This window comes from Ornithorhynchus anatinus, chromosome X1, assembly GCF_004115215.2.
Source record: "Ornithorhynchus anatinus isolate Pmale09 chromosome X1, mOrnAna1.pri.v4, whole genome shotgun sequence".
NCBI lineage: Eukaryota > Metazoa > Chordata > Mammalia > Monotremata > Ornithorhynchidae > Ornithorhynchus > Ornithorhynchus anatinus.
In genome coordinates, this window is record NC_041749.1 from 50,091,808 (window position 1) to 50,213,703 (window position 121,896).

Consider the following 121,896-nt stretch of genomic DNA (forward strand, 5'->3'; position numbering starts at 1 on the left):
CTCACTCTCCCAGGTATCTCATCTAATCCCCTGGCTTCATTTACCACCTCTATGAGGTTGACTACCATATCTACTTAGGCCTAACTCTGACATATTTCCTTCCCTGAAATCTCACATTTCCTCCGGCCTTCTCAGCATCTCTACCAGAATGTCCCACTGCTAACCTCCAGTTCAACATATACAAATCTGAACTCAACTTCCCTCCCAAATCTCTTCTTCCACCTAGCTTTCCATTGCAGTTGACGACAACACCATCCTCCCCTTCTCTCAAACCTAAAACATTAACATCCTTGACTCCTCTGGAGATTAGACTGTAAGCCCGTCAAACGGCAGGGACTGTCTCTATCTGTTGCCGACTTGTTCATCCCAAGCGCTTAGTACAGTGCTCTGCACATAGTAAGCGCTCAATAAATACTATTGAATGAATCCTCTCTCTCTTTTAATTCCCATATTTAGTTTGTCAGCAACTCCTGTCAGTTATTTCTCCCCAACATTTCCAGAGCCCACCTCTTCCTCTGCATCTAAGCAGCCACAAAGTAGATACAGGTACTTGTCATACCCCAGCTTGACTACTTCATTAGCTTTCCTGCTAACTTCCAGACTCTCCCTCTCTCTGGTCCATACTTCATTCTGTTGCCCGAGATGATTTTTCTAAAATGTTTTGCACATGTCTGTCTCCTCACTTCTCAAAAACCTCCTATGGTTGCCCATTTCCCTCTGCATCAAACAGAAACTCCTGACCAATGGCTTTAAGACACATGATTAGCTCCCTCCCTCCTACTTATCCACTCACTTATCCCACTACATGCCAGCTTCATTCCTTTCATGCTGACCTACTCACTTAGATCCATTTTCATCTCTCCTGCCACCGATCTCTTGCCACACTCTCCCCACTGCCTAGAACTCTCTCCCGCTTCATGCCTTGCAGAACGCTGCTCTCCTCAAGTTTCAAGTCTTCTGAAATTCCACCTCCTTGAGGAGGACTCCCTGATTGACTTCTGATCTCCCCATTTTTTATCCCGAATTGCCATTTCCACACTTCTGTGCCACCTCAGCACCTAAGTACTCATCACCTTCTGTAGCACGTATGTCTGTATCTTCCCTCCTATCTGTAATTTATTTTAGTGTTGGTCTCCCCTTCTAGATTGTAAGCAGGGATCACATCTTCTAGCTCCATTGTATTTTCCCTAGGGTACTACAGTGCTCTGCACACAGAGGATGTTCAATAAATACGAATGGTTGATTGAGTGACCCAGTGATTCTACACTTAGCTGAGACAGCTAAGTCTAAAAAAAGGCCTCTACTTTTTCCACTTGCCTTTCAGGATGAGTTTGTCATTTTCTTCCAATGCAGCCACATACATTTTTTTTCTAATATTTTACTTATTGCTTGAAAATAAACCAAAATATGTGTTTTGCTTACTCTCTCTTCTCCGAGAATGGGCCAGGAGCAGCCTAACTAGAGAGATTCTTGCATCTGAAATGAAAATCCCTCTAGGGAAACCTCACCAGGCTTCACTTTATCAAAACAACAGTGCCCCTGTGCTGCAGTCTGGATCACTGCCTTTCTAATTCTCTTCTCTGGCACCCACTAAAAATTGAATGGGAGGGAACCTGGCTGCCGTTCTCTTCTGGGACTTTTTCTAAATCTCAGTGACACCTGGTTCAGGCTCCTGGGAAAGTAAACATTCTACCAAATGTAGTCAGGGGGTAACTCCAAGGGGTGAGCTGAAGCTTCCAAGGAGATGATGAACTCCTTGCTCTCTTGTTCTCTTTCTAGGGTGTGGCGATTGTCTCCTGGGTTAAGGAAGTCAAGTTACTTTTATTTTTTTAGAGTAACTAGAGTAATCTACAACCTCAGCCGCAAAAGATCTAGAAACCAACCTGAACTGGGTCCAGAAGAGCATTCTAGAAGTGACACATGAGATGAGAAGCAGCGTGGCTCAGTGGAAAGAGCATGGGCTTGGGAGTCAGAGGTCATGGGTTCCAAATCGGCTCTGCCACTTGTCAGCTGTGTGACTTTGGGCAAGTCACTTCACTTCTCTGTGCCTCAGTTACCTCATCTGTAAAATGGGGATTAAGACTGTGAGCCCCACGTGAGACAACCTGATCACCTTGCATGCCCCCAGTGCTTAGAACACTGCTTTGCACATTGTAAGAGCTTAACAAATGCCATCATTATTGTTATTATTATTATGAGCTCGTGGCCTGGGTGATTTTAATAGGCCAGACCCACATAAGGCAGTCAGAACCGATTTTCAGGCCCAACCTCCTCCCTTTTATCTGATAAAATGTTACTTCCAGCTCCTAGAGATGCACCTAAATAGTAACTTCCACTTCCCTGATATTTGCCACATTCCTCCAGTTTCAACCACTGATTATCTGTGGCTCCATCCTTTTCCATGTTCCTATGCCTTCTTACAGATATTGTCTCTCCAATTATTTCCTGCCACTCTTCTCCCCCATCATCAAATGCCTCAGACCCTGGTCTTTTCCTCAACCTCAGTACAACCTCACACCTGAACTCTCAGTGAAATGAAGACATCTGATGAATTTATGACACTGCCTGGGAACTAGAAGAGAAAGGAGCTGAAACATTAACTACAGGGCTGGGAAGTTGGCTGCAACTGAGCTGAAGGAGGCACCTTAACTTACTTGTTAAAGAATCAGAGAAGCAGCGTGGCTTAGCAGAAAGAAATATTTTGGGTTTTCAATGATGGCATTTGAAGCCATCAGTATTTCTCCTTCTTCCACTCTCCTTCTCTTTCCTATCACAAGGAGAATCCACTTCATTGCATCTAGCCTGCTGAACACACATCACAGCAGCAAATAGAGCTCTGTTTCTTTTGACACATTGCTCCTTCAGGCTCACAAAGTGTTGTCATTTTCTAGATTTCACTGAATGACCTGACAGTTCAGTGACAGGTCCAGGAAGAAACAGGGAATTTGCAGGAAAACATCAAAGTAGGGTCTGTGTCCATGGCCCTCTAATGGGGACCCCCTTCACCCAGCAATGCGAGGATTTTGTAGGACCACCATTCAGTCAGAATCCCAGAAGCCATAAAAAAAATCATGGCAGGCATAGAGCCATGTATGTACATTCAGGGTTTTTTTTTGTTTCTTTTTCTTTTCTTCTGCAGATATAGAATTTCATGCACTCAAACCTTGGCAAAATAACTATTGGGTGTGCTGCTGAAATGCCAGAAAATGATGCAAGATAACCATCGTCACCCTAACTAATAATGATAATAATAATTGTGGTGTTTAAGTGCTTACTTTGTGTAAAACACTGTGCTAAGCACTGGAGTAAAGACAATGCAATCAGATCTGACATGATCCCTGTCCCACATGGGGCTCATAGCCTCAAGGAGATGGAGACCAGGTATTTAATACCCTATTTTCCCAATAAGGAAACTGAGGCACTGAGAAGTTATGTGATTTGCCTAAGGTCTAATCAGAGACTAATTTCAGAGCCAGGACTAGAACCCAAGTCTCCTAAGTCCCAGGTTTATACTCTATTAGACCACAATGCTTCTTAACTCAAACATATGTCATGCTGACAGTCAATCCATAGAACAATCAATGGTATTTATTGAGCACTTACTGTGGTCAGAGCACTGTACTAAGTCCTTGGGAGAGTACGTATAACAGGGTTGGTAGACATGTTCCTTGCTCACAAGAAGCTTACAGTCTATGGGGGAGATAGTCATTAATATAAATAAATATATTACAGATAGGTACATAAGTGCTGTGGGGCTGAGGGTGGGGTGAATAAAGGGTACAAATCCAAGTTCAAGGGCTACACAGCAGGGAGTGGGAGAAAAGGAAACGAGGTCTTAGTTGGGGGAGGCCTTTTGGAGGAGATGTGCTTTAAATAAGGCTTTGAAGTTGGGGAGAATGATCGTCTGCTGGACATCAAGAGGGAGGGAGTTCCAGGCCAGAGGCAGGATGTAGGTGGGGGGTCGGCGGCGAAATAGACAAGATAGAGGTACAGTGAGTAGGTTGGCATTAGAGGAGCAAAGTGTGTGGGCTGGGTTATAGTAGGAAATCAGAGAGGTAAGGTAGGAGGGGGCAAATTGATCGAGTGCTTTAAAGTCAATGGAAAGGAGTTTCGGTTTGATCCAACAGTGGATGAGCAACCACTGGAGTTTCTTGAGGAGTAGGGAGACTTGGACTGAATGTTTTTGTAGAGAAATGATCTAGGCAGAAGAGTGAAGTATGGACTGGAGTGGGGAGAACCAGGAGGCAGGGTAGTCAACAAGGAAGTAGCATGGCAAGCAGCATGGTGTAGTGGATAGAGCATGGGCCTGGAAGTCACAAGGTTATGGGTTCTAATCCTGGCTCTGCCGCTTATCTACTGTGTGACTTTGGGGAAGTCACTTCATTTCTCATGGGGCCCTGAGTCCAACCTGATTTACTTGTATTGCCCCCAGTGCTTAGTACAGTGCCTGGCACATAGTAAATGCTTAACGAGTTGGGGTGGCTCAGTGGAAAGAGCAAGGGCTTGGGAGTCAGAGGTCATGGTTTCGAATCCCGGCTCTGCCACTTGTCAGCTGTGTGACCGTGGGCAAGTCACTTAACTTCTCTGTGCCTCAGTTATCTCATCTGTAAAATGGGGATTAAGACTGTGAGCCTCACGTGGGACAACCTGGGACAACCCCAGACTGAGCTCCTCTTCCCCCTCTACTCCCTCTGCCATCCCCCCTTTACCTCTCCGCAGCTAAAGCCTCATTTTCCCCTTTTCCCTCTGCTCCTCCACCTCTCCCTTCCCATCCCCACAGCACTGTACTTGTCCGCTCAACTGTATATATTTTCGTTACCCTATTTATTTTGTTAATGAATTGTACATCGCCTTGATTCTATTTAGTTGCCATTGTTTTTACGAGATGTTCTTCCCCTTGACGCTGTTTAGTGCCATTGTTCTTGTCTGTCCGTCTCCCCCGATTAGACTGTAAGCCCGTCAAACGGCAGGGACTGTCTCTATCTGTTGCCGACTTGTTCATCCCAAGCGCTTAGTACAGTGCTCTGCACATAGTAAGTGCTCAATAAATACTATTGAATGAACAACCTGATTACCCTGTATCTCCCCCAGCGCTTAGAACAGTGCTCTGCACATAGTAAGCGCTTAACAAATACCAACATTATTATTATTATTATCATTATTATTATTACTACAGTGATGGAAAAATCGAGGGGAGGATAGGGTTTGGGTGGGAATGTGAGGAGTTCTATTTTGGACATGTTAGGTGTGAGTTGTCAGCGGGAAATCCAAGTAGAACTGTCCTGAAGGCAGGAGGAAATGCCAGGTTGTAGAGAAGGAGAGTGATCAGGGCTGGTGATATAGATTTGGGAATCATCTGCATAGAGATAGTAGTTGTCACAGGAACAAATGAGTTTTTTAAGGGATTGGGTGAAGATTGAGAATAGAAGGGGACCAAGAACTGAGCCTTGAGTGACTCCTATAGTTAGGGTGTAGGTTTCAGGGGAGGAGTCCATTAAAGCAACAGAGAATGAATAGCCAGAGAGATAGAAGTGAACAGTATGATGTTGGCATCCTGGCTCCCAGTTCAATGTCCTTATCTCTGATCACTTCACCTCTTCCAAACCTAGAGTTGGCCTTTGAGCTCAGAGGCAACAGCTATTTTATTCCTTTTGGTCCCTGACAATACTGCCTCACTGACCCTTTTCCCTATTTGCAAATCCAAGATGTACAATTTTCATGTTTTTCTACCAGCACTCTCAGGCTTCTTCCCTTTTTGAAAGTTAACCAACAGAATGGCCTTTGAATAAAAAGCCAACTGATTCAGACAGTGCAATTTATAAAGATCTGTCTTTCAATTTGGTGAAAGAAGCAATAGGTTATCAGATGGACTAAAGAAGTGCTTAATAAAGTGCTTTGCACTCAGTAAGCACCCAATAAATGCAAGTGATTAATTGAATTGATGTTTCAAGGTCATTTTAGATTCACACATGATTCCTTTGATTCTCTGTATGTCCAAGAAGGAGACTGTGCCCTGGTGATCCTGACTGTGAGGAGCAATGTGGTCTAGTGGAAAGAGCCTGGGTCTGGGAATCAGGGGACCTGGGTTCTAATTCTGATTCTACCACCTGCCTGCTGTGTGTCCTTGGGCAAGTCCCTTAACTTCCCTGTGTTTCAGTTTCCTCAACTGAAAAATGGGGATTCCCTTCAATACTTATCTTCCCCCTACTTAGACTGTGATCCCTAATGTGGGACAGGGATTCTGCCCAAGTTGATTAACTTGTATTTGACCCAGTGCTTAGACCAGTGTTTGACATGTAGTAAACACTTGACAAATGCCATTAAAAAAATAAAAACTGTGACTTTGGCCAAAGCCAAATGAGAAGCAGCATGGCCTAGTGGATAGAGCACGAGCCTGGGAGTCAGAAAGACCTTCGTTCTAATTCCGGCTCTGCCACTGGTTTGCTGTGTGACCTTGGGCAAGTCATTTAACTTCTCAGTTCCCTCATCCGTAAAAGGGGGATTAAGACTGTGAGCCCCATGTGGGACATAGTGTTTAATCTTAGCTTGTATCTAGTCCAGTGCTTAATACAGTGTCTGGCACAAAGTAAAGGCATAACAAATACCATAAAAAAGACAAAAGCCCATCCAGCAGTATGAATGTGCTAAACTGAAATGACTGCCAGAAAGGAATAAATTCTCAGGGTGAACTTTCCCCTGACAAGTAGTCACCTAAAGCATAGCCACTGGATGGAAGAATCACCAAAGCAGCTCTGGGGCAGTTCCTCCCCAGTCCTTGAAGACTGCCTTGCCTGGGTACACTCTTAGTGTAGCCCTGCTGAATATCGATGATCCTCTTGCCTGCACCCCCAGGACACAGTGGGACCATAAAAATGCCATTGTGTCCATGTGCTCTCCCACAGTGACCTAGTCTTTCCAGATGGGGGGGACAAAAGGGATTTTTTTTTAATGGTGTTTGTTAAGCACTTACCATGTGCCAAACACTGTTCTAAGCACTGTCGTAGATACATGTTAATCAGGTTGGACACAGTCCCTGTGCCGCTTGGGACTTGCAGTCTAAGTAGGAAGAAGAACAGATATTCAATCCCATTCATTCATTCAATCATATTTATTGAGCGCTTACTCTGTGCAGAGCCCTGTTCTAAGCACTTGGGAGAGGACAGTATAATGATAAACAGGCACATTCCCTGCCCACAACCAGCTTACAGTCTAGAGGGGGAGACAGACATGAATATAAATAAATAAATTTCAGATATGTACATAAGTGCTGTCAGGCTTGTAGGGGGGATGAACAAAGGGAGCAAGTCAGGGTGATGCAGAAGGGAGTGGGAGAAGAGGAAAGGAGGGTTTAGTCAGGGAAGGACTCTTGTATGAAATGTGCCTTCAATAAGACTTTGAAGCAGGGGAGAGTAATTGGCTGTTGGATTTGAGGCGGTAGAGCATTCCAGGCCAGAGGGAGGACATGGACCAGGGGTTGGCCATGAGATAGATGAGATCGAGGCACAGCGAGAAGGTTAGCATTAGAGGAGCATTGAGGAAACTGAGGCACAGTGAAGTCAAGTGACTTGCCCAAGGTCACACAGCAAACAATTGGATTAGAACACAGGTCTTCTGACTCCCAGGCTCGTGCTCTTTCCACTAGGCCATGCTGCTTCTCATACTGATTATGTTTATGCTAGTGAACCTATCTACTGCTGATGAACTTCTTTTGCTAGTCAATTAAGAACAGTTCTTTAAATTTCAGGCTCAAATGAAAAGTTATCTCATGGTTTGGTAGCTACATCTGAGAAAGAAGAACACTTCATTAAACAGAACACACTCAATTATCTGCACTAATGGAAACAAGAAGCTTTGGTAGTGAGCAGGGAGAGGAGTGGACCAACCCTGGAATTAGTTGTCAATTATCCTCTCCCTTGAGTCTTTTAAAAGAGGATAATCTGAAAACAAGAATTCTTGACATAAGGCGGGGGTAAAAGTTCGTGGCTCTTATTAGGAGGTAATCATTTCCTGGGTCTCTCTTTCTTTAATTTGCTAACAGCTGTTAAATTGTTCCCTGCCCTCAGTGTGAAGCAGCTTGGCCTAGTGGAAAGAGCGTGGGCCTGGGAGTCAGACGACCTGGGTTTTAATTTCAGTTATGCCCTTTGACTACTGTGTGACCTTGGGCAAATCACTTAACTTGTTTCGGATTCAATTTCTTCATTTGTAAAATAGGGATTCAATAGCTGTTAGCCCCAAGTGACTTGGTAACAGTAGGTTTCTTGGGCAGGCTCAGAGTCAGGATTACTAGTGCACTCCTCCCAAGTAGGTAGATGCATCAACACCAAGAGCAGGTGTTAATCCTTGGACTTCAGTCAGCCCTTAAATGGGATTTTGGAAAAATAGGACCATTTTATCAAACAGTGCAGTTTGAAATAATACCAGGCTTTCATGGAAATGAAACCAAAGTGAAGTGGAGAGTTGCCTGTTAAGGTGGTTAGAAAACCAATTGGAATCACTCAAAACAGAACAACAGAAAACCACTTTTGGTCCTAAATTACCTAGATTCGTTTTCTAAACCTGACTGCAACACCTTTTTACTCACAACTTTCCTTAGCATGCAGGTAAGTACCCATCTGTAATTCATTTTAATGCCTCTTGCCCTTCTAGTCTGAAATTACGCATGGGCGGGAATCTTGTCTACCTACTCTTTTGTTAAGGGCTCTGCACCCAGTAAACTCTCAGTAAATACCATTGTTTGATTGATTGATTGATTGATTGATTGATTAGCATGAAACCTCCTGAAGAGCTGGCAGTGAACCTTCTGTAAACTGGGTAAGGGCCTTTGGGCATTATCAGTGCTTTATAAATCTTAATTCCTTAGGAGGTTAAGGAAAGCAACAGTAGAAGGAAAATAGAAGGAAAGGAGAGAAGCAGCGTGGCTCAGTGGAAAGAGCACGGGCTTTGGATTCAGAGGTCATGGGTTCGAATCCTGGCTCTGCCACTTGTCAGCTGTGTGACTTTGGGCAAGTCACTTAACTTCTCGGTGCCTCAGTTCCCTCATCTGTAAAATGGGGATTAAGACTGTGAGCACCACGTGGGACAACCTGATTCCCCTGTGTCTACCCCAGAGCTTAGAACAGTGCTCGGCACATAGTAAGCACTTAACAAATACCAACATTATTATTATTATTAATATATTTGAGTTCAAGACAAAAGTGAGGCTCAGAGAGATTAAGAAATTTGTCTGGTGTCACCTAGAAAATTAATCACAGGTATTTAGTGAGCACTTACTGTGTGCATAGTGATGATTAAGTGCTTGGGAGAGTAATCAATCAATCAATGGTTTTTACTGAGAGCTTACTGTGTGCAGAGCACTGTACTAAACACTTGGGAGAGTATAATACAACAGAGTTGGTAGACATAATCCCTGCCCACCAGGAAGTTACAGTCTAGAGAGGGAGAGAGACAATAAAATGCATTACAGGTGGATATGTACATAAGTGCTGTTGAGGTTGGGTGAAACTCAAAGGGCTTAAGCCCTTTGAGGGTTGATCAGTAACCCTTTAAGGGTTACTGATCCAAGTTCATAGGTGATACAGAAGGAAGGGCAAGCAGGGGAAATGATAGTTTAGCCAGGGAAGGCTTCTTGGAAAAGATGTTATTTTTAGGATGGTTTTGAAGGTGGGGAAAGAGGTGGTCTGTCAGATACAAAAGGGGAGGGAGTTCCAGACCAGACTCAGGATGTGGGCAAGGGATCAGTGGTGAGATATATGAGATAGTCTCCCAAATGCTTAGTACAGGGCTGTGCAGACAGTAAGTGCTCAATAAATATGATTGGTTGATTGATGAAAGAACAATGAGAAGGGTGGTGTTAGAGGAGCAAAGGGAACGTGCAGGGTTGTAGTAGGAAATCAGCAAGATCTGAGAGGAGGAAGAGACTGAGTGCCTTAAAGCCAGTGGCAAAGAGTTTCTGTTTGAGGTGGAAATAGATAGGAAACACTGGAGGTTCTTGAGGAATGGATAGAAAAATGGATAGAAAAATGATCAGGGCAACAGAGTGAAGTGGAAAGGGCTTCAGTTTTCTCCTCCATAAAATGGGGAGAAGATCCCTGCTTGTCGCTATCTCCAGAGTTGTAGTAAGGACGGACCTAGTCGAGTGTTGGAGAAGTGCTCAGAGGTGATGAAAGCACTCTGAATTCAATCAATCAATCAATCAATGGTATTTAATTGAATACTTACTCTGTGAAGAGCACTGAACTAAGCAGCGTGACCTAGTGGGAAAAGTAGGGCATTGGGAGTCAGAGGACCTGGGTTCTAATTCCGGCTCTGCCAATTGCTTACTGTGTGACTTTGGACAAGTCATTTAATGTCTCTGTGCCTGATCTCCCTTCCTACTTAAGACTGTGAGACCCTTTACAGGACAGAAACTGTGCCCAACCTAATTAACTTGTACCTACCCCAGTACTTAGAATAGTGCATGCCCACGTCTCCCCCATCCTAAAAAAACCCGCTCTTGACCCCACTTCCCCCTCCAGTTATCGCCCTATCTCCCTAGTACCCTTCCTTTCCAAAATCCTAGAACGAGTCGTCTACAATCGATGCCTAGAATTCCTTAACTCCCATTCTCTCCTAGACCCCCTCCAATCTGGCTTCCGTCCCCTCCACTCTACCGAGACTGCTCTCTCTAAGGTCACCCATGACCTCCTTCTTGCCAAATCCAATGGCTCCTACTCCATTCTGATCCTCCTTGACCTCTCTGCTGCCTTTGACACTGTCGACCATCACCTTCTCCTCCATACCTTATCTCACCTTGGCTTCACGGACTCCGTCCTCTCCTGGTTCTCCTCTTACCTCTCTGGCCGGTCATTCTCGGTCTCCTTCGCTGGCACCTCCTCCCCCTCCCATCCTTTAACTGTTGGAGTTCCTCAAGGGTCAGTTTTTGGCCCTCTTCTGTTCTCCATTTACACTCCCTCCCTCGGTGAACTCATTCTCTCTCACGGCTTTGACTACCATCTCTACGCAGATGACACGCAGATCTACATCTCCGCCCCTGTCCTCTCCCCCTCCCTTCAGGCTCGCATCTCCTCCTGCCTCCAGGATGTCTCCACCTGGATGTCGGCCCGCCAGCTAAAACTCAACATGAGCAAGACTGAGCGCCTCATCTTCCCTCCCAAGCCCGGTCCTCTCCCAGACTTCCCTATTGCCGTGGATGGCACGTCCGTCTCCCCCGATTAGACTGTAAGCCCATCAAACAGCAGGGACTGTCTCTATCTGTTGCCGACTTGTTCATTCCAAGCGCTTAGTACAATGCTCTGCACATAGTAAGCGCTCAATAAATACTATTGAATGAATGTTTGATACATAGCAAGGGTTTAACGAGTACCATAAAACAAACAAGCTCTTGGGAGAGTACAAAAACAGAGTTGGTAGACACATTCCCAGCCCACTAGGAGCTTACAGTCTAGAGCGGGAGACAGGCATTAAAATCTCAGTTTTGGACATCTTTAGTTTGAGGTATCAGTGTGGGACACCCAAGTAGAGATATCCTGAAGCAGTAGGACCTATAGTCGATCTCATCATCTCTAGTCACTGTACAATCTCTACCATCACCAATTCTGAAATCCCTCTATCTGACCACAACATCCTCACCTGCCTTCTCTCCCACCCACCTCATCCCTGCCAATCTATGCCATCCCCCCACAGAGTCCTCAAATCTTTTGACCCCCTCTGCCAAGGTAGACCTAGGCACCGGCTACCCCAAGGTCAAAATGCCATCGGTGACGTAACCTCTCTAGCCAAAGGGGGCAGGGTGGGAAGATAGGTGCCCCTCACCTCCGTGCCCACCCAATAAGGTATGGAAGGGGAGGGAGCGGAAGGGGCGGAGATTGAACAGGAAGGAAGTTGGGACAACCCAAACCACAGGTACCTGTCACCTCTGGTGCTCTGGTCTCTCTTGGAAGATCACAGTGGTAGCAACAGCCACCCACGTGTCTTTCCCTGCCCAGAGCGTCAGATGCCCATTCTGCCACCAGGACCAAGGCACAGAGACAGGGGTCGCGGGACGGGTGAGTGTAATGCATAACTGGGTTTAATGTATAAGTGGGTAACGTATAAGTAAGTGTAACGCATATGTGAGTTTAGTGCATAAGTGGGTAATGTATAAGTGAGTAGATTGAACGTTTAAGTGGACTCCTCCCAAGTGGGTGTGCACATGGTGAGAGCTAGCCACCTCACCACGTGCAAGTAGCACATACGTGAACTTAACGCATAAGTGGGTTTTAACGTACAAGTGGGTTTAACGCCTAAGTGGGTTCCTCCTGAGTGGGTGTGCACATGGTGGGAACTGGCCACCTCACCAGGTTGTGAGTAAACCATAAGCGAGCTCTGCCTGGGCGGGCCCTGGTGTCCGCCCACATTCGAGTAACATACCAGTGTATTCCTCCCAAAGGGGAAGCTTTAACACCATATTTCCCCCAAAAGGGAAGGCCGATTGTCATCTCTAAATAATTAATTAATTCAATCTGCCCCTTGGAATAAATTCTATACAAAACTCAGGTTTTCCATCCCCAGCCTCTCTCTCTCTCGCTGCGCCAGTTCTGAAAGAACCTGTCCCCGGTGACGGATGGCACCCCCATCTAATTATCTCAAGTCATTTAGACTTGATAGGCCCTATTTAGCCTCCATATCCAAATTTACCTTCCCTTGATGATCAAATTGACATCCTCAATAGCACCCTTTATACTGAACTCAACTCACTCACTCCTCTATGCCTTCATCTATCTCATACCACTAACCACAGCCCAGGATCACCTACACATTCTGCTTCCTTTGCTCCTGTGCAAGAGCTGCAGAGCACTACTGGTGGAAATCTACGTAACAGGCCTACCTTGTCCATTTCAAGTTTATCCTTGCTTGCTTTAACTCTGCCCTGTCCTCTGCCCGGCAAAATCATTTCTCCATCATTATTGGAGAAATAAATGTTAAATGTTCCAGACATTTAACTCCCTCTTCAAACGCCTTGTCCCCCCACCTCCCCCATCCCTTGACTTACTATATTGAGAAAATTGAAACTATCAGGTGTGATCTCCCTAAAATATCCCCTACTCCTACTGTGGTGGATACAAGCAAAAAGGGTTGGACACAATCCCTGTCCCAAAGGGGCTCACAGCCTCAATCTGCTCAGCCTCATCGATACGGATAAGGTAACTGAGGCCCAGAGAAGCCTCAGGTCACACAGCAGACAAGTAGAGGAGCCGGAATGAGAACCCATGACTTCTGACTCCCTAGCCTGTTCTCTAGCCACTAGCTAGTCTGCTGTACAACAAAAACAGACTGACCCTTTGTCTCAATGAGCCCAGGAATGTCCTAAAGTTTCGTAGGCTATTCCAGGCCATTTTAGAAAAATTATACTTGTCCAGATATTGGGACTTTCTCAGCTAAATTTGTCAAGCTATTTGGCAATGACCTCCCAGTTGCTTTGTTTTTACTTCAGTGCTTGGACTTTCTCATCCAAGCTGAAACATGCTGAATACTTGCTCAATTTAGGATCCATGACAGTTTTGGACATGTAGAACTGATACCCCAGAATTCTGGGTGATTCTAAGACCATACTTATCTCCCTTATCCTATTTTAAAATGGAGAAGCAGCGTGGCTCAGTGGAAAGAGCATGGGGTTTGGAGTCAGGGCTCATGAGTTCGAATCCCAGCTCTGCCACTTGTCGGCTGTGTGACTGTGGGCAAGTCACTTAACTTCTCTGTGCCTCCGTTCCCTCATCTGTAAAATGGGGATTAAGACTGTGAGCCCCATGTGGGACAACCTGATTCCCCTATGTCTACCCCAGCGCTTAGAACAGTGCTCGGCACATAGTAAGCGCTTAACAAATACCAACATTATTATTTAAAGGTTGCTGATTAGGAATGGGCAGGTACAAAAGCTTAGAATGAGGTCCTGATTTTCAACAAACCTAAATCGCCAGTGTAAGCAAAGAGGTCTTTCTGTTTTGAGACATATGGTACAATTCTAGTGTGGTGACGAGCTTTGGGAGGGTGTCAATTCTTGTCAAATCTTCCTATGACACTTTTGTAATTTTTTTTACTTATTGTTTCACGTGCTGGTAGCTCCGGGTTGTTTCTATGGTTGCACTTCTGTGCCAGAAGAATTCCTCTATTTTGTTGTATGTAGATCAATTCACATGCGTCACAGCTATTTCAAGCTGAATCCTTCAGGCCACACAATATGCCACACAATAACAAAGTAAAACATTGCATTACTATGTCATTTGGCAAGAGACTCCACCTCTTATGTCATGGGGAGGAAACATCTGTTCATGATGATGGTATTTATTCGTTGCTTACTATGTGCCAAGCACTGTTATGAATGCTGGGGTAGATGGAGATCACCAGATTGGAAACAGTCCCTGTCCCACAACAAGGCTGACAATCTACAAGGGAGGAAGAGCAGGGATCTTACTGCCATTGTACACTGAGGAAACCGAGGCCCAGAGCATTTAAGTGGTTTGCTCAAGGTTCCACAGAAGTACAGTGGCAGGGCTGGATCTCAAACTGGGTCTCTCAATTCTCAGCACTCTTTCCATTTCATGAAAGTAGTGTTATCAGACTAGAAGACAAGAACCTCTCTAAATTGTTATTTTAAGTCCTCCTCCCTTCTTCAACTTAGTGACTGATCAGTTTGGGCTTTGTCAAAATGAGCTTCAACCATATTCTTCTTTAGAGAGGAGGAAAGATTGACATAAGTGTGGGAAAGGTTTGGAAGATTTGATTGTTTTTATTGTTGAAAGGTTGCTTTATTGTTCTTATTCTACTACAAGAAATCACTCTAAGATCTAAATGACACTTCTTTAGTTGCATTGATTTCTTTGGCTGATTTTTGTTGAGTGCCTTATTGCTGAGGAAATATCTATTTTGTTTTTCACATAAAAAGGGTTTGTAAGAATTGATTTGGAGGTCATACTAATCTGAGCAACCCAACAGGGAAGAAATGAATAAGACCATAAACTGATATTGCTCCCATGTAAGATTTCCTCAACTCCTGACTGTCCCCTTCAGCGTATTTATCTATCCAGGATAAAACTGAAATAAATTATAATCTTTTCCTCAAGGGTAACCTGTCCTGGTACTTACCAGTTTTTAATAGCAATATTTCATTGCCGTGTTGGTTTGGTGCTTTGTTTAGGAGCTTTACAACTCAGTGCAGCCTAGAGAAGCTGGTGGTGGCCTTTTATTGATTTTTCTGTGTAAAACCTTCCCCTCTTGACTGGGATATTTCATCTCTCTCACTGTTGACCCCTGCTCACATCTTCCCTCCTGCCTGGAACTCCCTCCTCCTTCATACCCAACAGACCACTACTCTCCCCATCTTCAAAGCCTCCAGGCTTCATATCTTCTTCATATCTTCTCCAGGAAGCATTCATCTCATCTCCCCACCCTAGCCTCCCTGTCTACTGCATCACCTATGCACTCGAGTCTGTACCCGCTATCATTTAGGTAACCCACCCCTATGGCACACATATCTTTAAACTCAGCTGCTTCCCCTACCTGTAATTCATTTTAATATCTCTCTCCCCAAGGGTATGGATTATGACTCCATCTGCTATTTTCTCTCCCAAGCATTTAGTTCAGTGGTTTGCACAAACTAAATACCACTCATCTATTGATTGGTAAGTACTGATGTGGGAAGGAGGGTATCTTGGAAAAAAAGTCCTATATCTATTGAAAAATACCTGAAAAATTTGGCTAATGAACTTTTTCCCTGACTACCATTTCTAAATGATTGATTGGCAAGTATTGAAGTGGGAAGGAGTATATGAAACATATCTGAAACATATCTGAAAAATTTGGCTAATGAACTTTTTCCCAGACAGCAAGTATTGAAGTGAGAAGGAGCGTATCTTGGAAAGAAAGCCCTATGGCTAATGAAAAATATCTGACAAATTTGGCTAATGAACTTTTCCCCAGACTACTGTTTCTAAATGTGCCTTATATCGATTTAGAGCAGGAGTGGGCCATTTTTAGGAATTGTGGAAAGCCACATACAAAATCCTCCTGGCTGTCAGGGTGAGGAAGGGGTGGTTCAAACTGCAGAAGAGTAGCCACATGGAGCCATAGCAGCTCCTCCCTCGCTAGAGGGGCAGTTATAATAATGATTATAATAATTTTGGTATTTGGTAAATGCTTACTATGTGCCGGCACTGTAGCCACCCATGCATACCATGAGCCTGAGAGCAGCAGTCTAAGGTTTACCTCTGCCACATGAAATGCCCCTTGGCCTGTTATAACTCAGTCCTCTTCAGCTCAGCATCATCTCATATTGACTCCCACACCTGAAGCCACCACAGACCACTCTGTCCTGTTAACCCCCTCCTGAAGCCTCCATATTATTCATAATAATCATTATCATTATATTTCATATTAATTTTTTTATCATTATTATGGTATTTATTAAGCACTCGCTATATGCTAAGCACTGTGCACTGGTCACAGTGCAAGCATCCAATGACCCCACCTTCTCCCTCCTTAACCACTGAAGAGCTCACCAACTACTCTCTTGGCAAAACACAGATAATAATAATTATTATTATGATAATAATAATAATAATGGTCTTTGTTAAGTGCTTACTGTGTTTCAAGCACTGCCAAGATCTTCAGGTTCCACATGGAGCTCACAATCTAAGTATGAGGAGAACAGGTATTGAATTCCCTTGAGGGGACTGAGGCATAAAGGAGTTAAGTGGCTTGCCCAAGGTCAAATAGGCAAGTGGCAGAGCTGGAATTAGAACCCAGGTCTAATGGAAATCACTATAATAATAAAATAAAATAGAAATCACTGGAGGTGAACTTCCCCATGTGTAACACTTACCTCCTCAACATTTTTCTGTCCTCAAATCAACATTGGAAGGAGTATGACATAATGGATAGAGCATAGGCCCGGAAGTCAGAAGGTCTTGGGTTCTAATCCCGGTTCTGCCACTAGTCTGCTGTGTGTCCTTGGGAAAGTCACTTCACTTCTCTATGCCTCAGTTACCTCATCTGTAAAATGGGGACTAAGACTGTGAATCCTATGCGGGTCAGGGACCGAGTCCAACACTATTGTTTGTATCTATCCCTACGCTTAGTACAGTGCTTGACACATAGTAAGTGCTTAACAAATACCACAATTATTCTTATTGTTAACATTATCCTACTGTCTTTCAAGAGGAAGTACCCCACCTGTTCTGAAAGCCTACCCTCTACTTGTACCCAAGACTCCATCCCTTCTCACATCTCAATAGGCCCTTGCTCCCACCTTCCTTTCATCACCATCTTCAACCTTTCACTCACCCTTAACTCCTTCCCTTTTGCTGTCAAACAGATTGTTCAAGGCTTTCCTACTCTGAATCACACTTTGCCCTCCAACTATCTCCTCATCTCCCTGCTCCCATTCCTTTTCAACCTTCTTGAACAGGTTATATGCACCTGTTCCTTTCACTTTTCTCTACCAATTTTCTTCTTGACAAACTACAATCTGATTTTCAGCTCCTTCAGCTCTGATGAGATCGTGGGCACCAAGATTTCAGTTGACTTACTCTTGGCTAAGTCCAATTTGTACTACTCTCTTTTTATCCTCTTGGGCATCTCAGATGTCTTTCACATGGTAGATCACTCCCTTCTTCTAGAATGCCACTTGTCTTTGGCATCGCTGATACAGTACTTACCTGATTCTCCTTCTTTTCTGGCTGTTCCTTCTCAGTCTCATTCAGTGACTCTTCTGCTTTTCATCTCTTGATGGTGGGTGACCCATAAGGCTCTGTTTTGGGTTCCCTTCTCTTCTCGCTACATATGCTCTCTATTGAGCTGCTTATCACGATCTCCAGTATTACATGCTGCTCACCTAATCATTTTTCTAAAATTTTGTTGGTCACACAGTATCTCCACTCCTCTAAAACCTTTAATGGCTACCCATTTATCTCCACATCACAAGCTCCAGATCATTGGCTTTAGTCTCTTCACTGGCTCTCTCCCTTTGCACATATATGCTTTCTTTTCTTGCTACTTCTCAGCTTCTCTCCTCCAGAGCTAGTCTTCTTACTGTACCTCACTCTTGACTCTTCTCCTTCTTACTTACTCATGTCCTCTCATCTGCCTGGAACTCTTTCCCTCTTTAAATCTGCCAAACTACACAACTCCCCACCTCTGTCAATCAATCATATTTATTGAGTACTTACAGTGTATGGTGCACTGTACTAAGCATTTGGGAAAGAAAAATGTAACAGAATTGGTAGATACCTCTAAAGTCTTCTTCAAATTCCACATTCCCTAATTAATTTCAAGCATCCCAGGTAGCAACTCTTAGCACTTATGTATCTATCAGTGTAAATACTCTGCTTGTCAATCCATTTATTCATTTATTCATCCTTATTTATACATTTTTTTCAATTCTCTTGCTGTGTTTTTCCTCCTACTCCCGCTCTCAAAATAATTTGCACCCCATCTCCCCCATTAGATTGTGAGATACTTGAAAGCAGGCATTGTGCCTTTTATTTCTTTTGAACAAAGTGCTTAATTCAGTGCTTTGCCCACAGTAAATGCTCAATAAATACCATTGGTTGAAAATGCACTTGACTCCCATTTGGGGAGAAGAGACTTCACATTCAGCAGCACTCACCAATGAAATAAATGGAATGTCCTCACCCTGTTTTTCTGCCTTTTCTTTGCAGGCTTTCACTACTGCCAGCTCTGGGTTTAGTAGCAGATAGGGATTGTGGTTGGTCCCCACTGAGAATGGGAAAAAGATGCTCCCTGGCTCTTAAGAAGGAGCTTCTACACATGCCAGCCCTTTTCACTCCATTGTTCACATCCCTAGAGTCCAGGCTGATTCCAGTGACCCTCATTATCTCCCCAGGTTGCAGTTTGAAGCCTTCCTGGAATGTCCTGCCTACTTCTGAGCTGGACTTAATCCGGAAAGGCCCCTGGGAGATTGGGATAGTTTTTCGTCCCCTCTCTTGCCTCCAGGATTCCACTCCAGTGCTTAATTTGTACTGGGATTGCTTACCTAAACTCTTAAGAGAAAAAGGACAGTGTGGCCTAGGACACATAAGACTGAGAATCAGGAGATCAGGGTTTGAGTCCCCGCTCTGCCATTTACTTCCTGAGTGATCTTGGGCAAGTCACTTACCTTCTCTGGGCCTCAGTTTCCTCAACTGTAAAATAGGTATAAGATGGAACATAAGCCCTGGATGGGACAGAGACTGTGTCTGATCTTAAAACCTGTATCTACCTCCTAGTGCTTAGTGCATAGTGACCACTTTAGTGCATAGTGACCACTTAATAAATGTTATTATTATTATTGTTATTATTATTATTGTCATTATTATTATTGAAAGGTGAGTAAAGCTATCTAAATCTACCCTGTCTGATGTTCCTTTACACTACTTAGTTTCACTCGAGATGAAAGGAAGAAATTTCAGGTCTAGGGATAGATCAGAATCAATCAATAGTATTTATTGAGCACTTACTGAGTGCAGAGAACTGTAGTGAGCACTTGGGCAAGTACAATGGAGTTAGTAGACATTGTCCCTGCCCTTAAAGAGTTTACTTTCCAGCATGGGTGACAGACACTGATAGAAAGAAGTAAAAGGAGAATATGTGCATGAGAAAATGTTTAGGAAATGGAATATGCAAGGTGTATTCATAAGTGTAATAAATGCAATAAATTAAGAGTACTCAAGCATTAAATTGGTTCATATGTACTTAAATAGTAGTTGGGGGGATATAACCTGGAGAGAGCAGGAATTAATATTGGCAGTCCTTATGTAAAGAGATGTGATTTCAGGAGGGCTTTGAAGACAGGGAGAGGAGGGGTCTGCTGGATTCGAAGTTGGAGGGAGCTCCAGGCAGAAGGGAGCGCTTGAGCAAGTGGTCAGTGGTGGAGAGACAAGAACAAGGCACAGGGGTGAGTAGGTTAGCTTTATTGAAATGAAGACTGTAAATTAGAATGTAATGGGAGAAAAAAGTAGAGGAAGGGGAGATGCTGATTTTGTGCCTTAAAACAAATGATTAGTAATTTCCGTTTGATATGGAGATGGATGAATAGTTACTGGAGGTTTTTTTTTAAGAATGGAAGATGTGCAGAATGATGTTTAAGAAAAATAATAATGTTGGTATTTGTTAAGCGCTTACTATGTGCAGAGCACTGTTCTAAGCGCTTGGGTAGATACAGGGTCATCAGGTTGTCCCACACAAGGCTCACAGTCTTCATCCCCATTTTACAGATGAGGTCACTGAGGCACAGAGAAGTGAAGTGACTTACCCACAGTCATACAGCTGACAAGTGGCAGAGCCGGGATTCAAACCCATGACCTCTGACTCCCAAGCCTGTGCTCTTTCCACTGAGCCATGCTGCTTCCCTCCAAAATGACTATGGGCAGCAGAGTGAAGCATGAATCAGAGAGAGGAGAGACTGGAGGCAGGGAGGTCCATGAGGAGGCTTGATGCAGTAGTCACCAGGGATATGACAAGTGCCTGGGCCAATGTGATGGCTGTTTGTATGGTGAGGCAGATCCCGGACATGCTGTGAAGGAAAAACCAACGGTATTTGGTGACAGACTATAGACAGTCTCTAGATGTCTCTGACTGTCTCTGTCTCTAGAGTGACGGACTCTAAACTATAAGCTTGTTGTGGGCAGGGAACATGCCTACCAACTCTGTTATTTTGTACTCTCCCAAGTGCTTAGTACTGTGTGCTCTGCACATAATAAGAACTCAATAAATACAATTGATTGATTGACAGGTTGAAAAATATCCTGGGAGGTACAGGCTAAGGTTAGGCTTGGCATGGGCCTAGGTGAATCTACAGCAGTTTGGGTTTAGAAATTCCCAAGATGGTCCTGTTTGGTGTGCGTATTTGTGTGTGTGTACACATTCATGCAACATGGGGGTCTATGAATGCATGAGAACAGGAATAATTCTAAAGTGCTTAAGGAGTTTAGATGTCAATTCCTTGAAGGCAGGTAATGTGTGTTTTGTTTCTGCTGTGGCTCATATATAATGCTCTTGACTCAGAGAGTGCCCATTGATTGAAGGATAATAATAACTATGGTACTTGTTAAGCACTCACTATGTGCCAATCACTGTACCCCGGGGTAGATACAAGATCATCATATTGGACAGTCCTGTCCCACATGGGGCTTACAGTTTAAGTAGGATTTAATCCCCATTTTACAGGTGAGGTAACTGAAGCACAGAGAAGTTCAGTGACTTGCCCAAGGTCACAAAGCTGCAAGGACTGACTCCCGGGCCCGTGCTCTTTCCACCAGGCCATGCTGCTTCCCTTAGGAGAAGGTTGTGGAAAGTCCGATATATTAAAGACGGGGTAGGGGAAGAATTCCAGGAGCCAGTGGGAATGGTGATGATGTGAAAGTCATTAATCCCTTCTCTTTCCCTTTGCTCAATCCCCAACACACCTTCTTTCCTCAGTTCCATCTTCCTCTCCCAAGTCTTTCCTAAACTCCCATTCTCACTCTCATTCTCACTCTCATTCTCATTCTCACCCAGGAGTCCATTTATAGGGATTGGAAGTCTATTCATTCATCTTACTTTGTGTTTCCAGAGTCATATGAAGCACTCATTTTTCTCCACAGGGTTCCTTATAGAAGACTGTGCTCACCACTTCCAGGACCTAGGCAAGAGCAAACAAGTGCACAGAGAAGGGAGGTAATCTGCCTGAGATCACACAGCAAATCATGGGCAAGTCAAGCTTTGAGTGACAGGATTCTGCCTCCCATCTACCCTGTTTGATCTAATGGCCTTTCTGGACCTCCTCTTCAGAGGAGGACACCCAAATTTACTATGGAAAGATGGCCTGCCTGAACTCACATATTAGGTCAAGAGAGGGCTTGGGAAGAGATCATCTACTGCTCTCAGTTGCCCTTTTTGTGCCTCAGTGCCCCCTTGCAGCTCTGACCACTCATATATAAAATAGGGCCAACAATTCTCTCCTCTCGCCCTAGAGAGGTGTTGAAGAATTTCTGATTTTGAACTTCCTTATAATTCTACTCTCTGTATATTTGTTTATAGAAAATGCTTAAAGCTAGAAGCTGATAACCAAAAAAAAAAGTCATTTTAGAAGCAACCACTGGAGACCTGACACAAAACAGTAATGATCACTGTTCCTGAATTAATGAAAGAAGACCCTGGTACCTTTTTTCCATGGCACTGAGCGTGGCATGGAAAGTATTGTTCTAATTCATGGAGGGCTTGGAGATGGAAAGAAACATTCTGGTTGGCAGTCACCCAAATCTGGGGGATGTTATTTTATGAGCTAATGGGAGATTAGCAGCACTTGGCTACACCTTGTGCATTCCCAACCCCAGGGATATAATTATCTCCCATCTCCCCCTAACCCATCTCTAACATCCTTACTGCAAAAATATCTCAGGCAAAGAGCAGGCATATATGCATGAGAATGAATAAATATTCATTTGATGTGGCCTATATAGCTTAGACTGTCATCTCTCTATTAAATAAGTGAGGCCTGTTGGACCACCCAGTTGTCATGGAGACATTTAAGCCAATGAGTAAAGGAGTCAGAACTGAAGAAAAAATACAGACTTTTCCTGGAGCAAGCATAACTTAAAGGCAATAGCAATGATAATTTAGCTCATCGTCACAGAACGCTAGGACAAGGAAGAGCCTCCAGTGGTCACCTAGATCATCCTCCTCTGTCCAAGCAGAACTGAACCTAATCTAGTTCTGGCAGATGGATATCTATCCATTTCTGAAACACCTTCAAGGAAGGACTTTCTGGTTTCTCATTATAATCCATTTTAGTGTCACAACTCTCACAGTCAAGACATTTTTCATGGTGTCTGGCATAGAGTAAGGGTTTAATGAATACCATTACTCACTACCTAGATCAATAATTAAATGTGAAATTTGTCCTTGATTTTGCTGCGATGTTTGTTTATTTAGAATTGTGCCGCCCATAGGCACATCTGGTTGACAGAACATACAGAAGTCATAATCCAGCCTTGCGATCGTCAAGGCTTTTAAATCCAGGGTGTGATTGGTTTGGTCTGAAGAGAACCTGAATCTGAGTAGAAAAGGAAAAAAAAATGATCCTCAGTGATAGTCTTGTGGCAACCTGTCCTCAGAAGCATCATTCCTCTGATTTGGGGAAAGCTGGGGAAGGCTTGTGAATGCCACAGGTCAATATGACTCCAGCCCTACAAAGGTGAATATTCTGATAGTGAAATCTTTCCTTCAAGAAGCCCAAATCACTCTGTACTCATCACATTAGGAAGATGGTCTTGCCTTGCATGGCGTGTGAATGCTTGCAATGTGTTGTCCAGGGAAGCTGTCAGATTTGTAGGGAAAGTGTGGGCAGCTATCTGTCTGTGATGATTTAAAACATGGAGCTGCCTAGAGACAAGGGGATTGCCTGGATTGTCAAGATTCCTTGTAATCCTTTAAATCTGTTGTCTCATCAATCCTTTAAGCCGGACATGGAAAACAGGCACGAAATGTCATGCTCCCTTTACAGAGGAGTGAAGAGAGTGAAAAGTAGGAAGACAAGTTGTCAGTGACTTAGTGGAAAGAGCATGGGCCTGGGAATCAGAGGACCTGGGTTCTAATCCTGGCTCTGCATTTATCTGTTGTATGACCTTGGGCAAGTCACTTAACTTCCCTGTGCCTCAGTTCCCTCATCTAGATTCCTGTTCGTCCTCTTCCTATGAGCCCCATGTAGGACCTGATTAACTTGTTAACTTGTTAACTTGTTAACTTGATTAACTCCAGGGCTTAGTACAGTGATTGACACATAGGTAAGCACTTAGCAAAGACCACTTATCAGCATCATTATTATTATTATCATTATTAGTCACTCAAATGGAGAATGATACAGATGAGATGAGTGCATAGGTGGATTCTGTCCCCGTGTCACTCAGAGAGACCTTGTGCACCTAACAGTTACAGACTGTGCAGTTCGTGCTTTGAGGGAGTCATCGGAAAGGCCCACATTCTGTAAATACTCTATTATGTCACTGTTATCACATTCAGTTCATGGTGCCTCAGTCACAGGTCAGACTAGCGTGCAAACGTTTGGAGCATAAGGGTCGTTGTGATTCAACATATTCTCACAGGTGACATCGCTTGGTTAAATAAGAGTAGCACCAGGTTAAGGGAGTGACTGGTTATCTTAGGATACAACACTAGGAGGTAGTGTTTGCTTCGCTTGGAAGCGCTGAGCCAACAGAGTTCTGGGGCATCAGGTTCAGCAATGCCCCAAGTGAGGGACACTGAGGTAGCAACTAACCAGGGTCTCAGCAAGATTAAAGGGCCCAGGTGACTGCAGGCAAACGGAATGACTAGCTGTGGAGTGCCAAGACAGACAACCTGGCTGTTCTTCACCTCCCCTCAGCTAAGGCCCTTTCCCTCCCTTTCCCGCTGGTCCTCCCCCTCTCCCTTCCCCTCCCCTCAGCACTGTGCTCGTCTGCTCATATGTATATATTTTTATTACCCTATTTATTTTGTTAATGAGATGTACATCCCCTTGATTCTATTTATTGCTATTGTTTTTGTCTGTCTGTCTCCCCTGATTAGACTGTAAGTCCGTCAATGGGCAGGGATTGTCTCTATCTGTTGCCGAATTGTACATTCCAAGTGCTTAGTACAGTGCTCTGCACATAGTAAGCGCTCAATAAATACTATGAATGAATGAATGAATGTTTCTCTTTCCTCTCTGGCTACCCTACCTTGCCTCTGTCCTGCCCTTGAAGGTCATCAAATTCAGCAGAGATGTTTGTGCCATTTTGGGAACCAGGATTAGGTCTCTAAGCTTTCAAATGAGTACACTATGAGGATCTGAGAAGAAACTAAAAGCCTGAATGAGAAACATCAGTTAGGGATCCCATGACAGAAGATCAATCAATGGTATTTATTGAGCACTTACTATGTGCAGGGCACTGTGCTAAGCACTTGGAAGAGTACAATTCAACAGAGTTGACAGACAAGTTCCCTGCCTACAGTGGGTTTACAAGCTGGAGGAGGAGATAGTAGTGAAGTTTAAAGTGACTTTATCTGATTGGACACCTAGGGTATTGTTTCTCTGAAGGCAAAGTATCCTCATTTTGGGAAAGCCCAAATACCCAGGGAAGAATCTCAGGGAAGAATCCAGAGAATGCCATTTGGACTTCATGGGAAAGCTTTCTGCAACTGAAGAAATATGGTAATAACAGAATTTATTGAACACCGATCAGGTGCAGTGCACTGCACTGGGATGGTACAATACAACAAATGTGCTCTCCTTTCTTGTAAATACAGCAATCAAATAAGTGATTGAGTGAATACAATTCAATAAAAATCTCTAAATGAATCCTGAGGAAGAGTGCAAGGAAATATTCCAGTGTTAGAGATTACTAGAGGATTTGCGCAGCTGTGGAACGTATATGGAAAATTTGTTTGAGGATGTGGGAATTTTAGGAGGGCTTTGAAAATGGGGTGGGCTATGGTGTGATGGATTTGGGGAGGGAGTTCCAGATGATGGAAAAAGCATGAACAAGTGGTCGGAGGTGAGAGAGTTGAGAGCGATGCAGAGAAAGGTTACCTTGGGAAGCCCCAGATGAGTAGCTTTGGGAGTAGTAGATGCAAAGACCTGCTATGTGAGGTGGGGAGTGTTGGTGGAAAGCTCTGAAGTCAATCACAAGGAGGTTTTGTTTGATCTAGAGGAGATGGAAAGTTATTGTATGTCTTTGAGAACTGGAAAGATGGTGTTGAATGATGCCATGTAGTACAGATTGGATAGGGGAGAGGCTAGAGGCAGAGAGGGACCAGTATGATGTGAACCTGGACCAGGGTGATGACTTGTTGGAGAAGAAGAGGAGGATATAGAGAATGTGTTGTAAGGAGGAACTGGCAAGATTTGGTGGAAGATTGAATGTTGATTGAACATGGCTGCTCATTGCCTCTCTAGTTCTGGCTCTCCTCACCACCCCTCACATCCTGCCTCTGAAATGTTCTTTCCTCCTGGGAGAAATTGAACAGATCACTGCTTTCATCTTTCTATGCTCCTCACACCTAAGAAAAAGTGAAACTAAGTTGAACCGAAGAAATCACATATGCCTAGGAGTGGACCCATGTTTCATTGCCTAATTTTGCCAAGGACATCTCTTGGGATAGAAACAAGGAACTCTAAGGAGTGGGGGCAGAATGGAGTGGAAACAGTCAATTATTGGCTCACAAAGCAGGCCTGCCTCTGTATATGGCTCAGGGCCACCTACTGCTGGTAAAGCCTGCCCCAAATATTGTTCTGGGAGGATGGAAGAGTGAGGGATGCAACCAACACGTGTAAGAATTGACCAGCAATAACCAAGATGGAAACACAACCCTCTTACTTAATGATAATGGTGGTATCTTCAAAATCCTGGGATATTTCTTCAGGATTCCAGAGGCAGAAATGTCTGTGAACTGGGCCCTCCTTGTTTGTTGATCCTGGCTGATATACCATGAGATCCAGGAATTTTGCCATTCGTCATGGCTCTAGCAGCTGTAGTGACCTCATTATGTGTTGGAACTAAAGCCATATCTTTATGAGCTGGCAGATAAACTACGGGGACAAAAGCAGCCCAAGAAACCAAGTATGCTCAGAAACAAACTTTATTTACCCTTCCAACACCATGAAGGGTTTCAGAGAGAACAGCAATTATGAACAGTAATACTTTCAGTATTATACACTTATACTCTTCCCATTTCCTTCCCAAACCACCCCGAGTAACACACAGGCCACTCTCCCATTTCCTCCCTCCATTTCCTGAAGTCTCTCTCCTCCCATCTTTCTCTCTCCTGAATAACTTGTGTTTGACTTGTGTTTCTTATTGCCAAGGCTACAACTTCATTAACACCCCCTTATCCTGTGGTTGGATTCAAGGTCTTATTTTGTTACAGTCCTGGCTCATGCTGGGGGCCAAGGTGAAGCTACTCCTGGACACAGTTGTTGACCAAGTTCTTTAAGGACTGTTGGATTCTGCAACCTCCCCTTCAATCATGTCTTTGTAAGGATGGCGATGTTTTTCATGGGGACTCTAACTGCGGCAATGTATCTGTTAAGGGTGTATTTTCCTTCCTTCACTGTCCACCAACTGATACCAACTGGTGTTATTGATCAAAGGAAAACCTTAGGAAGGAACCTGGTTAAAATTAATGGCCATAAGGGCTGAATTATAGTAAGAATGAAAGAAAACAATGTGTACTGCATATTAGCAACTTCTCCAAGGGACCATCTGTCAAAACAGGATTTTCATCCACTGGACTAGATGTACGATGGGGTTCAGCGAGTATCTATGCCCCAACAGCTTGGAAAATACCCCTTACCCATTTTGTTTCTATCAAAACCCAGTCTGGTACAACAGTGGCATTTGCCTCCCCAAATTTGTTATCAATAAATCAACCATAGTATTTATTTATTTCTTAATGGCATTTGGTAAGCTTTTACTATAGGTTAAACACTGTTCTAAGAGCTGGGATAGATACTGTTCTATGTACTGGCAGATAATTAGATTGGACAAGGTCCCTGTCCCACATTTATTGAGTGCTTATTATGTACAGAGGACTTCACTAAGCACTTTCCCTGCCCACAACGAGCTTATAGTTTAGAGATTACAAATGGGGGAACAGTCCAATCACTGAAGAAACCTGAAATGAGTTGGCATAATTGTTGGAAAAGATTGTGTGGATCAAGAGAATAAGCAGGCATGATCTTTTCCCTGAAGGAGCTTACAATCTAGCCAGGGAGATGGACAGTAAAATAAATTACGAGTAGGGGAAGGAGCCCGGTATAAAAACATATATACAAGTACTACGGGAGTGGGGTGAACACCTAAAGGCTTAAGGGGGATGGACTCAAGTGTAGAGGTGAAGCAGTAGAGAGGGAATATAGGTGGAGCTGAATTACTCCATAGAGAGGTCTGCCTGAATGGGAGTACAGAGAGACAACAAAATGTATTATTTGGATGAGGTAGGCTGTTGGTGTTCTGGTATTTCCTTGGAAATGATAGTAGCAGTAGCTATCTAGCTTTCATATGGGAAAAGGATGGTTTCCCCTTTTATAGTTCTTTTCTCACTTGTGATTCTTGGGCAAACCATGCATCATTTCCTGACTCTGGAAGTCCATTCACCAGACAGGAATGGTGTATGGGGATTGGGGAAGTTGGTTGGTGTAGAAAAGGTGGACACTTATAATAACCTGCTCCACGGTAGCAGGGTCTCACATCTCCATCAGCATTAATTTAGGGTACCAGACCTGGGGATTAGATAAACCAAAGCTCACTATCATAGTGTTAGGTATGTCTTTCCAGACCAGAATGAATCTCCAGAGCAGCTCAAAGCTGGTGGATTGTGGAGTGCCTGTAGAGTCACATCACACTCTCCAGTCAGTTGTTTAAACCCCAAAATATTCCCAATAATTCCCTTTTGCATTGTCCAAATATCTGTTCTAGCAGGGAATAATGATGGGAGGCATTGATCTCCCAACTCTTCTATCTTGTGAATATCCACTGCCAAGCGGAAACTCCCCTGCCCCAATCTCCACCATACAGGATGACTAGAAGATTCACTCTTGGGGTCACCAACACTGGGGCCTTAAAAAGGGGTTCCTGCAGACTCTTCTTTCTCGATTCCAGCTCCTAGCACAGTGTTTGCCACCTACTAGTAAATGCTTTACCAACGACATTATTATTATTGCTCTATTTCAACCTATGAAACTTCTGTGTTTTAACCTATTTCTATAAAGGGCTTGTACAGCAGCGGCATTAGGACAGAATGTTCAGCAAACCTCCACCAACCCCTTAAAGGGTTGAACCAATTCCAGGTGGATTGCAGGATGCAACGCTTCAATCTGTTAAACATTGATAGGGCCCAGCCTCCATCTAAAAGACCCAACCCTGATTCCTAAAAAGGACACTTCTCTTTGAACCAACTGAACTTTATGTCCATCAAGCTTGAGGCCCGCATCTCTCAATCTCCGGATAATGAGCCTGGTCAACTTTTGGGTCTCGTCCTCAGAAGCCCCCCAGCAGAGGAGCTCATTCTTATCTTGGGCCACCATGGGGTAGAGCTCTGCAAGAACATTCCGCACTGCTTGATGAAAAATGGCCACATTGTTAAGAAACCCTTGAGGCAGCCTAGTCCAGCAGTACTGCTGCTTCCCCCAAGTAAAAGCTGTCTTAGGCTGGCTCACAGGGTCGAGCGGTATGCTCAAAAACCAATTGTTAATGCTCAGTACGGAGAACCAGGTCGCATTCACTGGGATCCTATCCACTAAATCTTGATAGGTGGTTTCTACTAGAGTCAATCGAGCTGTCACCCTATTCAAGGCTCTGTAATCAATACTGAAGCTCCATGTGCCATTGGGCTTCTTTACTGGCCACAGTGGAGCACTAGATGGTGAAATATTTAGCTTTATGTAACCTCGATTCTTCAGGATGTATATCACATTAGCCATTTCCTCAATACTCTCCACAGGGAGGGGGTACTGTTCAAGTTTAGGGGGAAACGCCCCTTCTATAATGATGGGGGTCATCTGCATCTGGCCAACATCCAGGTCATCACGGGCCCAGGCTTTGGAGGTGTCTTCCCACCCTGGTGGGACAATTCCCTCTGTGATACCCTTCAGTGGCTCAAAATTCAACATTCCACCTGTCATACCATCCAGTGACTTAGTAGCCATGTTTTGGGAAAATTTCAGTGGGAAGCCTGGCTTTAAAGGGGAATCTTTTACAGCTGGCCTATTTCCTAAGTTTAGTTTCTCTGCTAAGTCAATGGCAAGTTGTTGCACCTCTGGGTCACAAATCCTGTGAGCATTGGTGTCTGCTATCTGCTCCCTTGTAACTCTATCTCCCCCACCTCTGTTGGCTCCTACCCTCTCCCCTGTCCATTTCACTGGGTCAGCTCTACTCACACTGTTAAATAATCCCATTTCTGATACAGAATTCCAAGGATTTTGCTCATTTTCAGCCAGTCTATGGCACCAATCCTGAGTGTCCACTTTTAAATCCTGAAAAGGAGCTAGATCCACCTTTAAACCTCTAATCCTGTTGGAATTGCTCCCCACTCTCCACTCTCTAGTTCTTCCTTCTTCCCCTACTCGGCTGGATCCCACCCTCTCCCCTTTCCATTTCATTAGGTCACCTGGGACCACATTGGAAAATGATCCGGTTTCTACTATAAAGTCCCCAGGACTTGGCTCCTTGAATTTCTCTTTTTCATCCAGTCTGTTCCACAAATCTTGAATGCTCTCTACCAAACCCTGTAAGGCAGATTGTAATACATTTGGGTCACGAATCCTGGGACCACTGGGGTCTGCTACCCACTCCTTACTTATTTTATATCCCCACCCTCTACTGTCTCCCTCCCTCTTGCATATGAAATCCATATCCTCTTCATCCAAATTGTACGAGGTAACGGTTTCTACCATAAAGTCCTTGCCATCCACTGTATGCCACAAATCATGCAGGCCCTCTGCCAAAGCCTGTAGGGCAGTTGCTTTGGCCTTATCCTGCTTGCTGTTACCCTCTAGGTCACAGGTACCCTTCACCCACACCTTAACCACTACCCATGTCTTAACCTTCGGGGGATCATCCGGCCTTAAGTTGATCACTGAACAGCTGCTAACAGTTTGCCCCACGAGATACTCCACTTCGAACTCCTGCTCCTGAGATGCCATTGCTGGATGATGAAATCTGGTCTTGGTCCTCAGTCCTGAAGCTTACAGTGCCAGATCTGTTACCGGTCCAGCCAGTACCCTGAAACTATGGAGACAAAAGCGGCTCAAGCATCCTGATAGAGCTACAAGTAGACGTTACTGACCCATTTCCATCCCACAGGTGTTGCAGAAATAACAACAATACAACCAAATAACAACTATACCTTTTCATTTATAACCTTGTCCTTTTCTCTTCCCCCCCCCACTCCTCCCTAGTGATACACAGGTCGACTTTCCTTTTCCTCCCCACCATGCCCTCACACTCCCCGTAACGACTCCCCATTCCCCCTGAATATCGACTTTTACTTAATTTTTAGTTTTTCTGGTCAAAGCCAGTCCTACTACCTGAACGTGAACGTGAACAGTCCCTTGGTTATATTTGGATTTGAGGCTATCTTTTCTTAGTCCTTCTGGCTTGGGCCAGTGACTGAAGACTTTACTTCTGGCAGCACTCTTTGACTTGGTTCTTGATTAGGTCTGTTGCTATCTCCTGAAATCAAAACAATAAAAGAAAAAATTTTGGATTGGGAACATTGAGTTTATAATAACGATAATAATAATAAGAATACAGTGCTCTGCACAGAGTAAGTGCTCAATAAATGCCATCGTTTAAATACGATTGATTGATGATAATAATAGTGGTATTTAAGGGCATACTTTGCTAAGTACTGTGATAAATTCAAGATTACCAGGTTTTACACAATCCCTGTTCTATATGGGGCTCACAGGAAGTAGAGGATAGAGAGTTAAATCACACAATTCTTTACAGTGTTGTGTCACAAATTCCAGACATCCACGTCACTTACAATTCTAATGGCTTCCTCTCATAAATTCCATCAAAGGGAAAACCCATAGAGACTCCATGGGCAGGTTTAATCTTTTTAAACTAGACGTCCCACCTATGTCCATCCCATTTATGCCCACCTCCTCTCCAATATATCAGAGATCCCCCTTTTGTTAGCACCAGACCCCACCCAATCAAACCTCTCAAATCCTCACACAAATCAAGATCACTCCCAACAATGACACAAATTTCACAAAGTTCCCCCCCCACTACTTTTCCTCCAATCAGGCCCCTTCACAGGTTATTACTGGGACTTCTCTAATATTCCTTTGCAGCTGAGTAAATCCTGTTGCTGCAGCCTCCGGGTCCTTGGACGCAGACGTCACATTGACTAGCGGGGGATGTCTTTCTAAATACAAATTACAGTTACAACTTTCAGGCATCAATTTCTCTTACTTATTCGGATCAAAAACTTTAAGAATAAATTCCAGTTAAAATCAATCGATCATATATATTGAGCATTTATTATGTGCAGAGCACTGTACCAAGCATTATGTACAATAACGTTATGCCCTCAAGAAGTTCTCAGTCTGGAGGGGGAGACAGTCATTTTAAATAAATTACAGGTAGAGGAAATGGTGTAGTGTAAAGATATGTGCCTCGGTGCTGCAGGGCTGGAGTTGGAATGAATATCAAATACTCATAGGGGTACAGACCTAAGTGCATAAGCGACTCAGAGGGGAAGGTATATATGGGAAAATAGGATTTAGTTAAGAAAGCCTCTTGTAAATGTGATTATAGGGTCTTCCTCTCCTGAATTCCCCAGAGGGCTTCCCCACAGACTCCCAAGCAGGTTGATGCTCTGTGAAGAAGGCAGCTCCACCTCTCCACTATAGCTGAGACCCGTCCTGTAGTTAAGTGCCAAACCTCGCCCAGTAACCGACCCCCACAATCCAACCAATCCCTCTTAACTCCGCCTGCGAATCCCGACCAACCCGGAGCTCGCAGTCCCCAATGTGGCATGAATTCATAGGGTCCCTGCCACACGACCTTCCTCCAATCAGGCCCCTTCTCAGCTTGTTGCTGGGCCTTACCCAAAGCTGCCTTTGCAGCAGAGTAAATCCTGTTTCTAGAACCTTCCATAACCTGCCGGGGTCACAGACCTCACCTTGACCAGCAGGGGGAAGACTTCCTATGTGCAAATTACCCTCCCAACCTGCAGACAATCAATGGAGAGAAGTGCCGCGATCTAAGGTAAGGAGCCCGGGGACTGGAAGTTCCAAGACTTGGTATCTCCTCCCTCCTCTGCCACTGGCCTGCTGGGTAATCTTGGGCTAGTCATGTAACTCCTCTATGCCTCAGTTTCCTCCTCCGCAAAATAGGGATTCACTACCTGTTCGCTTTCCCAGTTCGATTATGTTTCCTGATAAAGAACTGAGTCATCATCCCAATTTTAATTCATAAGTTCCAGTCACCAGTTCCCCTTACAAATGCCAATAAGAAAACTAGATATTAATTCCAGTTAAAATCTTACTAAAAACTTCTTCATGAATTTCAGTACAACTTCCAGTTGCCAATTTTTCTTAGAACTTCCAATTAAAAATTCTAGAAACAAATGGCCGTCTCTCTTAGTATAAACTTTAAATCACAACTTCCAGTCATTGCTTTCTCTTGCAAATTTCAATCCAATATTCTTGAAGTAAATGCCACATAAAATTGTTAATCGATCAACAGGTGGTATTTATTGAACATTTACTGTGTGCAAACCACCGCACTAACTCATTTTGGTGAGTACAATAGAGTTGATAGACATAATCCCTGTCCTGAAAGAGTTCAGCCTCGACAGAGAGACAGAGGTTAAAATGGATGACAAAAAGGGGAAACGACAGTGTAAGGCTATGTTCATAAGTGCTGTGGGGCTGAGGATGGGGTGAATATTAAGGGCTTAAGGGGAAAAGATGCAAGGGCATAGGCATCTCAGAGGGTAGGTTAGGTAAGGGAAAGGAGGGTTAGGGCAAGGAAGAGCCCTTCATGGAGATGTGATTTGAGAAAGATTGTAAAGGAGGGGAGAGCAGTGGACTGTCAGATATGTTAGGGAAAGAAAGCCCAGGCCAGAAGGAGGATGTGAGCAGAGGGTAGGCAGCAAAGGAGTTTTTGTTTCATACGGAGGTGGATGGGCAACGTTTGGAGGTTCTTGAGGAGTGGGAAGATATGAACTTATATTTTTTTTAAGAAAAACCTATGGGCAGCAGAGGGAAGTATGGACTGGAGAGGTGATAAAATTTTCATGCAACAAGGTCCAGTCAGCAATTCCATAATCTGCTGGGGCTGCAGATTTCACGCTGACCGGCAGGGGGAAGGTATCGATTTCACTTACATAATCAAGTCAAAAATTATAGGAATATATTCCAGTTAAAATCAGTCACTTAATCAATAGTATTTATTGAGTATTTACTGAGTAAAGGGAACTGTAGCAAACACTTTGGAGAATACAGAAAGACAGATATGACCCTTGCCCTTAAGGAGTTCACAGCCTTGAGGGGGAGACAGACATTAAAAAATATTACAACAGGGGAAATGGCGGACTGTAGGGCTATGCATAGGAAGTGTTGCAGGGCTGTGGGAGGGATGCATATCAAGTGCATGAAGGGTTCAGATCTGAGAGCACAGACAACACAGACAGGAGAGCAGATATGCGAAGGGATTTTGTCGAGGAAGGTTTATTGGAGGAAACATGCTTTTAATAGGACTTCGTGCATGGGGAAAGTGATCGTCTGTTGTACGTCAATAGGGAGGTTGTACCAGGCCAGAGGCAGGACATAGGTGAAAGTTCAGCATGAGACAATGAGATTGGCACGGTGCTTGGCACATTGTAAGCACTTAAATAATACCGTAGTTATTTATTGAAGAGGCTAGTCAGGGAGCAGAAGTGCCCCAGGGAGGCAGGCTTGGTGTCACCTGCCCAGTTGAGGTGTCGCCCACCTTTGGTCCTGCAAGACCCCAACTTGAGACCAGGCAGGCCGAGCTGTTCCTCAGGGGTGGGTCATTTGTATATATTTTTATTCATTTGCATATATTCTTTATTACCCTATTCATTTTGTAATGAGGTGTACATCCCCAAGCAGCATGGCTTCGTGGAAAGAGAGGTCATGGGTTCTAATCCCGGCTCTGTCACTTGTCTGCTGTGTGACCTTGGGTAAGTCACTTAACTTCTCTGTGCCTCGATTACCTCATCTGTAAAAATGGATATTAAAAACTGGGAGCCCCACGTGGGACAGTCTGATTACCCTCTGTCTACCCCAGCGCTTAGAACAGTGCTCTGCACATAGTAAGTGCTTACAAATACCATAATTATTATTATTATTAATTATTAACATCGTGGTACGGTGGGTAGACTGGCATTAGATGAGTGATATGTGTGGGCTGGGTTGTAGAAGGAAATCAGGGAGGTGAGGGAGGAACGGGCAAGGTGGTTGACTGCTTTAAAGCCCATGGTGAGGAGTTTCTGTTTGATGTGGTGATGGATGGGCAACCACTGGAGGTTCTTGAGGAGTGGGGAAACATGGACTGAATGTTTTTGTAGAAAAATGATCCAGGCAGCAGAGTGAAATATGAACTGGAGTGGTATCACAATTTTCAGTCACAAGTTCCAGTCATCAGTTTCTCTCACAAATTCCAGTCCAAAAATTTAAAAATTAATTCCAGTTTAAGGTCTCAGTAACAACTTCAAGTTTCAGATTTCAGTCACTACTTCCAGTTATCACTTTTTCTTGGAAAATCCAGTCACAGATTATACAAATAATTTCCAGTCAAAATCTCAATTACAATTTAGTTCCAAGTTTCAATCACAACTTCCACTCATTAATTCCTCTTAAATATTCCTGTCAAATATTCTAGAAATTAATTCTAGTCAAAATATCATTAACGACTAGATCATGGATTTAAGCAGCAACTTTCAATTATCCATTTATCTTATAAATTCTGGGCAAAAAATTTCTATAAATAAATTCCAGTTAAAGTCTCAGTAACAACTTAAAGGTACAAATTTCAGTCACAACTTCCATTAATCACTTTCTCTTAGAAATTTCAGTCAAAAATTACAGAAAAAAATCCTAATCAAAATGTTGATTACAACTTGGTCCCGGCTTTCAGTCATAAATTCTGGCATCAATTATTGTCAAAGTGTAGGGAACAACTGCATCATGGGTTTAAGCAACAACTTCCAGTTAGCAATTCTCTTAGAAAGTCCAGTCAAAAAGTCGAGAAATACATTTAAGTCAAAACTCTCAGTAACAACTTCGTCCCAAGTTTCAGTCACAAAGTCCAGGCATCTATTTAATCTTACAAATTTGAGTTCAAATTACTAGAAATAAATTCCAATCAAAATCTCTGTAATTCTATCATCAAAGTTTTTGTTCACAAGTTCCAGTCAAAAATTCTGAAAATAAATTCCAGTCAGAATCTCAGTAAAATTTTTGTCACAAATCTCAGTCAGAAAATCCACTCATCATTTTCTTTTATAAAATCTAGGCAAAGATTCTGGGAATAAATTCCAGTCAAAATCTCAGGTATGAAATTTTTGGTCATACCTTCCAGTCATCAATTTCCCTGACAAATTTCAGTAAAATTTCTAGAACTTTATTCCAGTTAAATTTCAAGTAACAAATTTCATCATGACTTCCAGTCATTACTGTCTCTTAGAAAATCCAGTTAAAAATTAAAGAAATATTTTTTGCAAAAACTTCACTTACAACTTGGTCCCAAGTTTTAGTCACAACTATCAGTCATCAATTCATCTTAAAAATTCCACTCAAAAATTCTAGAAATGAATTCTAGTCAAAATCTTGTAACAATTTCATCGTAGAGTACAGAAACAACCTCCAGGCAGCAATTTCTCACATACATTCCAGTCACAAATCTAGAAATAAATTCCAGTTAAAAATCAATCAATCAATTAATCAATGCTATTTTTTGAATGTTTACTCTGAGTGGAGTACCTTACTAAGCACTTGGGAAAGTACAGTACTTCACTTCTCTGTGCCTCAGTTCCCTCAACTGTAAACTGGAGATTAAGGCTATGGGACAACCTGATTACCTTGTATCAACCTCAGTCCTTAGAAGAGTGCTTGGCATATAGTAAGCACTTAACAAATACCATAATTATTATTATTACAATACAATAGAGTTGGTAGACATTATCAAGGAGTTCATAATCTCAAGGAGGTTACCCACACAGTAAAAAAAAGATAAGGAAAATGGCCAACTGTAAGACTATGTATAGAAGTTCTGAGGGATTGGGGGTGAGACAAGTGACAGAGAGGAGGACTGATATGGGAAAGGCAGCGTTAGTCAAGGAAAGCCTACTGCAAATGGAGTAGGTTTGTGAGGTTTGTGAAGTTAGAGTAGGTTCGGAGGTTTGTGAAGGAGGGAAGAGTGTGGCCTTTCAGATATAGAGGACGATAGAGGAGGAGTTCCAGGCCAGGGAGAGGTGGTGGGCAAGGGGTCCACAGCAAAGCAGCTGATGTAGAGGTGCAGAGGTCTACCAAGATTAAGCCCTTTATTTGTCAGCTGTGTACCCCAAAGAACACTATGTAAATATTATTTCATTCCATTTCCCCTATCGATAATCTCTTTAAATGTCAATCAAATTTCAACCAAATATCATGATTGATTGAGAGGAGCAAAGTGTGTGGGCTGGGTTATAGTAGGAAATGAGGGAGGTAAGGTAGGAGACAGCAAGGTGATTGAGTGCTTTAATGCCAAGAGTAAGGAGTTTCTGTTTGAAGCAGAGATGGACGGGCAACCACTGGAGGTTATTGAGGAGTGGAGAGATATGAATTTAATTTTTTTTTTGGAAAAAACTATTGGGGCAGCAGAGGGAAGTATGGGCTTTTTGAGAGGTGTCAAAATTTTCAGTCACAAGATCCAGTCAGCAATTTGTCTTACCAAGTCCAGTCATAGCTTCCTGTATTCACACTTCACACTTCACTTACAGTTCTGTGTCACCAATGCCAAAGGCTTCCTCCTCTCATGAGTTCCCCGGAAGGGACCCCCTGCCAAAGCGACTCTGAGGCAGGTTGAAGCTCTGTGAAGGAGGCAGCCCCCCTATTGTCCAAGCTCCCTCTGTCAACTACAACAGAGACCCACGCTGTAGTTAACCCCCAAAGCCTGCCCATTAGTCAACAGCCCCCCATTGCAACCAATCAACTCCACCCACGAATCGTGACCAACCCAGAGCTTGCAGTCCCCAATGTGGCAGGAATTCATAGGGTCCCCACCACACGACCTTCCTCCAATCAGGCTCCTTCTCAGCTTGTTGCTGGGCCTTCCCCAAAGCTGCCTTCGCAACAGAATAAAAATCCTGTTTCTGGAACCTTCCATAACCTGCCAGTGCCGCAGACCTCACCCTGACCAGCAGGGGGAAGACTTCCTATATACAAATTACCCTCCCAACCTGCAGACAATCACTGGGAAGAAGCGCCGTGGCCTAGTGGCAAGAGCCCGGGCCTGGGTGTCACAAGACCTGTCGTCTGCTCCCGGCTCTGCCACTTGCCTGCTGGGTGACATTGGACAAGTCTCGTAGCTTCTCTCTGCCTCAGTTTCTCATCTGTAAAATGGGAATTCACCACCTATTCTCTCTCCCAGTTCGATTGTGTCTCCTGATGAAAAACTGGGATGGTGTCCAAACATTCACTTTTTATCCATCCCAGCGTTTACCGCAGTGCTTGACATATGATAAGCGCTTACCAAATACCACTTATTGGGTACTTACTGTGTGTTAACAGAGGTCGCAGACATTTTCCCTGCCCATGGTATCTCTTGCAAATTTTAGTCAAACATGTTGGAAATAAATTTGAGTCAAAATCTCAATAACAAATTCAAGATCCAAATCCAAATCAGTCACTACTTCCAGTCACCCATTTCTCCTAAAATTCCCAGTCAAAAATTCTCAAAATAAAATCCCGTCATAATCTCCATAATCCCTTTGTTCCAAATTTTAGTCACAACTTCCTGTAATCAGTTTCTTTTACAAATTCCAGTCAAGAAACCTAGAAACAAATTCTAAATAAAAATCAATTCCAAACTACCATCCCTTGATGACCAAATTGATGTTCTCAACACCACCCTCCCTACTGAACTCAACTCACTCCTCTGTCTCTTCGTTGTTCTCATACCACTAATCCACAGCCCTGGATCACCACCACAATCCTCCTGCTTCACTCTTGTGCAGAGCCTCTGAGAACTGCTGGCAGAAAACTAGATAACAGGCTGACTTCATCCACCTTGTGGACAGGGACTGTGTCTATTTATTGTTATTTTGTATTCTCCCAAGTGCTTAGTATAGCACTCTGCACATAGAGCTCAATAAATACAAATGAATGAATGAATAACAATGATAATAATTATGGTATTTAAGTGCTTACTAAGTGCCAAGCACTGTTCTAAGCACTGGGGTAGATGCAAGGTAATCAGGTAGTCCCACGTGGGGCTCACAGTCTTTATCCCCATTTTCCAGATGAGGTAACTGAGGCACTAGGAAGGTAAGTGGCTTGCCCAAGGTCACACAGCAGACAACTGGCAGAGCTGGGATTAGAACCTATGTCATCTGACTCCCAAGCCCATGCTCTTTCCACTAAACCACACTGCTTCTCTATGAGTGAACTTCACAAGTTTATCCTTGCGTGCTTTAACTCTGCCTTTTCCTCTGCCCAGCCAAATTATTTCTCTATCCTCATTGATACCCATACTTAAATGGGATTAGGGCAAGCAGTCCAGCAAATTCCTCCACTTCCACTCATGCACTTTGCCAGCAACTGAAGCTACCAGTGCCTGTGGTCATATCCACAGCTCTCCCTTCCCCAGAAACCTTATTTGGTGTGGTATCTTATTCGGTTCTTATGGGGTCTGTCCCCTTTTTACCCATCGTGCTGGACTGAATGGGATCCACGGTGGCCAGGGGAATTCACAGCCAGAAGTTTGAAGGACCGGGGAGGATTTCGAAAGGTTCCTTTACCTAGGTGTGTGCTACGGATAGCCCTTGGTCCAGCACTGCCTGGTGGGTCTCTCCCATGAGCTCATGTGGATCCTGGATGAGCCCCCCAAAATGTCGGGTTCACAAACAGGAATCAAGTCGCAGTCACAGCACAGAGAGTTCATTATTACAATAGTAATACAGATCTTCATGGGTGAGGACAAGCAGAATTTGTTGCCCTGAAAGCGAGCTCAACCTCCCCACCAAAGGTGGGAGAGGTAGTTAGTTATAGTCCATGGTGGACTTGGTGTTCCCTCACACCATCAATAGGGTCCAATCAAGAGCCTTTAATCGTATGATCCAATGGATGCAATCAAGTGTGGCTGCAGTTTTCTTAACTGATGAGGGTAGGGAAAGGGCTAAAGGATGATTTAAGAAAAAACAAGCTAGTTTAAATACAAAATGAAGTCTGAAAACAAAATGGAGCAGGGCTGGCTAAGAGTTGGTTTCCACAGTATCAACGCAGCATCCTTGCTCCTCTTGCCATGGCTCTCAAAGTTCAGTTGGGGGATTTGCTGTCTAATGTAGAGTTTGATGAAGTTTAACCTATGTTTTTTTCTGGAGACTTGCCCTTGTCCTGCCCACAAGGAGTTTACAGTCTAGAGGGGGAAACAGACATTAATATAAACATATGATTTCTTTGTTTATGCTACTGTGACTTTTGAACTTAAGCTTTTAGTAGTAATGGTATCTTTTTAGCCTAACTTTGGTAATAATCATGGTATTTTCTAAGTGCTTGCTATGTGCTTGCTTGACTGCCATGTTTTCAAAAAGAGTCTATACAGCAACAAGACTCTGAGAACTGAGATTCAAGGATCTAGATGGTCAGAGACCATCTGCATTTCAGCTGCATTTCAATCAATCAATCCATTGTATTCACTGAGGACGTACTGTGGGCAGAGCACTGTACTAAGCAATTGGGAGAGTACGAATAACACAGTTGGTAGACACATGCCCTGCCAACAACATGCATTCCTTCAGGGATGCTTAAAACCATTATGTTGTAATGATTCTGTCTCCTGCTGTTCAGGAGAAGTTTTGTTTTTGTAAATTTCATTCTGGTCCTCAAGCCTATCTGTTCCTCAGAGATTAGAATTTATTTGAATGTAGTATTTGCTACTGTCACATGTTAATTGATGTTTAATATGATGATGATGTTGGTATTTGTTAAGCACTTACTATATGCACAGCACTGTTCTAAGCGCTGGGGTAGATACAGGGTAATCAGGTTGTCCCACATGAGGCTCACAGTTAATCCCCATTTTACAGATGAGGTAACTGAGGCCCAGGGAAGTTAAGTGACTTGCCCACAGTCACACAGCTGCCAAGTGGCAGAGCCAGGATTCGAACCCATGACCTCTGACTCCCAAGCCCGGGTTCTTTCCACTGAGCCACGCTGCTTCTCTATAATGTTGGTATTTGTTAAGCGCTTACTATGTGCAGAGCACTGTTCTAAGCACTGGGGTAGACACGGAACCAGGTTGTCCCACGTGGGGCTCACAGTCTTAATCCCCATTTTACAGATGAGGTAACTGTGGCACAGAGAAGTTAAGTGACTTGCCCACAGTCACACAGCTGACAAGTGGCAGAGTCGGGATTCGAACCCATGACCTCTGACTCCAAAGCCCGTGCTCTTTCCACTGAGCCACGTAATATGCCCTCTTGTAGCCAAGAAACAAAGCAAGCTTATCTTCTATCTGCAGGATAAGGACAGTTCTTGGGGCAGAAACAAGAAACTGTAAGGGGCAGAATCAGAATGGAGTGGAAACAGTCAATAAATGGCTTACAAAGCAGGCCTGCCTCTTTCTATATCTGTGGTAACTACTGCTGGTAAAGCCTGCCCCAAATATTGTTTTTGGAGGACCCAAGTAGGACCCAAGGAGGACCCAAAACAAGAATTGACCAACAATAACCAAGATGGAAACATATCCCCCTTACTTAATGATAATGGTGCCATATTGAAATCCTGGGGAATTTCTTCAGGATTTCAGAGGTAGAAATGTTTGTGAAATGTGTCCTCTTGCTTGTAGTTCCTGAGCGATATACCACCAGATCCTGGAATTTTGCCATTCTTCATGGCTCTAGAAGCTGTGGTGACCTCATTAAGTATTGGAGCTAAAGCCATGTCTTTATGACCTGGCAGGTAAACTATGGAGACGAAAGCAGCTCAAGCAACCAAGTATGGTCAGAAACAAACTTTATTTACCCTTCCAAAACTACGATAGGTTACAGAGAGAGCAATAGCGATAAACAGCAATACTTTTAATATCATGTGCTTACACTCTTTCCATTCTTCTCCCCACTCCTCCCACAGTGACACACAGGCCACTTACCGCATTCCTTCATCCATTTCAGTGAGCATCTATGTCCTAACAGCTTGGAAAATACCCCTAACCCATGTTGGCTAGGACTGGTTCCCACAATTAGGGTGGATTGACTTGGGATTTGCCATCCAAACCCAACCTGCTATAACAGTGCCTCCCCCAATTCAGTATTCATTGAAAAAGGCAAATGGGCAAACAATTGAATCACCTCACCAAAGAACCCTGAAAACAAGGAAGTGGGCATCGTCATTGGGGAAGATTGGGCAGTATAAGAGAAAAAATAGGCACAGTCTTTTCCTTGGAGGAGCACATTCTCTAGCTAGAGAGATGGAGAGTAAAATGAATTACAGTTAGGGTTAGGAACCCAGGATAAGGACATTTGCATGAATGCGGTGGTGGGTGGGGATGAGCCACTGAGTGCTTTGGGGGTTATGGGCTCAAGGAGAGAGGTGAGGCAGCAGTGGGGGAAGATGAGTAGGAAGCAATTGTTCCAGAAAGTGGTCTGCCCCAGGGGCAGCCTGGAGAGCCAACTAAAGGGATAATTTGGATGAGGTAGGCTGTTGGCTTTGAGGCATTTCCTTGGAAATGCTAGTGGCAGTATCTGCCTAGTGTTCCTGGGGAAAAGGATGGTTTCCACTTTTAGACTCCTTTTTTGACTTGTGATACTTAGGTAAAACATCTATCGTTCCCTGTCACTTGAATACCGCTGACCAGACTGGAATGGTGCCTGGAGCACGGGGAAGCTTGTCAATGAGGAATGGAGGACCATTCTACTAACCTGCTCCACAGAAATGTAGTCTAACTTTCAAGAGAATTCCCAGAGCCTCCTGATCCATCACCTTTAATTTGTGGTCCTAGATCTGGGGATTGGAGAGTGCCAAAGCCCACAATTTCAGTGTGGGGCATGCCTCTCCATATCAGTGATTCCCCGAAGCAGCTCAACCCAAGTGGATTATGGGGTGATCTGGAGTGTCTGTACAGTCCCAGAACACTCTCCTGTCAGGTGTGTGAACTTCTGAAGGGCTCAGTTTATTCCCAACAATCCCCTTTGGCATTCTTCAAATATCTGTTCCACTGGGGAATAAGGATGGGAGGCACTGGCCTCCCAACTAACTCTTCTAACTTGGGAACTGCGACCTTCTCCATCAGGGAAGCCTGGGAGATTCACTCTTGGGGTCCCTTACACTGGGGCCAGGAAAAATGACTTCCTTCAGACTTTTCTTTGCTCAAATCCAGCTCTTAGCACAGCTTTCAACACCTAATAGTCAATCCTTTACCAATCCCAGCATCATCATTATCGCTTCCACTTACGAGATTACTAATGTCTCTAGAGGGCTTGTAGGGCAGTGACATCGGGGCAGAACCTTTAGCAAAACCTCCAGCAGTCCCCTACATGGTTGGACTGATTGCAGGTAGGTTGCAGGAGGCAAGGTTTGGATTGATTAGGATCAGACTGATAGGGCCCAGCTTCCACTTACAAGCCTCAACCTTGAGGCCTAAAAAGGACCCTTCTCTTTGGACCAACTGAGCCTCGTGTGCATCAAGCTTGAGGCCCACACCGGTCAATCTCTTGATGATGATACCGGTCACCCTTTGTGTCTTCTCCTCAGAAACCCCCCAACAGAGGAGCTCTTTCTCATCTGGGGCCACCCTGGGGTAGAGCTCTGCGAGAACACCCTGCACTGCTGGATGAAAAATGGCTATGTTATGAAGAAACCCCCAAGGCAGCCTAGTCCAGCAGTATCGCTGCTTCCCCCAAGTAAAGGTTATCTTAGGTTGGCTGAAGGGGTCTAGTGGTCTGCTCAAAAACCAATTGTCAGTGCTCGGTCCCGGGAGCCAGGGCGCATTCTCTGGGACCTTATCCTCTGACCCTTGATAGGTGGTTACCATTGGAATCAATTGGGCTGTTGCCTCACTCAAGGCCCAGGAGTCAATCCTCGAGCTCCATGGGGCACGCGACTTCTTCGCTGGCCACAGTGGAGCATCAGAGGGTGACACCCCTGGCATGAAATCACCTCGATCCTCTAGGATGTGTATGGGCTGAACGTCTTCCTCACTACTCTCCTCAAGAAGGGGGTACCATTTATGCTTAGGGAGGAAATGGAAGGGGGTCACCTGCTGCTGGTCAGCCTCCAGGCTATCACGGGCCCAGGCTTCGGAGGTGTCTTCCCACACAGGTGGGACAATTTCCCGCAGGATACCATTCAGTGGCTCAAAATCCCACATTCCCCGTGCCATGCCCTTCTTACCGGTCATGTACTTGGGACTCTCCCAGAGGGCAAGTGCCTTGAAGTGGGAATAATGCATGACTGCCCCATCTTCTGGGTTTGATTCCTCATCTGTGTCAATGTCAGACTCTTCCACCCCCGGACCCCAAATGTCATGTACGTTGGTGTCTGCTCCCTTTTCCCACCATTCTTCGTCTCCTTCCTCTCCACTCTCTTCCTCCATCTCCCCTTCCCCTTTCATTGGGATATCCGGAAATTCATCGACAAATGATCCGGTTTCTACGATAAACTCCCAAGGACGGGAATCCTTGGAATCTTCTCTTTGACCCAGTCGATACCACAGATCATGAATGCTCTCTACTAGAGTCTGTAAGGCAGACCGCAGTACACGTGGGTCCCGGATAATGGGGCCATTGGGGTCCACTTTCCATCTCTTATTTACGATGTAGCCCCATCCTCTGCTGAGCCCCACCCTCTTCTCCATCCAATTCCTATCCACTTCAGCTAAATTGTAAGATGATATGGTTTCTATCCAAAAGTCCTTGCCTTCCAGTTTACGCCACAAATCATGCAGGCCCTCTGCTAAAGCCTGTATGGCGACCCCTTTAGCCTCATCCGGCTTGCTGTTACCCTCTAGGTCACGGGCACCCTCCACCCAAATCCTGAGCACCAACCATGCCTGATCCTCCGGGGGAGCATAAGATCCTGACGGCTCCTCTGAGGTGGTGCCAGCAGTTTGCCCCACGAGGTACTCGATTTCAAATTCCGACTCCTGAGATTCCATTGCTGGCTGATGAAATCCGGTCTCGGTCCTCAGTTCCAAAGCTCGCAGGGCCAGATCTGTTACCGGTCCAGCCAATAGCCTGAAACTCTGGAGACAAAAGCGGATCATGCATCCTGATACAGCTAGAAGTAGACTTTGTTGACCCACGCCTGGACAGCCGATGTGGCAGAAAGAGCAAGTGCAGACTTTAATATCTTTTCTTTTATAAACTTACCCTATTGTCTTTCCTCCTCCCACCCCTCCCTAGCGATACCCAAGACACCTCCCCTGTTCCTCCCCACCATACCCTTGAGCTCTCCCTAACAACTCCCCATGCACCGCTGAAAATCAGCTTTTCCTCAGTTCATCATTTTCATGGTCAAAGCCAATCCTTCTACCTGAATGTGAACAGTCCCTTGGTTGGATTCGGATCGGACGCTCTCTTTTCTTAGTCCTTCTCGCTTGGGCCAGTGGTAGAAGATATTCCTCCTGGTCACACACTTTGGCTCAGTTCCTTAGGGACCGTTATGTCCTAGAAATGAAACAATAACATTAAAATGTTTTGTGTTGGGCAGGAGTATTGGTAACATAGGGTGTTAATTTACAATTATAATGATAATAATAATCATAGTACCAAGCATGAGCAATCCCCCCCCCACTGTGCTTTCCCTAGCATTTAAGTGGCATGGCCTGAACCCAGTAAATGCTCTTTGAATACCACAGATTTATTGAAAGATCTGGATGGCCACTGACTTTACCAAGTAATGGGGGAGGTCTAAAGCACCCAGGAGGCAGCTGGAGATCATTGAAGATGGTGTGTTGGGGCGGGGAGGGCGGGGAGGAACGCGGGGCTGGGTGGTAGAGGAAGGTCCTGGAAGGGTTAAGTGACATGCCCAAAGTCACAGAGCAGACAAGGGGCAAAGCCAGGATTAGAACTCAGATCTCCTGATTCCCAGGCCCATTAGAAAGACTCAGCTAGTCAGTATCAATCAATATTATCTACTGAGTGCTTGCTCTGTGCAGAGCACTGTACTCAGCACCTGGGAGAGTACTAGGCATGACCCTTGCCCACAGGGAGTTTACCATCCAGAGAGGGAGACAGACATTAAAATAAATAATGGATATATCCGTGAGTGGAGTTAGAGGCACAGGGAGAGGAGTTAGATTTCCAGAGCAGATGGGAGACCTTCTCTTGGGAGAAACCTCCCACTCTCCTTAGTGTCTCCTAGGGGCTGAAGGAGGTGAGAGGAGGGCAGGGGCTTCCCCTTCAAACACAAAATGGGGATTCAATACTTGTTCACCCTCCCAATGAGATTGTCAGTCCCTCAGGTGGGACCTGATTATCTTGTATCTACCCTAGTGCTCAGTACAGTGCTTGACACCTAGGAGGCCCTGAACAAACACCACAGTTACTATCATTGTGCATATATCCCAGCACTTGTTAAAGAAATCGGGACATTAAGTAGGTACTTAACCACTATCATCATTATCTTTATCATTTTCTCTTAAGAATTCCTGTCAAAAACTGCTAAAAGTCTGGGCCGGTTAAAGTCGCTGGAACAATATCAAGTCACAAATTCAGGCATATCGTTCAGTCACAATTTCCAGTCCAAAATTCTGGAAATCGATTCCAGTCACAATCTCAGTAAAAACGTTGTCACAAATCGCAGTCAGAAAATCCAGTCATCAATTCCTCCAAAATCCTACTTCAAAAATTAGAGAAATCAATTCCAGGCAATAGCTCAGTAACCACTTTGGGCTATATTTCAGTGACCACTTTCAGCCATCACTTTCTCCTATGAATTCCAGAAAAAAATCACAACAGCAACTTCGGGTCACAAATGTCCAGCCTGACTTCCAATTATCAGTTATCTCAGAAATCCCAGTCAAAAATCCTAGATAGAATTTCCCCTAAAAATGTTCACAGTTACATCTTTGTCCAAAATTTGTCACAACCTTCCGTTGTCATCAGTTTCTCTTACAAATTCCTGTCGAAAATTCTAGAAAATTCCAGAAATTAATTCCAGGGAAAGCCTCAGAAGCAAACTTCATCATAGATTTCAGTTACAACTTCCAGGAAGCAGTTTGTCCTACAAATTCCAGTCATACCTTCCTGTCATAAATCTAGATCGCACAATTCACTTACGGTTCTGCGTCACCGATTCTAAAGGCTTCCTCCTCTCCTGAGATCCATGAAGGGATTCTCCACAAAGACGCCGGGGCAGGTTGAAGCTCTGGGAAGAAGGCAGTGCAGCTACTGTTCAGCACCTCCTCTCAGCCACAGCTGAGACACGCCTGGTAGTTAAGAGCCAAACCCCACCCCTTTACTGACCCCCTCAATCCAACCAAACCCTCTTTACTCCTCCCACGAATCCTGACCAACCCAGAGCTCGCAGTACCCGAGATGGCACGAATTCATAGGGTTCCCACCACACGACCTTCCTCCAATCAGGCCCCTTCTCAATTTGTTGCTGGGCCTTCCCCAAAGCTGCCTTTGCAGAAGAGCACCCAGTTTCTAGAAAATTTCTAGAAAATTTCTAGAAAATTTCTGGAACCTTCCATAATCTGCCAGGGCCACAGACCTCACGCTGTCCAGCAAGGGGAAGACTTCCTATGTGCAAATTGCCCGCCCAACCTGAAGACAATAGGGAGAAGCTCCGTGGCCTAGTGGCAAGAGGTCAGGCCTGGAAGTCCTAAGACCTGGGGTCTCCTACCAGCTCTGCCACTTGCTTGCTGGGTGTCCTTGGGCAAATCATTTAACTTCCCTGGACCTCAGTTTCCTCATCTGTAAAATGAGGGTTCGCTACTTGTTCTCTCTCCCAGTACGGTTGTGACTCCTAATGAGGAACAGGGGTGGTGACCACCCAGATCAACTCATATCTACTTCAGCACTTAGAACGGTGCTTGACATGTAGTTAGTGCTTACAAAATTATGATTTACTGAGCTCTTGCTGTGTGCTAAGCATTTGGGATAGTATAACATAAATGAATTGGAGTCAAATCTTAATGGCAACCTCATTATCCAAATTTGTCACCACTTTCAGTCACTCTTTTCTCTTGAAAGTCCCATTCCAAAATTCTTGTAATGAATTCCAGTCCCTTTGTTCCAAATTTCAGTCACAACTTGCAGTCATCAATCTCTTTCAAAAATTCCATTCAATTATTCTAGAAACAAATTCTAGATAAAAATCATTCAGTCTATCGTATTCATACACAGCACTGAACTAATGCCAGGAGAAATATTATTCAATGGAGTTGGTCGACATGATTGCCTACCTCAAGGAGCTTGCAGTCTAGACCAGGAGATGGACATGTAAATAAATTAGATTGGAAAATGGCAGAGAATCAGGATATGGACATAACTGCTATGAAACTCAGGGCAGGATCCGGTACCCACATGTACTGCAGTCTGCCTTACAGTACTGCAGTCTAGTCGAGAGCGTTCATGATCTGTGGACTGGGTCAAAGAGAAGATGCCAAGGATTCCTGTCCTTGGGACTTTGGCGTAGAAACTGGATCATTTGTTGATGAGTTCCCCTATATCCCAATGAATGGGGTAGGGGAGACGGGGGGGAGCCAGTAGAGAGGGAGGAGATGGGTCATACAGAGGGCAGGAATGGCAGGGAAATTAGGGTTTAGTCAGGGTAGATCTGGAGGAGATGTGATTTTAGTCAGGCTTTAGAAGGATATGAAAGAGATATGAAGGCGGAAGGAATTTCTGGCCAAAGAGAGGACGTGGGCAAGGGGCCACCCATGGAAAAAATGAGATCGAGGGGTGAGGAGTAAATTGGCCTTAGAGGAGCAAAGTGTCAGTCAGTCAATCGTATTTACTAAGCACTTTCTGTGTGCAGAACATTGTACTAAGCACTTGAGGGAGTGCAATATAACAGACATATTCCCTGCCACAATGAGCTGACCATCTAGAGGGGGAGACCAACATTAATATAAATAAAAATATGTACATAAGTCCTGTAGGGCTGGGGGGAGGGGGGATGAATAAAGGGGAGCAATTCAGAGTGATGCAGAAGGGAGTGAGAGAAGAGGAAATGAGGGCTTAGTCAGGGAAGGCCTCCTGGAGGAGTGTGCCTTCAACAAGGCTTTGAAGGTGGGGAGAGTACTTGTGTGTTGATATGAGGAGGGAGGGCATTCCAAGCCAGAGACAGGATGCCGGAGAGAGGTTGGCAGTGAGACAGATGAGATCAAGGTACAGAGATCTGGTTAGCATCAGAGAAGTGAAGTGTGCAGGCTAGGTTTTAGTGGGAGAGTAGTGAGGTGAGGTAGGAGGGGGCAAGGGGATTGAGTGCTTTAAAGCCAATGGTGAGGAATTTCTTTTTGATGTGGAGGTGGACAGGCAAACACTGGAGATTCTTGAGGAGAGGGGAAACATGGCCAGAGCGTTTTTGTAGGATAATGATCTGAGCAGCAGAGTGAAGTATGGAATGGAGTGGGGAGAGACAGGAGTCAGGGAGGTCAGTGTGGAGGCTGATACGGCAATCCAGGTGTGATAGGATAAATGCTTGGATTAACGTGGCAGCAGTTTGAAACTACTTACCACTGGCTCAATCAGCTTTCCCCTTCTTTTGCTACTGACTCTGCTTTACATTTTCCTCTAGACTCTAAGCTCCGTGTGGGGAGGGAACATTATACTCTTCCAAATATTAGTACAGTGCTTTGCACACAGTGAGCACTTAATAAATACCATTGATTGATATTTGAGACATTCCTTTGAGAGGTGGGAGAATTTGGTAGCTAACATTATTACTTCACTCTATAGATGGGTTCTTAGGAGCCAGAGGGAGGGCCAGTGAAGGGCTATGACCTTGCACTGGGTTATGCTACCAGGCTTTTAAATCCATCCTTGGACTCCCTCCACCATATCAACATTTCTCGGGTCTCGATATCTCATGAGCACGTCTCTTGCTCCTGGGCCTGATGACCAATGACCAATGATCAGCAGTTTCACAGAACTGCAGTACTTGACTGGGTAGGGTCTGTGCGTCCACAAGCTGATACATTTCCCTCAAGGCAAACTGGGATTTTTTCCAGTTTGTACTGCAACTCCACTCCACCGGACATCCCTTGAACTCAGCCTCCGCCTTCCTGCTCCCACTCTCCCCCACAACTTGTGCTAAGTGAAGGACAAGGGACTTTTCAATCCCAGAGTTCAAATGTTACAAGAAAGTCCCTGATACTAGCAACCAGGATGTTTCATGTTAAGAGGAAACTCAATTTGTAGTATTGCTTGTTTCATGGATTTCCAGGCCGTGAGTAAAAATCTCGGTCTGTCAATGTGATCCCATCCCTTTCTTTCCCTTCTTTTGAATCCCATATCACCCGCCCTCCACCACCCACTCTCGAATCTCTTAACAGTCATTTACCGCCCCCCACCTCCAACTTCTTTAGCCATTTTGATCCCTTTCTCACACCCCATCTCTCTTTCTCCATGCCTACAATGATCCTTGGGGATTTCAATTTCCATACAGATATTATTCATTCATTCATTCATTCAATTGTATTTATTGAGCGCTTACTGTGTGCAGAGCATTCATTCATTCAATCATATTTATTGAGTGCTTACTGTGTGCAGAGTACTGTACAAAGCGTTTGGGAAGGACAATTCGGCAACAGATAGTGACAATCCCTACCCAACAATGGGCTCACAGCCCCTTCTGCTGCCCGCCTTCTATCACTCTTGAACTCCACTGAACTCCTGCTCCAACCCCACCTCACCCACTCACCAACTTGGACACACACTCAAATTCATCATCTCTAGCCACTGCTCAATCCCTACCCTCACCAACTCTGAAATCCCTCTATCTGCCCACAACTTTCTCACTTGTCTTCTCTCTCATACACTTCCTCCCCATAGATCTGTACTGTTCCCTCACAGAGACCTCCAATTTTTAGACCCCATCCAATTTTCTCAACTCATCATGCCTCAACCTCCATATCCAAACTTCCTTCCCTTGATGATGAAGCTGATACTCTCAACAACACCGTCTCCACTGAACTCAACTCACTTGTTCCCCTATGCCTTTGTTGAGCTGCACAGTCCACCTCCTTCACTCTTTGGCACAAGCCACGGAGAGGTCCTGGAGGAAATCTAGATAAGAGGCAGACTTCATCCACTTCAAGTTTATCCTTATGTGCTTTAACTCTGCCGTCTCCTGTGCCCAGCAAAATTATTTCTCCACCCTTATTGACACCCATGCCCATCGCCCTCGCCAGTTGTTCCAGATATTTAATGCCCTCCTCAGGCCCTCTGTGCCCTAGGCTCCCTGATCCCTTGCCCCCAATGACCTGGCCACCTACTTTATTAAGAAAATTGACACTAGCATGTATAATCTCCCTAAACTCTCCCCTGCCCCTCCTTCAGTCCCTCCCCCTACCTGCCCCCTCTTCAACTCTCCCATCTTTTTCAGCACTATCTCTAGAGGAGATCTCCTGCCTTCTCTCAGAATCCACCCCCTCCACCTGCACATACGACCCCCTTCCTTCACACCTTATCAAAACACTTGCCCCTCCCTAAAAGTCATCTTCAACTGTTCTCTCTCCATTGGCCTCTTCCCCACTGCATCCAAACATAACCAACCATGTCTCTCCTATTCTAAAAAACTCTCCTTGACCCCACAGCTCCCTCCAGTTAAAACCCCCATCTCCCTCCTAACAATCCTCTCCAAACTCCTTGAGCGGGTTGTCTACCCCCACTGTCTCAAGTTCCTCTCCTAAATTTTCTCCTTGATATCCTCCAATTTGGCTTCTGTCCCCTTCACTCCACAGAAACTGCCCCCTCAAAGGTCACCAGTGATCTCCTTCTTGCCAAATCCAAGGGCCTCAACTCCATCCTAATCTTCCTCGACGTCTCAGCCATCTTCAACACTGTCGACCACCCCCTTCTCCTGGAACGATTTTCCAACCTTGGCTTTACTGACACTGTCCTCTCCTGATTCTCCTCTTATCTCTCTGGCCATTCATTCTTGGTCTCCTTCATGGGCTCTTCCTCTGCTTCCCACCCCCTAACCATGGGGATCCCTCAAGGTTCAGTTATGAGTCCCCTTCTATTCTCCATCTACCCCCACTCCCTTGGAGAACTCATTTGCTCCCATGGCTTCAACTACCACCTCAATGCAAATGACACCCAAATCCACAACTCCAGCCCTGGTCTCTCTCCCTCTCTGCAGTCTTGCATTTCCTCCAGCCTTCAAGGCATCTCTACTTGGATGTCCACCGGTCACCTCAAACATAATATGTCTGAAACTGAGCTTTTTATCTTCAACCCCAAACCCTGTCCTCCACCTAACTTTCCCATCATTGTAGACGGCACCACCATTCCTCCTGTCTCACAAACCCGTAATCTTGGCGTTATCCTTGACTCCTCTCTCTCATTCAATCCACAATATTCAATCCATCCTGTCAGTTTCACCTTCACAACATTGCTAACAACTACCCTTTCATCTACCATTGTCTTTAGAGCACCTTGCCCGCTCCTACCTCACCTTGCGACTCTCCTACTACAACCCAACTACAGAAACGCTCTGGGCATGTCACTCCCCTCCTTAAAAACCTCCAGTGGTTGCCTATCAACCTCCGCACGAAACAAAAACTCTTCACTCTTGGTTTCAAAGCTCTCCATCTCCTTGCCCCCTCCTACCTCACCTCTCTTCTCTCTTTCTACTGGCCCCTGTACACTCCACTCCTCTGCTGCTCACCTCCTCACTGTCCCCCGTTCACACCTATCCTGGCGTCGACCCCTGGCCCACATCCTACTGCTGTCCGGGAATACCCTCCCTCCTCACGTCCGCCAAACTAACTCTCTTCCCCTCTTCAAAGCCCTACTGAGAGCTCACCTCCTCCAAGAGGCCTTCCCAGACTGAGCTCCCCCCTTTTCCCTCTGCTCCCACTCCACCCTCTGCTCCTCCCCCTTCCCCCTTCACCTCCCCTCAGCTGAGCCCCCTTTCCCTCTGCTCCCCCTCCCCTCCCCACCCCATCCTCTGCTCCTCCCCCTCCACCTCCCCTCAGCACTGTGCTCATTTGTATATATTATTTATTATTGTATTTATTTTGTTAATGAGGTGTACATCCCCTTGATTCTATTTATCGTTATAATGTCTTGTTTTTGTTTCGTTCTGTTTTGCTCTGTCTGTCTCCCCTGATTAGACTGTGAGCCTGTCATTGGGCAGGGATTGTCTCTATCTTTTGCTGAATTGTACATTCCAAGCGCTTAGTACAGTGCTCTACACATAGTAAGCACTCAATAAATACTATTGAATGAATGAACCCACCCTGCACACTTCACGCCTCTAATGCTAACCTTCTCACTGTACCTCGACTTCATCTATCTCGCCGCCAACCCCTCGCCCACATCCTCCCTCTAGCCTGGAATGCTCTCCCTCCTCAAATCCGACTGAAGGACTCTCCCCTTCTTTCATTCAACATTCATTCATTCAATAGTATTTATTGAGCGCTTACTATGTGCAGAGCACTGTACTAAGCGCTTGGAATGTACAAATCAGCAGCAGATAGAGACAGTCCCTGCCCATTGATGGGCTTACAGTCTATTCGGGGGAGACAGACAGACAAAAATAATAGCAATAAATAGAATCAAGGGGATGAACATCTCATTAAAACAATAGCAATAAATAGAATCAAGGTGATGTACATCTCATTAACAAAATAAATAGGGTAATAAAAATATATACAATTGAGCGGTTGAGCACAGTGCTGAGGGGAGGGGAAGGCAGAGGGGGATGAGCAGAGGGAAAGAGGGGAAAAGAGGGCTTAGCTGAGGGGAGGTGAAGGGGGAGCAGAGGGAAAAGGGGAAGCTCAGTCTGGGAAGGCCTCTTGGAGGAGGTGAGCTCTAAGTAGCGTTTTGAAGAAGGGAAGAGAATTAGTTTGGCGGAAGTGAGGAGGGAGGGCATTCCAGGAGAGCAGGAGAACGTGGCCCAGGGGTCGACGGTGGGATAGGTGAGAACGGGGGACGGTGAGGAGGTGGGCGGCAGAGGAGCGGAGTGTGCGGGGTGGGGAGTAGAAAGAGAGAAGGGAGGAGAGGTAGGAGGGGGCAAGGTGATGGAGAGCCTTTTAGCCTAGAGTGAGAAGTTTTTGTTTCATGCGGAGGTTGAGAGGCAACCACTGGAGGTGTTTAAGAAGGGGAGTGACATGGCCAGAGCGTTTCTGCAGGAAGATGAGCCGGGCAGCAGAGTGAAGAATAGACTGGAGCGGGGAGAGACAGGAGGAAGGGAGATCAGAGAGAAGGCTGACACAATAATCCAGCCGGAATATTATGAGAGCCTGTAACAGTAAGATAGCCGTTTGGGAGGAGAGGAAAGGGCAGATCTTGGCGATATTATGAGGGTGAGACCGGCAGGTCTTGGTGACGGATTGGATGTGTGGGGTGAATGAGAGAGCCGAGTCAAAGATGACACCGAGGTTGCGGGCCTGAGAGACGGGAAGGATGGTCGTACCACCCACAGTGATAGGGAAGTCAGGAAGAGGACAGGGCTTGGGAGGGAAGATGAGGAGCTCCGTTTTGGACATGTTGAGTTTTAGGTGGCGGGCAGACATCCAGGTAGAATCGTCTTGGAGGCAGGAGGAGATACGAGCCTAAGGGGATGGGGAGAGGACAGGGCCGGAGACGTAGATCTGTGTGTCATCTGCATAGAGATGATAGTTGAAGCCGTGAGAGCGAATGAGTTCACCAAGGGAGTGAGTGTAGATGGAGAACAGAAGAGGGCCAAGAACTGACCCTTGAACCCCAACAGTTAGAGGATAGGAGGGGGAGGAGGAGCCTGCAAAGGAGACCCAGAATGAACGGCCAGGGAGATAAGAGGAGGTCCAGAGAGATAAGAGGAGAACCAGGAGAGGACGGAGCCCGTGAAGCCAAGGTGAGATAAGGTATGGAGGAGAAGGGAATGGTCAACAGTGTCAAAGGCAGCTGAGAGGTCAAGGAGGATTAGGATAGAGTAGGAGCCATTGGATTTGGCAAGAAGGAGGTCATGGGTGACCTTTGAGAGAGCAGTCTCAGTATAGTGGGGATGGAAGCCAGATTGGAAGGGGTCCAGGAAAGAATGAAAGTTAAGGAATTCTAGGCAGCGAGTGTAGACGACTCGTTCTAGGAGCTTGGAAAGGAAGGGTAGTAGGGAGGGCGATAACTGGAAGGGGAAGGGGGGTCGAGAAAGGGTTTTTTTAGGATGGGGGGGAGGCAGGAGGGGAAGGGGTGACTTTGGGGAGCTCAGACCTGATTGTGTTAATTTTCGTGATGAAGTAGGTGGCCAGATCATTGGGGGTGAGGGATGGGGGAGGGGGAGGAACAGAGGGCCTGAGGAGAGAATTAAAGGTCCGGAACAATTGGCGGGGGTGATGGGCATGGGTGTCAATGAGGGGAAAAAATAAGTTTTGCCTGGCGGAGGAGAGGGCAGAGTTAAGGCAGGAAAGGATAAATTTCAAATGGATACGGTTGGCTTGGTGCTTGGACCTTCGCCAGCAGCGCTCAGCAGCTCGAGCATAGGAGCATAGGAGGCAGACAGAGGCAGTGACCCAGGGCTGTGGGTTAGTGGAGCGAGAGCGGCAGAGGGAAAGGGGGGCGAGAGAGTTGAGATGGGTAGAGAGGGTGGAGTTGAGAGCAGTAACCTGATCATGGAGAGTGGGAAGAGAGGACGGGGGGCAAGGTGGGGAGAGATGATGCTTTTGGAGAGATGGATGGGATCAAGAGAGTGCAGGTCTCTGTGGGGCAGTTGTACAGATTTTCAGGGGGAGAGAGTGTGAGAGAGGAGGCGAGAAAGTTATGGTCTGAGAGAGGGATTTCACAGTTGGTGAGGGAGGAGATAGTGCAGTGGTAGGAGATGACGAGATCGAGGGTGTGGCTGAGTCAGTGAGTGGGCGAGGTATGATGGCGCAGGAGGTCGGCAGAGTCGAGGAGCGATGGCAGTCGGGCAGCAGAGGAGTCACCGGGTACATCCATGTGAATGTTTAAGTCTCTGAGGATCAGAGTGGGTAGAGAGAAGGAGAGAGGAAGGTGAGAAAGGGGTCTAGGTGGTTGAAGCAGTCGGTGGTGGGACCAGGAGGGCAGTAGATGACAGCTACAAGTATCTGGAGGGGGTGGTAGAGGCAAATGATATGGGTTTCAAAGGAGGGGAAGGAGAAGGAACGGAGAGGGGGGATAGTGCGGAAGTGGCATCGGGGTGAGAGAAGGAAGCCGACGCCTCCTCCCTTTCCGGTGAGTCTGGGGGAGTGGGAGAAGGAGAGGCCTCCGCTGGAGAGAGCAGCGGTAGAGACCGTGTCTTCAGGAGTGAGCCAGGTTTCTGTAAGGGCGAGGAGGAGGAGAGAGCGGGAAAGGAAAAGGTCAAGGATGAAAGGTAGTTTACCTGTAATGGAACAGGGATTCCAGAGGCCACACTTGAAAGTAGCTGTGGGTGCAGGGGGGGAGAGGGGGAAGAGCGGGGGGAGGGGAGGGTTTGGATGGGAACGAGGTGGTGGGGCCTTGGATGGGGAGAGGGGGAGGAGGGGTGGTGGTGGGACAGGAGGACTGGGATGGGGCGTGGGTAGGGAAGAGGGAAGGGGGGAGGGTGGGAGGAGGGGGTTTAGTCGGGAGGAGCGTAGGGGGAGGGGGAGGAGAGGTGGCGCTGGTAAAGTGGGGTTCTAGGGTGGGGGAGGGAACGGGGGGAGGAGGCAGAGGAGGGAGCGGGAAAGAGCTGGGCGAGAGAGGGGAAGGGGAAGAAGAGGATTGGGAGGGGAAGAAGAGGATTGGGAGGGGCAGAAGGGGGGGGTGGAAGGACATGGTGAGGCCAGAGAGGTAGGTGGCAGCACTGATAACAATTAACGATAACATGCGAAAGTGGTAGTATAGTAACATGATACAATAAAATATTATTAATAAGCGGGTGATGACCAGGGTCGGGTGTTGACTTGACTAGGGGGCGACCTGATCAAAATCAAAGTCAAAAGGCCAGCGGCAAGGAGAGTCCTGGGGCTCATGGTCCAAATGTCTCTGAGGCAGCGGCGGGAGCCCTGAGGATGTCCGGGATGGGTTGTGGATGTAGGTGGCGGCTAAGGTAAGGTAACACAGTGAGAACAAGGACATTGTTGGCTGGGGCGGGGAGAATCAGTCACCTGACCAGGGAGGAGGGAGTGAGGGCTTCCCAAAATGGCTGCTTCCGGGCGGACTGAGGGGAGGGCGGTTGGGGAGCACAATGTCCGCAGAGGAGCACAGTGTCCCTAGGGCCAAGCAGGGGAGCACAATGTCCCCAGGCCCAAGCAGGGGAGCACATTGGGATCTGGTGGCTGGGGGGTCTGCGGGGGGGGGGGGGGGGCGGGGAGATCCTTAGTGTCTGAGTCCTTGAGCGGGGGTACAGAGGTCCGGGTTGCAGAGCTGACTATAAGCCCCGGGGCAGGTCATCGAGGACTGATAGCGCGGCTCCAAGGAAGCGGAGGTCTCAAGTCGACGTGGCGGTGGTGACTGGAGGCGAAAGGTTCAGCCAGGAATGGGGCCGGGCGGTCCCAGGCTCAGCTCCCCAGGAGAGGCGGTGGCGGCGCGGATGAGTTGGTGATCGGCAGCCAAAGAGCTAGCTGGGAATAGGGGCCGGGCGGTCCAAGGCTCCGCTGCAAGGGAGAGGAGCTCCCGAGTCAATGTGGCGGCCAATTTAGCTGGGAATAAGGGGACCGGTGGTCCAAGGCTCAGCCCCAAGGGAGCGGAGATCCTGAGCCCACATGGCAGTGGATCCAGCCACGAAGGGGACGGGCAGATCCCAAGGCTCATTGAAAACACAACGCCTCCAAGAGACCTTCCCTGACTATACGCCCTTTTCCACTTCTCCCACTCACTTCTGTGTCGCCCTGACTTGCTCCCTTTATTCATCTCCCCTCCCAGCACCACAGCACTTATATACATATATGTAACTTATTTATTTGTTTTAATGTCTGTCTCCCCCTCTAGACTATAAGATCATCATGGGCAGGGAATGTGTCTGTTTATTGTTATATTGTACTCTCCTAAGTGCTTAGTACACTGCTCTGCACATAGTAAGTACTCAATAAATTCAATCGAATTGAAGTGAATTTAAAAATAGCGTGCTTATTGCTGAATTTAGGCTGAAAAGATACAATTACGACTAAAGGCTTATACCCTAAAGTCATAGCATAAACAAAGAAAACACATTTTTATGTTGATGTCTGTTTTCCCTTCTAGATTGTAAGCTCCTTTCAGGCAAGGAACTTTTTTTACCAGTTCTGTTACTGTACTGTTCTATGTGCTTAGTACAATGCTATGCATTCAGTAAATGCTCAATCAATATTATCCTCCCTCCCATCGCCACAGCACATATGTATATATGTAATTTATTTATTCTTTCATGTATTTATTTAATCTATTTATTTACTTATTTATTTATATTAATGTCTGTCTCCCACTCAAGACTCTGAGCTTGTTGTAGTCAGGAATGTGTCTGTTGTTATATTAATTCTCCTAAGTGCTTAGTACAGTGCTTTGCACAGTAAGCCCTCAATAAATACCTTTGAATGAATGAATTGATTGACTGATATGTAGAGCCCTGAAAGTACAATATTTCTTTAACAAAACAAAAAGAATACAGCCCCACTCTCCCCATTGTGTCACCACTGAGAATAGAGGCTGATGAAAATGACACATATGAGAAATTTTGAGAAAAATGTTGTGGAAGTAAAGATGATAATAATTATAATATATGTTAAGTTCTTATTTTATGCCAAGCACTGTCCTAAGTGCAGGGGTAGATAAAAAATAATCAGGTTGGACACAAGCCCGACCCACATGGGACTCACAATCTCATTATTATTATTATTATTATTATTAAGTGCCATCTAGTTGTTTCCGATTCATAGTGACACCATGGATATAATTTCTCCAGAACATCCTGTCCTCTGCCATAATCTTCAACCTTTCTAATGGTTCTTCCATTATCATTGTTATGCTCTCTATCCATCTAGCTGCTGGTCTGCCTCCTCCATGTTTTCCCTGGACTTTTCCTAGCATTAGTGTCTTCTCCAGAGAATTAGTCCTCCTGATTATGTGTCCAAACTATGCTACTCTAAGTCATTTGGCTTTCCAAAGACCACTTTAGTTTAATGTGATCCAAAATCCATTTGTTTGTTTTTCGGGCAGTCCATGGTATTCGCAAAAGCTTTCTCCAACACCACATTTCAAAAGAATCAATGTTCTTTCTATCCTGTTTTTTCATTGTCCAGCTTTCAGATCCATACATTGTCACTGGAAACACCACAGAGTTGACAATTTGTATTTTTGTGGCAATTGTTATATTAGTTCACAGTCTAAGGGAATGGAACCAGGCATCTTGCCCCAGGTGGGGGGTACTGAGGCACAGAGAACACAAGTGACTTGCCCCAGGTCACATGCTGTTTTTCCATTAGGCCCCACTAAGAGAAGGTGCAACTGACAGTCAAGGGCACTGTGGACACTTTTATCCTATAACCTCATCTGAATCTCTAATGGGTATCAGTTGTCTCACCATTGCCATTTTTCTTTTCCATAACCTTAGATGGTTACTGAGCATTTTATGTGTGCCTATCCTTGCAGCATCCTTGCAGCTCTTGCAGTGACTCTCAAAGCTCTGTAGGGAAAATATGGCTCCGTATTGTAAAGAAGTTGAAGCAATTAAACCTATGTTATTCTTGGAGATTTGCCCTTATACAACTGCTCCATGTCTTGATATCGCTTGCCTCTGAATTCTTTCTTCTGAATCAATATGTTGCATTTAATGGCACATGCTCTAGTAATAGAGCTGGGAAAGGCTTACTCTGTTTTCTCAGATGTTCCCAGAAGCCCCTGAGGCAGGAGCCTCACAAAGAAACTTTTAGAATGATGTCCAGTCTGGTCTCAAAGGGAAGTGAGACACATCACCTCCTGTCTCTAACTACAGTTACTGGCACATGAGGTGATGGTCACTCTACCAAATAAAGTCAGTAGAGAGTTCAGACTAATCTGCGCCTTTGTTCCCAATCTGAGAGCCAGGATCCAAGAACCAAGATGGGAGGGGAAAATTACCCTGCTGTATTTCTTTGGAAACCTTTAAAACCATTATGCTGTAATGATTTTTGCCCTGCAATACAGGTAAAATTTTCACTTTATAAATTTCATTCTGTTCCTCAAGCCCATCTGCTCTACAGAGATTAGGATTTATATGAGGGTAGTGTTTGCAACTGTCACATGCTAATAGATGTTTAATATGCCCCCCTGTAGCCATTCCACCTGCCCAGCTTTTTTCAGTTTTCCTGGTCAGAATAATTATTTTGTTACCTTTCCTTATTTGTGGGTCCTGGTCTCCAGTTCATCAGTTCATTTCTCCAATGCTTGTCTTTACATTTCTAGTCTCAGACTGCTCTTAATTCAACCCATCAATTGGGGTCCAGGGACTTGTGCAGACAAATGGCCATGGCAGAACATCTGTTTCTCTTTAGCACTAATCATTTCAGTCTTTGTTTACAACCCTACCTCATGGAAAAGTTATATGGAATTTCCTGTTAATTTACTCCTTCAGGTTCTATTTAATCATTCTTATTTTCCAAGTTTCCCTTACTTGTTAAACACCTATGTTTTTCTTACTCTTATGCCATTTTCTAATTATCTAGGCATCTTTTTCAAGCCAGAAACCATTTACCTCTCCTCACCAGTGTTAAACAAACCTCTTAATTGTGAGGGTTGTATGAGAAGTAGCATAGTGTAGTCAATAGAGCACAGGCCTGGGAGTTAGAAGGTCATGGGTTCTAATACCAACTCCACCACTTGTCTGCTGTGTGACTGGGGGCAAGACACTAAACTTCTCTGTGCCTCAGTTATTTCATCTGTAAAAAATGGGGATTAAGAGTGTGAGCGGACAGGGACTGTGTCCAATCTGATTAACTTGTATCTACTCCACTGCTTAGAACAGTGCTTGGTACATAGTAAGTGTTTAAGTAATTAATTGCTAGTGGAAGAAGTACTATGCAACATTAAGACATCAGAAATTGACAGCTACAAAATCTCCAAAGACATTTCTTCTTTCACATGGATAATTTGCCATTTTCTTGGATATTTCATTTATTGTCCTTATACCAGGTTCCAGTTCATGAGATTGTGTTCATTTTGAAGCCAACTTGAATGGCCACCACTCAACGGTATTGTCACCCATCGCCGGGGACAGGTTCTTTTGGAATCGGCGTGGCGAGAGAGAGAGAGGCCAGGGATGGAAAACCTGAGTTTTGTATAGAATTTATTCCGCAGGGCAAATTGAATTAATTAATTATTTAGACGTGACAATCGGCCTTCCCTTTTGGGAGAAATATGGTATTTAAGCTTCCCCTTTGAGAGGAATATGGTGTTAGAGCTTCCCTAACGGGAAGAATACACTGCTATGTTACTTGTGTGTGGGCGGATACCTGGGCCTGCCCAGGCAGAGCTCGCTTATGGTTTACTCACAGCGTGGTGAGGCGGCTAGTTGCCACCATGTGCACACCCACTCAGGAGGAACCCACTTAGGCGTTAAACCCACTTGCACGTTAAACCCCACTTATACGTTAGACCCACTTCTATGTTAAAACCCACTTATGCACTAAACTCACATGTGCATTATACTCACTTATACATTACCCACTTATGCACTAAACTCACATATGTGTTACACTCACTTATACGTTACCCACTTATGCACCGAACCCACTTATTAAGCAATACACTCACTTATACGTTACCCACTTATGCACCGAACCCACTTATGTGTTACACTCACTTATACATTACTCACTTATGCACCGAACCCACTTATGCATTACACTCACCCATCCCACGACCCCTGTCTCTGTGCACTGGTCCTAGTGGCAGAATGGGCATCTGGAGCTCTGGGCAGGGAAAGACACGGTAGCTGTTGCTACCGCTGTGATCCTCCAAGAGAACAGAGCACCAGAGGCGACAGGTATTTATTACCTGTGGTTTGGGTGGTCCTAACTTCCGTCCTGTTCAATCTCCGCCCCTTCTGCTCCGTCCCCTTCCATACCTTATTGGGTCGTCACAGAGGTGAGGGGCACCTATCTTCCCTCCCTGCCCCCTCTGGCCAGAGAGGTTACGTCACCGGTGGCATTTTGACCTTAGGGTAGTTGGTGCCCAGGTCCACCTTGGCACAGGTATTTCAAAGAATGGTATTTATTGAGCATAATGTGTGCAGAGCATTGTACTAAGCTACTGGGTCAGTACAGTATAACAATAAATCAATTGCATTTATTGGGTACTTACTGTGAGGAGAGCACTGTACTAAGTGATTGGGAGAGTACAACATAAGAGAGATGGTAGACACGTTCTTTGGCCACAACTAGCTAGATCAGTTTTCTGCTTCCAAGAGCTTACAGTCCACATTCACTATTAAAATTGAGAGGGAGACTTTATCCATTGCTGAACGGTAAAGACTGACCCAGTTCTTCCTCCTCTAGCAGGGTGAGTGAGGTCATGTTAAAGATAGGGAAGCTGACAGGGGGCAAAGGTATGGGTGACGAAGCAGATTCACCCCTCCTTTTATGTATTGGTGCAGACTGGCTCCATAGGACCACCAGGAGTTACGGTGGAGCAATTAGCAGTAAATGGATTCGTTTGAGCTCCAGTGCATGCAGGATACCACACAAAGTACTACCGGGGCTTGTGACAGCAAACCAAGACATGCTTCTTGGCCTCACATTTTATTAGAGAAATCCAGATTACCCTAGGGTTCAAGTCCCATCCTGGTACTGGTGCCTAATCCCTGAGAACTTTCATTTCCTTCATCTTGCTGGTACATTTTGGACTTCTAGGTTCTATAATAATAGCAGTAATCAAAAGAGATATATAATATGTCCAACAGTGGAAGTATGGAAGGACTGAGGCTTGGGAGGATGGGAAGAGCTTCGTAATCTAAAAGCAGTCCTATGAGGGAGGGGCCGGGAGTTATCCCCGTTTCGCAGGTGAGGGAACTGAGGTGCAGGAAGTATCTAATTGTTCTGCCCGTCATCACCCAGCAAGCCAGTGGCAGAGTGGGGATCAGAATGCTTGAGTTTCAAATCTACTGCTTGGCCTCATAGGCTTTGTTATTTGTTGGGGCATGGAAAGGGTGTGTGATGAATGGCAAGTAGAAACAGTGAATGGACAACTTACAGAGCAAGTTTACCTGCTACCTGCAGGATAAGGAAAGCTCTTGGGGTACAAATGAGGAACTGTAAAGGAGGGGGGCAAAATGGCATGAAACCGTCAACAAATGGCTCAATAAGCAGGCCTGCCTCCTCCTATAGCCTACCCCAAATAGTGTTTTTGGAGGGTGGAAGGTGGGGGGCGTGCTACCAACACAAGTAAAAATTGACCAGCAATAACCAGGAAAGAAGCACATCCCTCTAATATAATGATAATGGAGGCCTCTTCAAAATCTTGGTGTATTTCTTCAGGGTTCCAGAGGTGAAAATGTCTGTGAAATGTGCCCTTTTTGCTTGTAGATCCTGGCTGACATACCATGAGATCCAGGAATTTTACTACTTGTCATGGCTCTAGCAGCTATGGTGACCTCATTAAGGGATGGAGCTAAATCTACGTCTTCATGAGCTGGCCGGTAAACTATGGAGACAAAAGCAATGCAAAAAACCAAGTATGGTCAAGAAACAAACTTTATTTACCCTTCCAACACTATGAAACGTTGCAGAGAGAATAATAGCAATAAATAATAATAATTTTAATTTTATGTGCTTACATTCTTCTCATTCCCCTATCCACTCTTCCCCTAATGACACACAAACCACCTCTCCAGTTTCTCCCTCCATTTCTTGAAGTCTCCCTCCTCCCACCTCCCTCTCTCCTGAAGACCTACTTGTGGTTAACTTGTATTTCATATTTCCAAGTCTAGTTCAACTATCTCATTAACACCACCGCTTTGTCCAGTGGTTGGAGTCAAGGTTATATTTTGTTACAGTCCTGGCTCATGCTGGGAGCCAAGGCCAATACTCCTGGAAACAGTCAGTGAAAAGTTCTTGAGGGACTGTTGGATCCTGCAACTCCCCTTCAACCAGAGTCTCCAAATGCTGCATCATGCCTGTTCAGCATGTATTTTCCTTCCTTCATTGTCCCCCAACTGGTATTATTTATCAGAGGAAAACCATTAGGAAGGAACCTGGTTAAAGATGATAGCCAGAAGGGCTGAATTACAACCTTGTTCATTTGCACAATTGCATGGCATGACTTGGAGGTGGCTTGGGGTGTTTCTATCAATACCCAAACTAGTTCAGCAGCAATACCCGCCACCCCTTATATATTATATATCAAAACAGGCAAATGAGCTAACAATCCCATTATTGAAGAAACCTGAGAACAAGCAAGTTGGCATATGGTTGAGAAAGGTTAGGTAGCACATAGAATAAGTAGGCACAATCCCTGCTTTCAAGGGACTTACATTCTATCCAGGAGGTAGACATTAAAATAAATTACAGTAGGTGAAGGAATCCAATATAAGGACATTTATATAAGTACTGTGGGGGTGGGGTGAGTACTTCAGGGGTACAGAGGTATGGATTCAAGTGCAGAGGTCAGGCAGTAGAGAAGAAAGATGAATTCCAGAAAGAGATCTGCCCGAGTGGGAGCATGGACTCCCAACGAAAGGGGTTATTTGGGTGGGGTAGGATTTTGGGGTTGTGGCACCTCCACCAAAATGACAGTGGCAATAGTTGTCTAGTGTTCCTGGGGGAAAAGGATGGTTTCCCCTTTTGGAGCCCCATTCTTAATTGTAATTCTTGGGCAAAACATACATCATTCCCTGATCCCTGAAGTCCATTCACCAGACAGGAATGGCAGAATATAGCTGCTCCACAGTTATGGATTCTAAATCTCAAGAGAATACCCAGATCCCCTAGATCCATCACCTTTAATTTATGGTACCAGATCTGGGTACTAGATAGTACCAAAGCTCACCATCTCAGCTTTGGAGATGCCTCCCCAGACCAGAGTGATTCCCTGGAGCAGCTTGGCCCAGGTGGATTATAGGGTGACCTGGGGTGTCTGTACAGTCACATCACACTTTCCAGTCAGGTGTTTAAACCTCTGAAGGGCCCTGTATATTCCCCTTGTGATCCCCTTTGGCACTGTCCAAATGTCCATTCTATCGGAGAATAAGGATGGGAGGCATCTCCCTGCCTCATTCCTCTCCTTAAAGGATGCCTGGGAGATTCACTCTTGGGGTCCACTACACCAGGGCCTTTAAAAGGGCTTCCATCCCACTCTTCTCTGCCAAACTCCATCTCCTATTAGTAAACCCTTTACTAATGACACTACTATTGTTATAATAATCCATCCTGTGAAACTTCTGTGTTTTAACCAATTTCTATAAAAGGCTTGTAAAGCAGCAGTATTAGGAGAGAACTCTTATAAACCCCACTAGCCCCTTAAAGGGTTGAACCAATTCCAGGTAGATTGCAGGATGCAAGGCTTCAATCTGTTAAACATTGATAGGGCCCAGCCTCCATCCACAAGGCCCAACCTTGATTCCTAAAAAGGACACTTCTCTTTGAACCAACTGAACTTTATGTCCATCAAGCTTGAGACCCGCATCGGTCAATTTCTGGATAATGAGCCTGGTCACCTTTTGGGTCTCCTCCTCAGAAGCCCCCCAGCAGAGGAGCTCATTCTTATCTTGGGCCACCATGGGGTAGAGCTCTGCAAGAACATCCCTCACTGCTTGATGAAAAATGGCCACATTGTTAAGAAATCCCTGAGGCAGCCTAGTCCAGCAGTATTGCTGCTTCCCCCAAGTAAAAGCTGTCTTAGGCTGGCTCGTGGGGTTGAGTGGTATGCTCAAAAACCAATTGTTAATGTTCAGTACTGAGAACCAGGCCGCACTCCCTGGGACCTTATCCACCAACTCTTGATAGGTGGTTACCACTGGAGTCAATGGAGCTGTCACTCTGTTCAAGGCCCGATAATCAATACTGAAGCTCCATGTGCCATCAGGCTTCTTAACTGGCCACACTGGAGCATTAGAGGGTGAAATATTCGGCTTTATGTATCCTCGATTCTCCAGGATATATATCATCTTAACCACTTCCTCAATACTCCCTAAAGGAAGAGGGTACTGTTTAAGCTTAGGGGGAAATGCCCCTTCTATAAGGATGGGGGTCACCTGCATCTGGCCAGCATCCAGACTATCATGGGCCCAGGCTTCGGAGGTGTCTTCCCACCCTGGTGGGACAATTCCCTCTGTAATACCGTTCAGTGGTTCAAAATTCAACATTCTCCCTGCCACACCCTCCAGTGATTTAATAGCCATGTATTTGGAAATTTCCAGCAGGGAGCGTGGCTTTAAAGGGGAATCATTTGAGACTGGCCTATTTCCTAGGCTTGGTCTCTCCGTTGTGTCGGCGGCAAGTTGTTGCACCTCTGGGTCATAAATCCTGTGAGCACTGGTGTCCACTCTCTGCTCCCTCGTAACTCTACCTCCCCCACTTCTGTTGGCTCCTACCCTCTCCCCTGTCCATTTCATGGGGTCAGCTCTACCAACACTGTTAAATAATCTCATTTCTACTACAGAATTCCAAGGACTTTGCTCATTTTCAACCACTCTATGCCACCAATCCTGAGTGTCCATTTTTAAAGCCTGAAAGGGAGCTAGTTCCATCCATAGGCCTCTAATCCTGTTGGAATTGCTCCCCACTCTCCACTCTCTAGTTCTTCCTTCTTCCCCCACTTGGCTGGCTTCCACCCTCTCCCCTTTCCATTTCATTAGGTCACGTGGGATCACTTTGGAAAATGATCCATTTTCTACTATGAAGTCCCCAGGACTTGGCTTCTTGGATTTCTCCTCTTTATCTAGTCTATTCCACAAATCTTGAATGCTCTCTACTAAAGACTGTAAGGCAGATTGTAATACATTTGGGTCACGAATCCTGGGACCACTGGGGTCCTCTATCCACTCCTTAGTTACTATATATCCCCACCCTTTGCTAGTTCCACCCCTCTCCCCTGTCAAATTCATATCCTCTTCGGACAAAGTGTGAGACGTTAGGGTTTCCACCAAAAAGTCCTTGCCATCCAATTTACGCCACAAATCATGTAGGCCCTCGGCCAAAGCCTGCATGGTAATTGCTTTAGCCTTATCCTGCCTGCTATCACCCTCTGGAGTGGGGTAACCCCTCACCCAAATCTTAAACACCACCCATGTCTTAGCCTTTGGGCGAGTATATGGTCTTGAGGGCCGCAATGAAAACCTGCCAAAACTTTGCCCCACGCGGTACTCGATTTCAATCTCCTGCTCCTGAGATTCCATTGCTGGCTGATGAAATCCGGTCTTGGTCCTCAGTTCTGAAGCTTGCAGTACCAGATCTGTTACCAGGCCAGCCAGGACCCTGAAACTATGGAGACAAAAGCAGCTCAAGCATCCTAACACAGCTACAAATAGATTTTGTTGACCCATTCCCATCCCACAAATGTTGTAGAAAGAACAGCTACACATTTCAATACCTTTACTTTTATAACTTTACCCTAGTCTCTTTCCCCTGCCCACTCCTCCCTAGTGACATACGGGTCACCTCCCTGTTCCTCCCCACCATAGCCTCAAGCTCCCCATAACCTCTCCATATTTCCCTCTGGATATCTACTTTGCTTAACTTTAAGTTTTCCTTGTCAAAGCCAGTCCTACTACCTGAATGTGAGCAGTCCCCTGGTTTGTATTTGGATTTGAGGCTATATTTTCTTAGTCTTTTTGGCTTGGGCCAGTGGCTGAAGACATTTCTCCCGGCAGCATGCTATGACTCAGTTCTTAAGGGGCTGTTATGTCCTGAAATGGAAACAAAAAAAGAAAAGTTTGGGGTTGGGGAGAAGCATTGTGAACATTGGGTTCAATATGATAATCAAAATAATGGTATTTGTTATGGGTTTATGATGCTAAGCACTGGGATAGATTCAAGATTATAGGGTTTTACACAGTCCTTATCCCACATGGGGCTCACAGTCTAAGTACAAGCAATATGGAGTTAAATCACACAATTCACTTTGTTTTGTGGAATTCACAAATTCCAATCAACGATACCACATAAAAATTCCAATGGCTTCCTCTCATAAATTCCACTTCAGGGACTGCCCATAGAGACTCCAGGAGCAGGTTTAAACTTTTTGAATGAGGCGGCCTACCTATATTCAACTCCTTCTCTCCAATGCACCTTCAGTTAATATCAAACCCCACCCATTAACCGACCCCACCCACTCAACTCTTCACACAACTCCGATCAAACTGGGTGAAGCCCCAGAGCTAGCACTCCCTGAGATGACAAGAATTTCACAACGTTTCCGCCACACGATTTTCCTCCATTCAGGCACCTGCGTAGCTTGTTGGGCCTCTTCTAATGTGCCTGAGCAGAAGAGTAAATTCTGTTGCTAGAGCCTCCGGTAATCTGCTGGAGTTGTAGACCTCTCGAGTAACAAATTATAAACACAATTTCCAGGCATCAATTTCTCTTACACATTCAAGTCAGGAATTCTAGAAATAAATTTTATCAAAATTTCAGTAAGAAATTAGAGAAGCAGTGTGGCGTGTTGGATAGAGCAGGGGACTGGGAGTCAGAAAGTCATGGTTTCTAATCCTGGCTTTGCCACTTGTCTGCTGTGTGGCTTTGGGCAAGTCACTTCACTTCTCTGTGCCTCAGTTCCCTCATCTGCTAAATGGGAATTGATACTGTGAGCCCCATGTGGGACAGGAACTGTGTCCAACCTGATTTGCTTGAATCCACCCCAGCGCTTAGTACAGTGCCTGGCACCAAGTAAGCACTTAACATACCACAGTTATTTACATTATTATTAAGTTCATCACAGTTTTCAGTCACAGTTTCCAGTCTTCAATTTCTCTTACAAATTCCAGTCAAAAATTATAGAAATAAATTCCATTCAAAATTTCAGTGACAACTTCATCTCAAAGAGCAATCACTACTACTTTCATTCATTGTTTTCTCTTACAACGTTAAGTCAAAAATTCTAGAAATAAATTCCAATTTCAATCAGTCAGTTATATTTATTAAGCACTTACTGTGTGCAGAGCACTTAGTATGCACTTGGGAAATTGCAATACAATAAAGTTGGTAGATAGGATCCCTGCCCTCAAGCTGTTCACAGCCTAAAGAGTGAGACTGATACCAAAATACAGTACAGAAAGGGGAAATGACAGTGTTAAGGCTAGGTAGGTAAGTATTGTGAAGCTGAGGATGGGGTGAACATCAAATGCTTAAGGAGTTCAGCTCTATGTGCATAGGTGATGCAGAGGGGAGGGTGAGTAGAGGAAATATGTGCACATTCCAGGAAGGCCTCTTGGAGGAAATGTAATTTGGGGGGAAATTTTGAAAGTGGGGAGTGTGGCGGTTTGTTAGATATGAGCACCAGTCCAAGGGAGGACTTGGACAAAGGGTCGGGGACAAGATAGATGAGATCGAGGTGCAGTGGGCAGGTTGGTGTTAGTGGAACCAAGTGTGTGGATTGGCATATAGTAGATGAGGTAGGTTAGGAGTTTCTGTTTGATGCAGAGGTAGATGGGCAACCACTGGAGGGTTTTGAGGAGTGAGGAGATGTAGACTGAATTTTTTTTAGTAAAATGATCTGGGCAGCAGAGGGAAGTATGGACTGGAGAGGTTTCACAATTTTCAGTCACAACTTCCAGTCATCAATTTCTCATACAAATTCCAGGCAAAAGATTCTAGAAACAAATTCCAGTCAAAATCTCAGTAACAACTTTGCCATGAATTTCAGTCACAACTTCTAATCACTTCAGTTACAGTTTTGTGTCACAAACTCCAGTCAACAATGTCACCTACAAATTCCAATGGCTTCTTCTCATAAATTTCACAGAGACTCCAAGGGGATCCCACCTACCTCTGATTCCTTCTTTCCAACCCACCAGAGATTCCCCCTATAGTTAGCATGAAACCACTCCCCTCAACCAACCCTGCCCAATCAAAGGTCCCTCAACTCTTCCTAAAAAGTCCCTATCAAATTTACAGGTTCCTGTCATAAATTTCAGTCAGCTTCTATTCACAGCTTCCTGCCACAAATTTCAGTCACAATTTCCAGTCATAACTTAATCTGTTACAAATCCAATACAAAATTTCACTTACAACTCTAACTCCAGCAAGTTAATGCTTCCTGTCAAAAGTGCAAATCCCAACTTCCTGTCATTCTAGCCACAACTTCCTGTCACAGATTCTAGTCACAAATTTATTTCATATAATTCTTAATCACAAATTCCAGTCAAATATTCCAAATCTAGCTACAACTTCCTGTCACATATCTGTCACAAACTCGAGTCACAACTTTATCATTTATTCCTGTTTTAACTTCATTTACAATTTCCAGATGCAGTTTCCTATTTCGACTTCTAATTACAGCTTCCCATTATAAATTTCAGTCAGAATTTCTAGTCACAACTTCCTGTCACAGATTTCACTCGTAACCTAATTCATCACAAATCAAGTCATAACTTCCAACCAGAAATTTCACTTCCAAATTTCAGTCCCTGCTTCCAGCCCTAGCTTCCAGCACTAGCTTCCAGCCCAGGCTAATCCTGGGTTCTTGTCAAAAATTCAAGTCCCAACTGCCTGTCGAAGACTCTAGCCACAACTTACAGATTCCAGTCAAAATAGTCAGTCATACATTTCAGTCACAATTTACATATTTTAGCCATAGTTTCCCTACACAGTTTGTAGTTACAAATTCCTGTCAATTATTTCAGTCACGGGTTCCAGTCACAACTTTGTCAATCATTCCTGTATTTCATCATAAAATACACTTTACAGCTTCCCCTCTAAACTGTAAGCCCCTTGTGGGCAGGGAATGTGTCTACCTACTGTTGCACTGTACTCTTCCACGCACTTAGTACAGTGCTCTGCACACAGCAGATGCTCAATAAATAATTGATTGATTCCAGTCTGATACTCCAGTGATAGCTTCTAATCATAATATTCAGTTACAACTTCTTGTTACAAATCTCTATCATATATTCCAGTTACAATTTCATATCACAAATTTCAGTCAGTCACTGATTCCAGTCCACTTAAAAACTGAAAATGCAAGTCACAGCTTCTTCTCCCAGTCAAATTCCTGTCATAAATTCCAATCACAGCTTCTTGTCATAAATCACAATCACAACTTAGCCCTACTGAGAGCTCACCAGCCCTACTGAGAGCTCACCTCCTCCAAGAGGCCTTCTCAGACTGAGCTTCCCCTTTTCCCTCTGCTCCCTCTGCTCCCTCTCTGCCCCCCCTTCACCTCCCCGCAGCTAGGCTCCCTTTCCCCCTTTCCCTCTGCTCCTCCCCCTCTCCCTTCCCCTCCCCTCAGCAGTGTGCTCAGTTGTATATATTTTTATTACCTTATTTTGTTAATGAGGTGTACATCCCCTTGATTCTATTTATTGCGATTAAATTGTCTTGTTTTTGTCCATCTGTCTCCCCTGATTAGACTGTAAGCCCGTCAATGGGCAGGGATTGTCTCTATCTGTGGCCGAATTGTACATTCCAAGTGCTTAGTACAGTGCTCTGCACATAGTAAGCACTCAATAAATACTACTGAATGAATGAATGAACTTCCTATCACAAATCACAGTCACAAATTCCAACCACAATTTCCTGTCAAATTTTTCAGCCACAACTTGGGAACCAATTCCAGTCATAACTTCACTTTCAAATTCCATTCACAAATTCCAGTCATAAATTTCAGTCTCTAACTTGACCCCTTCCCTGTCTCCCAAGAACTATCACACTCCTGTGTTTCTCCAAGGATCTCCACTTGTAAAACACCTCTCACTCCTAGTTCCATCCCACCTCTTGGTGGCCTTCAGGGTTCCAATGCCGAATGGGCATGGAGAAGATAAGACCTCAAGGCACTGCTGCTTACTGTCCACCAGCAAAACCCCTCTAATAATGAATAATAACTGTGGTATTTGTTAAGCACTTATTATGTGCCTGGTACTCTTCTAAGCACTGGGGTGGGTACAAGTTAATCAAGTCAGACACAGTCCCTGTCCCACAGTCTAAGTAAGAGGGACAATAGGTATTGAATCCCTTTTTTTTTACAACTTAGGAAACCGAGGCACAGGGAAGTGAAGTAACTTGTCCTGGGTCACACAGCAGGCAATGGCAGAACTGGGATTAGAGGATTTAACTTATCTTTTCATCTACGGTCATGCACATGGTATTAAAATTTCAGGAAAAGCACCTACAGGTAGGAAACATGGGAAATGCAGTTTGTGCATAATTTAGGCCTCAAGTACTAGCTACAGTCTCACATTTCCTTCTGACTTCAAGACAAATCTACTGGGATGTCTCACTGACACCTCAAACTTATAAATGAAACAACTCATCTTCCCACCCATACCCTGTCCTCCACCTGACTTTCTCAACACTATAGACAACACCACCATCCTATCCCTGCCTCACAAGCCCATAGCCTTGGCATCCTTGACTCATCACTCTCATTCAACTTGCACATTCAGTTTCTCACCAAATCCTTAGTTCTACCTCCACAAAATTCTTCTCTATCAAAAATGTTACCATACTGTTACCACACTTATCATTTCCCACCTTGACTACTGAATTAGTCTCCTTATTTCATTCATTCAATCGTATTTACTGAGTACTTTCTGTGTGCAGAACACAGAACTAAGCACTGGGGAGAGTACAATACCACAGTAAACAGACACATTCCCTGCCCACAACAAGCTTACAGTCTAGAGCGGAGACAGACATTAATATAAATAAATTAAAGATATTTACATAAATTCTCTGAGGCTGGTGGGGGGCGGGGGAGAGAAAGCAAGTCAGGGCGATGCAGAAGGGAGTGGGAGAAGAGGAAGGGGTGGGGAGTGGGGGTTTAGGGAAGGTCTCCGGGAAGAGATGTACCTTTAATAAGGCTTTGAAGTGGGGAGAGTAATTGTCTGTTGGATTTGAGGAGCATTCTAGGCCAGAGGCAGGACATGGGTGAAGGGTTGGCGACAAGAGAGGTGAGATCGAGGCACAGTGAGAAAGTTAGCATTAGAGGAGCAAAGTGTGCAGATTGGGTTATAGTAGGGGAGTAGCGAGGTGAGGTAGGAGAGGGCAAGGTGATGGAATGGAGTGCTTTAATGTCAATGGTGAGATGTTTTTATTTGATGTGGAGGTGGATGGGCAACCACTGGAGTTTTTTGAGGAGTGGGGTGATAATGACCATGAACGTTTTTGTAGAAAAATAATCCGGGCAGCAGAGTGAAGTATGGACTGAAGTGGGGAGAGGCAGGAGGCAGGAAGGTCAGCAAGGAGGTTAATAGAGTAATTGAGGAAGGATAGGATGAGTAACTGCACTAATGTGATAGCAGTTTGGACAGAGAGGAAAGGGTGCATTTTAGTGATGTTGTGAAGGTGGGACCAACAGGATTAGTAGTGGATTGAATATGTGGGTTGAATGAGAGGGAGGAGTCAAGAAAAATGCCAAGGTTATGGGCTTGTGATATAGGAAGGATGGTGGTGCCATCTACAGTGATGGGAAAGTCAGGGGGAGGACAGGGTTTGGGTGGGAAGATAAGGAGTTCTGTTTTGGACATGTTAAGCTTGAGGTGACAGGAGGACATCCAAGTACAGATGTCTTTAAGGCAAGAGGAAATGCGAGACTGAAGAATGGGAGAGAAATTAGGGTTGGAGATGTAGATTTGGGTATCATCCACATAGAGGTGGTAGTTGAAGCCATGGGAATGAATGAGTTCTCCAAGGGAGTGGCTGTAGATGGAGAGTAAAAGGGGACCCAAAACTGAACCTTGAGGGACCCTCACAGTTAGGGGTGGGAGGCAGAGGAGGAGCCCGCAAAAGAGACTGAGAATGAACGGCCAGAGAGATAAGAGGAGAACCAGGAGAGGACAGAGTAAGTGAAGCCCAATTTGGGTAATGTTTCCATGGAAGAGGGTGGTCGACACTGTCGAAGGCACTGAGAGGTCAAGGAAGATTAGGATAGAGTAGAGGCCACTGACCTCCCAGCCTCCTGTCTCTCCCCTCTCCCAAAGCTGAGAACAGGGCTTGACACATAGGAAAGTCTTAATATAATAATAATAATGACAACAATAATAATAATAACAACATATCGGTATAATTTTTCTAAAAAAAAAATTAATTCCACCTCTCCCCATGCTTCAGAAATTTCTAATCCTTTCCCATCCATTTCCACATCTGACGAAAACTCTTTACCATCAGCTTTAAGGCACTCTCCCTTTCCTGATGATGATGGTATTTGTTAAGCACTTACTTTGTGTCAAGCACTGTTCTTAGAGCTGGGGTAGACACAAGCTAATCAGGTTGGTCACAGTCCCTGTCCTACATGAGCTCAGTCTTAATCTCCATTTTACAAATGAGGTAACTGAGGTACAGAGAAGTGACGTGACTTGTCCAAGGTCAAACAGCAGACAAGTGCTGGAGCTGGGATTAGAACCCAGGTCCTTCTGACTCCCAGGCCTGTGCTCTATCCACTTGGCCATGCTGCTTCCCTACTTTATCTTGCTAATCTCCTACTACAACCCAGACTGCACACTCTGCTCTTCTAATGCCAATCTTGTCCTTGACCTTGTCCAAGGTCACACAGCAGGCAAGTGGTAGAGCCAGGATTAAAACCCAGGTCCTCTGGCTCCCAGGCCCATGGTTTATATTCCCTCTAGACTGTAAACTCTTTGAGGGCAGGGAATGCGTCTACCAACTCTGCTATATTTTATCCTCCTACGAATTTAGTACAGCACTCTGCACACAGTATGCGCTCAATGATTAATTGATTGATTGACTGGTAGGCCATACTACTTCCCTTAGTTCAATGCTCTGCACTCACTAAGTGCTTTTTTGACTGTGTGCCCCACTTGTGTCTAATCTGATTGACTTGTATCTACCCCAGCACTTAGAACAGTGTTTGATACATAGCGCTTACCAAATATAATAATAACAATAAATTGAATAGTTGGTAATTTTGAAACAAAATGAAATCTTTTTTCACACAACAGGTGATAAGCATTTGGAATTTATTTCCAAAGGAAGTTGTGCCAGTTAAAAATATCAATTGTTTTAAAAGGGGTTTGGATAAGCTCATTGATGAGAAGTTCAAAATTACTTATTAGAAAGTTATGGATGTTGAGTAAAAAGTTTGGGATGTTAGGTGATGCATCCTTCGTCACGTCAAGGTGGCCAACCATCAGACAATTCCTCTAGGCATAGTGTTTCTCTGGTTGGAGATAGAATACTGGGATGTATGGGCCAGTGGTCTTGTCCAATAGTGGCACCAATTAGGCGATTATGAGTGTCTGGGTCCCAAGGTAAAGGTTTGCAACCAATCCCTTAAATCCCGATTGCAAGGGCGGTGGAATGTTGGAACCATCCTGATTCAATTGACTGGTCTTCTCGCATCAAGCCGGATCAGAAGTGCTCATTTGAACATACAAATTAAATACAATTTGAACATACAAATTAAATTATTATGCACTTCATTTAAGGCATTAAAGATATGGTTATTATTTGTCATCATTGATCAAACTGTCAGCATGCTTCTGAAAAGTATAACGTAGTCCCAGACAGCAAAGCAGAAGACTTCTTCATTAGCAGAAAGCTCTAGTATTTGCCACTTTAATTCCTCAAGGTCAAAGAGGCAGCTGCAAGTGGATTCAGAAGTGACCACACACCTGGTCCAATGCCAATAACATTGCAATAAATTGATATTATCATCTGGTTGAGTTGTATCGCATGCATATAGCACCCTTCTAGATCAGTGCTCCCCTGTGCCATTTCTCCCAACTGGGCACATTCATTGGTATTGGTAGCAGGCATCAGTTTGGTGGGAGGACTGACATGCTTGTTAAGAGGAACGTAGTGTTATTCTTGGCTTTGTTTTTGGAACATACCTAAAAAGATAAGGCAGCTAGAAGTTAGATTTATCCTTGTTGGGTAAAGTAGGCGTGATAACTTAGGTACTCTTGTTCTTTTTTACCTCAGTTTTCATATTTGGAATGTGGGTTTGATCACACTAACCTGTGTTCCAGAAGCCTTCCAAGGCTTGATCAAAGTTTTGAAATCGTTGGACAAACTCATAGCCCTGTTGGCTTGGTGGCTGTCTCTTTGACCTTGAGGAATTAAAGTGGTAAATACTGGAGCTTTCTGTTAATGAAGAAGTCTTCTGCTTTGCTGTCTGGGACTGTGTTATACCTTTCAGGAGCATGCTGACAGTTTGATCAGTGATGACAAATAATAACCATATCTTTAATGCCTTAAATGAAGTGCATAATAATTTAATTTGTATGTTCATTAATACCATCTATCTACTAGTGGATTTGTTTTCAATTATAATCCTATAAATGTTGAGTTAGACATATTAATGGATGTAATTTCTGCTGCCTGGAAGCACTGGGTATAACTCAATTGTACTTATGTTCTCACTGATTAAAGAGACTCTACTTATTGGGAGTTTAAATTTTTTTTTGCCAGTTGTAAAACATTCTCCTCCTGATTTGGGTTTATTATGCAAGTTAATTCTATAGGACTTCTTCCCCCTAGAGAGCCTTTCTCATCCCTGATTAGACTAGCAGGATGTTAGGCAGATTGCGGGCCCCACTGGAAATAGAAAACATTTTCTCTGAAAACTCCACATACATGATTGTGAAATCATTTGCATAATCATTTGCACAGGACTGCATAAATTGTGCATCTGGAAACAGATCACTGTCTTTCATTTCTTAAGTGGTGCTAGGGATGGACAATAAGGCCCATTGATGTGTGTTACATAGATGAGAATACCTGGGTGCAGACTGCTCCATTCCACACTGTGGGCATGTAATGATTGCCTTTGGCTGCACTGATATGCATCTGCCTCTTGGTCTCCCAATTTTCCCAAAGGCTCTGCTCAAGGAAAGCTACCTATCTCCCGATTGCTGCAAGCCAGGCTGGTCTGTCTGCTGCTGACAGGCTATTTGTCTACATCATCATCATCATCATCATATTAATGCTTTGCATTGGTTAAGCACTTACTATGTGCCAGCCATGGTGATCGATTCAAGATCATCAGGTCGGGCCCAGTCCCTGTCCCACATGGGGCTCACATAAGAAAGAAAGAGGATATTGAATCTTCACTTGACAGATAAGGAAACTGAGGCACAGATAAGGTAATTGACTTCTCTAAGGTCTCACAACAGGCAAGTGCTGGAGTCAGAATGAGAATCCAGGTCCTCTGACTCTCAGGCATGTGCTCCTTTGACTAGGCCATGCTGCTACTCATTGTTTGAGACTGGCACTGTATCTGTGAAACATTTGACCTAACCACTCCCCTGCTTTAAAGTACCCAGCTTCAGGTGACAATACAGCTGCTGCTGTGTGGTGAACCTGCTGTCATCCATTCTTCTCATAGATCCAGCCCAACAAAACTAAGTTGGAATGAGCATTGTCTCAACGTTGCTGAACTATGTTCTAGGACTTCATGTTGTTAATCCTATTTTGCCAGTTGAACTGTATGCCTTGGAGATGACCCTGTTATTTGGCTGAATCTTTTGTGGTAGGTCCAGGTCTTACATTCATGTGGAAAGTTGTCCATTTCCACAGCTTTATGGGCCTATAGCTTGGTTTGAATCTTAATCCCCCATTGTCACTTCACTATGTCTTCCAAAGAACATACTGGCCTTCTTCATTCCAGTTTCTTTCTATGCTTTTGCCCATCGTGGCATCATTGGAGAGTAGTCCGCCTAGACAGCAGATTTCAGCGACTGAGCTCACTGTCGCTGAAGAAAACATTTATATACTGGAATTCCCTGGGGCACGCAAGTTTAGAGTCTTTTTCAAGATTACTGTAAACTCAGAGCTCTACACTGAATCTGCAGAGTGGTTCATAGTCACCCATGAGTCTGTGTGTTTACACCTCTATAGCACATTCATCAGCATACAATCAATCAATTGATCAATTTTATTTATTGAGTGTTTACTGGGAGCGCTATACTAAGTGTACTAAGCGCTTGAGAGAGGACAATATAACAATAAGCAGGCATATTCCCTACCGATGAGCTTACAGTCTAGAAGGAGAGATAGAAATTAATATAAACAAATGAATTATTATTATTAGGAGCATAGGCCTAGGAGTCAGAAGGGCCTGGATTTTAATCCCAGCTCCACCACTTGGCTGCTGTGTGACCTTAGGTAAGTCACTTAACTTCTCTGTGCCTCAGTTACCTCATCTGTAAAATGGGGCTTAAGACTGTGAGCCCCATGTGAGACATGGACTGTGTCCAACCTGATGAATTTGTATCTACCCCACTGCTTAGTACAGTTCCTGGAACATAGTAAGTACTTAACAAATGCCATAAAAATATTAGATACTATGTGCTTAGCATGCAATAAGTGCTTAGCAAAAGCCACAGTTATTATGATTCCAGCAGGACTGAGGTCGTGGTTTTATCACTTAGTTGTTCCGCTGCTTCCTTGCCTCAGTTTCTCCCCCAGCTATTTCACTATGTCAAAGAAATAAAATTCATATTTACAAAAACGTTTGTGATAAGTGTACTGGAGGTAAAGGGCTGTGTGGTTATCATAGTTGGCAAATGGAAAAAGTACTTGCTAGGAAATAACAATTTCTGTGTGTATGTGGGTGTGTCGCATGCTGGTGAAGATGTTAATTTTAAGATTAGCTTTCCCTTGTCTTTGAAATATTGGGTCACTTCCCTTCCCAATCTATCCATCAATTTATGGTACTTATTGAGCATACAGTATATGCAGAGCCCTGTACTAAGCCCATGGGAGAGTGACGATACAACCAAATTGGTAGACATGATCCCTGTCCCATGATCCCAAAAGGAAGAACAAGGTTATTTTACTTAATCTTCGGGTACACCAGAGTCCAATTAATTCAGGATACAATGAATATGGGCCTTGAAGTCCATTAAAATGTCCCCAAGAAAGAAAGGAGGAAAAGATGAGTTGAGGATTATTGTGATGGATAAGGAGCTCTTCAGAGAGTGGTCATCCGAAAAAGACTCGTGACCCCTCTGCAAGCATGTCAGGGGGAAGAAAAAACTTCTTCAATAAAGAACAAAAACAAAAACAAACCCCTCATGTTATTTCATTCATTCAATCATGTTTATTGAGTGCTTACTGTGTGCAGAGCACTTACTAAGCACTTGGGAGAGTACAATAAAACAATAAATGGACACGTTCCCTTCCCACAATGAGCTTATTAGTCTAGAGGACAAACATACAGTCTTTTCTACACGTGTCAGTGTTAAGAGTTAAGACTCTACACTGCTTTGCATACAGTAGCGTTCAATAGATCCCACTGACTAGTTGCCTGATTGAGTGTGAGCCCGTTATTGGGCAGGGATTGTCTCTATCTGTTGCCGAATTGTACATTCCAAGCGCTTAGTACAGTGCTCTGCACATAGTAAGCACTCAATAAATGCTATTGAATGAATGAATGAATGATTGATTGAAATAAGGTCTGGTCTAAGAAACCATCCTAAGGCCATACATTCAACTTTACTGGCCACTTGTACAACAGCATCCTGAAAATAGTGGGAAATGTGTGCTTCTTTATGCAATTTGCAACTTACCCATGCTTTTGGCAATAGGGTTCCCTTACCCAACAATTTGTAAACTTCTATTACGGGTGACAAGCACTGATGTGGTTGAGCTCTGCATCAACCTCCTTGTTGACCTTCCTGCTTCCTGTCTCTCCCCTTACCAATCCATATGCCATTTTTCTAAAAAACCTCTCAGTCCATGTCTGCCTTTATTCATTCAATCATATTTCTTGAGTATTTTGTGCAAAGCACTGTACTGAACCCTTGGGAGAGAACTGTATAACAATAAGCAGATACATTCCCTGCCCACAGTGAGGTTACAGACTAAAGGGGGAGACAGACATTAATATAAATAGATTACAGACATGTAAAAATATGGAAGTCTTCACAAATTTGCTCCTCTCCTCAAGAACCTCCAGTGGTTGCCCATCCATTTCCACAAAGCCTTAACATTGGCTTTAAGGCAGTCTATCAGCCCTATTCTTTGTACCTTGATCTCCTCTATCTCTCTGCAGATCCCTTACCCACATCTTCGCCCTGGCCTGGATCTCCCTCCCGTTTCATATCTGACAGACCACCACTCTCCCCACCTTCAAAGCAGTCCTAAATTCACATCTCCTCCAATAGGCCTTCCTTGACTTAAGCCCTCATTTCCTCTACCCTCTTTCCCTCTGTGTCGCCTATGCACCTGGATTCGTACCCTTTAAACACTTGATATCCACCCCACTGTCAGCCCCACAACACTTATGTGCATATTCTTATACCTTGTTATTTCCCCTATCTTTAATTCATTTTAATACCTGCTTCACTCTCTAGACTATAAGTTTCTTGTGGTCAGGGAGTACATCTGCCAAGCACTTGGTACAGTGTTTAATAAACTCTGAGAGGAGTAATATATTTATTGTAATATCTTCCTCAGAATTCTCAAAGCACCTCCTTTAAAATTAGCAGGTGAAATTCTTCCATAAATATGTTAATGATATATAGGGATAATTTTTAGTAGTCTCCAGTGGACAGTGATAATTCTTGTTATGACATATGAATAGTAGAATGGAATTTAGTATTCGGAACAGTTGTATGTATTGGTCATTTTTATTTACTACTTCAGAAAGCAGGAGGTTTTGCGTATCCTTGTGCTGTCATTGTTATGAACTGAGTTAATAAAATATAAAATATCATTCTAGGTGAGAAATGTGATAAATTAGTAAGGTAAGTGATGATGGGAGATAGTTTACTACGTAATAACTTCTTAATGTAATGCAAATTGAACAAAATATTTACAAAGTGATATATACTTTGTCCTTTCAATTGACTACTTATAATATACTAATATAATGTGTGTTGGTTTTTGAAATCTGAAACATATTTCAAACGGATAGCCACCAGATAAAGAAAATTAGCTAATGAATTTTCTGCTTCTGGATTGCATTTGTGAATTCAAATGTAAAAATGTATTCAACCAAGTACCTATCACTCCTTGTCCTTTTCCCACAGTATAGTACTGTACAGTACCTTGAAACATATTTCTAAACTACATGGATGGCAGAGAAACTGCTGAATCTTTGACCTCAAGGCAGATCTGGACCATGTGCTGGCATACAGTCCTTGTAAATGTAGGATAACATACCTGCAATTATTCTCTATAGTAAAAAGTTTAACCACAGTTTGCTTTTAAATCTCAGCAGACGCTTTCCCCATTGTAGCCTTTAAATGACTATAACATTCTTTCAAAATGCTGGACTCTGCCTTGACTGGTTTTTAAGCTCTTCAATGTTTGTGCCACAGCCCTTAGTACTTACCCATTTGTGATTTACTTTAATGTCTGTCTTCTAGCCTGTAAGCTCCTTGTGGGCAGAGATCGTGTTTACCAACTCAATCAAATCAATCATATTTATTGAGCCATTACTGTGTGCAGAGCACCACACTATGCATTTGGGAGAATACACTATAACTGAGCTGGCACTTAGAACAGTGTTCTGCACACAGTAAGCACTCAATAACTCCTACTGATTGATTGATTTCATCTACAGTTTTGGGCTGAAGAACAGCACTGTGAGATTCATTATTTTTTCCAGGGGAGGAGAAAAGGAAACAGAAGCAAGACAATGCTGTTCAGGGGCACATACCCTGTGTGAACGATAGACTGAATGTATGAAGTAAAACTGTCTTGAGTGAAAATCACAAATGGGTGATTTAATTCATTTCAAGAACAATTAGAGGATTTGTTACCTTATCTGTGCCACAGAGAAGATGGTTTTGTTGGAATGTGTTGTTGGCTTTCCTGTATATTTAAGCAAACACATTGCAGCATTTTTCAATTTCCTAGATTATGAGCAAAGGAGCACCATTTTTTTTCAGAGACACTGGTTGGACTAGAGAGGGAAGAAAGGTGTTTCCTTGTCTTCCTATTTTCAGAAAAGACAGTTATTGTATGGCATATTCTCTCACCCCTGCCTTGAAAAGTCCAGAAAGGTACCAATAAAAGATTATTTCCAATTGTTGGTACAATGGAGGGGATGTTTTGCACATCCTTTTGCTGAGGAACCAACATTTAAATATTGCCTTTATTACTAGATAGTAATAGTGGTTTAAAGGTTTAAGTAAATTAGGATTATATTTGCATAGCTAGGTTTCTGGCATTTATGAGTACTCTTTTAAGAGCAATGGCAGAAATGTCATCAAGTTGTCCAAATGAGGAAGAAAGTGTGCATAGCAACTAAAAAGGCATATTCTGATATGATATTTTTTAAATGGTCTTTGTTAAGCACTTACTATTTGCCAGGCACTGTATTAAGCACAGGGATAGATCATAAGATACTTGGGTTGACACAGTGCCTGTCCCACATGGGGCTCATAATCTTAATCCCTATTTTACAGATGAGGTGGCTGAGGCACAGAAAAGTAAAGTGACTTGCCCAAGGTCACACAGTGGACAAGTGGCAGAGCCAGGATTAGAGCCCAGGCTCTCTGATGACCAGGTCTATGCTTTTTTCATTAGACCACATTACGTCTTGTTCAGTTGAAGCAGCCTGGACAGAGAGGGGGCCCTAAGGAGGTCTGAAGACTGCTGTTTGATAGGCTTATGGGGAAGGACCATTAAGAGAGGGAAAAAAAATCATGGGTAAATGTAGGAACAGAATTAGTCTAATCTGTAGTCTCATTTTTCATGTTTCCTTGAGACTCCTTCCTCTGCTGCTCATTGCATCTGCTCAATCCCCTGCTCAAACCCCTGTCTGCTTCCCTTGTCAGAAGGGCAGTAATTAAATTGACCCTATTTATAATGATGATGATGATGATGGTGGTATTTGTTAAGCACTTACTATGTGCAAAGCACTGTTCTAAGTGCTGGGGGGGGCACAAGGTGATCAGGTTGTCCCACGTGGGGCTCACAGTTTTTAAACCCCATTTTACAGATGAGGTAACTGAGGCACAGAGAAGCACACCGAGTTGGGATTGCAGGTCAAATGATAGGGGAGTAGAAATCAAGGCAGGTTGGAAGGATTCAGCCAAGATCCAAGAGTGTCAGGTGGATGGAGTAGATTAGATGGAAAAAGGTATGGTTTATAGAAGTCCTTGGCTTCCCTTCACCAAGCATCAAAGTCCTTGATTTTCCTTCTGTTGTCTCCCTTCCTCACCACATGGACTGCTCTGAAGGGTGTGGCCGGTCAAAGTAGGACAGAAGTATAGAAACATCTTCCTCTGAGCCAACACAAAGAGTGAGCTAACCACCGTCCCTGATCTCCTGCAATGGATTTGTGTGGTTATGCCAGCTGCCCCTATCATTTTTCTAAAAAAAACATTCAGTCCATGTTTCCCCACTCCTCAAGAACCTCCAGTAGTTTTCCATCCACCTCCACATGGAACAGAAATTCCTTACCGTTGGCTTCATAGCATTCAATCATCTTGTCCCCTCCTACATTATCTCTGTGATTTCCTTTGATTGCCCAGCATGCTCACTTTGCTTCTCAAATGCCAACCTACCCATTATACCTCAATCTCCTCTATCTTGTCGCCCCCTCACCTGTGTCCTGCCTCTAGCCGGGAACTCCCTTCCTCTTTACATCTGACAGACGATCACCCTCCCCACCTTCAAAGCCTTTTTAAAATCACATCTTCTCCAAGAGGCTTTTCCTGACTAAGCCCTCATTTCCCCTACTCCCTTGCACTTAGATTTGTACTTTTTATTCACCCCACCCTAAGCCCCTCAGCACTTATATACATATCCATAATTAATTTTAATGTCTGTCTCACTCTCTAGACTAAGCTCCTTGTGGGCAGCCAACATATCTACCAAATCTGTTATAATGTTCTCTCCCCAGTGTTTAGTATGGTAAATGTAACTGCTCAATAAATACAATTGATTTATTGATGCACCTGCCCTTTGAGCACTTCATATTCATGCCATCATCAGCCCCACATCACTTATGTACATATTTGTTATCTATTTTCACTTCTGTCTCCCCTTTTAGACTCTAAGCTCATTGTGGGAAGTGAACGTGTCTACCCACTCTATTGTATTGTACTTGTCAAAACTCACCCATGCTGGGCAGCAGTGGCATGGGAGAGAGTCGAGGGCAGAGACTCAAGTTTACTGTGTGGAAGGAGGAAATGGTTAACCACTTTGGTATTTTTACCAAGAAAACTCTATGGATCCACTATCAGAATAACTGCAGATGGAGAGCGGGACATTCTGAGAGAGATGTGTCCGTGGTGTCACTATGGGTCGGAAATGACTCGACAGCATAAGACACAACAAGACAATGCTCTTCTCACAGTAAAAGCTCATTTAGTAGCATCGACTGATTGACTGGCCCATTTCTTCCCCAAACAGCCCATCCTTGGAAGGCCGATCTTGCTACTATATGGTTAGGTTCAAATTTTTCAGTATGGTTAGATTTAATTTAAAACAAGAAAATATTAAAGCCCTCTGAGATCCTCTTGGATGGTCCTAGAGAAACAAGAGGCATCATTATTGTTGAGCTCACATTCTCCCATTTGAGGTTGCGAACTGCAAAGGAGAAAGCAACCCCTTCCCATCCCCTCCTTATTCTCCCTCCTCACCTCAAGTAGGAAATCATCACCTGGCCATCAGCTACGTACCCTGCTGCTTACTCCCTTCCTCCCCAGTTTTACTTTTGGTCCTGAGCCTTCAAGACCTCCATAAAGGAATTGACTCCAGTACTAGTGGCTAGCACTCTTTTCACCCTGCCAGTCATGCTCCCACTGAGGCACAGAGTGCAATAGGTGAGTAGATGGGGAGGGGCGCAGCACACGCCAAAGTGCACACAGAGCTTTCTGCATGCAAGAAATTTATGGTTGAAGTGACCACAGCATAACACCAAGGCTGCAGCTTGCTTCGTCACGTACATTAGCCAGTTATTCTTCAGATTTTCTGCTGGGACTGTCACCTTTATAAAAGGCCCTAGGTAAAATTGAGGCTGGAATACAAGTTTCCTGAGTCTTAGGTCCATACTCTTTAGCAAAGATAAATTGAGATTAACATGTACTAAAACCACAATTCCTTAAAATGCTTAATTATTGCATTCAAAACCACCCAAGTGACCAAGATCAGAATTGGCATTGTCTCCCCCATTAGAGTGTAAGCTCCTTTTGAGCAGTAAATGGGTCAGTTCTTTATTCTGTACCTCCCAAGAACCTAGAATACTACTCTGCACAAGGTGGAGGCTCAATACCAGTTACAAAAGTCCTCATCACTGTATGGATGAATGACCGTTATACCCTCTTACTGGCCAAGAAGCAGAATGGCTTAGTGGCTTGAGGGTCAGAAGGACCTGAGTTCTAATCCCAGTTCTGACACGTCTGCTGTGTGACCTTGGGCAAGTCACTTAACTTCTCTGGGCCTCAGTTACCTCATCTGTAAAATGGGGATTAAGAGTGTGAGCCCCACGTGGGACAGGGACTGTGTCCAACATGATTAACTTGAATCTACCCCAGTACTTAGAACGGTGCATGGCATGCAGTAAGCACTTAACAAGTACCATAATTATTATGGTTATTATCACCGACCTCAAGCCTCTATGTCATATTTAGTTGCCCACATCATATTATTAAAACATTATGCAGAACACATCACTCCCCTTCTCAAAAACCTCCAATGACTGTCAATTATATCTCATGTCAAACAAAAGCTCCTAAGCATTAATTTCAATCAATTAATCCATCACTCAGGACCTCGACTCTTCTCTCTCATTCAACCCACATATTCAATCTATTGCTATATCAACCTTCACAACATCACTAAAATTCACCCTTAACTCTCTATCCAAACAGCAAACACATTAATCCAAAGATTTATTCTATCTTGTCTTGATTACTGTATCAGCCTCCTTGCTGACCTCCCTGCCACCTGTCTCTCCCCACTCCAGTACATATTTCATTCTGCTGCCCAGATCATTTTTCTACAAAAACGTTCAGTCCATGTTTCCCCACATATCAAGAAACTCCAGTGGTTTCTCAACCTCCTTCGCATCAGAGGCCTCTTACCACTGGCTTTGAAGCACTCAATCACCTTGCCCTCTCCTGTCTCATCTCACTGCTCTCCTACCAGAACCCAGCCTGCACACTTCGCTCCTCTACTACCAACTAACTCACTGCACCTCAGTCTTGTCTACTTTGCTGCCAACTTCTCATCCACTTCCTGCCTCTGACCTGGAATGCCCTCCCTCTTCATATCCAACAGACAATCACTCTCCCCACCTTCATAGCTTTATTGAAAGCACATCTCTTCCAAAATCCCTTCCCTGACTAAGCCCTCATTTCCTCTTCCCTCACTCCCTTCTACATCAGCCTTGAACTTGGACTTGCTCCCTTTATTTATCCCTCCCTCAGCTCTACAGCACTTATGTACATATTGGTGATTTATTTCAATATCTGTCTCCCACTCTAGATTCTAACCTCATTGTGAGCAGGGAACGGGTCTACCCACTCTGTTATAGTGTACTCTCCCAAGCACTTGGTACAGTGCTCTGCACATACTAAGTGCTCAGTAAATATGATCGATTGATGGAATAGGGAAGCAGCATGACCTAGTGGAAAGAGCTTGGGCCTAGGAGTTAGAGGACTGAGGTTGTAATCCCAATTCCTGTTTGATGTGTGTTTGTGTGAGTGTAGACCTGAGAATCAGGAAACTTGGATTCCAGTCTCGATTTTACCTAGGGCATTTTATAAAACAGGCAGTCCAGCCGAAAAAGTGAAAACACATCATTTGCTTGATGTGGGCCCTTGGACAAGTCACTTTACTTCTCTGTGCCTCAGTTACTCCATCTGTAAAATGGAGATTCAATACCTGTTTTCTCTCCCACTTAGATTGAGAGCCACGTGGGATGGGGACTGTGCCCAACCTGATTTTCTTACATTTTCCAAAGTGCTTACTACAGTGTTTGGCACATAATACTCAATGAAAACCGTTATTATTATTTATTGAGTGCCATCTGTGTGCAGGCCATTGTACTGACCACTTGGGAATGTACAATAGAATCAGTAGATGTGATCCCTGCCCTCAAAGAGCTTAACATCTGGCACGGGAGGCAGACCTTAAAGTAAATTATACATAAGAACATCACAGAAATCACTAGGACTGTTTGAGGAAACTGTCTGTTCAGGAGAGCTGACTGTATAGGGTTTACATGCCAGTCTAAAATTCTGAAAAAGTCTACTATCTTAGTCGATAGAGGGCATTGGATATCAATGCAGAAAGCCAGATAATTCACATGCCACACATAACCCTCTTGGAATTTTTCCCATACCCTCTGTAGCCATTTTTGTGATAACAACAATTGGTGATCAAGTCACTGGTTTTAAAAGTACTTAACTGGTTCTGTTCTCAGCCACTCTGTTAGGAAGGCAAGGCAAAGTTGTAAAAACCACAGTTTTAATCAGAGAAAAACAGCCTGTTTTTGTTTTTTTTGCAGAGGAAAATTTCACTGAATTCTATCAGGTTTCTCTGGCTCAATATTGTTAATGATTAATCTCTTTTTCTGGATGTATACGGGACTAGAAATAAAATGCCCGAATAATGCTGGCTTTAGGCTAAAAGCAAGGAGTGTTACATATCTGCAGAAGTTTAAACCTTTATATCTGGAAATCTTTATGAATAAATACAATTCTATCATTTTCCCTTCCAGGAAGGTTGGCCAGGTGTTTCTCTTGTCTGTGAACTCATATCCGAGATGGTATCAATCCCTAAAAGCCTGTATCAAGGAACCTGAATGAAAATGAGCAGCCTCTTGGCTCTGAAGTAGTAGTGCACAGAAAGCCAGGCCGCTTCTGAGCCCTCGGATATTTCTGCTTGACCTCTGTGAGTCTAGCCAGGATACTCTGTGGAGTTTCATTAATAGCTGGTGTCTGTGGTCTAAAACCACAACAGTACTAATAAGCCCCCACTGTACAAGGCCAAGCATTACTGAGAGAGAGACTGAGAGGCAAGGACTCTGAAGCACTTGGAAGGCTTATCCCATTAGCTGCTGAGAACGTTGCTGGTTTTGGAAGTGTTGAGGATCAATGGGATTGTATGTCACTGTTTAGGATGCAACTATTCCGGTATAAAGGCAAGCGACCACTGTAGAGATGACTTTGGGTGAGGAGTGATGGAGGTAAGGAAGGGTGGAGGGGAAGTACTGGATGGGATGATATAAAAGGGAAAGAAAAAGGCAGTAACAATTATCTTTGGTATATCCTCATCTTACCTCTCCATCCTCTCCATCCAAACTGCTACCATGCTGATCCAAGCACTTCTAGTCCTGCCTTGAATATTGCATCAGTCTCCTTGCCGACCTCTCTGCCTCCTTTCAATCCCTTTCTCCAGTCCATACTTCAACCTGCGGCCTGGATAATTTCTCCGACAAGGTAAATCCGTATCTCCCCGCTTTTTTACGATATTGGTTAAGTGCTTATTATGTGCCAATCACTGTACTAAGCACTGCAGTGGATACAAGCAAATCAGGTTGGACACATTCACAGTCTTAATCCCCATTTTACAGATGAAGTAACTGGGATTAGAACGCAGGTCCTTCTGATTCCTAGGACCGTACTCTATCCACTAAGCCACACTGCTTCTCTCCCACCATCTCCAGTGGCTGCCCATCCACCTCCACATCAAACAAAAACTTACCATCAGCTTTAAGGCACTTAATCAGCTTGCTCCCTCTTATGTTATTACCTCGCTGATGCCAACTGTACTTCAACTCATCTATCCCACTGCCAAACCATTGCCCATGGCCTCCCTCAGGCCCAAAACTCTTTTCCCCCTTCACATCTGTCACACCACCACTCTCCCCACCTTCAAAACCCTCTTAAAATCACATGACTGAGACCTCATTTCCCCTACCCGCCTTCCCCCCTGCATAAACTATGCACTTGTTCCATTCATTCAATCGTATTTAATCTCTATTTCTATCTCTCAACTCTATTTTATCGTACTTTCCCAAGTGCTTAGTATAGTGCTCTGCACACAGTAAGCCCTTAAGAAATGCCATCCATTGACTAATTGACTGATCTGTAGGCAGCCAAATCAGGTAGGTCTCAAATTGGAATACTGTTTGTCATCTGGTTGTGGTGAGCAAATTAATCAGAAAACTTCCAAATCTCCAGTTACTTTGCCTTGCCTAGACATATGTAGGTCAATTAGAATGTCTTCGTTTCCTAGGCCAAGTAGACATACCAGTTGTATGTTTCCATATCATCAGAGCAAGTTGGAAGGAGACCAAGAAGACTAAGTAAAGTGCACACTTCAAACTCTAGGCACCCCCTTGGCCCATCTTTCTCCACACTTGCACAACAGGCTCTGACTGCCACCATCTACTCACCAACCTTTCCAGGGCCTGTGCCACAACCTCCACCCCTCTTCGGAAAGCCCTGCTGTACCTGCTGACTTTCTAGTTAGAATTTTTTTCCTTTTTTTTTGTCTTTTCAGCTCTGGTATATGATCTGTGTTTGCCTCTGTCTCTATTAGACTGTAAGCTCTTCAAACACAGGGAACATGTCTTCCACTTTTGGTGAATGTTCCCGACTGCTTAATACAGTGTCCGCTTAAATAACTACTGATGGCAATAATGATCACAACTATCTTCCACCTTCCAGAGTTGCCACAGAGATTTATTTTACACCTATAACCACTTGGAGATCTTGACACATAGTAAGTGCTTAACAAATACAGAAGCAACGTGGCTTAGTGGAAAGAGCATGGGCTTGGGAGTCAGAGGACGTGGGTTCTAATCCCAGCTCCGCCACTTGTCGCTGTGTGACCTTGGGCAGGTAGCTTAACTTCTCTGTGCTTCAGTTACCTCATCTGTAAAATGGGGATGAAGACTGTGAGCCCCATGGGGGACAACCTGATTACCTTGCATCTACCCCAGTGCTTAGAACAGTGCTTGGCACATAATAAGCACTCAACAAATACATAATTAATAATGATTATTATTACCATTAGAGAATATATTATAATAAGAAGGACTTATCAAAAGCATAATGTGTCTAGGAATTTTATCCTGGAAGTATTCATGAGCTTTAACCTCACTAACAGAGTGAACAGCAAACAATGTAAAAGGTGGTTGCCAAAGCTTTTTAAAATGTTCTTACTTGAATTGATAAGCTCCCTTCAGCTCTGGGGAGAGGTATTGAGTCAGAAGCAGTTCTGTGACCTTGTTTTCATGGAGAAAAAACCTATCCACTAGGAGGGAAAAATCAAGAGCTAAGAGCACTGACATTCTGGGAACAAATCTGTGACAGAAGAAGGCAGACAATCAGGCAGGGTAGAAGGGAGGGAAGGGGGAGCTGTGGCTTCCAGTAAATTTCTAGTTACCTTCTACATCCCTCCTTCCCTCCATCACCTGAGTTGGCATTCCCTGCAGAGCTCTACCCCAGTTGGCTGGGCACTCAGAATCGCCTTCCGGCAATGGAAGTCTGAATACCAACTCTATTGCACTCTCCCAAGTAGTTAGTACAGTGTTCTGCTTACAATCTGTGCACAGTAAATACCACTGATCGAATAAACATACTATTTTAATTGCTAAAGAGGTAAAACATGGAGATTTATTTCTCCACCAGCAAAACTGAATCTGTTCTCAGATCAATAATAATAATTGTGGTGTTTGTTAGGTGCTTACTACTTGCCAGGCACTGTACTAATCACTGGGGTAAATAAAAGTAAATCAGGTTGGACACAGTCCCTGTTCCACGAGGGGCACACAGTTTCAATTCCCATTTTACAGATAAGGTAACTGAGGTACAGAGAAGCAAAGTAACTTGTCCAAGGTCACCCAGAGGACAAGTGAGCCCGTTGGTGGGCAGGGATTGTCTCTCTCTCTTTGCTCAATTGTACATTCCAAGCGCTTAGTACAGTGCTCTGCATACAGTAGGGCTCAATAAATACGACTGAACGAATGAATGAAAAGTGGAGACTCCCAGGCCCCTGCTCTATCCACCACACCACGCTGCTCCTCCACTTCTCAGTGGCCTCTTACATTGTGAAGAATCAGTCAGCAACATTTGCCAGTTTACCAAATTTAATGAGCAGCCTTTCCAGGGAAATGACCTCCTCATGAAGTTTCCTTAATGGATCAGTTGCATATATCTCACCTAATATTGGCTATTCCCACATACAGTGCTTTAAGTACTACAGACACAAAGCCCTGTTTAAACATGACAGCTTATACTTTCTTTTCTGAGCTAATTGCATGGTATCTTGCAGTAAGTTCTGCAAAGAAGGCTGACCTTTACGAGCAAGATGCCACTGCTGAGGAAGAAAAGCAATAAAAGCATGGAGAACTACAATGGTCAGACAATTGCAAAGAAGACCCAATGACATTAAACTTAGAAAGAGAAGCACATCCTCTAGGTAGCGTTCACTCACCATCAGGCAGCTCTCAGTAAACTCTGTGCCCGCTAACACCATTAAAATACATTCTCACTTCCAGAGTGGAGTATAGCAATCCAGTGCAACACAGAGGGATCTTAATCTTTTCACGAGCAGAGAGGGAAAGACATGCCTAACACTACACCTTCAATCCCTAGTATTCCAGGGTGAGCCTTCATAAAAGAGAGAATTCCAGAGATGACAGCAGCAGCCTCTCTTAGCCCAGCCTTTCTGCCTACAAACTCATGTTAAGATTGATTCCTCCCGGCCCTTTCTTCTTTCTGGCCAGTGAGCTTCCCCACTACCGTTGGGGAGACTGAAAGCTCATCATGGGTCTGTTTATTTTTATATTGTACTCTTCCGAGTGCTTAGTACAGTGCTCTCCACACAGTAAGTGTTCAATAAATAAGATTGATTGACTGACTGATTGATGCCTTAATAATATTAATGGTGACATTTATTAAGTGCTTACTATTTGTCAAGCACTTCCCCACTTGGGGCTCGCAAGCTAAGGGGGAGGAAGAACGGGTAATGGAATCCTCATTTTACAGATGAGGAAACAGGCTCAGAGAAGTTAAGTGACTTGCCCAAGGTCACAGCAAGCAGGTGGCGGAGTTGGGATTAGAACCTAAGTCCTCTTACTCCCAGCCCTGTGACCTTTCTGCTTCTTTATTACACTGTGGGCCCCATGTGGAATAGGGCCTGTGTCTGACCTGACTGCATTGAATCTACACTCATGCTTGGTACAGTGCTTGGCACATAGTAAGCACTTAATGAATGCCTTTAAAAAATGACAATGAAGGCAAATGGATCTCCGCTTCCTCAGCAAGGGTAAAAAAGTTGCAAGTATTACTAGACTACACTTTGATGGTTCCTTTAGGTTTTGTGGCCAGTTTGGGGAGTGACCATTATCTTACACTTTTTCTTCTCAATAGTAGTCTGAAGGAAGAGGAGCTAGAGCAGAAATCTGGAGCCAGGTCTCTGGACCTGACTTCCAGTGCCTGGCTATGTGTCTTCAGGCAAGAGCTTGCATTCCTCTGACTCCCTGCTTTCTCTTTTGGTTATCCTTGCCTCACCAATCCTCGTGGCCCTGTGCCATTCTTTTCTGTCACCTCTTCTCTGGTCTTTCATTCCCTTCCTTCATCTTCACACATTCTTTACTCTTTTTTTATGTTAAGCGCTCACTCTGTGCCAGGAACAGATGAGATAGTTGAGGCATGGAGAAGTTAAGTGATTTGCCCAAGGTCACACAACAGACAAGTGGCAGAACCACGATTAGAACCCAGGTCCTTCTGACTCCCATGCCCACACTCTAATCCACTAGGCTGTGCTGCTTCTCTGCTACTCTTTACTTCCACATTTGATTCGTGGGCCTCCAGGATCACAGACACCAATTTCAGAGTGGGAGGTAGGTGGGGGTTCGGGGAGGGTTGCGATGCCTCATTCTACAGATGTTATCACTCACACTCATTGCTCTCTGTGACCAATTTCTCCATACAGACACGGTTCTTTTAGCACTAATTCATATTTGGGTAATTTTCTTTTATCTGGAACTTAACACTCATCTTTCTGTGTAGATATAAGATGTAAGAAGTTGATTTAGACTGTGAGCTCAATCTGGACAGGGAATGTGTCTACCGACTCTGTTATAGTGAACACTTCAAGACACTTAGTTCAGTGCTCTGCATGCAGTTAAGGGCTCAAAAAATTATATTGATTGAAGGACTGACATCAGGATTCCTTTTATGTAGTTATGTAGTTATACAGTTATGTAGTTATGTCTTCAATTCACAAGCTTAAGTGCTCAGTGATACTTCGAGTGGGAGAAGGGTAGGTGCATGTGAGCAGGGGAGGGGTGAGGATTAGCTTTTCGCCTGACCTTTGAAAATCCCATTTTCATTTCTGCAATTTAAATAAGCTATTTGCTCTCATTTTGCCCAGAACCCAACTTCTTTCTTCCTGGGTTCACTTTTCATGGCTTCACAAAGATCCACTTTACACTGCCTTTTTTCAGATGCATCTCTAATAAAAACCAGGCCCTCAGTACCATTTCTGCCTATGAACAGCAATAAACGTTTCATAGATAATGATTACAATGAAATGGAACAGAGTGAATGATATCATAGTCGGAAAACTCCTTGAAAGAAAGCAATATAATTTTCTATTCATAGCAATTTTGGAATCCTTTGGAAAATAAAGGTATTTTACCTTGTATGCATATTGAGACCCAAAGCTCTGCCACCCACAAGGCAGTTCTTAATCTTTCTCACTTTTTGAAAACATTGCAATCAAACTAAAGAGAAAAGTGGGAGGGAAACAAAGACATTCTACCCAGCAATGGCATGCACTGAAAATTTTACCCCTGACTCTTTACTCTTTTCTTTTCCTTATAAGTGAAATCACCAAATAGCTGGGTCTATGTGGGCTGACTAAATTTTTTTAGAAATTCATATTTTTACCTGAATTTGCACAGGGCAGAACAAACAGTAGATGCTAACCTAATTGTAAAGGTTTACCCATCAGAATGTAAGCCACTTGAGGGTAGGGATCATTAATTTTTTTTATAGCTAGTGCAGTGCTCTGCACATTGTAGGTGCTCAAGAAATGTGATTGATGATGATGACAGTGATGATTAGCAAGGATTTTGCCCTGCAGTCCAGATTTAAAATGGCTATAAACCATTAAGTAAATCACTAGTACTGCTTCCCAACACAGTTCAGATATCCTGATGCTAGCACATCTGCCTGTATGACATTTTCTGGCCCTCAGTTCTGTTTCCTTCCCTTCATCAATCAATCAATCAATCAATCAATGGTATTTATTGAGCACTTGGGAGAGTATAATACAGTGGAGTAGATAGGCACGATCTCTGCCCTCAAGGAGCTTACAGTCTAGATGGGAGCTCTCTTACTCATCCCACACATACAATCCGTCACCAACGCCTGCCAGTCTCACCTTTACAATATCGCCAAGATCTGCCCTTTCCTCTCCATCCAAATGGCTATCGTACTGGTACAAGCTCTCATAATATTGTGGCTGGATTATTGTGTCAGCCTTCTCTCTCATCTCCCTTCCTCCTGTCTCTCCCCACTCCAGTCTATTCTTCATTACGCTGCCAGATCATCTTCCTGCAGAAACGCTCTGGGTATGTCACTCCCCTTCTTAAATACCTCCAGTGGTTGCCTATCAACCTCTGCACAAAACAAAAACTCCTCACTCTGGGCTTCAAGGCTCTCCATCACCTTGCCCCCTCCTACCTCACCTCCCTTCTCTCTTTCTATTGCCCGCTCCACTCCCCTGCCACTCACCTCCTCACTGTCCCCCATTCACACCTATCCCGCCGTCGACCTCTGGCCCATGTCCTCTGCTGTCCTGGAATGCCCTCCCTCCTCCCTTCCCCTCTCGTCAGCACTGTGCTCAATTGTATATATTTTTATTACCCTATTCATTTTGTTAATGAGGTATACATCCTCTTGATTCTATTTATCGTGATTATGTTGTCTTGTTTTTGTCTGTCTCCCCAGATTAGACTGTAAGCCCATCATTGGGCAGGGATTGTCTCTATCTCTTGCTGAACTGTACATTCCAAGAGCATAGTACAGTGCTCTGTACATAGTAAGCACTCAATAAATACTATTGAATGAATGAATGAATGAGATCAACATTTTAAAAATTACGGCTATGTACAGAAGTTCCAATACTGAAGAAAGGAGATACAACTAAATGCGACAATTATCATACAGTTTCCTTGATCTCACATGCCAGCAAGGTACTGCTAAAAGTTATATAGTGTCGAACGGAGACCTACATGGAACTTGAATTGCCCAGTGTTCAGGCAGGATTCCGGAAAGGACGAGGGACGCGAGATATTATTGCTAATGTCCACTGGGTAATTGAAAGGACAAGAGAATATCAAAAGGAAGTCAGCATGTGCTTTATCGATTATAGTAAGACCGTTGACCATGTGGATCATGAGAAACCCTGGAGCACATTAAGGAAAATGGGCATGCCGGACCATTCCATTGCATTGATATGGAAGCTGTATGACAAACATGAGGCTACAATAAGGACAGAATATGGAGAAAAACAGATTGGTTTCCCATTAGTAAGGGTGTAAAGACAAGGATGTATCTTATCATCTTTTCTGTTCATCCTTTACACCGAATACCTAATGAGAGAACTTGGAATGGATGAAGATGAATGGGGAGTAAAGACTGGAGGAAGGAATATCAAACAAAGACTCTTCTCTATTGGCTTCATAGGTCTCCATCACCTTGTCCCTTCTTACTTCACCTCCCTTTTCTCTTTCTACACCCCAGCCCACACACTCCGCTCTTCTGGGGCTAACCTTCTCACTGTGCTTCATTCTCCCCTGTCCCACCGTCACCCCTGGCCCAAGTCCAAATAATAATAATAATTAATAATTATGGTATTTGTTAAGTGCTTACTATGTTCCGAGCACTGTTCTAAGCACTAGGGTAGATACATGGTAATCAGGTTGTCCCATGTGGGTCTCACAGTCTTAATCCCAATTTTACAGATGAGGTAACTGAGGCACAGAGAAGTTGAGCAGCTTGCCAAGGTCACACAGCAGGAAAGAGGCCGAGCCGGTATTAGAACTCACATCCTCTGACTCCCAAGCCTGTGCCTTTCCATTGAGCCACGCTGCTTCTCCACATCCTATCTCTGGCCTGGAATGCCCTCCCTCCTCAAGTCCACCAAGCAATCACAATTCCCCCTCAAAGCCCTACTGAAGTCTCGCCTCTTCCAAGAGGCCTTCCCAGACTAAGCCCCCCTTCTCCTCAGCTCCCCCTCCCCTCCACGTAACCTCGACTCGCTCCCTTTGCTCTACCCGCCACCCCCCACCGCCCCACAGCACTTGTGTATATAGGTTCATATCTATAATTCTATTTATTTATATTGATGTATACTTGTTTTGATGTGTATATACCTATAATTCTATTTATTTATATTGATGCCTGTTTACTTGCTTTAATGTCTGTCTCCCCCCTTCTAGACTGTAAACCCAGTCTGGGCAGGGATTGTCTTTCTTGCTGAATTGTACTTTCCAAGTGCCTAGTACAGTGTTCTGCACACAGTAAACACTCAATGAATACAATTCAATGAATGAAACATTTGTTATGCTGCTGTTGCAACCCTACTAGCAGAAAGTGAAGAAGATTTGAAGGGCTTATTATTAAATGTTAAGGAACAGAGCAAAAAGATGGGCCTACATTTGAATGTCAAGAAAACAAAGATCATGATCACTGAAAGTTTTAACAGATTTGTAGTGGATGGAGGGAAGATTGAAATAGTTGACAGTTTTTCTCTCCTGGGATCGATAATCAATAATAAAGGAACTAATAGCCAAGAAATATGCCAAAGTTTAATGTTAGGAAGACTTGCTATGAAGAACCTGGAAAAAGTCATGAAATATGCTGATGCAATGATTGCCACAAAAATACAAATTGTCAACTCTATGGTGTTTCCAGTGATAATGTATGGATCCAAAGGCTGTACAGTGAAAAAACAGGATAAAAAGAACATCAATTCTTCTGAAATGTGGTGTTGAAGAAGGCTTTTGCGGCTACCATGGACTTCCCGAAAAACAAACAAATGGATTTTAGAGCACATTAAACCAAAGTGGTCTTTAGAAGGCCAAATAACTTGACTTAGTTTAGCATATTTTGGACAAATAATCAGAAGGACTAATTATCTGGAGAAGACACTAATGCTAAAATAAGTCCAGGGAAAACGTGGAAGAGGCAGACCGGCAGCTAGATGGATAGAGACCAAAACAACGATAACGGAAGAACCGTTAGAAAGGTTGTGGATAATGGCAAAGGACAAGATGTTCTGGAGAAAGTATATCCATGGAGTCGCTATGCATTGGAAATACCTCAAGGACACTTAATACTAAATAATGAACAGAAGTGCTGTGAGGCAAATATCAAAATGCTTAAGGGGTACAGACCCAAGTCCATAGGTGAGGCAAAAGGGAGTGCTTAGTAAGGGAAGGCCTCTTGAAGGTGATGTGTTTTTAGGAGCGTTTTGAAGATGGTGAGATAGGTGGTCTGTTGGATATGAAGGGGTAGGGAGTTTCCCTGTCAGGAGGAGGACTTGAGCAAGTGCAAGTAAGAAAGGTGGTGTTAGAGAAGTGTGAAGGCTGAGTAGGAGATCAGTGATATAAGCAAGGAAGGAGGGAGCTGATTGAGGGCTCTAAGCCCATGTTAAGCAGTTCTTCCTTGAAACAGAGATGGATGGGCAACTGTTGCAGGTTTTCTGAGGAGAGGGGAGATGTGTGGACTGAGCAATTTTTTAGAAACAATATCTGGGCATCCAAATGAAGTAAGGACTGGACTGGGGAGAGACAGGAGGCAGGGAGGACAGCGAGGAGGCTGTTGCAGGAGTCAAGGTGGGATAGGATCAGTGTGGTAGTAGTTTGGGTGGAGAGGAAGGGGCAGATTCTATGTTCTGGGAAACCCTCAAGGTACTACCCAGATTGTTGGCAAATTGGCACTAAAATGAGGGAGCCAGCGATGGGTAACCCTCACTCACTCACACACACCCTATTCCCCCTTCCTCCCCTCACCCCCAACATAAACTACCAATTAGCATATTAGTCCAATCGAAAGGGTTATACAAAGACACAATCTCAGACAAAAAAATCTTGTCTTTTCCCACTACATAAAGGGGTCTCCTGGAAGGCGAGAAGCCCCAAACTGTTACCCTGCTGTCTGCTTCAGGGTGGTAAGTGAATTCTAGATTATAATATTTGACTCCAGTAGGGGAGGGGGGAAGGTCTAATGTAATCATTGTGTTAACCCTATCTTGAGTTGTGAGTTGGATTTACTGAGAGTCATTTTTTTTTCAGGCAGTGCCTACTGATTTCATCTTTTGGAGGGGCTAGTTTGGGATGGTTGGATACCAAAGTGTCCTCTGTGCTAGCTTCATTCTAATCTGCTCCCACTCACAGAGAGAATTCTCTTCTGAGACTTGTTACTCTCTGCTTGTGACTGGACACTCTGTTAAGAAAGTGATAACATAGGAACCAACCCACGGCTTCAGGTACAATTTTCACTGAGAGTCGAGGAATATGCCAGCTCAGCCCTGAAGCAGTAACCTTTTCAGAAGCAAGAGAGTAAACTAAGCCTAGTGAAAAAGAAGTTGAGTCAACTGCCCTGCCCAGAGTATCCATAGGAACAGTAGAGTTTCTGCTGTCCCAGTGGCTTAACCTACAACTAATTTCCATAAGGACTATGGATAAGTATTCCATGATTTTCTATAGCACTTTTCTGTTTTATCAATTAATCAATTAATCTATGGTATTTATTGAGCACTTACTATGGGCAGAGCACTGTACTAAGTACTTAGGAGAATACAAAACAACATAATTAGCAGGCACTTTCCCTGCCCATAACCAGCTTATGGTTTGCCATAAGAACTTTCATTTGATAGCCACATATACCTTGCTTAGGTCTGGATATAACAGTAGCTAAAACAGGATGTACCATGAATGGGATTGGGATCGGATTCTTGGCTGTCTGAGAAGGGGAAAAATTTGCTGTCCCCTCCGGTTTTGTACAATGTCATCGCATTATATTGTGTACATATACAGGGACATGTAATGATGTCATATGGATGCCATTGAACTCCTTTATCTAGAAAGTTTCTCAGGGAGGACCCCAAACCTGCCACTGGAGTTTTTGTATTCAGCTCCTGGATCCCTGTTAACACAAATCCTACTTCCACTTCAGTCCAGATGCTTTTAAATTTTTAATCCCCACCCCCATCCCACAAACTTACTATGACATTACACTCTGGTGAGCAGGCTTACTTCACATGCTGAGTAGGTCAGAAACCAGGCCTGGCCATGGGGCATCTTAACCTCAGTTAACTATTCGACTCATAGGATTTTTCCTCCAAACATTGAAATTGGGGCCGCTTAACTGGGTCAACAAAAGCTATTCGATATTTAGGACTAACTCGGGAAGATACGGAATTAAGGTGCCTGTCAAGAGCCAGTCAACGGTTTTTTAAAGTCTCCAGCAACCGTGATGGCTAAGCCAGATTCCAAAACAAGATTAGATCAGAGTCAGGATTTAATCAGGGCCATAAATTGGAAAGAACGACAACTGAAAATATCAAAATCAAGGTTTACATGGTAATATTTAAAACCTCGAGGTTTAAGACAAGCAAAACCAAGCTAATAATCTGATTAGAAGAAATCAGATACCACGTTTCTTGGTCATGAAGCTGCAACTGAAAGACTGCTTGGGGAAATGGCCGAAAACATGGTTTAGTCTAAGCTATAGGCCTCAAATAAACTCACCCTAAGTGCTGAGAGGGTTACTTTAACCATATGGAGAAGTCTTCTGGCTGGGTCTCAAGGGAGCAGTTAGGCAGTGTTCACTCCACAGCAAGGCCAAAACTGAACTAGCTGCCTTTTCCTAGCTTCTCCTTCAGAAAAAATAACACCCCCAAAGTGGGTGGGGCCTTCCCACTATTGGCAGAGGAGTCAGTCCCTTCCAAGGAAGTCCAGGGGTTTCTGGGAAATGTAGGCCAAATAACCCCCTTTGCACTATGGGGCTTGTAGTTCATGGTTCCATCCTGAACCTTCTCCAGCCAGACCTCCTTGGGATTTCAAGATTCCTGCGGAGACTATGGTCTTGCTCTCTAGCAATAAGGTAGAGAAGCAGCGTGGCTCAGTGGAAAGAGCACGGACTTTGGACTCAGAGGTCATGGGTTCGAATCCCAGCTCTTCCACTTGTCAGCTGTGTGACTGTGGGCAAGTCACTTAACTTCTCTGTGCCTCAGTTTACCTCATCTGTAAAATGGGGATGAAGACTGTGAGCCCCACGTGGGACAACCTGATTCCCCTGTGTCTACCCCAGCGTTTAGAACAGTGCTCTGCACATAGTAAGCGCTTAACAAATACCAACAAAAAATAACTCCTTTGATCCAGGTCAACAAAAAGCAAAAAACCGCCTCATTGTGCTCCCGACTCCCTATGGCCAGTATGGGCTGTAAAATGTGTCCAATTGTCATTGGTTTGCGTATGAGAGAAGAGTAGCAGTGGATTGAGTAGTGTCTTCAGTGGAAAATTGGATAACGTACCATCCGTCTTTGATGTTACAATGTTCCTCTTGAGTCCCAACTGAAACAAATGTTTTTTATTTGGGGAAGATAGTGTTAAAATGATGCAAAACCTATTTTTTCTCAACTAAAAAGCAAGTTAATTTTTTTTAACACAATACATGCAGCCTCTGTTCCACCAATCTTCTATTCAGATCCCCCAGATCCATTCCCCAAAAATACAGTTATTGAAGACTCTCCCTTTCCTCCTCCATCCTCATATTCCCAAAGCATGGTCTAGACTCCAAAGTTAACACTGAAGACATGTTCAGTAGTAAATGCAGTTGGTTCCAAATACAATCTGCACCACTGTGCTTTCCCCCAGACTCCAGTGAGAAAATGTGAAAGACACCTATTTGTCCACTGGCTTTCAGGCATTGAGATCATTGCAGCAGAGTAAAATTTTCCATTTGGAAAGGGAACTATGAGGCTGTCAGTCACCAGAAGGGATTTTGCAGTCACCACTGAGATTTTTCACCACAGTATTTTAATGGGTCATCCTATCATGAGTTTCTTGAAGGAACTAAATGTACTTTCAAAGGTTCTTTTGTTTTTAAATTTTATTTAAGTGCTTACTATGTACCAAGCGTGGTACTAAGTGCTGGGGTAGATACAAGTTCTTTCCTTTGTCCTTCCTTGTGAGCGGCATAGTTTAGATAATAAGTCCATTTTAAGGATAAGGAAATTTAGGACCAGTGGAGGGACCTAAAAATAAAGAGGTGGGAATTAAGCCCAGCTTTGTTCCCTATTCAGTAAGCCATGTAGCCTCTCTGTGCAGTGCTCTTTCATTTTATGAATTTATTTATCTATTTGTTAGTTTACATGGGCATTTTTAAGCACATACAACGTAAAGAGCACTGGGGAAGAATACAAAGATATTGATTTCGACTTGGTCTTTAACCCTCAGGGTTAAAAGAAGGGAGAGCAGTACACAGGATAAGAAGTTAATAGGGTAAATTCAGCAAAAGGCAATAAACCAACAACAAAAAGAGTAGCCATATATTACTGCTAGGAGAGAGGAGTCCTCAGGCTCCTCACTGCTTCAGGCAGGGCTACCCTAGGTCCAAACTGCCATAAGCATCCCAACGTTTTAGAAATTGGGAAGGCAGGCTTCTGCCCAGCCTACTTCCATGGAACAAATCTTCTTCCCCGTGATGGTGGCTGGGGAGGGAAGGTAAAGGCACACCAATCCAATGCTCCATGGACCCCAGCATCCTGATCTGGAGGGAGCTCCAAACCTTGTAGTTGCTGGCTAAGCCGGCAGCCCTAAGCTTGAGTCTGATTGACATTCTGGGGGGAAAACATGCCTTTGGTTTCAGAGATAAGCTTTTGTGAATCCATATTGCAGCTTTAGCTCAGCACTATGAAATCTAAACCCAAAGATGTCTGGAATAGACAGATAGAAAACTTCCAATTGTGGGAAATCTTTAGCCAGCATGAACACATGGCTCAAATTAAAGAAAAAAATGTATCAGGGAAGAGAAGTGAGACCTTCTAGAGCGTCTAGTGGTATTGCGCTTCACAGGAAAGAAAAATGACACTTTTGAGTGGCCCCAGATTTTCACCTTCTCTCTGCACCTTCATTAGAATAGGGATTAGAAAATCCCTAATACCCAAAAAGTTAGATGCTTGTCTCAGATAAGAGGGTGGGATTTTATCAACAAATCCGTGCTAACTCATAATTAAAACAAAGGGTTGACTCTTGATAATGTGTCTGTCAGATTCTTCTACATATTTGTTATTCTCTGTCAAGCTTATTATTCATTGTACCTTGCAATTTGCCTGCATGGTTACAGCATTGGGTGTTTACATGCAAACGAGTCCATGTTATGACGGGTTTAGCTAAGGCCTAATAGTAATTCTGCAGTATCATGGATGGAAGTAAAGAATGGCTTTAGACCCTGGGAATCCAGCATGTGGGCCTTACCAAAAAGAATATATATATACACACACAAACACACACATATGCACACGTGTACATATATATATGCAGAGAGAGAGAGTTAGGTAGATTGATGAATAGGTAGATTACATTAATCCAGAAAAGGTTAAAACTATTTTCTGGATGAATGGAATTTTCTGAAGAAGCAGAAGTCAACCAATCAAACAATAGTAGTTATGCTCACTGTGTGCATAGCACTGTAGTAAGCACTTAGGAGAGTTGAATAAAGAAAATTTCAATCTAGCAGGGATGATAAACACTAAAATAAATTACAGATAGGAAGAAGAAATAAAGAATAAATATATGAACATGAGTGTTCTGGGGGGTCATATGTATTTAAGTGCTTAGGTGGTATGAAACTGATGTAATTACAAATGAAGTAGAGAAGGCCTCCAGGAGGTGATGTGATTTCGGAATGGCTATGTAGATAGGGAAAGTAGTGTTCTCGAGGAAGAGGGAGTTCCATGCAGACAGAAAGACATGAGAAAGAGGTCACTTCCAGAGCTCTTTTTCTGAGAGGTTGGAGCAGTGTGCTCCTTTTTTAAGAAACTGCAACCAGTCTCCATGAAGGCTTTTTGGGACACTATGGATGCAATTAAAGAAAAAAAAACTGTATCAGGGAAGAGATGTGAGACCTTCTAGAAAGTCTAGTAGTATCCTGCTTCACAGATATTCGTGCTGGTTGATTACACATTCAATCTGTGATAACTGTCTTTCACAAGAGAAAAGATCTCTCCAATAGAAGTTGTATCCAGCACCTATTTCTGTGAGCTGTCCTTTTTATTTTATTTTTTAATGGTGTTTGTTAAGCGCTTATTATGTGCCAGGCACTGTACTAAGCACGGGGGTAGAAACAACTTAATCAGGTTAGACAAAATCCCTGTCCTACAAAGGGCTCACATTCTTAATCCCAATCAATAAATCAATGATATTTATTGAGCCGCTTAGCATATGCAAAATTCTGGTCATAGATTCGAGATGTACACAGGATCAAAGAGAGGACAGAAAACTTGGTGCTGACCACAGAACATGCTTGGGGAGAAAGGGTTATTTTAGGGAAAAAATCCAGAAAAATAGAATTGAACTGTATACTGCCTGTGTTGAAAGACAAGAGACACAAAAGGGCAGCTAGATTCTCCAATTCTCCAGTTGCAAGACTGGGGATTTGAAAGGCTCACTTGACACCCTATAAATACTACATTTTATCAGTTTTTAATGATTCAAATAAAAATGGCCTTTTCAGGCTATGCCCACTATTTACTCTACTTCCCCTAGGAAAAACTCAGGCTATCTCCTAGCCACTACATTTCACTCTCCACTGCACATAGAAAATAGGCTGGGACTTGTGCAGTGAGTTTATCTAAATATTTGTAGAAACATTTTTCTTCATCACAGTTCTTCATCATTAGGATATATGTGCTTATGATGGTGTTTGTGGCACATGCCTAACACCATCCGTCACTTATGCCTCTGGGTAGATTCAGAAGGTCTGATATTAATAATAATAATAATAATAATGATGGTATTTGTTAAGCGCTTACTATGTGCAGAGCACTGTTCTAAGCGCTGGGGTAGACACAGGGGAATCAGGTTGTCCCACGTGGGGCTCACAGACTTCATCCCCATTTTACAGATGAGGTAACTGAGGCACAGAGAAGTGAAGCGACTTGCCCACAGTCACACAGCTAGCAAGTGGCAGAACTGGGATTTGAACTCATGACCTCTGACTCCAAAGCCCGGGCTCTTTCCACTGAGCCACGCTGCTTCTCATGTGTTGGTCAATTACATATTAGTGCTGGTCAATTACACATTCAACTTGTGATAACTTCTTTCAGAAGAAGAAAGTTCTCTCCAATAGAAGTTGCATCCAACACCTATTTCTGTGAGCTGACCTTTTTATTTTACTTTATTTTTTATTGGTATTAGTTAAGCGCTTACTAAGCACGGGGGTAGATACAAGTTAATCAGGTTAGACACAATCCCTGCCCTACAAAGGGCTCACAGTCTTAATTCCTATTTTACAGATGAAATAACTGAGGCACAAAGAATAGTAATAATGTTGATATTTGTTAAGCGCTTACTATGTGCAGAGCACTGTTCTAAGCGCTGGGGTACATACAGGGTAATCAGGTTGTCCCACGAGAGGCTCACAGTCTTCATCCCCATTTTACAGATGAGGTAACTGAGGCACAGAGAAGTGAAGTGACTTGCCCACAGTCACACAGCTGACAAGTGGCAGAGCTGGGAGACGAACCCATGACCTCTAACTCCGAAGCCCAGGCTTTTTCCACTGAGCCACGCTGCTTCCCCAAAGGTATTTGTTAAGCGCTTACTATGTGCAGAGCACTGTTCTAAGCACTAGGGTAGACACGAGCAATCAGAATGTCCCTCGTGAGGCTCACAGTCTTAATCCCCATTTTACAGATGAGGTAACTGAGGCACAGAGAAGTTAAGTGACTTGCCCACAGTCACACAGCTGACAAGTGGCAGAGCTGAGATTCAAACCCATGACCTCCGACTCCAAAGCCCGTGCTCTTTCCACTGAGCCGTGCTGCTTCTCCATAAGAAGAAGTTAAGTGACTTTCCCAAGGTCACACGCAGGCAGGTGTTGGAGCTGAGATTAGGTCCCAGGTCCTTTTGACTTCCAGGTCTGTGCTCTATCCACTAGGCAATGCTGCTTCTCAATAATTATAATTGTGGTATTTGTTAACTGCTTATTATATGTCAGGCACTGTACTAAGCACTGGGGCAGATACAAGGTAATCAGGTTGGACAAAGTCCCTGTCCCACTTGAGGCTCACATTCATTCATTCAATCATATTTATTGAGCACTTACTGTGTGCAGAGCATCCAATAGAACAATAAACAGACGCATTCCTGGCCCACAACGAGTTTACAGTCTAGTGGGGAGACAGACACAGATCCCATCTAGGCGAGGAGTTCAGAGGGAAGATCAAGCACCAGGTGAAGAGACAGGATCCTCCAGGTCTCATCCCAAGGGTTCCTGGAAGGACCAGAAAGGAGATTATGTCTCCTAAGGAGCCCCCAAAACCTCCTGTGTTTTAATGGCTCCGAACTCAGCTCAGGAGTTTGGACACAGAATTTACAGAGGTCTGGCAGCCGAGGGAGAGCAAAGGGGTCTGAGAGTCAGTTAGTCAAAGGTACTTACTGAGTGCTTGCTGTGTGCAGAGCACTGGACTTAGCGCTTGGGAGAGTACAAAACGACAAATAAAACACACATCCCCTGCCCACAGCAAGAAGTTAAAGGCTTGCTCCGAGGGATTCCTGGGGACCCCAAATTATGTAACTGCATGACGTCTCACCTGGGGGTCACTGAAATTTACAGAATTTACAGAAAAAGGCCACTTAGTCTGGCACTGCCACTTGCTTCTTGTACAAGACTCTCACAGTATTCATCCCCATTATACAAATGAGGTAACTGAGACACAGAGAAGTGAAGTGATTTGGCCAAGGTCACACAGCAGGAAAGTGGAGGAGCCAGGTTTAGAACCCAGGTCTTTCTGATCCCAAGCCCTTGCTCTGTCCATTAGGCCACATTGCTTCATCTGTGAGACTAGTCTTGCTTACTGCTGAAATGGTGACTTCACATTAGGCCAGTTTGTGTCCCATTAGGGCTGTTCCCCTTATAAGCTAATGGCTGTTTTCACTGTTATATAGCATCCTGATATTCCATGATATGATGGGTTGGTTTTTTTTTAGGATTCTTCATTTTTCTGTAATTTGCTTTCACATGGCAAGATTATAGCTCAGACGTGTGGCTCTACTGGTGAGCCCAATTTAGTTAGGGTGAGATAAGCAATTCTGGGGGACACCTTTTCAGTAGGAAGTGTGCTTGAGTTATTTTATTTTGCACTGAACCATCCACACTCCCTCACCCAGTCTCCCTGAGGCCAACAAGTGCATTGCAAAGTGATTGACTAGGGTTTGGGTGCATTCTGTGGTCATAAAACAGTGTATCTCTTGTCAGTCCTTTCATTAGCAGACCTGTTTTTCTCCCACCCCTTTTGTACACCATCGATGAGTGAAACACTCACATCCACTGTACAAATCCCACAATCATCATCATCTCATCAATCACTGGGGTCTTCAACAGAAAACAGGAGTGATCTGTGCCAATGGGACAGATCCCTCTTTGCCCCCAAGCAGACTGTGTCAGATATTCCCAACATTAGATATTGGAGACCAAAGGAGATAAGGTGAGAAAAGTGCTTGTTGTTTATTGTGAAGGAATAGAACCGAATCAAGAGTCCCAAGACAGATTCATGAGAGCAGGACAGGTCTAAGAGCTGGCAAAGTGATGAAATTATCAGAAAACTTTAGACTGGATCTTTCTCACTTAAACACTTTTTTTTTACTCCTCCGCCAGAGAACAAAATCTTAGCTGTCAGGATGCAAGATGCGGCAATTGTCCCAAGGATCTTTAATATTCTAGAGCTGAAATATTTGTTGCTTTGCTTATCAGTTTCATGGTCATGGGAAATTAAATGTTCCATTTCATTTTTGCTCTCGTAAGCACATAGGAAAGATCTATTTTAAAAGCCCACACAGGAGAAAATAGCACCAGGGTTGCTAATTGGTATGCTAATGTCCTAGAAAATCCCCAGCTCTGAAGATGAAAGGAAAGAATATTGGTTTATAAATATTGATTAGGGATTTAATGTTCTTCTGGATGGGATAATAGGAAAAAAACCTTAGAGAAATCTTAGAGGAGTTTGAGAAGGGCAGTATCCCCCTCTCTCCCTCTCACCACCTCTTCCTCTCTCTGCCACATGAAGCACAACTCCATTTCACAGTAATCATAAATTAATTTTGAGGCAACAGCCCCTTGCAGAGCTGGGCTGAGGTGTTGGGGGGAAATCTGCAGTGAGCCATATGAGTGAAACACAAGCACCAGAGGAGGCAGAAGCAGAGGAAGGAATATGTTTGCCATTTCTCTGAAGTGCCAGTTAGGTGTGGAGAGACAACGGAGCAAAGGTACTGGTGGGTTAGGTGGGGTTGGCTAGTTTCTGAACAGGGCATTAAAAAATGAATTAAAGGACAGGAGGGAATTTCTAGTGTGATAGGTTTTTTTCCCTTCATCTGAGAGAGAAATACATGGTTGTCATGATGGAGGTCCCCCACCAGATATGTTCTATAGCATAAGATGTGTTTTCTTGGGTAGCCGGTGTAACATTTGATGTTTCATTACCTTCTAGTTGAAAATGGCACAAAAATAGAATACTTCTGGATAGGTCTTTTTTTGTTGTTATAGAATCTCCTTGGTGGAAGTAGTTTGTGACCAATTGTTCCACGATGGGAATTTTCATGCACTTGTGTGTTTCCCCAGTTGTTTGGTCCGAATAAGGAGATTGGCAGGGAACACTTCAGACAGATCTTGGAGGAAATGTGCTGCTGGAAAGAAATCCTTATTGTGAAATCTGTATCGTGTGTGTTTGTGTGTGTCCTTGGACTTGATGACATCCACGAAAATACAGTTAATGAACTTGACCAGACAAGTAAAGCTAGTGGCCTCTGCTGTAGAGACATTCTTGCTCTTTCATGCATGACATTTGATTCACTTTGGTTTTTGAATTTTCAGGTGATGCATAGAAACTGAAAGTTGGTGTTACAGAGAAGGGATCAGGATTGACTCTAAGAGCTCTAAGAGAGGAGCACTAGAAAGACTTGCTGTAGATGTAGCTGCTCTCACATAAATGAAACACGCCTTTATTTCACTAGAGATTGGTAAAGAACAATGGCTTTTAGGAAATCAGGACACCTCACATTATTGATTTGAGATAGCCTGGTAGATACCAACTCAGCTTTCCTTTCCTCCTTCTCCCTTTCCATTTAGTGAGTGTCTGATTTCTTAGTGCAGCATCCTGGTGTATAACAGGGTCTTGGAGCTTTATCAGGACAACAACAGGAAATAAACTTAATTTGCAGAAAGCTTCTAATCGAGAGGCAGATAGATGTGTGGCGTCAACCTGCCTGTTTCTGTCATGTAAAAGCACTGTCAAGATAAAAGCCATATTTTAAGTCATTAAAGCAGCAAGGTTCAGGAAGGGACTATTAAGTAATTCCTATGGTTTTTATACAGTAGGGTGCTACACCTGAAGTGCTCTAAATGAGCTCAAATCTCTCAGTACCTAAACTATTCCCTGGGGTGGTCAGGCAACTTTGAAGCCTGAGGTAATTGACCGTGAGAGTACTATTTAGGCCACCAGAACAGTACCTTATGTCCCCTAGGTACCTGAAGGATTCCATTCAGCTTTCCAAGGTGCCTGACATAACCCCAAGGAGTAGTTCAGGCATTGGGCCAACTCAGTCTCTTAAAGATCATTTCCCCTATCACGTGGTTTGGAGCCTGAAAATAGGAAAACTGGCTCCTTCCACTTTGGGTGTATAATAATGATGGCATTTGTTAAGTGCTTACTATGTGCAAAGCACTGTTCTAAGTGCTGGGGAGGATACAAGGTGATAGGGTTGTCCCATGTGGAGCTCACAGTCTTCATTTCCATTTTACAGATGGGTTAACTGAAGCACAGAGAAGTTAAGTTTATCAACATCATCAATAAATATTTTTGGAGGGTGCAATCAATACAGGATAGCTACTTGTTATCCTGAAGTGACTCTAGTTCAGTACCAATATACAAAGAATGGAGGAATTTCTTTATAAAAGAAAAGATCTTTGAGCACACTCTTTGCTGAAGTTCAAAGAGTCAAGCCGCTCTTCAGGATACTATACTGAAGGAGAAGTGAATTGATTTAATGTAAGCTTTAAAAAAAGCAGGAAAATATTAGTGTGGGTATCAAACTAAGCTATGGTAAGGATAGGAACTCTGGGGCAAACCCCTGGCATCCATTTTCTCAGAAAGATGACCCTCTGCAAAGAGAATTGGCAGGGATAATTCAGATTTCTTTTTTGAACAAATTATGGAATGTTTTTTGTACAACATGAGTCTATTCTGGGTATATAACACGATCCACAAACTGGAAAATAAGATTTAGTGTAGGAAGTAATGGTTGGGAACATGAAGGTAGAAATCAATCAATGATATTTATTGAACACTGTACTAAGTGCTTGGGAGAGTACAATACAACAGAGTTAGCAGACACATTCCCTGCTCACAATAAGCTTACAGTCTAGAGGGGGAGATAGATGTTAATACAAAATTTAGGTAGCATTAAAGTCAAGGTGGGAAGTGGCTGCACTTCCCAGGTTCTACCTCAGTCTTTCTAGACTGTATTATTCAGGGCTTTGTATTTCAATGTGTTTTAACCACTTTATAATATTCATTACAGTAAAATAGAAATGAATGCTCAGGGTGTAAAGCATTCTGCTAATGGTGGACATAACTACAATATAGTGTTTTGTACAGAAAAATATCCAGCATGATGGTATTTTCAACCATGTACTCCTTAACCTGCTATTTCCCTTTGAATCAATGGTTACCATAACATGATTTTCCCGTAACACAGAATTCTTCAAAAACACAGCCCCCCGTTATAGAACTTCCTGTCTTTATTTTAAGCCTTTACACTTTTTCTATGATATTTTTGCTTTGTAAAATCAAGGTGCCCATAATTCCCAAATATAGTACCAGGCATGGGGCCTAGACGTTCCCCCTGATTAGAATTACCCCCTTATTTTTATACCACATCGAGGACCATAAAACAAGATTTGTGATTTTTCCAGGGTCACATTTAAACTGAATAAATTTGTTACCACAAACAATAGCAAATTAAAAATCAGTATTTTATGAAAGAAAAGCCTTCATAAAGCTTCTGTTTCCTTTAAATGAAGGCTGAAAGGGCCAAGTGTTTTGACCTTGGAGACCTGGAATTCACAGCAAAGTGTAGAGGATTAAAAAACCAAAGCTGGGCTTTGTTTTCTTAATTGGGAAAAGGACATCTCATTTCACCTACTAAAGGAAGCAAAGTAATGCTGAGCTAAGTTGATTGCAGAGCTAAGGGACAGAGAAAAGAGATGGGGCAAAGGTGTCGGGAAGGACAAAGAGATGGGGAGAAAGGGAGCCTGGGGGAAAAGGAAAAGGGAGAGGAAGGAAAGAGGAAAGCAGGAATAGAATGTAAGCTCATCTCTAGACTGTAAGCTCATTGTGGGCAGGGAGCATGTCTACCAACTCTGTTGTACTCTCCCAAACACTTAGTACAGTGCTCTGCAAACAATAATCACTCAATTGGTACCGGTTGATTGACTGATGGATTGAAAAGAGAAAGGGGAGAGAGAAGGAGGAGAAAAGGGGGAAAGGAGAAAAAGACACGTAGGGATTGTGTGGAGGGACTTCCCTTTACCCATGGAACTGGTATCATTACCACCATCCCCCATCTCTCCCTATTAACATTTTGTCTAGAAGGCAGGGTGAACTAATGGGAAGACATGGGCCTGGGGAAATCAGAATACCAGCGTTCAAGCCCCAGTATTGCCACTGATCTGCTGTGTGACTTTGGCCAAGTCACTTAATCTCTCTGGATCTCAGTTTCCTCATTTATGAAATAACCTCACTCTCTCTCTTAGATCATGACCTGTGTGGGACAGGAATTTTCCCAGATCTGATCCCAGCACTTAGCACATAATGAGGACTTAAAAGATGCCATAACAAACTAGAGCCAGGTTGCCACTGCCACCACCTATCATCGGCCATTTTACCTAGTCAGGAAAGCCAGCTGGCCACTGCTATTGCTGGCCAGCAGTGTTGCCTCCACCCATTCCGAGAGCTCATGGAGGGCAGGGATTGTCACTATTTCTGTATTGTACTTTCCCAAGCACTTAGTACAGTGTTTTGCACACAGTAAGGGCTCAATAAAAGTGATTGAATGAATGAATGAATGAATGAACAGGCAGTGGTGATCAATCATGGGAAGTAGTGGAAGGTGGTGGGCAGTGGCTGAGGGTGATTCACAACTGTTTAGCCATCCAAGTGCATTAAAATGGGCCATTCCAAGCTGTGGATAGTTTCTGGTGTGACCGAAAGCATTTCCAGTTTTACATCTTGGGTCAGAGAAGCTAGTTGAGCTGCAGGGGCAATGGTGTATAACTTAAATCTTAGAAAAATGCAGCTAAAAATTTGAGGGAATAAAGCGGTTTGCACATGGAAGATTTAGGATAAAAATGAATTTCTGTAAAATTTTCCCCCAATTCCTTCCTCATCTTGTGCTGGCATTTTAGATCCTAGATGAGACCTCTGCTGCTTTCTATCCCATGTCTTAACCTGTCCCTGCTTAGCCACTTGCTGTTAAAGATAGGAAATATGATTAGCAATAGAGCCACTTTGCTAAATTAGAGCTATCAGCTGCAAATCCTGGGAACCATTTCTTCATGGAGTCAGGTGAGAAACTGGAGGACAGTGGCAGTCACAGAAAGGAGCCTAGAAACATGGGAAGCAATTCAGTCTTCCTGTAGTTCATTCATTCATTCAATTGTATTTATTGAGCACTTACTATGTGCAGAGCACTGTACTAAACTTTGAAACAGGTCCTCCCTGATTACTATGATTTGGAATTCCTGGGAGAGTTCAGATTTCTTTTTTGAATATTTTCTTTCTTAAGGCATGGAATGTTTGGGTTTTTGTCTGGATGAAGGATTTCACATTGTGAGAATAATTTAAAAGTATGTGTGTGAAAGCTTAAAATTATCATCAGGTGATTTGCCAGAGGCTTTATGATTAAAGTTGGTAAGAATGTACAAAGATTTTCATTCATTCATTCATTCATTCAATAGTATTTCTTGAGCGCTTACTATGTGCAGAGCACTGTACTAAGCGCTTGGATTGTACAATTTGGCAACAGATAGAGACAATCCCTGTCCATTGACAGGCTTACAGTCTAATCGGGGGAGACAGGCAGACAAGAACAATAGCAATAAATAGAATCAACGGGATGTATGTCTCATTAACAAAATGAATAGGGTAATAAAAATATATACAAATGAGCGGATGAGCACAGTGCTGAGGGGAGGGGAAGGGAGAGGGGGAGGAGCAGAGGGGAACGGGGAGAAGGGGGCTTAGCTGAGGGGAGGTGAAGGAGGGGCAGAGAGGCAGCAGAGGGAGCAGAGGGAAAGGGGGAAGCTCAGTCTGGGAAGGCCTCTTGGAGAAGGTGAGTTTTAAGTAGGGATTTGAAGAGGGGAAGAGAGTTAGTTTGGCGGAGGTGAGGAGGGAGGGCATTCCAGGACAGCGGGAGGACATGGCCCAGGGGTCGAAGGCGGGATAGGCGAGAACGGGGGACAGTGAGCAGGTGGACGGCAGAGGAACCGAGCCTACGGGGTGGGCAGTAGAAAGAGAGAAGGGAGGAGAGGTAGGAGGGGGCAAGGTGATGGAGGGCCTTGAAGCCTAGAGTGAGAAGTTTTTGTTTCATGCGGAGGTTGATAGGCAACCACTGGAGGTTTTTAAGAAGGGGAGTGACATGCCCAGAGCGTTTCTGCAGGAAGATGAGCTGGGCAGCGAAATGAAGAATAGACTGGAGCGGGGAGAGACAGGAGGAAGGGAGATCAGAGAGAAGGCTGGCACAATAATCCAGCCGGGATATTATGAGAGCCTGTACCAGTAAGATCGCCATTTGGGTGGAGAGGAAAGAGCGGATCTTGGTGATATTCACCTCTGAAGTTCCATCTAGTCCAAGTACAACAAGGACTGAAGAAAATGAATGGGGCATTTTCAGAAGCTCAGTGTTTGAAGCCTTAACCTGCAATTCAGAAGCGTTAGAAAGTGCTTACTGAAGACTCGGTTGGCTGTTATTTCTGATGAAGATTTTAGTTCCTGTTGACACTTTGGGGACCAATTTAGCTGCAACAAGTTGGCTTGGTGGCTTCATTTCTTATGTTCAAAGACAAACTAAATTTTCACATTCTCTTAACCTTTTTAATCCTGGTATTTCCTATAATTTTTACATAATTGAAAACTTTTGGAGATGTGGGTATAAGTATATGTATGGGAATGTGAAGTTCAAGTCTATGAAATAATAATGATAATAATAATAACAGTATTTACTAAGTACTTACTGTGTGGAATTCAGTTCAGGCACAATCCCTGCCCCAACCAAGGTTCACATTCTATGTATGAGGGAGAACAGGTAAGTATTGAATCCCCATTTTACTAATGGGGAAACTGAAGCACAGAGGAGTTAAGTGACTTGCCCAAGGTTACACAGCAAACAAGAGGACCTGGGTTCTAATCCCAGCTCTGCCACTTGTCTGCTGTGTGACCTTGAGCAAGTCATTTAACTTCTGTGGGCCTCAGTGATCTCATCTATGCAATTCATTCATTCAATAGCATTTATTGAGCACTTACCATATGCAGAGCACTGTACTAAGTGCTTGGAATGTACAATTCGGCAACAGATAGAGACGATCCCTGCCTAATAGTGGGCTCACAGTCTAAACAAGGGAGACAGACAACAAAGCAAAACATAAAAAAACTAAACAAGACAACATCATCAAGATAAATGGAATCATGGAGATAGACACCTCATTAACAAAATAAATAGGGTAATAAATAATATATATAAATAAGCACAGTGCTGAGGGGAGGGGAAGGGGGAAGAGCAGAGGGCGGGAGTGGGGAGGAATGGGGGAAGAGGGGAGATTGTGACCTATGTGGAACATGGACTGTGACCATCCTAATTATCTTGAATCTACCCCAGTGCTTAGTACAGTGCCTGATGCATTCATTCATTCATTCATTCATTCATTCATACATTCATATTTATCGAACCCTTACTGTGTGCAGAGCTCTGTACTAAATGCTTGGGAAAGTACAATAAACAGACACATTCCCTGACCACAATGAGCCTACAGTCCAAAAGGGGGGAGACAGACATTAATATAAATAAATAAATTATAGACACATAGTAAAGGCTTAACATATAATATTTTGAAAAAAAACTGGGGGAGCCGGAATTAAAACCAAGGTCCCCTGACTCCTGGGCCCAGGCTTTTTCCCCTAGGCCACACTGCTCACATGAGGGGCCTAGTAATAATAATAATAATGATGGTATTTGCTTAACACTTACTATGTGCCCAGCATTGTTTTAAGCACTGGGGTAGATCCAGGGTAATCAGGTTGTCCCACATGGGGCTCAGAGTCTTCATCCCCATTTTATAGCTGAGGTAACTGAGGCATAGAGAAGTTAAGTGACTTGCCCAAAGTCACACAGCTAAGTGGGGGAGCCGGGATTAGAACCCACGACCTCTGACTCCCAAGCCCATGCTCCTTCCTCCTAGTGCCAGATTGACAGTCAGCTAACATGCTCCAAACCTGATCTATTAATAATAAAGATTGTGGTATTTGTTAAGCGCTTACTATGTTCCAACCACTATACTAAGTGGTGGAGTAGATACAAGACCATCAGGTTAACAGACTCCCTGTCACCCACAGAGCTCATAGTTCAAGTAGGAGAGAGAACAGCTATTGAACCCCTATTTTACAGATGAAGAAACCAAGGCACAGAGAAGTTAAGCTGCTTGTGGGCAGGGAATGTATCTATTAACTCTAACTCTGTTGCATTGTACTCTCCCACATGTTCTGTTAAGTTTTAGGAGGGCTTTGAATGTGGGGAGAGCTGTGGTCTGTCACATGGGGAAGGGAGGGAATTCTAATCTGGGGGAGTAGTGTGATTAAGGGAGGCAGGAAAGTCAAGAGCTAGGTACTGTTAGAAGATTCCTTAAAGAGGAAAAAAGAGAACGAGTTGGGTAATATCAAGTGAAGAGAGCAGATACATAAGGAAGGGAAAGATGGAGGAGAGGCTTGAAACTGATTCTGAGTTTTGATTTTATGCAGAGACATAGGAAGCTATTGAAGGGTTTGGAGGAGGGGAGAGATGTGGGATTAGAGATGCTTCAGGAAGATGATCCATGCAGCATTGTAGAATACAGATTGGAAGTAGTATAGGCTGGATGCTTGAAGACAGAAAGGCTGATGCAATTGTCTAGTCGTGGCAAGACCAGAGCTTTGACAAGAATAGTAGCAATTTGAGGGGAGAGGAAGGAGCAGATCCAGAAGATATTGTGCAGGAAAAACTGGAAGGATTTGGCAGTGGATTCGATGTGATTTTTGAATGATAGTGGAGAAAGAAGGATTCCACCTAGACAAAGAGAAACAAAACAGAATAAAAAAGGATCAGCACACTATAATGTAGTGACATTAGGGCATCAAACTCCATGCCAATTGAAAGTCTATAGGGTAGTTGTATTGTCCAACCTTCTGTTTGACTGAGACCTAAATCATTATTATTATTATTATTATCTTCTTAAGTGCTTATTATATGTCAAGTACTCTTCTAAGTGGTGGGGGAGATACAAGTTAATCAGGTGGGACTCAGTCCCTGGCCCATATGGGGCTCACAGTCTAAGTAGTAGCGATGAGCAAACCGAGGCACAGAGAAGTGAAGTGACTTGCCCAAGGTCACCTACAGCAGGCAAGTAGCAGAGGTGGGATTAGAACCCAGGTCCCGTGACTCCCAGGCTACTCCTCTTTCCACTAGACCATGCAGCCCCTAAATGCTAACATCTCCTCCTTCAAGGGCAAGCTACACTGCATCACTGACCTATTTCTAGCTTGCTCACTCATCTTCCTTGCCATTACCAAGACCTGGAAATGCTGTTTCCCTTTTCACTCAGTTTCCTGGTCTCCTAGGGAAAAGGGGAGGAATCTAATGTAATGATTGCAAAAATTGCTCCCTGGGAGTGTTGGTTTCAGCTAGAGAACCTTTGACCAGATATGTACGTGGTTTTCCCCAAATCCAATCAGTGCAACTACCAGGAATCAAAATTAACAAAGGCCCCAAGATGACATACATTGGCCCAGAAGGGAGCCTCCCAGGTCTTCATTCTCACATTCATTTTTTATAGGTTAGCACCTTTCAGCATTTTAAAGCAAAAATAACTGTACTTCACTCTTAATTCTCCTGCTTCTGTCTCCCTACTGATGCTATTCTTCCAGCCTGGAACTCCTTCCCTATCTAAAACCGAAGGGAGTGTTGGTCGTACGATCGCAAATGCTCATTGTGGGCAGGGAACGTATCTGTTTATTGTCATATATCGTTTCTTCCAAGTGCTTATGACAGTGCACTACACACAGTAAGTGCTCAATAAATACAGTTGACTGACTTTGGATCTCACCGTCAATAGCGCCATCTTTCCTGGTGCAACCTGCGGACTGGCTCTTGGATGAAGTGAATGGGAGAGCCTGATTCCTTGAGGGAGTTGGAGAGGTATTTAAAGAAATCTGGACTCCACCAGAGTTACTGATGGGAGACTCATCAGCACTGTGTAAAGAGTTGGGGGCTTGGGCATCTTTCATGCAATTTGATCTGCCTCAGTTTGTTCACTCAGTTGCTTTTCGGATTAATTATTTAGAGCTTTCCCCTAGAAATGAGCTATCATATCAGCTTTGGATTCTGCTGAGATTCACCGTTCTCTAGGCTGTTCCCATGAGGGGTGTGTACTGTGTTAAAATTCCAAATAGTTCAGTTCACAGTTGAAGCTCTTAAAGAGATAGGAAGTTTGGTCTCCTCCAGTTCCTTGTTCCTCCAGATTCTCTCAGTTTCATTTCTGTGCTCTGCACCATAAGGCTGTTGATTCCTTGACCGGCCAAAGGTGTCAATCAGACTGAATAAATGCACATAATACTGTTTATGTCAAATTTTCAGGCTTGAGTTTACAGTCATTGCCTAATGCACCATTTTAAACTATATGTAGAGAGAATGCTGTGGTAACATTGCCATCATCATGTGTGTCTGGACAAGGTCACCAAACTTTAGCCCAATTCTCTTTCCTCCTCAGAGATGGGAAAAGGGAGAATGGGTTATTGGAAAGTGTCAGAGGGATTCCTTCTTTGGCTTTTTCCACCAGAAGGGAAGAGATTAGGAAAAAGGCAAGGAGGTTCAGAGTTTGGAAGAGTCTCTTCTTCCCCTCCATTTCTTTCATTCTGCCTCCTCCTGGGTACTGGCATTTCTCTACACTCACTCATTTTCAATGAGAAGAAAAGGTTTTAGTTGGTCTTTGTATAACTGAGAGCGCAGTTACTGATGTGGAACTCTTTCTCATGCCCATGATCCTTATTCTACTCCTTCCCCATTTTCTTGCCTATCACGGCAGCCACTCCTTTGGGGTTGATGCGAAGAAGGACAGAAAGGGAAATTAAAGGGAGTAGAGATAACCAAGGGAAAGTGAACAAAGTAGAGAAAGAAGGGGGAAAGGTGAGGACAGAGAAAGGGATGGAGGAAGAACAGGAAGGGAAGGAGGAAGGAAGAAATAAAGGAGAGAGAAAGGGAAAGGGGAGAAGGGTTAGGTGTTAGGTGTGTGAAAAAATATATCAATAGTATTTATATGCTCCTAAACTTTTATTTGCGCTGCATGCTTTGGTTTCCTTTTTACTTGATATTCTTTACAAGCATTTTGTAATAGAGGTGTCAAATTTCACTCCCTCCACCTGTGTCTCTGACCACATCCCTTCTCACCTCATCAAAATTGACTACCATCTCTACGCAGATGACACACAGATCTACATCTCTGCCCCGGTCCTCTCCCCCTCCCTTCAGGCTCTCATCTCCTCCTGCCTCCAGGATGTCTCCACCTGGATGTCGGCCCGTCACCTAAAACTCAACATGAGCAAGACTGAGCTCCTCATCTTCCCTCCCAAGCCCGGTCCTCTCCCAGACTTCCCTGTCACCGTGGATGGTATGACCATCCTTCCCGTCTCTCAGGCCCTCAATCTCGGTGTCATCTTTGACTTGTCTCTCTCATTCACCCCACACATCCTATCCGTTACCAAGACCTGCCGGTTTCACCTTTACAATATCGCCAAGATCCGCCCTTTCCTCTCCACCCAAACGGCTGCCTTACTGCTACAGGCTCTCGTTATATCCCGGCTAGACTACTGTGTCAGCCTTCTCTCTGATCTCCCTTCCTCCTCTCTCGCCCCGCTCCAGTCTATTCTTCACTCCGCTGCCCGGCTCATCTTCCTGCAGAAACACTCTGGGCATGTCACTCCCCTTCTTAAACACCTCCAGTGGTTGCCTATCAACCTCCGCATGAAACAAAAACTTCTCACTCTAGGCTTCAAGGCTCTCCATCACCTTGCCCCCTCCTACCTCTCCTCCCTTCTCTCTTTCTACTGCCCACCCCGTAGGCTCGGCTCCTCTGCCACCCACCTCCTCACCGTCCCTCAGTCTCACCTATCCCGCCGTCGACCCCTGGGCCACGTCCTCCCGCAGTCCTGGAACGCCCTCCCTCCTCACCTCAGACAATCTAATTCTCTTCCCCTCTTCAAATCCCTACTTAAAGCTCACCTCCTCCAAGAGGCCTTCCCAGACTGAGCTCCCCCCTTTGTCCCTCTGCTCCCTCTACCCCCCCTTCACCTCTCCGCAGCTAAACCCTCTTCTCCCCCCTTTTCCCTCTCCTCCTCCCCCTCTCCCTTCCCACCCCCTCAGCACTGTACTTGACCGCTCGACTGTATATATCTTTATCACCCTATTTGTTTTGTTTATTTTGTTTAATGAGATGTACATCACCCTGATTCTATTTATTTGCCATTGTTTTTATGAAATGTTCTTCCCCTTGACTCTATTTACTGCCATTGTTCTTGTCTGCCTGTCTCCCCTGATTAGACTGTAAGCCCGTCAAACGGCAGGGACTGTCTCTATCTGTTGCCGACTTGTACATTCCAATCACTTAGTACAGTGCTTTGCACATAGTAAGCGCTCAATAAATACTATTGAATGAATGAATGAATGAAAATATTTATGCCTATTCTTTTTCCCCCAACCGTCACCTCAGCACTTAACTCAGAACTTCTTGCAGCACTTAGGTACATATCGGTAAGCTCCTTGTAGGCAGGGAATGTGTCTGTTTATTGTCATATTGTACTCTCCCAAATGCTTAGTAAAGTGCTCTGTACACAGTAAGCCCTCAATACATAGGAGTGACTGACTGACATCTTACCCTCTCTGTAACGTAAGCACTAACCCACCTTATAGGTTCAGTTCTGAGTCCCCTTATGTTCTCCATCTCTACCCACTCCCTTGAAAAACTCATTCGGCCCCATGGCTTCAAATTCCATCTCTACATAGATGATTTGCAGATCTATATCTCCAGCCCTGATCTCTCTCCTTCTCTGCAGTCTCACATTTAATAACTGTGGTATTTCCTCCTGCCTTCAGGACATCCCAACTGGATGATTCACCGACACCTCAAATTTAACATGTTCAAAACAACTCCTCAGCTCCCTACCCAAACCTTGTCCTCCCCCTGACTTTCCCATCACTGTAGAGAGCACCACCACCCTCCCTCTCTCACAAGCCCGTAAAATTGGCATTATCCTTGAATCATCATTCTCATTTTATTCACATATTCACTGTCACCAATCCATGTTGGTTCAACCTTCACAACATTGCTAAAATCTACCTTTCCTCTCCATCCAAACTGTTACCACGTTGATCCTGGCTTGACTCCTGCATTAGCCTCTTTGCTGATGGTCCCAACTCCTGTCACTCCCCACTCCAATCTATACTTCGCTTTGCTGCCTTCGTCATTTTTCTAAAAAACAAAAAAAAAATTCAGTCTGTTTCCCAACTCCTCAAGAACCTCCAGTGATTGCCCATTCACCTCTGCATCAAATAGAAACTCCTTATCATCTGCTTTAAAGCACTCAGTCATCTTGCCCCCTACCTTACCTCCCTGATTTCCCACTATAACCCAGCCCACAAACCTTAGTCTTCTAATGACAACCTGCTCACTATACTTGATCTTTTCTATCTCACTACTGACCTCTTACCCCCTCTAGACTATAAGTACCTTAGAGAAGCAGCGTGGCTCTGCGGAAAGAGCCCGGGCTTGGGAGTCTAGAGGTCATGGGTTCGTATCCCAGCTCTGCCACTTGTTAGCTGTGTGACTGTGGGCAAGTCACTTCACTTCTCTGTGCCTCAGTTCCCTCATCTGTAAAACAGGGATGAAGACTGTGAGCCTCACATGGGACAACTTGATTACCCTGTAATTACCCAGTGCTTAGAACAGTGCTCCGCACATAGTAAGCACTTAACAAATACCAACATTATTATTACCTTCTAGACTGTAAGCTTGTTGTGAACAGGTAATGTGTCTGTTTACTGTTATTTTGTACTCTCCCAAGTGCTTAGTACAGTGTTCTGCACACAGTAAATGCTCAATAAATACAATTGAATAAATGAATGAATACTGTCTCTGAACTGGAACTCCCTCCCCTTTCACATCTGACTCTCCCCACCTACAGAGCTATATTAAGATCACATTCCTCCAAGAGGCCTTCCCCAACTAAGCCCTCAATTCCCCTACTCCCTCTCCCTTCTTCATCACCCTGGCACTTGGATTTGTATCCTTTATTCCCCCCACTTCCCCAGACCCACAGAACTTGTGTACATATCTGTAATTTATTTTAATGCCTGTCTCCCCCAAATCGTGTGTTCTAATCCCTGCTCCGCCACTTGTCTGCTGTGTGACCTTGGGCAAGTCACTTCACTTCTCTGGGCCTCAGTTACCTCATCTGTAAAATGGGGATGAAGAGTGTGAGCCTCATGTGGGACAGGGACTGTGTCCAACATGATTACCTTATATCTACCCCAGCACTTAGAACAGTGCTTGGCACATAGTAAGTTCTAACAATAATCATTATTATTATTAGACCATAAGCTCCATGTGGGCAGCGAATGTGTCTACCAACTCTGTTATATTGTACTCTCCAAGAACTTAATACAGTGCTCTGTACACAATGAGCATTTAATAAATGTGATCTATTGATTGATCCCTTTTTCTCTTTCCACTTATCTGTTAATGATTTCATTTTCTATCTCCCTGTTAGAATTTAAGCTCTTTGAGGTCAGGGACCATGTTTACCAACTCTAATTGTACACTCCTGAGTGCTTAGAACAGTGCTCTACACAGTAGGCCCGTAATACATACTGCTGATTGATTGATTGACTGATTGATTATATTGATATTGCTCCTGGCACTTTCTAGATAAAGAATCTGAGACAGACTGGACCTGCACAGGGAAATCACTTCATGACTAAGGTCTTCAGTGTAATGAAGGATATGTTTCAGAGTGAATACATAATTGTTGTTCACCAGATTCTAACAGCACCAAAACTAGGGATCACCCATGGAAGAATGAAGGTGGTAGTTTCGATACCAATAAAAGGAGATGCTTCTGCCAAGAGGGGGTCATAAGCACATGGAATTCATTACCACAGGAAGTTGTGCAGGTAGAAAATATCGAGAAAGGTTTGGGCAGAGTCATGGATGATTATAGGAATGACAACACTCCAAAATAATGATAATATAATAATTATGAAGACATCGGCCCTCATGCGATGCAGATGAGGGGTTGATTGCTGGATTGAGCATCAGCATCAGCTCATCAGTCAATCAATGGTATTTATTGAATGCTTACTCATTCATTCAATCATATTTATTATGTTGGTATTTGTTAAGCACTTACTATGTGCAGAGCACTGTTCTAAGCGCTGGGGTATACAGGGTAATCAGGTTGTCCCACATGAGGC

General features: G+C 44.0%; 3 protein-coding genes across 5 annotated transcripts; all 3 read right to left on the minus strand.

The window, feature by feature from the left end:
- Positions 1 to 27,552: 27,552 nt before the first annotated feature.
- LOC114806514 lies at positions 27,553 to 41,581 on the minus strand. 3 transcript variants are annotated; one of them, XM_029051290.2, is made up of 4 exons: positions 37,505 to 37,634; positions 31,073 to 31,217; positions 30,590 to 30,773; positions 27,553 to 30,271 (listed from the first exon to the last, which is right to left on the minus strand). In XM_029051290.2, exons 3-4 carry the CDS (start codon positions 30,686 to 30,688, stop codon positions 28,865 to 28,867), a joined length of 1,506 nt encoding a protein of 501 aa, XP_028907123.1. In that variant the 5' UTR covers positions 30,689 to 30,773; positions 31,073 to 31,217; positions 37,505 to 37,634; the 3' UTR covers positions 27,553 to 28,864. The 3 variants fall into 3 exon arrangements, with proteins under 3 accessions (XP_028907123.1, XP_039766342.1, XP_039766341.1); XM_039910408.1 differs by lacking the exon at positions 37,505 to 37,634 and adding an exon at positions 41,482 to 41,581 and having other exon boundaries at positions 27,553 to 30,773; XM_039910407.1 differs by having other exon boundaries at positions 27,553 to 30,773.
- Positions 41,582 to 41,723: 142 nt separating this feature from the next.
- LOC114806513 lies at positions 41,724 to 47,177 on the minus strand. The gene is made up of 3 exons (XM_029051289.2): positions 47,005 to 47,177; positions 45,257 to 45,390; positions 41,724 to 44,966 (listed from the first exon to the last, which is right to left on the minus strand). The coding sequence occupies exon 3, from the start codon at positions 44,877 to 44,879 to the stop codon at positions 43,257 to 43,259; it is 1,623 nt and encodes a 540-aa protein (XP_028907122.1). The 5' UTR covers positions 44,880 to 44,966; positions 45,257 to 45,390; positions 47,005 to 47,177; the 3' UTR covers positions 41,724 to 43,256.
- Positions 47,178 to 63,479: 16,302 nt separating this feature from the next.
- On the minus strand, positions 63,480 to 99,746 carry LOC103170756. Its single transcript, XM_029051288.2, has 3 exons — positions 99,601 to 99,746; positions 67,514 to 67,648; positions 63,480 to 67,223 (listed from the first exon to the last, which is right to left on the minus strand). Exon 3 carries the CDS (start codon positions 67,136 to 67,138, stop codon positions 65,315 to 65,317), a length of 1,824 nt encoding a protein of 607 aa, XP_028907121.1. The 5' UTR covers positions 67,139 to 67,223; positions 67,514 to 67,648; positions 99,601 to 99,746; the 3' UTR covers positions 63,480 to 65,314.
- Positions 99,747 to 121,896: the final 22,150 nt, after the last annotated feature.

What these genes read in the sequence shown, in the direction of transcription:
- LOC103170756 (XM_029051288.2), bottom strand. Translation starts at nt 67,138, where the DNA reads ATGGAATCTCAGGAGCAGGAGATTGAAATCGAGTACCGCGTGGGGCAA.
- LOC114806513 (XM_029051289.2), bottom strand. Translation starts at nt 44,879, where the DNA reads ATGGAATCTCAGGAGTCGGAATTTGAAATCGAGTACCTCGTGGGGCAA.
- LOC114806514 (XM_039910408.1), bottom strand. Translation starts at nt 30,688, where the DNA reads ATGGCATCTCAGGAGCAGGAGTTCGAAGTGGAGTATCTCGTGGGGCAA.